At 44.9% G+C, this 144,179-nt stretch overlaps 1 protein-coding gene and 1 long non-coding RNA gene across 3 annotated transcripts; both read right to left on the reverse strand.

The window, feature by feature from the left end:
• Nucleotides 1-5,024: 5,024 nt before the first annotated feature.
• Nucleotides 5,025-31,945, reverse strand: LOC132023969 (uncharacterized). Its single transcript, XR_009406112.1, has 4 exons — nucleotides 31,660-31,945; nucleotides 25,736-25,883; nucleotides 18,983-19,211; nucleotides 5,025-5,110 (listed from the first exon to the last, which is right to left on the reverse strand). It is a non-coding gene; the product is annotated as an uncharacterized LOC132023969 (long non-coding RNA).
• A 6,206-nt stretch (nucleotides 31,946-38,151) lies between these two features.
• On the reverse strand, nucleotides 38,152-109,895 carry RNF152 (ring finger protein 152). Of its 2 annotated transcripts, XM_059409766.1 has the most exons (3): nucleotides 109,796-109,886; nucleotides 108,438-108,561; nucleotides 38,152-41,526 (listed from the first exon to the last, which is right to left on the reverse strand). In XM_059409766.1, the coding sequence occupies exon 3, from the start codon at nucleotides 41,375-41,377 to the stop codon at nucleotides 40,766-40,768; it is 612 nt and encodes a 203-aa protein (XP_059265749.1). In that variant the 5' UTR covers nucleotides 41,378-41,526; nucleotides 108,438-108,561; nucleotides 109,796-109,886; the 3' UTR covers nucleotides 38,152-40,765. The 2 variants fall into 2 exon arrangements, with proteins under 2 accessions (XP_059265749.1, XP_059265748.1); XM_059409765.1 differs by lacking the exon at nucleotides 108,438-108,561 and having other exon boundaries at nucleotides 109,796-109,895.
• Between the last annotated feature and the right edge of the window lie 34,284 nt (nucleotides 109,896-144,179).

Below are 144,179 nucleotides of genomic sequence, written 5' to 3' on the forward strand. Positions count from 1 at the left end.
TCATCGGCCCCAGTCCACCTTCTCATGCGGGCACCCAGGTTAACCCCTGTTGATCTTGGACTCCTCCCCCATGCGGACTGTGGGTCCCTAAGCCCTCAGCTTCCTGCTTTTCTCATCCTTGCAATTATAAGGCTGAAGAAGAGCAGGTGTAACAGTGTCCCCATACTGGGGCAATTGCCCTCACTCAGCTGCCATATACTATAGATATTCTGAAGAAGGAAGGACGCGGCTGTGACTTAAGGAGCATGAGCAGCCTCTTTGGAGCATGAGAGGCTCCGAAGCAAATTTTCCCCTGGAGTATCCAGAAGGAGCACGGCCCTGCTAATGTCTTGATTTTAGCCCATGTTGGACTTCTGACTCCAGAACTGAGTGTGTGGTTTGAAGCCACTAAGCCCGTGGCACTGAGTCATAGCAGCCCGGATACTCTACTACCCCCTCATCTGTTGCCTCTGCCTCGCTCACATTTTTACTGTTTCTTTTTCTTTACTTTCTAGCCTTCCTTGTGATTATGTTTCAGTCATTACATTTTTTTTCTCCATTAGTTTGGAAGTCCTCTACTTTGTATTCTTTTGTGATTCCTAAAGAAATCTACATTTATCTAAAGACCAGATTATCCATTATCTTTATACTCATCATAAATAATATAAGGGGGTGGGGCATCTGGCTGGCTCAGATGGTTAAGCCCCTGCCTTTAGCTCAGGTCATGATCCCAGGGTCGTGGGTTTGAGCCCCGCATCAGGCTCCTTGCTCTGCAGGGAGCCCATTTCTCCCTCTGCCTGCTGCTCCCCCTGCTTGTGCATACTCTCTCTCTCTGGCAAAAAATGGTAATAATAAATAAAATAAATAAATAATAAATATAAGGAACTTAAAACAACATGTAACATCACCTCCCGCCCAAAGCATGTGTTACTCCTAAGTAGTATTTTGATTCTATAATTCAACACCGCAAATTAAGCACTAGGATTTTTTTCTTTATATAATTAATGATTGTTTAATCTCCCCAAATATCTGCCATTTGCTTATTATTCCTTACAGCACCTCAAATCTTTCGTATAAGATTACTTTCCATTTAGCTAAAGTAAATCTCTTTCGACTTTCTTTAGTCAAGGATTGTTGTGGCAAAAAACTCAGCTTTTCTTTTCTTTCTTTCTTTCTTTTTTTCTGGTTTGTTTTTGGTCTTAAAACGTTTTGTTTCACCTTTTTTCTCTTTTTTTGTTCACTACTTTCTAGGGTACAGTTTCAGTACAGTAAATCACATGTACTTAGAATATACCATTTGATGAGCCCAACAGATGTAAAAACCTGTGAAACCAGAGCCACAGTCAAGATACAGAACATTTCCCTCACCCCAAGACTTCTTCATGCCCTTGGCACTCCATCCTTCCTGTCCCACCCCCAGCTCTGGGCAACCATTTTGTTCACTGTAATTTATAAATTAGTTTCATTTTTTCTAGAATCTTATAAAAGTCAAATAATTCAGTAAATAGTTGGATCTGCCTTCTTTCGCTCAGCATAATTATTTTGAGATTGATTCACATTCTTGCATATATGGACAGTTCCATTTTATTTTTGGGTGGTGTTCAATTGTATAAATATGCCACAATTTGTTATTCCTTCCTTTGCGATGGACATTGGGTTATACCTAGTGTTTTGGCGGTTATAAATGTGCTATGGACATTCATGTACTAGTCTTTGTGCAATCACCTGTTTCATTTCTTCAGGGTAAATACTTAAGAGAGGAATGACATATGGTAGGTGTATGTTTAACAATTTGAGAACTGCCAAACTGTTTTTAAAACTGTACCATTTTAGATCCCACCAACATTTCCCATTGCCCCCTATTTTTGTTAACATTGATATTGCATTTTTTAAAATTTGAGCCATTCTGGTAGATGTGTAGCAGTATCTCATTTGGTTTTGATGTGCATTTCATCGATGAATCACATAGGCAGTCTCTGAGATGGCCTTTAACAGTCCTTATCTCCTGGCATTCACACACTTGTGTAATTGTGCAATGGACTAAACCCAGTGATTTGCTTCTAACCGCGAGATTACAGCAACACTCCTAGGTTATCACTTGAGCGATGAGGTTACCAAAAAACTGACTTCCATCTCGCGCTGCTTCTCCCTTCTTCTCTCTCGGGGAAAGTTCTCAGGCATTATCTTTTCATACATTTCCTCTGTCCCTTTTTTTCCACTTCCCTTCTGGAACTCCAACGAGATGTAATTAGAACTTCCTCCTCTAGCTTCCGTGTCTCTTAACTTCTTTAGATATTTTCAATCTCTTTCTTTCTTGTGCTGCATTCTAGATCATTCCTTGAATCTGTCTCCCAGTTCATGGTTCCGTCTTCTGTTACAAGTACTCTGCTGTGAGACTTAGAGTGTTTTTCTTTGGGAGGACTTTCATTTTTAAGGTTCTACTGGCTCCTGGCTCCCCCCACCTTTTTTTTTTTTAAAGATTTTTTTATTTGTTTGACATAGACAGAGATCACAAGCAGGCAGAGAGGCAGGCAGAGAGAGAGAGGAGGAAGCAGGCTCCCCGCTGAGCAGAGACTCCGATGCGGGGCTCGATCCCAGGACTGAGATCATGACCTGAGCCAAAGGCAGAGGCTTAACCCACTGAACCACCCAGGTGCCCCTATTATCCATTTCTTACTTTTTGTTCATGCCTTTAATCCATTCCTTTATTTCTTTGAATATTCAACAAGCTTGTTTTCTGTGTCTGAAGAAATTTTATATCTGCTTCTGCGTCTGTTTGCCTTTGCTGTACTTTGTTTCCTTATTATTTTGTAACTTTTCACTGTGTCCTGATATTCCTTAGAACATTATCTTTGGGAATTCTTGGCACTTGTGTTGAAAATGATTCCCTCCAGAGAGGATTCCTATGTCTTTCGTCAGATGCCTGCAGCACCAATCGATCCTAAACTATTTTAACCTGTTCTTGCCTTAAGGTTTAGGAATCATCAGGTATCATAAGTTTTGGCAACAAATTTTAATGAAGGAAGGCTTATCATCTTGAATTATCAAGAAAGATTTCTTTTCTAATGCTCCAAGATGCAAGAGAGGCAGTTTCCTTGCAGCCCTTCCCCCTCCTTAACCTAGGCGCAGATTTAGTCCAATTTATTTCCAATTCATCATTACCCTCAGGAAACCGTATTTTGGGTCTCAGCTTTATGCAAGAGACCTATAATTAGACACTCCGTGGGCAGTCTTGGCTTTTGTCAAATATCACTGTCCCGGCAAGGCTCTGAAAGCCAAGCTCAAGTTCACTGGATTTCAATACGGACACTCAAGGCAAAGGTTGATTTAGCGCTCTACCTACTTCTACAGGTTAAAGCTTCTCCTTAGCTTGTGGTATGAGAGTATATCTACCTTCTTGCTAGTCCACTGATGCATCTGGAAATAATTTTTAAATAGTTTCAGAGGCAGAGTTATCAAATCCAGCATGCTGTCGGAAAGGGAAAGTTCCTTTTAATTTTTGCAGGTTTCTAATGAAGTGTGAATTAATTTAACCATGTTCAACCATGCATCTAGGAAAATAATTCCAAGCACTTTGCCTTAGTCATTTCAGGCTGTTGTAACAGAATACCATAGACTCGGTGGCTTAAACAACATAATTTATTTCTCAGTTCAGGAGGCTTGGAAGTCCAGGATCCAGGTGCGGGCAGGTGCAGTGACTAGCGAGAACCCTCTTCCTGGTTCGCAGTCGGCCATCTTCTTGCTGTGTCCTCACGCGGCGGAAAGCAGAGAACAATCATTTCTCTCAAGTCTCTTCTCATAAAAGAAATTAATCACACCCATGAAGCTCTACCCTCAAGATTTAATCACCTCCTCAGGCCCCCAATTCCTAACACCATGACACTGGAGATGAGGGCTTCACTACAAATTTAGGGAGAACACAACGTTCTGTCCATAGCGGGGTTATTGTTTTCCAAGACTTCAGAGTCTGATCTCAAACAGCTACCTGTGTAGCTTTAAGTCAAGACATGAAAGGTCAAAAGGAGGTCACTTGGGTCATCTTAAGTAAATTTTTCAGCAAGATACCAGAACTACTACTCAACTTCATCTTGAACCCCCACACAGAAGGGTTCTTAAAATATTTTCAGACATCCCCAGCATGGATAGAATTACTTTGAATCACTCTATTTCGCTGAAAGTGAATTTATGTAGGAAGATAGAGAAGATATTATTCTAAACATCTTTAGACAGCTTTTTAAGAAACCTAGATATCCAGATCATCTTTATTGGCCCTTTTAGGCTGTGGAATCACGGAGGTTTAGCGCCCAAGGTCATTACTCAAACATCTTATTCAATAGTTAAGGACGTTGAGTCCCAAGACCTCAGCTGGGGCTAAGCCTGTACCTTGTACATTGCTGAGCTCATAGGAAGCAGCTGATTTTGATGCAAGGGGCCTGAACCCCAGTCCTCATCTCTCTCCTCCAAGCCCCACTGCTAATAGCACTATTCACAAGAATCAAGACTTGTTCTTTCAAACAATCTTGGGGGTTTTGTAGTGCAAACATCCAACCCACCCCACCCCCCAACCAGAAACATCTTTCCTAGCCTAATATGCATAGCCTTTCCATAGCCTAACATGCAGAAGTATTGTTAATTTAAGACTTAACGTGGATTTCAGCTTCTAATAGGTCCATCTTTGACTGGACCACTCATAATTTTTATGTGCTATTTGTGCACTTTATAGCCCGTTGGAAGCCTGTTGTACAATGTCCACAGTACATTTATGCCCAATTTGTTGCATTACTATTTTAATTAATTGAGGAGGTTAATAGTTTTGTATATTTGATTTTATAGCACATGTTTTGCATATCCATTGCATATTTGATATTGCATTGAGGATCAGAAATGTAACCCCTAATTGTAACATGGTTCCCAGGTGAGACTATAGCCTGCTTTATGACAGTCACTTTATGACAATTTCTAGAAATGAATTATGGTCTACATATCATCTGTAGTATCAAATGTATGAATAATGGAATTAGAACATGTGACCTGTGTGCTTTCATTTGAGGGGAACTGTCAATAGCGGCAAAATCTTGAGAATTTTCCATGGAAAACTAACATGACTCCAACATTATGATTTTATGATAACCTGTAGAGGAGAGAGAATAAAAAAAAAAGCATTTAAAGAAAGATTTATACATTATTAACTAATGTGACATAAAATGTTCCCATCCCACTAATAAAAAAATGTTGAATTTATTGTTTTATAGCACACTGTCTGTCTCCTAGAGAATAACAATATTGGTGATTTTTTTTTCATGGGGCGACTAGAACATTTTGCTTACTTACATGATTTACAAGGCTACTTTAGAAAAGGAACAATAACAACTCAGATGTTGGATTTGTTCTAAAGAAGAGAAGTTACATTAGAGGTTCAGGATGGTGGAAAATATAAAACATGTTATCACAGAAAAGGAGGCAATATGAAAATAAGAAGAATCATAATTTGTGTGGCTCAGTTGGTTACGTGTCTGCCTTCAGCTCAGGTCATGATCCCAGTGTCCTGGGATTGAGTCCTGCATCGGGCTCCTCACACAGTGGGGAACCTGCTTCTTCCTCTGCTTGATGCTACTCCTGCTTGTGCTTTCTCACTAGCTCTTTCTCTCTTATATAAATAAATAAAATCTTTAAAAAATAAAAAAAATAATAATAACAAAGGAATTCAGTCAACGGTGGACTCAGCATTAAATACCTCCAGAGGTCTACATTTGATTTTGCATCTTTGTTGTACCCACAATCCTAGCAAAGACTTCATTACCATTTAATGTTAACCAATAACTTAGTGACTTGTTATGGTAATCCACGTTTGCTTAGTCAGCTGCAAAGTCCTTAACAGGCATCAGGTCCAAGAGTCAGTGGTTATGGATAAACTTTGTTCCTTAGTAAGGAACTTGGCGTCAAACAGTGATAAGCTTAATCTGGTAACATCGGCAGCTGGTCATCATTGCAACATGAATGATTAAAACCCATTCTGACCATCTGATTATTCCTTAGTCTGATTATCACCACTCATCACATTTCTAAAAAAGTCCCATGAGACTTTATCATTTAAACCTAGTTGATAGCTAACTTGACACTATCAATAAGGTGGCCAAGTAGGTTTGTCTGCTTCTTTGAGATCATGAGCTGTCCAGGGAGAGAGGTATTCGAAAAGGAGCCTGGAGGTCTCTGGGGCCACTTTCAAGACTCTGCCTCCCATTCTCTGAAGGAACGTGTACATGAAATGAGATGCTGAGAGACGCTCAGATGACTGGAGAGTATAGGACACAAAGAGCAATCAGAGTTGTGATTGCCACTTAAAGCTGAAGCAAATTTAACCTGAAATTGCTGGAATCACTGGCGAAACATTCACCCATGTGGCATAAAAGAAAAGCGAAGCTCTAAAAGTCAGGTATTCTGAATGCAAGTCACATCTCTGCCACTAAATAATTGTATGTTCTTGGGGTGCTTCGGGGGCTCAGTCGGGTGGGCAGCGGACTCTTGGTTTTGGCTTGGGTGATGGTCTCAGGACTGTAGGATCAGGCCCCAGGTTGGGCTCCACGCTCAGCTGGGAGTCTGCTTGGGATTCTCTTTCTCTCCCTCTGCTCTGCACAACACTCTCTTTCTCATTCTCCCTCCCTCAAATAAATAAATAAATAAATAAATAAATAAATAAATAAATATTTTTTTAAAATGCTTGAAAGCACTTAAGGAAGTTTCTTCTCCTTTCTGGGCTGATGTAGGACTCACTAATCCTTTCCAGCATCAACCTTTTGCCTATTACTTTCCTGTTGAGACTAAACCAGCTTATTTCCATGTCTCGAGGAGATGGTTGTCCAGCCAAAGGCCCACCACCTCTCTCAGCTGTTTCAGTCAGAGCAGGGAAGGTATTAAGAGACAAGGGACCTGCCTTCAAGGACTTTATCATCTAACCCATAAGTCAGATGGTTCTCACCCACAGGGAAGGAACAGTTAACCTGCACAATATAGTATAGGTATAACCTGCAGATTATAGATTAGGTATAATCACTGCCCAGAGAGGAGAATGTGGTGCGATGGTTGGTGATGACTTTGCCAAAGCACAGAAGGAATGGGGCTTGGATGACACCTGGGATAGACTCTCTTGGATGGACAGAGTTTGCTCAGGCCAAGAGCACAAGGAAGGTTATTTGGAAGTAGGTGAACAGGATGAACAGAGTCAGGGAGGTAAGAACAAACATGGCATGTGGGGGAAACAGGGATTTGCTTGAATGAGAGAAAGGTGAGCATGTAAGTGTAAGACTGACTGGAAAGGGAATAATGAACCCAATTATGAGGACATTGAAAGGTAACTCCAAGAGTACAAATGTGCCATGGGAACCAGGAAGGGATTGGGAATTCTTGAGTAGGTGGGTGTTTTGGTCCATTTGGGCTGCTGTAAAAGAATCCCCAGACTGAGGGACTTAAACAACAGAAATTTATTTCTCACAGTTCTGGAGGCTAGAAGCCCAAGATTAAGGCATCAGCAGATTCGGTGTCTGGTGAGACCTGCTTCCTGGTTCACAGATGCCTGTCATCTCACTGTGTGCTCACAGGGTGGACAAGGATGAAGGAGCTCTCCAGCGTCTCTTGTATAAGGGCACTAATCTCATTCATGAGGGGTCCACCCTCATGACCTAGTCACCTCCCAAAACTACACCTCCAAATAGCATCATCCTTGAGAATTAGGTGTCAACGTACGAATTTGGGAGGAACACCAGCTTTTAGTCTATAGCAGAATGGTGAAGTTATGCTCAGGGAAGATTAGACAGCTGTGCCTTTGTAAGCTGAGTTACTTATAGACAGAGATGGGGAAAACAAGATGAAATGGGATCAGAAGCAGAAGAGAGGAGGAGAGGGGAGAGGAGAAGAGGGGAAAAGCAACCTCTCTGCAAATACCTAAGGTGGTTCAGGAAGTGAGGCTAGAGGGCAGGAGAGTTGTCTGGCTGATGTATGGATATTGGAGACATCTCATGAAAAATAGTGACTTTCTGGGGCACCTGGGTGGCTCAGCTGGTTAAGCAACTGCCTTCGGCTCAGGTCATGATCCCGGAATCCTGGGATTGATTCCCACATGGGGTTCCCAGCTCCATGGGGAATCTGCTTCTCCCTCTGACCTTCTCCCCTCTCATGGTCTCTCTCACTGTCTCTCTCTCAAATAAATAAGTAAAACCTTTTTTTTTTTTTTTTAAAGTGACTTTCTGTATATCCCCAAATTAATTGAAAGGGTCTAGAAGACATATTTGTACACCCATGTTCACAACAGCATTATTCACAATAGCCGAAAGTTGGAAGCAATTGTCCAAGGAGGGGTGAATGAATAAAGAAGTATCCACAGAGGGGTGACTGGATAAAGAAAATGTGGTCTACACATACAATAGAATAATATTCAGCCTTAAAAAAAAAAAAAAGCCTCCAAAAAACATATTCAGCCTCAAAAAAAAAAAGAAAAAAAAAATTCAGCCACGCTACAGCATGGATGGACCTAGAGAACAGTATTTTAAGTGAAACAGGCCAGTTCCAGAAGGATAAATAGTGTACAATGACATTTATTTGGGGTACACGCAGAAGTCTAATTCATAGAAATAGAAAGTACAGTCTTGGTTTCCCAGGGCTGGAGAAACAGGGTAACAGGGTGGGGGAATTATTGTTCAATGGGTATAGTTTCAATCTTGCAAGATGAGGAAGGTTCTGGAAAGACATATTTGAAAGGGTCTAGAAGACATATTTGTACACCCATATTCACAACAGCATTATTCACAATAGCCAAAAGTTGGAAGCAATTGCACAACAATGTGTATTTACTGCCACTGAGCTGTATACTTAAAAATTGTTCAGATGGTAACTTTTATGTTAAGTGTGTTTTACCACAATTTTTTTAAAAAAGAAAGAAGAGATTTTCTTTAGTCCAATGCTCTGGATCCCATCATCTCCAACCGTCTCAGGGGCTTTATTCCATTTATCATCCTGTCTCTTTCTCTCTCTCCTGGACCTTCAAGCCTTTCCTTTCTCTCTCTCTGTCAACTCTTTCTAGCCAAGAGTCTTCAAATAATTTTCTATATTTTGTAGAGTCTATTTTTTCACTCTTCAGCCACTACCTTCAGACAATCAATAGACAACCTCCTTCTCCTAAAATTCAACTCGTGTTTTTTAGTTCTTACCTTCCTAGACCACCAAGCGGGGGTTTATCCTGTTGACCTCCTCCTCCTTCAAATTGTTTCTGTCCCTCTTCTGTCCCACCAAACTCCTGATGTATCTACTATCTGTGGAGTCACTCCCTGACTTCCATTCAGGCTTTTTCATGGTCGCTCTTCCTGTGTGCATAGTGTTGGGAACCCCCAGTTCCACCTTGGATTCTCTTTTATCTCTTTTATCCTCACATTTTTGAGTGATCATATTCACTCTTTGGCCTCAGGTACCATCAAATGTTGATGATGCCTAAGTCAACATCTATAGTAGAGATATCATTCCAGTACTTTCCACCCATAGTCACTGGCCTTCGGGACATCACCACCTGGATGTCCCACATCTATTTCAAGCTCAACAGGTCCCAACTTCAGCTCATTTTGACCCCTTCCCACGATACACATACCAACTTCTCCTTTAATATGCCATTTGCTGAAATGGCAGACTTACCATTAACTACCCAAACCAGAAAGTTCACATGATCCTCTTTTTCTCTCTCTCTCTCATGCCCATTTCCCATCATTTATAATCCTGCTGATGGTATTGACACTGGGAAACTGGAAAATCCCCAGGTAGGCCAGTGCCCTGAGAAGAGTCTTACAGCGTTCTGCCCATCTGAGGGTCCATCAGAAAAGGGGGCATCAGAAAGTGCCAAAAAGAAATATTTTAATGGTAGTTTGATTTGTGTGTTAGGAAAAGGTATTTGAATATTCATATGAGCTGACTTTCATTAGTAGTAAATGTTTCGGGAAGATTCAGTAACCCAGGGGTTGAGTGTACTCTATAAAGTCTGCTTTTGAGGCATTTGAACTGCATTTGTTGTTAAAGCATTTAATATCAGCAAATGTAACAAGTTACTTCCAGAAGAACCAGGAATGACATCTGTTGTTAGATGATGAGGCATCAGTTTTAATGTCCTGTTAAGTAGCGAGAAGGCAGTCAGCTGGAATTTGCCTGGGAGGGTTGGATGAGGGAATCCCTGTCTCCTCCTCCAAAGCCTGTTGGGGGTTGATCTAGATTTCCGGAGCCCCTTCAAGCCTCAAACATTGGCTCACTCACTTCTACTGGGAAGCTACCTCATCCTACCTGCCAGGACCCTCCTTCCCACACCACTGGAAGGGAAGAAGGCATCTGGGGGGTGATGGTAATTAGCACTCATGAAAGAGAATCAACACTGTTGGCCACTGTATTGTCTTTGCCATGCTTGAAACCTCCTGAAGGGCGCTGTAGATTGATTGTGTTTCCCCCCAAACTATGTTCAAGTCCCAATCCCTGATACCTGTGAATATGACCTTATCTAGAGATGGTCTTTGCAGAGGCCATTGGATTAGGTCCTACTCCAGTAACTGGTTTCCTAAAAGAAGAAAGTAATTTGGACACGCAGACACAGGAAAGAACACCATGTAAAGACACAGGCAGTAGCTGGACAGAGGAGTCTATAAGTCATGGAATACCAAGGAGAGCTGTCAGCGGGGCGCCTGGGTGGCTCAGTGGGTTAAGCCTCTGCCTTCGGCTCAGGTCAGTATCTCGGGGTCCTGGGATGGAGTCCCGCATCACGCTTTGTGCTCAGCAGGGAGCCTGCTTTCCCCTCTCTCTCTGCCTGCCTCTCTGCCTACTTGTGATCTCTGTCTGTCAAAAAAATAAATAAAATCTTTAAAAGAAAAAAAAAAAAAAGGATAGCTGTCAGCTACAGGAAGGCAGAGAAGGACCACGTGGCCCAGATTCTTCCCTAAAACCTTGGAGAGAGAGTCTTGGTTTTGGACTTTGAGTCTCCAGAACTCTGAGAGAATAGATTTCTGTTCTTTGAAGCTCTCAGTGTGTGGGTTTGCCACAGCAGGCCTGGGAAGAGAAAACAATGGGGAATCTTGGATGGGACAGAAACAAGAGTCAAAAAAGTCCACCCCAGGTTTAATCGGCAGCCAATCAGGACACTGAATCTTAGCTCTCAGAACTGCCCTCCTCTCTGAGCTAGGCCCCCAGGCCCTCTTGCCTGGATCCCACCATCGTCCCTAACTGGTCTCTTCTCGCCAGTCTTACACCAAGGGATAAAGGAAACCTAACACCAGTCATAGTCACAGCGATGGACAACTGAGTTCTCAACCCCACGGAAGGAGCTGGCAGGCTGTGTACACGTGCAGGCAGAGTCCTAACAAAGATCCTCATCCGCCTTTACTAAATCTTGACAAGAGTTCGTGTGAGTGTATTGCCTGGGGAAGGGGCTAGCGGAGCAAGGCAGCCCCGTGAAACCGGGGTGAGGAATCATCATGACTTCTCAGTGGAGACCCTGAAATCTGGGATTGGTCTCAAGCGCCCATGTGAGTCAGAACTGGACCGCATACCGCCCTTTCTACACTCTCTCCCCGCCACCAACTGCCGTGGTTCCTTCCTGGGCCCTCCTCCAGTCCGGGCTGGGAGTGGAGCCCAGAGGGTCCCCGGGCGCCACCAGGGGCTGACGAGCCAGAAGTCCCGGGGGTGACCCAAGGCGATCGCTGGCGGGCTGACAGCCAGCGCGTTATCAGGAACTTTCCCAACAGTGCAGCGAGAGCTAGTGTTTATAAAGTGCTCTGAAAGCCTCTGATAAAAGACGTTAAATGGCATTAATGGAACACATTCCGCAGATCCCACGTCTGGCTCTGGCTTGATTGATACGCATCCCTCTTGCGCAGTCAGCGGACTCTTTACTTCAGATGAATTGAGCTCATTAATTAGGATCCTGTGTGCCGTTTATTGTGAAGGATGCTCACTTATTACCGTAATTAGGACCCTGAGCCAACCTCGGACTATCTCACTGTAAACATATGGGGGAGGGGGACTGTCTCCTTGAACCCCCAGTGCAGGGAGTTGCTAAATTCAAGCCCATTATCTGGCGCAGACAGGCACCTGAGGTTCCAATAAAACAAAGTGTTGCTGATTTCAACAGGGCTCGCTCTTAGATGAGTCTCTGGTAAGCACGTGATTAATGCATTGCTCAGTAGTGCTTCCCTGTTTCCAGACATGAGCTCAACTCTGGTCCTGTAACACCTCTATTCCTCATTTGCACTCAGCAACTAATAGACATTTTGAAGCAAAATTAAGCTTCCTTACCCATTTGCCACCAAGGGGCTACTTCTATTATCCAGGAAAGTGGCAGTACCCTTAAGGTGAATGTTCAGAAAACTGGTTGCCCATTAGAGGCCTCTGGGGAGATTTCATCAAATCTGGATACCCAGACCCCAGCCTTAGAAATTCTGATTCTGATTCACGTGGTCTGGGGGTCTAGGCATTAGTGTGAATATGTTGGGCGGGGGGAGTATCTTTCTTTTTCTTCTCTTTCTTTTAATTAATAGACTTTATCTTTTTGGAGCAGTTTCAGGCTTACAGAAAAATTGATGCTGGTCCGGAGAGTCTCCATATACCCACTATACATATACCATATAGGAAGTAGATCTCTATATATTTAATGATCTGAGTGACTCAAAAGTGCAGGCAGAGCTAAGAATTCAGTTTTAGGGCAATCATTAGCTATACAACAAGAATTCAGCAGTTTCTGGTAGGAATAACTTCTGATTGAACCATAGCCCAAGCTGTTCCAGGTTTTCCCAACACGTATCCCTAATGCAGCAGCCCAAGCTTGAGAGTGGATTGACATTCATTCACATGAAGATGACTCTGTCCACCACTGTGGTTTATGCCTTATGCACAATGAATGGCCTTATCAATTATTAGAGGTCTTGGAGAGTTCTCTTCCTTGCTGGATTAAAAAGAATATTAGTAGAAATAATACAAGTTGTGGCAATCTCGAATTCTTTGAAATGGTTGATGAGCTGTAGTACTTAAGGAAATTAACATAGTACTTCTAAAAAGGAGTTATTTGAGTATTTTTGACATTAGTAGCCTTGCTATAAAGATGGCTAAGTAGAACAAAGGAAGTAATCCATTTAATAGAGAACAGAAAATGTGGGGCGTAAATGCATTTTTTCACAGTACCCAAAAGAGAGCTAGACACGAAAGCAAGTATTTTGGGTCCATAATCATTCATTCATTGAACAAATTATTTATCAAGCATTTACTGTGTTTTAGGTTCTAGGTGCTATGGATAAACAATGAACCAAACAGGCAAGTAGTGCTGCTCTCATAGAATTTACGCTCTAGAGGCGTATTGGAACATGTACCCTCCCACTTACCCGTATGCTGTTGCAATTGTCTAACTAACAACAGCTGGATACCTCTGGAAACGTGAAATACATTATGTAAGTCGTAAACGTTGTTGACATCACCTTTTCATTAGACTGGCATCAAGATAAAAATCTAAAATTCACTACGAAATATAATTTATTACTAAATTTTGACTTGAGAGAATGTTCATGCACATTGATATGGGTAACAATTGGATTGTTGAAGTATAAATCATACATCATATTTAAAATATGCAAAAGAAATAAATTCGGGGCATCTGGGTGGCTCGGTCGGTTGGTTTCCACTCATGTCGTGATCTCAGGGTCATGGGATCAAGCCCCGCCTTGGGCTCCCTGCTTGGCGGAGACTTTGCTTGTCCCTCTCCTCTCTTCCCCTCCCTACTTGGGCATGCTCTCTCTCTTTCTCTCTCTCACTCTCTCATGAATACATACATAAATAAATAAATAAAATCTTTTTTAAAAAAAAGAAAAGAACTCGAGTTCTTTCATAAAGTTAACAGCTTATGGGTATGTTGGGTCTAGTGCAGTTGCTAGACATGTTTGAGAACTTTAGGAGGAAATGCTATCTTTATTGAAGGGCACAGGTATCTCTCACTTAGCTTATGGTGCATAATAAGCTTCTCTGAAATGAAATACCTTTGTACAGCACAATTTATCTTGTATTTAGCTCATGATTCTGGGGGTCAGCTGGGAGCTTTGTCTGGACTGGCTCAGCTGAGCCCTGTTGGGGCCTCTCGGGTGCTCCGGCCAGCTGAGGAGATGGCCTCTCTCACTCACGGGTGGTTTAGCCCCCTCAGCTGGGATGGCTCACCTCTTCTCCAAATGGCCTCGTAGCCTCCAGTTTCCTGGTCTCCTTCCCTTGAGAGCAAGGCCCAATGCTCCACTAGTTTTCAAGCCTGTGATTGTGTCACATTGGTTATTGTCCCCTTGACAAAAGCAACTCATATGGCCAAGTCCAGAGCTGGTATGGGGGGGGGGCACTACTCAAGGGCAGAGACGGAAATTATAGTGACATTTGTGCAAATGATTCATTCCACTATCTCATTGCTAGGTATGGGTTTTTAGGTGAGACCCTCCTAGAAAGTACTATTTTCTGAGAAGTTCCTGCCTTTGACGATGGGCCCCATGTACACTCAGGTCTAACTGTTCCCAGTGAATGCAGCCCAGGGAACACAGTACCTTGCTGTATCACTTCACACAGTCTGGGATCTGGAGATGCATACTTCACCCCTGGGCCGTACCAGGTTCCCCCTCTGGGGACCACGCTTTCCTCTCTTAAAGCAGCTTTGTAAATTTTGTATACACCCCTAATTTCCACACAGATCACACCCCTCATCTTTAGGAGAAGAGAACAATGTTTGTGATAGCGCAGTGAATCTCTCTGTCCTAGGACTCAAACCCAAGAGATCTGCCTCTTCCTTAAGCCAAAAGTATACAGGAATCGTTGTTAGAACTGCATGTAGGGGATTGGAGACCTGGAGTTCACGGGGACTGGGTCAAGAAAGAGGCTCAGGAAAGAGAGGATGTACCTCCTGGGGGGACTCAAACCAGACTCCCCCTCAGAGAGGAGAGGAAGGAAGTGCAAGGAAGAGAGACTGTCTTCCAGCATCGGCTCCTCCTTGTTTACAGTCTGATCAAATTCATTAAAGACTTTGCTTCAACAAGATCAGCCAGGAGTTCAACACTCAGTTGCATATTTGAAAGTTGATAAGAGAGATCTTAAGAGTTCTCATCACAAGAAAGAAAAATTTGTTAACTATGTGTGGTGATGGATGTTCGGGAAACTTAACATGGCAATCAATTTATAGTACATACATGTATCAAGTCCTTATGTTGTATACCTAAAACTAAAATGTGTCAAATTGACTCATTGTGTCAATTATATCTCAGAAAAAAAAAAAAAGATTCTCCATGTGTTGATGATTGTTCAAGCAGATGATATTTACACAGATATTCATTGTACTATCCCCTCTACTTTTGTACATATTGCAAATTTCCCATTAAAAATTTATTTTGTTGGGGATGCCTGGGTGTCTCAGTTGTTAAATGTCTGCCTTCAGGTCAGGTCTTGATCCCAGAGTCACGGGATCGAGCCCCGCATCAGGCTCCCTGCTCCATGGGAAGCCTGCTTCTCCCTCTCCCACTCCCCTTGCTTGTGTTCCCTCTCTTGCTGTCTCTGTCAAATAAATAAATAAATAAAAGCTTTTTAAAAAAATTGTTTAGTTTCTTTGAAAAAAAATGTACTTCAAGTTTGAATATAATTGCCATGAGTAACTCCCTGTCCTGGCACAGGAGGTAGAATAGTTCACTGGTTAGACATACAGGCTTCCACCTCTCACCACCTGTGTGACCTTGAACGAGTTAGCCTAGGTAAGCCTCACTTTCTCCTTCTGCCATGGCCAGGGTTGTCCAGAGAAACAGAACCAATGGATAGAGATTGAGATGGAGATCGATTTTAAGGAACTGGCTCACAGAATTGCAGGACCTAGGAAGTCTGAAACTATAAGACAGGCTGGTAGGCAAGAAATGCTGATGGTCGGGGCACCTGGGTGGCTCAGTGGGTTAAGGCCTCTGCCTTCAGCTCAGGTCATGATCCCAGGGTCCTGGGATCGAGCCCCGCATCTGGCTCTCTGCTCAGCGGGGCGCCTGCTTCCCTTCCTCTCTCTCTCTCTCTCTCTGCCTGCCTCTCTGTCTACTTGTGATCTCTGTCTGTCAAATAAATAAATAAAAATCTTAAAAAAAAGAAAAAGAAATTCTGATGGTCAGTGTTGCGATGTGGAATCAGAGCTGCACAGAACAGTGGACTGGAAACTCAGGCAGGGTTTCTGTGTTGCATTCCTGAGGATAATTCCTACTACAGGGCCGGGGCTCAGAGCTTGCTTTAACGCCTTCAAATGATTAGAAGCCAAATTATGGAGCATAATCTGCTTTACTCAAAGTGTACTAACTTGGGGCATCTGGGTGGCTCAGTCAGTGAAGCATCCATCTTCAGTTCAGGTCATGATCCTGGGGTCCTGGGATCAAGCTCCATATCGGGCTCCCTGCTCTGGGGAGTCTGCTTCTCCCTCTGCCCTTCCCACTGCTCTTGCTCTCTCGCTCTCTCTCTAATAAATAAATAAAATATATTTTTAAGAAGTATACTAATTTAAGTGTTAATCATCTCTCAACAAATACCTTCAACAGCAATATCTAGATGTGTGTTTGACCAAACAACAGGCACCATAGCCTAAGCCAGGTTGACATATAAAATTAACCTCACACTATCCATTAAAGGGACACAAACCAGTATATATGTCCTTGAATTGTAATGAAATAAAGCAACAAAGCAGGGAGAATGGCTCCCAGCATTAATCTTGGTTGTCATTATTCTTATCCATACCCTATAGAAATAGTAAAGGCTGGCCATCCACATAAATTAGGGCTATCTAGTTTGGGGAAGGGGTGAGCGGAAGGTTTGGAGAATTTATGGCAGTAAGTGGTTTTATTCCTTAAAGAACCAGAGTGGGGCATCTGGAATTAGTTTTAAATTGATGTTTGTTTTCAAAAGAAAAGGAATTTAAAAAGAGTTCTGATCCTTTAAGACTGAACTCTTGCTTTAGAGACCCATCACCTAGCAACAGGAAGATAAAACCTTCTCTCCTCCAACAGGTAAACCTCCGGCTTATCTAATTGAAATTTCAGGCTTCTTGCCACTATCACTTTAAAGGGATCAAACTGTACAAGCCAAACAGAGTCAAATTTGAATGTGCTGGTTTCCAAATGGCAGGCTAATGAGATTTTCATTGGGAGAAGAGATTTGAAGCTTTACAGCTCGTAATTTAAGTAGCTTTGTTCCATTGGCATTCATTGAATTTCACAACAAGACTGCAGTAAAATTCCTTTTTTGACTCCTGTCTGGGGATCAAAGATAAGTGTTAGAAGCAGAAACAAAGTGTAAATTGTATGAAAATAAAGAATTATCTAGACTTTTCACCAGGTTGAGTTATCTTTTATTCTTTTTTTTTTTTTAAAGATTTTATTTATTTATTTGACAGAGAGAGATCACAAGTAGGCAGAGACACAGGCAGAGAGAGAGAGAGGAGGAAGCAGGCTCCCCGCTGAGCAGAGAGCCCGATGCGGGACTCGATCCCAGGACCCTGAGATCATGACCTGAGCCGAAGGCAGCGGCTTAACCCACTGAGCCACCCAGGCGCCCGAGTTATCTTTTATTCTTCCCTCCAATGTTCCCTGGCCCTCCCTTCCCATGTTCGTTACAAATGCTCTCCATTCTACTTCTGAAATGACTGCTCATTTCATGCCTTTCCACTCCGCTGACATACCCTTTACAGTACCCTTGATTGATCTCCCTGACCAAACTGTCTAATCTATTCTTGACACCATTGACCAATTTATTTCTTTTAAGACACAGCCTTTCTTCTTTCTATTCTCTGCTCAAAATTTCAATAGCTACTATTGCTTTCTTTTCCACAAAGTTCAAACTCCTTTGCTTGGCATTTTAGACCTTCTGTGATATGACCATAAACTTTCTTTCCAAGATTGTTTCCCTATTTCTTTGTACCAGTTCTAGCCAAACACAAATTTCTGGTCCTCCCCAAACCTGCCCTGAGCTTTTTTGACTCCACATCTCTGTTTATACTAGCACCTCCTCAAATGCCCTCTCCTTGAATCCCAGTAATTCACCTAGGTCCAGGCATGCCAGTTCCTCCAAGAAGCCTTCCTTGATTTCCCTCCTCCCAAGTAGCACTTCTCTTTTGACATTTATCACATTTAGAGAAGTCAGAAGGGTGCAGGATCTAAGTGCACAACTTTGAAGGTGGACAGCTGGGTTTGAGCCAGCTCTGCTGACTCTTACCTGTGTTAACTTGGACAAATTGCTTACCTTCTGGGAATTATGGCTTATGTTTGCCTTTTTGAAAAATGAGATAGCCACTGGTTGTGAAAGGTGAAGAAGTTAAATCATGGAATGTGCTTGGCACGTAGCTGACAGTCAGTAAATATTAATTCTTATTTTTTAAAAATCACATTTAACCTTTATTGTAGTCTATACAGTCCCCATCTCATGCCCCCATCGTAAAATCCCTGGGGGTAGAATCTAGATCATAAACCCACTCTCGGTTCCTCTCCCCACCAAGACTGCCATGTATTATTATTTGAAAAAAATTGTTCCTGGTGGCCTTCCCTGGGTGCCCCACCCAGGGAAGGCCAGGGACATGACGCTAATTCTCATCTGAGTTACAGTATATGCCTATTGTTTTCATCATATGTATATTTTATTGTCTTTCGTCCCCACAAAAATGCACTTTCAAAAAGACAAGGACTTTTGTGTGTTTTGATTATTGCTGAATCCCAGCACCTGGATCATTCAACAAGTATTTGCTGAACACTTGAATGAATGAAGATCTACTTTCTCTTTCTCTCTCTCTCTCTCTCTCTCTTCCTGAGTTGTATTTCCAAATAAAGTGATGACATTTCTTGCCAATTCCTCAAATCTAAGTTTACAGAGAACAACTGGAATACCGACCAGATGATTTTGGTATGTAAGTGTCAGGGGAAGAAACTCCAAATGTGATTGGAAATGTGTGGTAGCGATGTCTAGCGCTTACCCATTTCTTCTCTGCCTCTCCTTCGGGGCATGTGAGGAGAGCACATCTCTCTGCTCCCTTTCCAGTCAGGCAGAACTATGTTCTGGAGCAGAAGTGAAGCACGTCACTTCCAGGCCAAAACCTTTAATTATCAGCGTGAGACCTTCTTCCTCTGTCCCGTCACCCGAGGAGGTCACGTGTTCTTGGAGGTATAGCTCCGGGATGGCGGGCCCTCTGTTCAGCCTGGATCCTGCAACGTTGTACAGAGAGGGCAGCTGTGTTAGACAGAATCACTAAATGCACAAATAACTTCGCAAGAGTGAGAAATCAGCTGGAAGGCACTCAGCCATGAGACGTAGGGGTTGTTTGTTACTGTGCACAACCTAGCTTCCCTGACCAATACAGACTGTATTAGGGTGGATTGTACAAGGAGCCGGAAGGAGAGTCTTGGTATTTTCCAACAAATCTATCAATGCAACATAGTCTTTCATCTGAAATATTAAGTAGCTCACAACGTATGCTCTTTAGTTTATTTCAGTGATCATGGGGAATGTCCTCTCATCTTCCTTGATTATCCCTCCTTCTTTGTCGATAAGAGGAATGTACCAACCTTTACTGGACATCAGTGGAGTCCTTGCTTTGCCTGCTACCGTATTTACCGAATCCTGCGCATCTCAGAACCACATGGTCACGATTTGAACATGCCCGTGTTCCAGCTAACGCTGTACTGGGCAAAGCAAGGGCTACCCAAATTTGACTTTACTAGAAAGTACTGAACTATAAAGGGACAAGACTTTGAAACTCAATTTCCTGGCAGTTTCCTTTGGCTTTCTTTTTTTCTTTAAAGATCAAGAATGTTTTTCCTATAAATTACTGTGACTTCTCAAGAACAACGAACTTCACACACTCTATCTTAACATTGCTGATTGTCACAGTCTTCGTTCCTCATATCCAAACCACTGTTCCTCCTAGCACATAAGTAATACTGTTTACTGAGCTACGAGAATTAATTCATCATCAATTCACTCAAGAAATGGCAGAATGAACTTAAAAACAAATAGCTGCCATCTTTTGTAAAAGTACCTGTAGTCTGAGAAACAGCTTCCTTGTACAAAAATAATAAGACCAACCCAGAAGCCATGAATTTTTCCCCAGGACTAAGGGATGAATTTGCAGGAGTCCCTCGCTCTTTCTGCCCTTTGGGCAAGAGCAGCTGTTGGCCAGAGGATGAGATCTGGTCCATGACCACAGGATGGGATAAATGGATTGACTTTCCAAGGGATGAAGTCCATGTCATTAGCTACATTAGCACAATTCTCTAAACAGCCGAAGCCCAGGAGTCATCTGTATTCTTAGAGCGGTTCCCAAACCCATTGATTCATTATTGACACCAACCCAACCCATGCCGGTGCTAGGAAAATCAGGCATTTTAAGGTGTAGTCTATGCACTAGAGGGTCTTACAATCTAATTTGGTCATGAGCGACTGTGTCTTCAAAAGTAGAAATAGAGAGAAGTACAAAAAATTGCATTTGCTGTTTCAGGAAGTCTAGAACTTTCTGTCATGTCCATTACATTATAAAAGATAATCCATGATGAGGGCCATGAATAGTGTAGGCAGAGTAAGAGCTATAGGCATGAAGAGCTGCCAAGGGAGGGGATTGGAGGACCAAGCAGTTCTATGGAGGGCGTGAAATAAAGGTCAGAGAAGACTTGCATCCAAGATGGGAGCGCAAACGCCCCGGGGGCTGACCAGAAAAGATGAGTGGGTGAGAGCAGGATAGGCTGGAAGTGCCAGGGGCACGTGCCCAGTCTGGACGGGACTGTCACCACCCCTCTGCTGCGCGCGAGCCTGGGGCCCTGTAACCGGGCCTTCAGATTTTTCCAGAAAAGTCAGAAATCCGTATTTGTAAGAATGGCCACGTCTTAAAATATTGGCAACTCAGATACACACAATCGCAGGTCAAATAAAACAGTTTCTGGCAGGATTGGGCTACAGCCCTGCAACTCCTGCCTCGGGTCAACCAGGCGGGAGGCTGGAGAAAGACTTTTCCTCTGCTCTCAGCCGACCCCTCGCATTTCCCATGACTCCACATTGGCTGTGTACAGAACAGAGTGAGCTCTGATTAAACTGATATTAGAGATAGTACACCAAATTTGCATAATTTCTTAAATTCGAGGAGGAAATTTATATTACCCCCCCCTCCAACATACATAATTTTGTTCTGCCAACGGTAATTGTCCTGAGCCGCTGCCCCACTGGGGAGGGCTCAGTTGTGATTAATTAAATTCTGTTTGCCGCGAGCAAACGGCAGAGCCCTCCATCATGCCTCCCGCCTCTTCGGCAGCCTCCAGAGGAAGTCACTGTCCGGGATTATAAAACTGCTACTTTTCTTTTTATTTTCTTTTTTTATTGTGGTGATATATACATGCTATTTACCATTTTTACCATTTTTAAGTGCGCAGCTCGGTGGCGTTAAGTACATTTACAACGTTGTGCAACTGCCATCACCAACCATTTCCAGAACTTTTTCATCATCCCAAACAGAAACTGTTTATTCATTAAACAATCACTCCCAGGTCTGCCTCCCCACCAGGCCCTGGTAACCTCTATTCCACTTTTTTTCTCTGCGAATTTGCCTATTCTGTGTACTTCATATGAGTGAAATCACGTAAGATTTGTCCTTCTGGGTCTGGCCTATTTCACAAAGCATGATCTTTTCAAGGTCCATTCGTGTTATAGCAAATATCCCGTTATTTTGTTCCTTTCCTCCATATTTCCTCACCTCTTTCCCTATTTTAGTGGTAAATCTATACAAAAAGGATAATACTTTGAGCATAAAATCCACCAAAGTACACATCATTCAGAGCCTTAAATTCTCTTAAAAGAGAAAGGATCTTGATCTGTCCAAATCTCTCGCTTTCAGACTGTCTGGATTTGAATCCCGACACCGCCATTAACTATTTTACAGTTCTAGGAATGTTATTTAGCCTTTCTGTGTCCTGGAATTCTCACATAAAAAAATCCAGGAAAATAATAATTTATATATACACTAATATCCAATGTTATATGTAACACAGGAGGAGCATTTACACAGAGGAGTTTTAGTAATACAATTTTTTGAAAACATAACCATGGACTGATTTATATATCTCTGTGTATATTCTAAATAATTTATTTAAATAAATCCTTATTAGTAAATGAGGCCTGTTTGCTAAACAGGCACTGCTCTGAGATCCAGGACCATTAGAAATCAGAGAAGAAGCTGCCACAGGGCCTCTGCATGGTTCCCTGTCCAGGGGTCCCATCCCCGTCCATCATGCTGAAGTTTGGGAGCAGAGCACACCCCACACAACAAGATCACAGTGACCACTCTCAGTGGGGAAGTTGACCGAGGTATTTGGAAGTTCTTTGAAAGAAGGAAAAGAGAGAAGAAGGAACAGGGCAGGGGTGGCTGGAGAGGAGAGATCTAATCCATTGAACAAGGCCATTCAGAGTAGGGGCAGAAATCCTGACATACCTTTTCTTAGCCCCAAGATCATCCACTTTTTCAGTGGCCAAGCACTGTTCAAGAAGGACAGGTGAGAGAAAACATACAAGTGAGAATGTTCTCTATGGGTCCTTTACACAAAGGAACTAAGCAGGATCCTTCCCTATAGGCAGATCACAATCAGGCAGGAGAGAGAGGTAGTTTAGCCAACAAGCTCTAGGAAGAGTGCCAAGCAGGAGAAAGGTAATCAGATACCAACTACCACAGAGGAGGGACTGATGAACCCTCTCTTGGAGGCTCAGAAAAGCTTCCTGGCATCTAGGACATGAAGGCTAGAAAATTGAGTAGAGTAGTTTCCTGGTCAGACCAGAAAGGGAGGAAGAGACAGTGTATGGACAATAGCATTCAGGGAACATATAAAATCCGTTAACATTGCTGGAGCTTAAAAATAAGCTGGAGAGGTAGGGAGGGGGAGGAACCAGGAGACCTGCGTGTGATGCTAAGATACAGGGAGCTGGTCTTATTGGAGAGACAGAGCCAGGAAAGGGTTTAATCAGGAGAGGGGGGCACCTGGGTGGCTCAGAGGGTTAAGCCTCTGCCTTCGACTCAGGTCATGATCTCAGGAATCCTGGAATCAAGTCCCGCATCAGGCTCTCTGCTCGGCGGGGAGCCTGCTTCCTCCTCTCTCTCTCTGCCTGCCTCTCTGCCTACTTGTGATCTCTGTCAAATAAATAAATAAAAAATCTTAAAAAAAAATCAGGAAGGGGCCACGCTTAGAGATCTGTGGTTTCTGAAAGAACACCCTAGCATCGGTGAAGAGGACAAAACGTGGGTAGTAGAGATAAAGCAGAGGGGGGGGCGGGGACATCAACCAAGAGTTGACGGGAGTTTCCTGATGAGCATCGAAACCAGGGCAGTAGCCATAAGAATGTAGAAGAAAAATAAACAAACCTGAAGCTTCTTTTATTATTTTTTTAGTCTTTTTTTTTTAAGATTTTATTTTTTTAAGTTATTTCTACCCCCAACATGGGGCTCCAATTGACAACCCCTGAGTCCCGTGCTCCACTAACTGAGCCAGTCAGGTGCCCTTAATATTTTAGTCTTTACAGCCATTCATTTAAGAGGATTTCATGACCATTCACTGTTAACTGAAGCATTTCATGAATAATGTTATATTTTTAAGCTTTTTGAAGCTTAAAAAGCTTTTCACAAGCGTCATTGTCGTGTTTGAGCCCCAGAGTAACTGTGTAAGATAGTAAGTTCCATCATTCCCATTTTACAGATGCAGAAACTGAGGTCCAGCGAGGTGAACTGATTTTTCCCAAGGTTACACGGAGAACTAGCTGCAAAGCCTGAGCTGGGACCAAAACCTTACCCAGAACCGGCGTTCACTCCTCCCCAACCCCATGACGTCAACAGCTCAAAACTATTTCCCTGTTTATGCATCCCCAGAAAATGAAAGGTTGCTTGGCAATGTGTTATTGGTCGGGGGAATGGAAAATTACAAAGAAAGCCAAAACTATGAGTGAACTGTAGAATTCTTGGAGTCATTGATCTAGATACAAGCGTTCCAGCCAATGGGAAGGAATGCAGGGCTGTTTCTGGTTTGTTTTCCAAACAGGCGGGGAGTCCACTTATCTACACACACAGCTCAGGCTCAGTTAAGAACCAGGGTTTCTGGGGTTTGACAAGATGCCTGTGCCTCCTTCTTGCTGCTGGGGAAAATCTATAATATCTCTGCATTAGACAGAAAGGCAGGTGGGGCCGTGAAGATCTGTCCTGCTCAAGAAGGAAAACCAAAAAGCATTTGGTGACCCATTTAGGCTTTAATTTGCTTTCAGGTTTCTCCACCGTCTGTGGACGCCGGGAGGTTAGCCTCACGTGGCCCATTAACACACGTGGGTTCTGTGCGGTGTCTCCACTCGCCTGGGTCCCAAACAGGTGCACCCTTGGAAAGCCAAAGTCTCTGCTTCTACCTCTTGCTGAGTTGGTCGTGTGTTCGTGGCTCCCAGGCCTATTTGCCAAAAACCATTTCCATTCAGAGTTAAATCTGGCTGATTCCGCCACCGTATTTATTTGCCTGGGCCTGTGTTTTATCGCTTTAAGAAGTGATTAGTCCCGCTGTAATGATTTTTTTCCACTTAGAGGGCACTTTGGGCTGAGAGGCCCATTCGAAGCCACAACGTTTTGATACTGCTTCTTTAAAATCAGCCACTTTCTCTCATCAAACTCTGTAAAAATGGCCGATGGGCTCTGGGCACAGCCCCCACAATCACCTGGGAGGGGTCTTAAAGAAGGCCTTGTTGGCAAACTTTTCCTGTACCCCCACAAGAGAGGTTGCCCACACCTCAAGTTTAGACCCAAATTAGAGTTAACCCAATTTGTGGGGAAAAGATTAGCTGGACAAAAAGCAGAAATCACCTTAGAAATCACCAAGAAAAGTGGTCATCAAGTTTATTTCTTCCAGCAGAACTCCTTTTACCAGACAGAAATCCGTGACAGACTGGTCAGTGCTACCGCAATCCCCTCGCCCTTCCCTGGCGGCCCCCATGGCTCCCAGGGAACATTCTCTGAAAACTTCCACTACAGGCCACCTTCCTCGTTTTTTGGATAAGGAGAGGAGGTCTGGAGAGATGAGGTGACCTGCTCAAAGGCTGACAGCCAGCAGCAGGGGCAGTGTGGTCTCCCAAGGGCCTCCCCAGATGAGGAGGGAATCAAGGGAGTGACCAAACAGCACTCGGGTTCCCCTTTGATCATGTCACTGTTCGTGCTTGTCTGCTGAGTAGGGGACGTAGGAGAGCTTCAGTTCCTCCTCCATGTCCTCCTGCCTGACCTCCCCACAGTGGGGACCAGCATTGTTACTTTTTTCACCTTGAACCTGAGTTGAAACTATATGACCTTTTGAGGACATGCAGAATCATCCTGCCCAGAACCTTCCCCTTTGTGAATCACAAAATAGACCTCCCGGGGACAGAGCCCAGGCCTTTGGCTAATGGCTGGAGGGCACCTCCCCCGCCTCTGTGTGCCTACCACTCCTCCACAGGGGGCCCTTTCTGCCCCAACGTCACCCAGGGACCTCCCTCTTCTTGTGTTTGTCAAGAAAAAGAAGGAGAAGGAGAAGAAGAAGAAGACAAAGACGAAGAAGAAGACGAAGACGAAGAAGAAGAAGAAGAAGAAGAAGAAGAAGAAGAAAGAAAGAAAGAAAGAAAGAAAGAAAGAAAGAAAGAAGAAAAGCAAGCAGTATGAACATAAAATGTCAAGATCCAAGAAAATTGTAAGACCAACCTGCTTAACCAAGCATTTCTGGAAGGGAAGAATCCTTTTGACTAATGTTTTCAGACGGTTTGCTCACTGTCCATTTATCACCAGTGCTTGTTTGCCAATCCCAAGCACATCATTTATATGTGCCCAGAATCCCTAGGTAATGGGCATGCTGTAAAAATAAATAGAATAAATAAATTAGTTCTCGAGTTCCTCGAATAAATCCAGTTGAATTAAATGCACCTAAAGTCACTCAGTCTTGACGAGCAAAGTGAAGACTGTAATGAAACAGGCTTTTTGTCTGGGAAAAAGGGAGAAGAGGGAAAGAACTTTGCTCAAATGCATGGAAAAATTTAAGAAACAAAGGAAGTCATATTTGCACAGAGAGTTAGTCATTGTTATTTTCCAGAGGTTTTGTCTCCCAATTGCCTTTTTCCATAGCCTCAATTTCACCTTACATTTCTAGACCATTTCCATTGAAATTTGAATGCAGGTCCTGACAGTTATTGGATATAACCAAAGAAAAGGTAAGATTGTTTACCTCGCATCCTTATTGTCTTTCCTATTCGGAGGTTTACACACTTTGAATAACAAAGCTCATATGGGCTAGAAACGCACATGGCCACACACACACACACAGGCACGCCCAGACCTCGGTTGAGACCTCACAGCATACCAGGCGCTATTCTAAGTCCTTTATTTGCATTAAATATTTTAACCCTCACAACAACCCTATAAATCGTGTACTATTATGATCATCTCCATTGTAAAATGAGGAAACTGCTAGTTTTAAATTTTTATAGAGGTCACCTGATAGCATTTTTTTAAAAAGCACCTAAGATTTAAAATATATTGTACAATTAAGGTAAATTATGTTTAAAGCAGACATTTGACATCTATGCCTATAAAAGTTTATATATTCAAGTTGACCTAAACTGCATTTTTTTTTTTTTTAGAACTTCTCACTGGAAGGATAAGGGACCACCTTGCAACTTGGATTATTTTCCACTTGAGCACACCCAGTGTTTCCTGGGCACCTGCCGTGTGCCAGGGACTGTCTGTCACTTTTGGGGAGAGTGACGGGTACCCCGTGCCACCTTACATCCAAGTACAGTCAGCACTCCTCACCCTCACACACACTCACTGATGCACACTCATGCTCATACGTACTCACCCACACTCACACATCCACGCTCTCACACACCAGTGAACACTCACGCTCACACTCACATGCCATGCTCACGCTCACATACTGACCCACACTCACCCACTCATACTCACACCAACACACACACCGATGCACACTCATGCTCACACACTTGCAATCACACATCCATGTTCATGCTCACACTCCATATTCATTACACTCACATCCACACCCTCACACTAGTGCACACTCATGCTCATACTCACACATCCGTGCTCATGCTCACATACTGACTCACACACCTGCACTTTCACACACCGATGCACACTCATGCTTACACACTTGCAGCCACACATCCATGTTCATGCTCACACTCACCATATTCACATTCATGCTTTCACACACTGGTGCACTCACACTCACATCCATGCTCACACTCACTTACTGACACTCACACTCACACATCCATGCTCTCACACACCAGTGCACACTCACACTCACATCCATGCTCACACTCACTTACTGACCCTCACACTCATACTCACATCCATGCTCTCACACACCAGTGCACACTCATGCTCACACACTGACCCATACTTACACCCATACACTCATGCTCCTGCTCACCTGTTCACACTCACACCCACACAGTCACACTCACACATGTCCTCCCTTTCTCCTCCCAGAGCCAGGACAAGGCCGAGGCAGTAGAAGCCTCTGGAAGCGAGCATCTCTGCAGCCTCACCTCTCCCCATCCTCCCCTGCCCTCTCCCTCCTCACACACACACACACACACACACACCACACAGCACAATTAAATACAACAAAATCAAACAGTCCAGTGTGCCAGTGGGCTATGGGGAACACACAGCATCTGTAGATGGCCAAGTGACAGGGCTGGTACAGTCGTGACATCAGTTAATTCTGACTAACAAGTGAAGCCGCCTAGGCAGTCAGCCTCAAGCATGAACACTTTAAAGAAGAGGAAATGACTGGATTGTAGGAAGATAGCTGAACAGGAGCAGCTCATTAAAATGGGTTTGACAGGCAGGAAAGAGAAAGCCACTGTTCCCCACAGCAGTAGCAAGAATCTAAGTGTGGAAAGTGATGAGATCTGCAAAGAGAATCCCAGCCACACCACCCCCCGGCCCCGGGGGATTCCAAAACCCACTGTGCATCCGAACCTGACCGTGCTGAGCTATCCCAGGGACTGACTCATGTCTCGTTCATTCAGCAAACACTCACCGAGCCTCCATCACTCCTCTGAGCGCTGGGGGCGGACGGCAGGGGGTGGAGGTGGGGGCGGGCAATGCTGATTTCCAGGCACAGACAGGTCCCCAGGGCAGGATTAACCTGATCCCCTCTCTCGGTGGTACTGGGTTCAAATTCTCTTGTAGGAAGTCTTTTCCCATCCACTAATTCTGCTTCTCCAAAACTTACATATTCAATCCTTTTTTTAAAATAAAGGTTTTATTTTTAAGTAATTTCTATACCCCATATGGGGCTTGAACCCACAAACCCCGAGATCAAGAGTCAAATGTTCTACCGACTGAGTCTGCCAGGCACCCCTGTCCTCTTTTTTTCTTTTAAGCGGAATACCATTTTCCAGAACTATATAAACTGAAGTCATGCTGAAATTAATAATGGTTTCCATAGAAATAAAAGCCACCAAGTACCGGCTTTGGAAAAGGCTAGAGGAGTTGGGCTGAAATCTGAGGGAGTGCAAAGTTTCTACTTCGGAATGAACGTTACCCTCTCGATGGCTGGGGGGGAGGACGCACACTAGAAGGGGGTGAAATCAGGACCGTTTCTTGGTTGTCGGACATAAAGCTAGGAAGGAGGTGTGATTTGTCCTAAATGGTGGGGGCGGGGGACGTAATTAAACAGGGAACTTAACTGTGCAGTGGGGCTGCTTGTGTTTCAAGTGTATATAAACTGATAGAAATTTATAATTTATAGAATATAAATATAAAATTTATAGAAGCATAGATAGTCCCTACATTGCTTATGCATTGCTTAGGAGTATACTGAAAGTGATGATTACATGGGTTCCTGGATGGCTCAGTCGGTTAAGCGTCTGACTCTCCATTTTGGCTCAGGTCATGATCTCAGCGTCGTGAGAGGGAGGCCTGCATTAGGCTCCAGGCTCAGCATGGCTTCTGCTTGAGACTTTCTCCCTGTCCCTCTGCACCCTGTACACCCCCCGCCCCCCCCCGTGCTCGAGCATACACACGCATGCACATGTGCTTTCTCTCTAAATATAATCTTTCTAAAAAACTAATTATTACAACTATTGATTTCATTCCATGAATTTTATATTTCTAGTAAAATGATTTTCTATGAAATGCTAAAATATTTTTAACTTATGTGTTTTGCATATGTTTGTAAATTCCTTTATTTGTCTGTGTAATCCTCTGTGTAGCCATTCTCAAAATATGACCCTCTGCCCATTGTGGGGCCAACAGATCTTCCTAATGGGTTCCCCTTGACAATCCTAAAACTTTTTCTTAAGTGCCTGAATGAGATCAACTCATTAATAACGGTCTACATATGTTTTGCTACATGTGGTATTTTTAAACTAAAATTAGTGCTTTTTAGACTTCAGAGAATTTAGACGTGGCTCTAGTTCAGTATTTTACTGACGCTGCAAGCCTGTAGTCGCACGTGTGCCTGTGCGAGTGGCTGGATTCTGACAATGTGGGGGAGGTTACGTATTAATTATCAGTGCTGCCTGGAGTAATCATGTTTTTTAATTGCTGCTCTTTTGCTTCTTCACAGCGAATTATTGTTAGTTTTGTTCATCATTATCAGTTTAGTTTGTTGTGAGTTGTTTTTAACCCCATAGTATGCAGTAATGAATATTTATGAATTTTTAGGCTATAATTTTCCAAAATTGCTCTGGAATGTATACTGAAGCGGATGTATACATATTTGCCCCATCATTTGCTAATATGAGAACGTTTCATCTGTAATGTGCGCACTGCATGGAGTGTCGGCATGCAAATTACAATAGAACATGAAAGTGAATCTAATAAAATACTGGGTTATTTTACATTTACATGTTATTGTTTTTAAAAAGTGAACATATGAGTAGTAGTTTAATCTTAACATAAAAAATAAGCAAAATATGTGTGTGTGTGTGTGTGTGTGTGTGTGTGTGTAGTTTTTGGTTTTTTTTGTTTGTTTGTTTTGTTTTATCCTATTTTGATTAACTGGAACAAGACAAAATTGTGAATCATTATTCAAAGCCAATAGTCTCCAAACTGTGTTTTATCAGATGTTAATAGGTTTTCTGCAAATGATGGATTCTTTACTCGCATAAATTGGGAGAAAGTGGTTATTATTGTGTTTCCCTTTTTCAGATTTGCAAGGCCCTTTCTTTAGCATACCACGATGGTTAATTTTATGAGTCAACTGAGAGAGGCCATGATGCCTAGGTATTTGGTCGGACACCCGTCTGGAAGGTATTGCTGTGAAAGTATTTTGTAGATGAGATTAACAGGTAAATCACTGGACTTTGGGTAAAGCCCACTGTCCTCCCTAAAGTGGGTGTGTCTATTCAAAAAGTTGAAGACTGTTAGAGAAAAAAATAGTAACCGCTAAGGAAGAGGGACTCCTGCCAGCATTTTGTTTGGGACTCAAGCTGCAGTGTCAACCCTTCTCTGGGTCTGCAGCCCCCTGGCCTGCTCTGACGACTGCCAGCTTCTACGGGTACAAGAATCAATTCCTTAAAATAAATCTCTTTACAGATATATATATATACAATATGATAAATTTATATACATATTTGTATATAAATATACACACATATACACATATGTGTGTATATGTTTCTCTAGAGGACATGTCACACATGTTAAAGGTTCTAGAAGTTTATACAATTCAAAAAAAAAAATCCCTATTTAACCCAGTGTTTTCCCAGTTTATTTAACCACGAAAATTTTTTCATATAACACCTACAACTATCTCAAATACGGCTTGGGCCAGTTTCTTCTCAAGGCTTGACTCTAGACAGAGCTGATCTGTATGCAGCCTCTGTCAGTAACGGCAGACTCTAAACCCATCCAACTCAGGAACCAATAGCACAACTATTGGAACAAAAGACTCGACCTGCCCTTTTCTTCTGCACCCGGTGCTGGCACAGGGAAACGGCTGCGTGTTCTGTGGGCAAAGCGAGGTGAAAATACTCACTGTGGAGTCGGTTCCACATACAGCGACGTCTGATGAAAATAACTACCGGAGGAATGGACCCCATAGCTGGGCTTTTGTCAAAGGCTCTTTTGTGGCTATTTCTGGGGACTGGTGAGTCGTCCTGAAATATCACCCATGACAGTGCATCATGGCACAAGGCAACGCGCGAATGGCAGGGGGCCCGACAGGACAAGCCAGCTCTGCCTCCTCTCTTATTGTCCCTTCTTAAATGTGTCCTCACAAACGGTCCTCACTGACCCCAATTTATCCTTCAGAGCTTATTCTAGAAGCCATTGCCTTTTCTGACTCCTCCCTTCCCCAGAACCCACCAGATCAGCCTGCCCTCCCTGCTGTCAGGTACGTTCAAACACCAAGTACCCCTGCCCTGGACACAAACAGTGTTTCTTTATTAATGCCGGTCTTCCCTCCAGGACTGCGAGGGCCAAGAAGCCAGTGGCCACTTCCATCTCGTGTCTGTCGAGCCGCGGGAATGGCACAGGAGGGAACAAGCGACCCGAGGAGATCCTACTCCTCTCCGCTCCCAAGGGCGTCCGCCACATCAGTTACCCTTCCTCGGTCGCCCAGCTGGCGGAGTCGTCTTTCCTCTCACCTGTTTCGAAAGACCTTCACTCTTTCAACGTTTGGAGAAAATCTGTGCCAAGAGTCCACGAGATGTTCACACGTAGGTGTATGCACATGTGCACAATACACACGCACGTGCGCACACGCATGCCCATTTCTGCATCGCTGACTCTTGCAAATAATAATCTATACGTTCAGTTACCAGCAAAATAGTGTGAAGAGATAGGCAAGCAAGGAACCGGAGGAGGAAGGAGACTGAATCCAATTACAGCTCTGTCCTTTTCTGGGTCAAGTAGAATTGCGCACAAATTTTCAAACCTATAAAAAGAAAGGGAGAGGCTCAGTCTGGGTCGAGGATCCGTCCCCCCTCCCCCCGCCCCAGGTGCCATTTCCCCAGCCCAGGGCTACACTACGTACACTGAACGTGCATTTTTCTTCAAGAGTCATTGCTGGAAACAAAAGCATTGAGAAAAATAATGCATTCGCAGGGAAAGAGGCTTTCATTTCAAGAAACTCAGCTGACTATTCAGAGGGGACACATCTGTCAGGACTGAGGGTGGGGGTGACACACAGTGGATGCCAGTCCTGGCTCCAGTCACTCCCTGTGCCCCGCCCCCATCCCCTCCAGACCTTTGGGGGTACTCAAACACAGTACCCCTTTGCAGGAGGGGCCAGAATGGCAAAGACCTTGGAGTTGACAAAGGTTCCCCCACTTCTTCCACCCTTACACCCAGAGGCAGAAACCTTGCACTAGCTATCCGAATAGAGCCTCTTCTACAGAGGTTGCCAACGTGGGGCTGCCCAGGCAAGATGTGTGTGCAGGGCTCACCTGTGCTCCCCTATCATTCACTCCAGGTCCCGCCAAGTCTACAGAGAAGTCTCTAGATAAGACTCTAGATACAATCCAGTCCTGCGCTTGGAGGAGCTAAGACCTGGAAAGGCTAAGGTATTTAACAAGGGCCTTAAATGCCTTCTTGCCCCCTTTGAGTTAACTCCTTCTCTAGCTGAAAGAAACGCACAAGCTTGAAGAAGCAGTTACAGTAAGGGAGTCCCTACCCGCCCCAAAATACACACATGCCCACTCACTCCGAGACCGGGGAAAGGCATACAAGAAATTCCAAAATACGCTAAATAAATTTCACATTTCCAAAAAAGTCTGGACTCCCTAGTACAAAGCTTGCTTTTTGGTACAACGAAAGGGTATCTCACACTTTGCAAACTATGGGGAGGGGCACTTGGGTGGCTCAGTCTGTTAAGCAGTTGCCTTCCGCTCAGGTCATCCCAGGATCAGGTCCCACACCTGGCTCCCTGCTCAGCAAGGAATCTGCCTCTCCTTCTTCCACTTCTCCTGTTCAAGCTCTCCCACTCTCAAATAAATAAAATCTTAAAAACAAACAAACAACCCCCCCCCAAAACCTATGGGGATTATTTCCTAATTGCCCAGAGAGAGCCAGGTCATGCTTATACAAGCATGCATGCATGATCAGATCATTGATAAGCCCTTATAAAGGATTAGGCCACTTGCAAACTGAGCTGAAACTCATTGATGTGATCCAGAGTTACTGAAAGACAGAATGCTTTTATCAAAAAAAAAAAAAGGCTCTCCTGAAAACTCTGTCGCACTGATGAGAACGTGCATTGAAGAATGCCTTTCCAGATTCAGAGCCAAGAGGCAGATGACATGGGGGGCCTGGGTGAAGCTGTCCTACACATAGTAAAATGAGATGTCCACCTGGGGCCCGACACACGCAATGCCATTTCAAGACAGCAGAAGGACAAAGTCGGGGCCACGGGAAGTCATGAAAACCCAAGTTGCAATAAGACCAATCCTCAGTCTTACTCATCACAAAGGCATTCTTTGGCTTCTCGGAGAAACTGCTTGAAGGTCACCTCCACTTAAAATTCTTGGCTCAGGAGCTCCTTGTTGCTTTATTACCCTAGTCTATTAAAATTCTTAGAGTAACTGATGATGAAAATTCCAGCGCATTTGCGCATTTTTTTTCCTTCATAGAGTGGGAAGAAAAAAAACACACACACAAAAAACCAGCACGCGAGTCTATTTGAAATCGTTTTATGAATTTTAATCATAGCAAATGTGTTTTAACAGTAGTCATAAAATCAACATTACCACATATACAAAGGACAAGACACCAGTTTGGCATACAAAAATACCATATATTAAAATTGGGTTCATTGGAAAATCTCAAGACTTGTTAAGACACCATCTACACCAGAGAAAGCAAGCAAGAATGCTTTTAAGACATTCAGATTTATAAACAGCAGCTTGATATCCCACTTCCAAAGTCAATTATTTGGCAACATTTGAACAATATTTTCTACACAGCCCAGCAGCTCATTTATCTGTAGGGCAATTTGGCCCTTTAAAACAAAAGCTTCTAAAATAAATAATCTGCATAATTGTGAATGAAACATGTCAAGGACTTGAGTTAGCCTCTCAGCAGCATTAATCTAGCCATCTAAAACTGGAGTATTAGCTCTTGAGAGGGCCAGGGAGCCCACCAGTGGGGCTGGAAGACCGGCGGGAACAGTGCAGAGCAGCTGCGTGGCTTATGATGGGGGAGTCGGGACCCGTCCCAAGCTGCAAGCAGCCTCCCCACTTGCAATCGTCCATTGAGACAAACAGGACCAGGTGGTGGAATAAAGAAAATATAATGACAACCACCAGGATTGAAAACCAAAATACTCTTGGATGAGTCTTCCCAAGAGATCAACCTACTCAAGTCAACCACAGACCCGGACAATGCATTCCACTGCTAAGAGGGTATTATTAGAGTTCGTGGCTAATGACCTAGCAACCAATTCTAGAACAGGCTCGGAGATTGTCTAGTGTGTGGACAACTCAGGGGTGGGGGTGGGGCAGCTTGGATCCTCTCACTGGCCCAGCCCACTCTGTCTTCAACTTAGACTCTGGAACTGAATTTGGTAGGCCAGCCTAGAATAACAAATTGTGCTTGTCTAAGTTATTCCTAGTCGTCCTTGGGTTTCTTTCTTCAGCTGGTTTCTACAAAGACTGACCTTCAGCTCTCACATCTTTTGTTCTCCAACCATGATCCCACTACAGATTTCTCTCCTTTTATGCAAGTATTTTCTGTCTTGAGCACATCTACCTATTGCTATAGACCCAAGGCCACGTCTCCACTGCTCCCACACAGGATCTGTCTCTCAGCCAGAAAAATCAGGCCAGGAGCTTCCTAAAGCACAGTGTACGACAGCACCTACTCTGTCCTCCCATCTAAACAGAGAAGACACAGATTGAGGTCGAGGGGACATCTTCCTCCTCTTTTTCCTCCTTCTTACACCGCATGGTCCTTTACCATCCTCACAGTCAATCATCTACTTCCAGATTCTCAAATGTCAAATTCAAAATGGAACATCCCTTTGGAAAACTAATTAGAATAACCCAGTAACTCACAGGGAGAATACAGAAAACCCTCACCCAGGCTACTAGCCCTGCACCCTGTGGTGATGAATTTAGAGCAGTGTTCTAGAAGAACAGGGACAACTCTAAGAGAGCACCCCCAGAAAAAACAAAAAAGACAATGCATGCTGATGCAGACTTTAAAAGACTCCTCTGTACTTTGCCCCAAATATTACTGATTGTCCCTATAAAAGATCATAATATGAATAGTATCAAAAACCTTAGACTAGAATAATAAAGTCCAGCTAACAAGATGAGTGTTTTCAAGCACCACTACATCATAAGGGAGATATACATAGTGGGATACCCCGGGCAGTGAGTCCTGAAAAAAAAAAAATCCATTGGCCCAACTGTGCAAGGAAACTTGTGCAGAAAAATTGGAGCCACGCTGCATGAGTTCAGGAATAATGGTACTCCACCCCTGAGCCAAAAAACAAGCCATTTGAAAGACAAAAATTAAATGCCCCTCCTGCTTGTGTTCTTCAATCATCAATGGCTTTCCAATAAAATGTATAGAGGAGAACCCACCTCTTCATAGGTTTGAAGTCTCAAGGGTTTATTCATCTAGACATTCCCAAAGGTGGTTGGTTTGATATAATGTATGCAGCCTACAGCATTTGTTAAGAAATTAACATCTAAGTTCAACATTATATAACCCACAAATTGGAAAACATGACTAACAACATTTTTTTACTTGATTTTTTAAACTCCTGTTACAGCTAAGTCGTGTGTGTGTGTGTGTGTGTATATCTATATATGTCTATACCTGTATGTGCAAATATACACTATATATATATATATATATATATATATATATATATATATAGTGAATCATGTCAGGAAAAAATTCAATGGCTTTAATTTCCACTTATTTTTTAGAAATATTTCATGCTTAATAAAAATTTAACTGAGTTTAACTAAAATTTAACTAAAATTCACTGCTTTTGAGATAGATGAATACTTTCAACACAGCTACTGGATTTTCTTGATGACTCCATTCTTTTCTGGAGCTTCTGTTTTGGTTAAGGGTTACCTTCTATGTGATGTTTTCCTGGGAATGACGAAATGGTCACGATGACCAATCAACTGACTGGTGACACGTTTTGTGTGGGAACAAAATGCAGACTGACTGACAGTATCATTCTTTTAGGAAAAGATAGAAATTCAAACCTTTTTGATATCACTCCTCTCATACCAATAACCTCTGGGCTTCTAAATTCCTCTTAAGTCTGAAGACAAACTATCATTTTGGCAAAAAAAAAAAAATTAAATAATTTTAAGAGATAAGCTAAAAAGGTCATGCCCACTGACGAGTTCTCAAAAAAAATTATATTTTGCTAAAATTTTTTAAAATTTTGCTAAATTGAGGCAAATGCAATGTTCACATTACACTCAGAAACAATGAAAAGTAGACTAGCCAATTCTGACACCACACAGGATTTCAAATAAAGCAATGTGAACTCTTCAAATCAAAATCCAGACTAGAATAAATATTATACTATCAGGAAGAGTCTCATCTTTCTATGAAAATGTATCTCAAACTCAATTTTCTGCTTTCCTTTATTCACTTAAAAAGCAATTTTCGTAACTTTAATAACCTTTTAAATTCCCTGAACAATGTTTTTTAATGTTTAAAAAAAAAAAAAGCCTTTGTGCAAGGCTGCAAATTTGCAATTTGTTCAGTAATAAGAGATAAAAGGAAAAACCAAACAAGACTGCACGTGTCAAATCTCACTCTAAGAGCAGTACCTACGTTGTAGTCCAGCATCTGAAAATGGATCCTCATACCAAATACAACGACAAGCCAGCAGACTTCAAGGGCAAACAAAACCCCTCTCTGAACACCGCAAAACATGATTGCTCTTACATTTCACACCTTACTCATGCAATGATGAAGTCTGGGTAAGATGCTTGAAGTGAAGAGGAATTTCATTAGACTTTTTTTTTTTTTTCTGTTTTTCTGTAACATTTACTTTTTGGCCCTAAGATCCTAAACACAGTTTCACAGTATAGGTCATGCATAGCTTGCAAGTCAAACGTTTTTACAGCCACTGTCTAACTATTTTTGGACAACAGATTTACATGCAGCTAATGATCCCAGACGAGGGGCTTCATAAAACACTCTTTATGCCTCACTGACCATTCTATGGCCCAAAGTATGTAAGTAATAACCCCAAAGGGTAATCAATGAATTTGAATCATCATACTTGAGATCATATATCTTTTAAGCCCAGAAAGGATTTTTTCTTTTTAAGCAACTGCATGTTACTAAACTGCAAACTGTTCTCTTTTCTCTTAGCCCTACTCTGTACTCCGTCAACACTCTCATGCTAGATCCCACTATGCAACCCTCCAGAATTACACGGTCCAATACAGTAGTAACCAGCCACAGGTGAGTGACTATGTTTAGATAACTTAAATAAAATACAAAATACATTCCTCAGTCATACTAACCCCACTTCAACTATCCACTAGCCAATGTGGCCAATAGCCACTATATTGGACCGCATAGGCCATAGAACACTTCCGTCACCGGAGAGAGATCTATTGAACAGAATAGCTCTAAGCTGCACCAGCACATGGGTTAACCTTCAAGGGACCTACTTTTAGGTCATGCTAAAGACTGAACTTAATTGCATTCTTAAAGAAAATACCTTTTACGCTTTCTAATCATAAAGTATGACTGAAACTGAGAACCAATTGGCCTTTTCGATCACAACTTGTGCCCCAGGTCACTGTACAAAAATTTCCCAAAGACAATGCTTTTTGATAGCATTCTTGGTTGGTTGTACTTAACATATGAAGTATTCTCTTGCTTATGTCAAGATCATTAATAAAGATGAAAATTCATGCTTCTTAAAGTTTACTATTTACACAACGCTCATTGTCCTTTACATAAGGGTGGGGGGAACCAATGGTTGGCAATTTAAAAAATTCAAATCACATCATTTTTTATTAAATGTCTATACTCATCCTTAACTCAATCGTCCTTTCGCAGAGAGGTAGATGCTAACTAAAACGGATATATATATATATATATATTTAAAACAACAACAACAACAACAACAAACTAAAGCACTATTGAGTGAGTAAAGGGTATTTATTCACCCTCCAAAAGATCAGAGCCCAACAGAGACATCAACAGGCCTCGGAAAGAGCAGAGAATAACGCAGTTCTTGTCTCCATTTTGCTGCAGAATTACAAAGGGCCACACACCTCTGTGGGCCTCCATGGACTCATGCACAAAAGGAAGCCACCAGAGGCTGCTCTCAGCTCTGACTTTCTGTGCTTTCAGTTGTGATTTTTTTTCCCACTGATGTGCAACTGTGAATTCCGGGTGATTGTGTCCCTGGACTTTTGTCACATGGGGTAGATGAGTTGTTAGTGTCGTGGGGAAATGCCAGAAGAGGCCAGAGCGATGGGATGCCAACTAACATGAAAACATCAAGTGTACAAAAATTCTATCTGCAGGCTGAGCTATGACGCACAGAAACACGCGCACACACGTGTGCACAACTGCACACTTTGACAGGCAATACACAAGTAACTCCAGGCAGAATCCATTGAAACAGTATTTCTTAGGTCAGGAAGACGCACACACAGAATTCTGATTTGGGTGTTATTGTTACCTTAAATTGTAAAGTCAATAATCTATCACAGGGCTGATTAATTTGGCACTGCTTCACTGCAGCTCTAGCGTGGGACTATTTTTAAGTTACGTGGACATTTTTACTCTACAGCTTTGCACTAAGAAACACAGGGTGCTCTACCGCCACACATTAGTGCTATATAAAACCTAATTAACACGCAGGACTCTAGTTCATACTACACTACAGGGCCAGTCATTTCATACTGAACATAGACAGACGTAGATATCATTCACAAAAGCAACTCAAATATGGCCTGGCTGAAAACTGCAAGGGTCAAGCCCGTTTGAAATGTAGCATTCTTAATGCAACATTTTCCGTGTTTTGTTTTTTTTTTTCCTTTCCTCCAAGAGGTATAGAAATTAGGTCAGACATGCATCACGGCAGCCTGGCAGAGTTTGAGAAATCGACACTAACCCAACAGTGTATTATGTTACGTAATAGAGGATAGTATTTAGTTAATAGGATACCTAAATTATTAATACCAAATAAATCCTAGATTATTTGTTGTATAATGCCCAATAGCTTAGACAATAAAATGGCATTTTAACTTAATTTCTACTTTGAGCTTTCAAATACACTTGCTCCATGAATTCCATAAAAGAAATTAGAAGAGAACCGTAAAGCTGATGGCTATTTCTGAATGCACACACATCCAGACACAGGAAATTACCACTTCCACACCAGCAGATCTTTCTTCACCAGCGTCCGCAGATCACTATACTTTTAAGAATATTCGAGAATTTATGATGAACTGATCCACTTTAGATTGGGAATGTGAGTCGTTAGTTTACCTTGTCACTTTTCTCAATAAAAACATATTTTGAAATACAAGACATTTTCTCACTTGTACCAACAAGAGGAAATTGGAATCCTAAATGGTTTAAACTCTGACGGAATGACATCGTTCAAAAAGCAATCATGGCCTGTCTATTAAAATGTCAGTCCAGGTTCGCCATCGATGAACAATACTCATATCTATCATGATACCTCCAAACCCCGAGCCAAGACAGCGTCTTCTGTCACTTTCCATCTGTGCCTCACAGAGTACAGGACTTGGATATGCAGGAGTAGCAAATGTTGGAAGTGATGCGTGCGCGACACTTCCCTGGGAGGGTCCTGGGTCCTGGCGCTCGAGAGGTGGCCACAGAGTCAGACCCTGGACTCATTCAGGCCCACAAAGTCTTACTCCTGGGATTCTTCTGAAAAGATTCAAAACCTGAGGTAAATCAAATGACACACATACACGCCCACACAAATAACACAATATTTACATTTAAAATTTTTACTTCGTGAGATGGCTTGAGAAAAATTGGCATATAGGGTTCCTGTGGGATTAGGCATTTCTCATTATTACTCAGTTTATTGCTCTCCTGTTGGGCTTTCAGTTTAATAAACACGTAGCAAGCTCTAATTACAAGGGAAGAAAAATGGAGGTACAGAACAAAACACAACACACTGGAAACACTTGTTCGGACACTTTCTTCCAAAAAAAAAAGACCATCCACTTCACTTATTTTAATTTAGGTGCCATTCAAAAAGTATAAAAAGCCTTAGCAACTAAATGAAGACTGGATTTCCATTAAAAAGGGGAAAGGAACCAGCACTGCACAGTCGTCGCTGAATTTTTAGGGGGGATTCTCAGGTTTAATTCTATTTGTATACATAAGCATCTTTGTTTTAATCTACCACATTTAGAGAAGATCACATTGTACGCACTTGCACAGTTTAACGTCTAAGTAGAATACATCTATCTCGTAACAGGATTCTGACAAATCATAAATCACAGTCCATTTAATAAATGATTATGGGGATGCATGCAATCGTCTTCAAAGCTGTTGCCACCAACGCTCAATGATTTGCCCGGTATCTTGCTGAGACCTCGCGTCTGCCCTTCGCGTCTGTCTCCGGTTAATCAAGTGGCAGCCCAGAGGCCAGCGCTGGCACCCAATGATCAGCATCGCCCCCCATCTTCTCGCTGCGATCCCATCACCAACACCTGCTCAACCCCGAGTTGGCACCCACGAGAGACTCCCCTGCCACGCTGTTCAGCCACAGGAGATCACAGTGAAGCGCTTCGAAATGCAAGACATGTTGTGCAGCACGATGCCCAGCAGGAAGACGAGGACGCAGGCCACCAAGATCACAGTGCACACCCCGGACCAGGTGGAGCTTTTGGCCACGCCCCGCCGGTCGGGCTCTTCCTCCACCGCCTCCTGGGGCACCCCGCCCTGCAGAGGCTGCTGTTCCGCGGGGATGGTCACCACGGTGACCGGCTTCTGCTGGCTCCCCGGCAGCAGGCGGCAGCCCATGTCTCCGGGCAGCAGCGCTCGCTCCTTGGAGATGGGCAGGGGCAGCATGTAGCACCCATTGCTGGGAAGTTTGATGAACACTGGGGTGTGCTCAGACGCGTGCGGGATGGCGATGACCGCCAGGACCTCGGGGTCGTCGGGGAGCTGCGACACGGAGAAGCCCGGGGGCAGCTTGGTGACGCCCCGGCACCAGGGGCACCTCACGTCCTTCTGGCTCGTCCTCATCTGCTGGAGGCACACTGAGCAGCAGGTGTGTTTGCAGTCCAGCAACTTGGGCCTTCGCCGGGGGCTGTAGTAATTGAAACAGATCTGACATTCCAGCAAGGAATCCTGGGAGAGCGTCTCCATCGCGCCTCTGGGAAGCAGGAAGGCCAAGGCCAAGGGGAAAGAGCTTGTTCTCAGGGGCACGCACTCCCACGCCTTCCTTCTTGGCTTTCCAAAGTCGTGAGGGGATCAGGGAGCTCACAGGCACGGAGCATACTTTAGTGTGTTCATTTCTGAAGAAGACAAAAAAATGCAGAAAAGTTAATTATTTCAAACAAGCTGAGGTGTCAGCACACCAGCCAGGGTTCAAAAAGTCTTGACACTGGGTCAAAACATAAAAATTTCCCACTCGGGAGAGATTACAGGAGTCCCACTTGTAATGCCCAGTGGAAGATAAAGGAGTTGTCTCAGGCGGCTTCTTCCGGTAAATACCTTGCTCATTTCTAAAGGGAATGCTTTCATGGGGGTACACATGCCCCATATTTCATAAAGAGGGAGTCTTGATTATATTTTGTATATCTCGGTGGACCTTGGCTTGTTCTTCTAAAATACACCGGAGAAATTCTCTTGCTTCAAATAACTTTGTATCATCTCCTAAAAGTAAATTTCTTTCCTTCAACCCGCTGGTCGTCTTCTCCTGACTCGACTTACCCTCCTGCAAGTGTTCACTGCCAACTTCCCAAATCTAGGGAGTCCATGTAACTTATTTGCTCAATTCCTCTCTCAAAGGAAATTAAAACAGTGTTGCCAAATATCTGGGGATCCCTCCCCCCCCACCAACCAAATCATTGAAATAAAGTAATGCTTGTCATTCGGTTTCAAAAGAGACAAAAGCTCAAAACAACAGCAACAATGGCCAGCCACAGCAATGATCCTTCAGGCAGCAGGGGTCACAAAGGCACACCTAGTATTTTCCATCCGTTACTTTAATTGCAATACTATTTAGGCTCGCACCCAGGAACAGGACTGCAAGCAAGTACTATTAACTCACCAGTCGTAACCAAGTATTGTCTACAAGAGGTTGCCAAAGAAGACTGGCAGGCAGCCCCCACCATAAAACGAAAACAGTGTAAGCCTTCTGGTACTGACTGAGAGGAAGCAGAAAGACTTAGTTCAACTTAACTGGGGTCTGAGGAAACCCCCAAGGCTCCAGTGTTGTAGTGAAGGCTGCTAATTCTATTTCCTATTGAAAGTGTCCAAATTACCGGTCTCTGGATGGAGTCACAATGGCTCTGGAAAGAACGACCCAACCACTATTGTAGAAAAAATCACCAGTCCTTGAACCCCACCCACTCCCAGGGCCGGGAGCTAATAACAGGGAAAAGTTCCAGCACACGTTTCTTAAAAAGCAAACCTCTTTTTTCTAACTTCCCTTGTGAAATCAAGAATGTACTCCTTGCCAATGATATGATTTGTTAGAAATCAGAATTAGAAATGGAGGAAATTTTTAAAGCAAAATATAATCACTGGTGAAAATAACAACAATAGCCCAAACCAGCAACATACCGTGAAACATTTTCGATGTAGTAAGAGTGCCTCGATTAAATTACTGAAAGTCAAACAGAATAATAGAGCATTCAGAAAGTTCATATCATAATCAACTGCTTATCTATCCACTAATTCAAGAAATGTTTATTGAATAATTGAAATCTGCTAAGGGTAGAACTCAAATATTCTTGATGAAAAAACATATTATCAGGTGATGGAGGTATTAATTAGCTAGATGGGGGGGCAGGGGGTCCTTTCACAATGTCCATATAGCAAATCACCACCACGCACACCTTCAATGTCTTACAGTTTGTCAGTTATACCTCAATAAAACTGAAAAAAAAAAAAAAACCTGAAAAAAGTAAAAATTAAAGCTATCTGTAGAGCATCTATCAGGCACAAAGCACAATGCTTTGGGCATATAGATGAAACTGATCCAAATCCTACTCTTAAGCAATTTGGTTGGGTAAGAAAGAAAACATGAATAGCTTTTCGCTTCCCATTCATTTATTCATTCAGATTCTTTCTGACCATCTCCACGTGTCAAGCATTATGGTATTTGTTTTTGTCCCTTGTAACCAAGACCTTGTCACTGCCAGTAAGAAACTCCCAGCCTAGCAGTAACCAGTTATGCGTGTGAACAGCTGTAATACAAACACAGAGGGAAACGTGCCGGACAAGGGCAGGAGGAACCAGGGAAGGCTCAACGGAAGATCTGGATTATGGAGAGAATTTGGACATATAAAAGCAGGGGGCAGATCATTTTCAGGTTCAGAAATCAGTGTGAGCCAAGGAAAGAGCATGAGCAGCTGCAGAATTATTTCTAGGCTCTACCTGTGGCACTGGCTGGAGGATTTTTTTTTTTTCCCTAATATGAGAGTAACTTGAAAATCCCCCCTCTAAGAATTTTATAGTTTTAGCTTTGATGTTTAGGTCTTTGAAAAAGATGCCTTTTAGTTTTTTATGATTTTATTTCTCAGTAATGTCTACAACCAACGTGGGGCTCAAACTTACAACCCTGAGATCAAGAGTCTCAGGCTCTACCAACTGAGCCGGCCAAGGTGCCCCCAGATGCCTTTTACAGAAATGACATTCTTGGGAGAATTTGCAAGCAGCCTCCCACTGGCCCAGCCTGAGAGCGCATTCCTGCAGGGAGGGGAGAGGGGAGTATGGCCAGGCACAGACCACACACTGTGGACAGCCTTGAGTGCCAAGGATGTGGGGCTTTCTGGTGGGCGATGGGAAAACACCAGAGAGGTTAGGAGTATGAGAATGAGGGGGCGCCTGGGTGGCTCAGTGGGTTAAGCATCTGCCCTCAGCTCAGGTCATGATCCGGGGGACCTGGGATTGAGCCCCACGTGGGGCTGTCTGCTCAGCGGGGAGTCTGCTTCTCCCTCTTCCACTGCTCCTTCCCATCTCCATCCCCCACTCATTCTCTCTAATAAATAAATAAAATCTTTTAAAAAAAGAGAGTGTAAGAATGATTCATTAGGTAATCATACTCGGGGTAGATTGGAAAGACCTGCTGGGAAGCTAGTATAATATTAGACAAGAGGGAACGAGTCGTTGAAGGAACGATGGGCAATTAGGCTGAAGAGATGAGACGTGCCAAGCGGTAGTCGAGAAGTCGAGTGGGATCCGGCGGTGATTACAATGTGGCTGTGTGGCAGGGAGAAGGCACAGGTGAAGTCTGGAGAGGAGGGTGGCATCAGTAAGAGAAATAGGGATCCCGACAGAACCACAGTGGGTTCTGCTTGGGCCACCTTCCAGTTGAGGTGCTGGGAAGAGATACGAAACAAGTTATTCAGGAAGACAGGAAAGAGTCGGGAAAAAAGCTGAAGATGTGGGGATGATAGTCTAGAGAAGAGTCAGGCATGGACCTGGAGACTCAGGGGAGGGCCACCGAAAAGAGCTATCAGCCAGAGACAAAAGAAGAGAGAGACACCCTCGGGGAACACACAGCTCCTTCTGACGGAAAGGATGAACGGGGACAGAGGTAGAAGGAAAGCCATCATCTCCCAGCCCGCATCCCTGGGGAAAAAAAAAGAAGAAGAAGAAAAAGGAAGAAGAAGAAGAAGAAAAAAGAAAGCCTGAGCAGCATGAGGGTATGGAGAGAGAACCTTGGGCTTTGGTGACCAGGAGGTCCTTGGTATTTTTAAGAGTGTCTTCAGTGGAGTATTGGGGGATGACGGAGTCGGCAGGGATGCTGGAATGGGAGCCCCGGAGTCCCTTTTGAGGTAGCGTGAGGCAAAGGGGCAGGCCAGTAGCTGAGAGGGCGAAGAATCACTTTGATTTGAGAACACAGAAATCTGAGCAAAGAGAAGCAGAGGAGGCAGGCGTGCTCCAAGCCACAGGGTCTGTGCGGTGCTGCCCAACGCCGTGACCGCCCGCGACAGGTGCAGGCGAAGGGAGCACATGAGCTCAGACAGGGGAAAGCTGCTGGACTGCAGTGGGCAAAGCGGAATGCAAATCCCCCGTGAGCCAGCACTTAGGGTAGAACCTTCTCATTTCAGACCCCAAGTATGGAACTTATTCTTTCCTGAAATACAAAAGCAAAACACAGGGTTTGCTGGCGAATCTTGGCAAATGCTCCTCTCTGTCCTTAGCATTAAAGCCTAGGGACAGAGATAAGGCCCGGTGACAGACCACAGGGAAATGGGAATGTGCGTGGGTGGGAAGGACTGACTGCTTGGAGCTTTGGTGGCAGAAATGACCAAACTGGGGAGGGGACAAGAAAAAGCACAGATTCCTGCAATTTTACGAATTTGGAGACCGCTTTCTTTAACAACGGCGCTCGGGACCACCACCTTCCAGATACATGGAGCTGGGACCAAAAAACTGTTTCTTGATACCAGTCCAGAAACAGTGACCACGAAATTATCAATCTTCCTTCCTAACAAAACAGAAAAAAGAAACCCTTCCTGCCTTCCATGTCCTTGACCTTACTTTCATATAAAAAATGTGGGAATCCGTTTAGCGGAGGAGGAAGAACAGGGGCTTTGGCCTCAATGAACCTTGGGTCCAGTCCTTGCTCTGTCACCACCAGCTGTGACAGTAGAGCGAGTCATTGAACCTCTGGAAGCCTGATTCTTTACCGGCTAAAGAGGAAAACAGAGTTGTAGCTGAATCAGGTAAAAGGCTCAGGGAGCACTGGTGCATCCCTCTCCCTCCCTCCTGACCGCAGACTCCTTCCAGTGCTGTGCGCCATCTGCCCAGAGAGCTCTTCCTGGCTCTCAGAGAACCGCCATTTTGAACAGCTTGAGAGGAAGAACACACGGGTTCTCCTTGGCCCTGCCCCAAGGCCTGACACACCATCGTTTTTCAACAAAACCAACATGCAATTTTATTCATGATTTTATGTTCCAAGTAATGCTCACTTAATTGGCGTTGTGCTGCTTTAAAACTGGATTATACTACTCAATTTCCAACTCTATCCAAGTAAGCCTAGGCCCTAGGGTAAAGGCTGACCACCAAAGCAGAATGGGGAAACAGTTCCTGTCTTCCATGCTCAGCCACTCAAGGCATCCTGGTGACAGCATCTCTCATCTCTCCATGGACGTGCTCTGTGTGACGCCAGCTTGTACTGCATTCCAGCTTATTTTCTGCAGCATAATTAGTAATGATGATGCTTAGTTAGGTAAAGAGAAGAAAATTTATGAGCCTATGGACCAAAGCTAATGATGAATCATCCCTCTTCCCTTCCTTCGGAACCTGGAAAGGTGTGTGTGTCAACCATAAAAGAAAGGGAGTGCAAACAAAGCCGACGTAAGCTGGGAAGTAAACTCGAGTGCCTGGTCAAATGCATCAAACATGAAGCACACACAGGTGAGAGCCTCAGGAACCAGAGTCTGAGGTTCTTTCCTTACCAGAGCAAGATGCAGCAGTCAAGTAAGACACGTGTTACATTTAGGAGGAAAGGGCATTTGGAACGCATACAAACAAATGTATTCTGAAACATAATGGGACAATTTATTTTTGAAAGAATCTGAAGATCAAAACCAGATCACAAGAAGAGGAAGAGCCCCTAAAGGAGGACATTCTCAAAATAATTATGGCTTATAATAAGAGAACTAATTTTCAAATGTATTTTCCTAAGACAGCACTTAGTTTCATAAATGATGTCAACAGTACAGCATACAGATAAAAGGCCTTGAATAATCACTGAACGCAGTACTAACGCATGCTTTGGTTTAAAATGCCTTTCTTAAAAAAAAAATATTTATTTGACAGCAAGTGAGCAAATGGGACGGGGGGTTAGCAGGTGGTAGAGAAAAGAGAGAGAGGGATAGAAGCAGACTCCCCACTGAGCCTAGAGCCCAATGCAGGGCTCGACCTCACAACCCTGAGATCAAAACCTGAGTGGACGGGGCGCCTGGGTGGGTTAAAGCCTCTGCCTTCGGCTCAGGTCATGATCCCGGGGTCCTGGCATTGAGCTCTCTGCTCAGCAGGGAGCCTGCTTCCTCCTCTCTCTCTGCCTGCCTCTCTGCCTACTTGTGATCTCTGTCTGTCAAATAAATAAATAAAATCTTTAAAAAACAAACAAACAAAAAACCTGAGTGGGGACCAGACATTGGGCACTCAACCGATGGTGGCACCCAGGTACCCCTAAAATGCTCTTCTTGGTTTCTTGGTTTCGGCTCAGGTTGGGAGTCTGCTCGAGATTTTCTCCCCCCACCCCTTTTCCTTTGGCCCCTTGCTTACGTACCCTCTCTCTCTCTCTCGCAGTATCTCTCAAATAAATAAATAAAATATTTTTTTTAAAACATGGATTGAGATTTGTGTAACTACAGGGAAGCATGTTGGGGGATGGGGTGGAAATGCCAAACACTAAAGTGTTGTGTATGTTGTTGTTTGGGAGTAGTGGCATTTGATGTTCTTCAACACTTGATAAATTTTCCCCAAAATAAAAGTTCCCCTTTTTAAAACATTATATACTTTCAAACACCGTGATAAAAGGTGTGGGCATGATAAAGCGTCACTATGAATTTAGTGGTGGTAAAACAGCACAGGCCTCCAATACTGAGTCTGCACAGTCCCAGGTGCTTTTAGAAGTTGAGGGAGGCATAGGAGGATTAAAAAAAAGTGGAGGAAATAAATAATCCAGAATGTTGTACTCTGCTTAGACTCTTGCGACCCTCCATACACCCTGATTTGGATCTGTGGCTGTGACCTTCATTGGGAAGCCTCCCCTCAAAACTGGTGTGGACCGAGAGCGACTACATCTGGTTGACCCTGGCTGACCTTGAACTATTCCACCCGATGGTCTCCATCAGAACCTTCAATTCAATGGTCCTGGTGAGAATCATCTCGAAGTCAGAGATGACACTGGACACTATCCTGCTTTTCTTCCTGTCTGGAAATAGCTCCTCCTTCTGATGCCGGCCATTTGTTACTTCATTCTTCAAGAAAAAGTAAATATTTGAAATGGGATTAAATGAAATCATTACAATTCCATGTAATGTGGCATTTCAGCTGGTAACACCCCTTGGTATACTGGATCTCAGCAAACACTCTGGTAAGTGGCAAGAATGGGAATGGCCTGGCGGTGACCGACGTGTTGCTGACGTCTGGTCCTCTGGCAGCAGAGAGCAATTCTTTCAGGACACAATTGCCTGATGGATGCAGAGTCCCACTGGTCTAACTACACTCGCTCTGATTTAATGGAGAAGGCAGTGGATTCTAGGACTCTGACAAATATTAAATGAGAATTCCATCGGCCCAAACTCTAATATTTATATTGTTTCCTCCCATGAGCATCTGTGGTTTGCTGTATTTAACGATGTCAAGACTCTAGAAAGTGAAAACTCTCATTCATTGTCTTGGATGACCTGAGGATGCAGCAGGGAATGGTGACCCGGTCTAGAGGCAGAGTGGCCTTGGTGGCAGGGGCAGACCCGGTGAGACAGAGAGATCGTGGCTAAACAGGCAGAGGGCAGCAGACCAGCCAGCCAGAAGGCCATGATCAGACCCAGGGACCTGCACACGACCAGACGACTGGCCCTGCCAGCACTGCCCATTGGGACAACCACAGTCCCGATGGACTGGGCCAGAGGACAGGGGCCAACTCTGTTACTCTGAAAATTTGACTAACCGAGCAGGGGAAGCTGAACCAAGGTCTTCAGAGATGTTATTTATACAGGAGCATTTCATTTACTCAGAAGCATTTAAGTCGAGTTACAAAGAAGATAAACAAATTTGATGCCCCCACCCCTGCCAGTTCGGCAATGCATATTTAAAATCCAAGTATATTGGAATCAAGACATTTTTAGGAATTAAAGCCGAATTTCAAAGTAGCCATGACTGACAATAACCACTGGGTTTTGTGGGTTTGCTTCTTCTAGTAGCTATCAAACCATCACTACTGTTAGGGGTCAGGAAAGGAGGACCTTAGCTCTAATTCTGCCCTAATAAACCTTCAGCAAGTCACCTCTCTGTGAGCTGTGTGGGGTCCTCACCTATGAGGACACTGTATTAGATGATCCCCTAACGTACCTTCTAGCAAACATAGTTCTACTACATGAACAAAGTGCTGGCTTTCAGTGACAGAGCTGCCAGGCTATTTGTTCTGTGCTTATGATACCTGCCAGATCATCTGTTAGTATCATGTTAATGATCTCACAAGAATGTACATCTATGTGAGAGAGCGGGCAGTTCAATAAATGGGAGGCAACTTACATTAGAAATCTCTTCCTTTGTGCCTCTGGTTCAACAAATGAATTTAGGTAGAGCTAAAGGGCTAAAAGAAATAGCCACAACTCTGATTTACAGCAACAATCCAAAGAATAACTATCTTATGTCTAATCAATAACCTTCTTAGATCAAGGAAGATATTGCTATTACTCAAACTCATTACCATGTGAAGGTGGTCCAGACTTTTCCTTGAAAAGTCACCTGCACAGCCGCCCACCTCACACAGAGGATATTATTGGCATAAATCAGATACTTTGTTTCACCTTCACTTGCTCTGATCACCAGTAATGGTGAAGAAAAAGTTGCAGATGCTCATAAAAGCAGGAAGAGGTATAAAGGACTGTCAGGGGATCCCCAGGCTCCCTGGAGAGGAGGGATAATAAAAGATGCCATCAGACAGACAGACAGACAGGTAGAACAAAGGGAAAATGATCAATTACCCCAAATCCTAGAATTCTGAGTACAGCCAAAGGAAATGACAAGTCAGACATCTAAGTAGAGCCAAAGAAATGAAAAACAAACAAAAACCCTAATCCTTCCCAATGGCTGGACATCTACTAAGGGAAAACATTCGGTAGGTAAACAAGTATTTATTGGGAACCCATCATGTGCCAAGCTTTATCCAAGACACCGAGACACTACGGCCAACTAGTGCCTTTGCCCTCAAGGAGCCTAGACGTGCACTTGAGGGAGGAGCTATGGAAAGAGAACCAAGGGGAGGGAGGGGGCGGCCAGTCGGAGCACTGAAAGGAGGTGCTTCTTCAATGGATCATGCACAGGACTCAAGCAGAAATAGCAAGCAAAGAGCTATCACTTCCTGTTAGAACCAGAAAGGTTAGAGCCAGCTGCCAGCGGGCTCACTGTTCTTCCTGCTCCGGTGACACTGGGGAACAGGAAAGTCAAAGGGAAGGACACTGACATTTCCCTTTGTGATTAAGCACCACGTTAGACCCATGTGGGCATCACCCCAGACAGCAAGGTGGGCTCTGAGCTGTAAGAGCTATAAGCCTCAAGAGAAGCCAGAGTTTAAATTTGAGGGGGGATCTCAAGGTCGTCTAAGTTTGAGGGGGGAATCTCAAGGTCATCTAAAGACAGCACAGTGCCAGCGAAGCACATTAGGTCATCGCTGGGGAGAAGGGTCTGAGGGCTTGAAGTCGTGCATTAAGGACCCCGAGGCTCTAAGTAAGCAAGCTCCCGGGAGGGCAAAGGCCCCTCTCTGCCGCGGGTCCCCACTGCCCCTGCTCTTCACGTGCGGGGTGCGGGGGGACACTGAAGACCCCAGATAGACTCGCTATGTATCCATGTGCATTTCCAGAATAGGAACCACACAGCTGCCTTTCCCACCAACCCCAGCACAAACAGAAACCTTCAGGCAATTTGTTTTTTTAACTTTTTCCCATTGTGTTTTGTCTGTGTCAGAGACCCTCCGACTTTCTTCCGTGAAGAGGCAGATATGAATTTCAGGCTGTGCGGGTCAAACAGGCTCGTTCACACACTCAACTCTGTAAAGTGTGAAAGGAGTCACGGACAGCAGACAAAGAACAGTGCCTTTACAAAGACAGGCCTAGGATTGGAGTTGCGCAACAGGCTATCATGTGCTGACCCCAGATGGCCACCATTTCCCCTGCCCTTAATCCCCTAAATTCAATGCGTTACTCTGGAGACACCCATCCCCACATCTGCTTCTTGCTCTATCATCAGTTATGTCACCTGGTATCTTTCTGTCAAGTTCCAGAAGACAAAATACTTTCATAGTTATTTGGGGAGATAAGAGAGTATCAGCTTTATAGTTGCAACACCTTTTTAAATGACTGTTTTCAGAAAACAGGAAGAGAGGTGAGCAAGGACATTGACAATGACCATCATACCTGACCCACTAACTGCAAGACCATTCGTGAGAACACAGGTAGGGTTCCAGACTTCTTTCCACTTAGAAATATGGATCTATTACTTGGACCAAATGGCAATAACTCTAGAATTTATCATGATCACCCCAGATTAAAGACAACCCCTAATTTGATGGAACCTCACAGGGACACAATGGTAATGCCGCCTGACTGCCCGAACTTTGGATACAATCCTATGTTCACCTCCACAACTATGGCAAGCCAGGAAGTAGCTGAACCAATTTAGATCTGGCCAGGTTAATCTCAGCTTTAAAGACCTTATTTATTTATCTGACAGAGATCACAAACAGGCAGAGAGGCAGGCAGAGAGAGGAGGAAGCAGACTCCCCACCGTGCAGAGAGCCTGATGCAGGACTCAGTCCCAGGACCCTGGGACCATGACCTGAGCCGAAGGCAGATGCTTTAACCTGCTGAGCCACCCAGGCGTCCCTAATCTCAGCTATATGTTGCTATCTCATGGTACTTCACCTCTATGAAGAAGGGACACTTGGGTACATTCCCCAAACACATGGAGAAGTTCTTCAAAGTGCCACAGAACACGGATGAAGATGAGAAGGCCATTAATCTGAGACACCCTGAGGCTAGAAGGAGCGGCAGGACAGGAAAGTCTTAGCTCAACTTTATTTATTTTTTAAAGATTCATTTATTTATTTGAGAGAGAGAGAGAGCAGGGGGGTAGGGGGTGGGCAGAGGGAGAAAGAGAATCTGAACCTCTGCACTAAGCACAAGCCCAACACGGGGCTCGATCTCATGACCCTGAGATCATGATCTGAGCCGAAACCAAGAGTCAGACACTTAACTGACTGAGCCACCCAGGCACCCCTTGGCTCAGTTGAAAAAAAAAGAAAAAAAAATCTAAATATTAAGACTCACCTACTTTTACACATTTAAAAAATACAAATATTTCTTAAGATTTCCTCAGATTACCCAGAAAACATTCTAAATTAAACATCTGAAAAGAACAGCACATTAAAAACCTGGTGGGTTTTATGGATATCTCTTTAAATAAATCTATTCAGAAGCCAGTCATAAGATTATTTTCTTTGAGCAGGGAGTATTTATTGCCGCAATCTCTCTACCTAGCATCAATTTCGATGATTCATGGCATAAGTTAAGTCTCAAACTGAAGTTACTAAGCTCCCTAAAGGCACCAGTACTAAACTAAACCCAGGAAGCGCCGTGGGGCGGGGGGGTGCGCAGGGAGTCAGCTGTCAGTCTGCTTGTTACACTTCTACTTTTTCAGACATCCAGCTGGAGTGACTCAACGAGACTTGACTTTCCATTTAGGCAGGGCAAGAAGAAAAAAAGCAACCCCCCTCCCCCAAACTGGAGATGGAACCATGATACAACCAAAAGCCATCAACCATGAGTCCGTCTTCCCTAACCTCACAAGAAATCCAAAAGACTTCTCCTTTGCTTTCTTATGTTTGTTTTTAAGTCAACTCAGAAGTAATATTTGACAACAAAATGTACCTACTTTAAACAGAGTTCAATGAGTTTTGACAAATACACACAGCTGTGTAACCACTATGCCAATCAAGCTATTTCCATCACCCCACAAGGTCCCTTTGGGCCACATCCAGTCCCTCCTCCCTCTCTGTCCCCGGCTCCAATCTAGCTCTGAATCTGTAGCTTGTCTGTGGGTATAGATTTAGGGCAAGTAGCAATATTCTTTTTTTTTTTAAGATTTTATTTATTTATTTGACAGACAGAGATCACAAGTAGGCAGAGAGGCAGGCAGAGAGAGGAAGGAAAGCAGGCTCCCCGCTGAGCAGAGAGCCCGATGTGGGGCTCGATCCCAGGACCCTGAGATCACGACCTGAGCCAAAGACAGAGGCCCCAACCCACTGAGCCACCCAGGCGTCCCAAGTGGCAATATTCTGAGTGTACTTTCAGATGATCTAGGAGCATCTTCTGGGGAATAAAGTGTTGAACCAACTTCATATTCATATTCCCAGAGAAGACTACAGAGTAACAAAGAGTACTCTGAATGCATTCATTCAAATACGGACAGAGTACAAGGCACTATCCTGGGTTTGGGGGATCCAAAGAGAAAAAGATGGGCCCCTCCTTGCAAAGATAACAACGTGATGTGGTCTGGGCTTAATGCAGGCTATCAGACAGCAATGGAAGAAGAGACACCTGGTCTACCTAGGGAAGCCTGGCACGATTTTTCAGGAAAAGGTGGCACTTTAACCTCAAGGATGAGGCCACAGCATAAGTAAAGGCACAGAGCCCCAGACTGCGCAGTACCAGTGGTATGGGCAGGGCTCTGAACCCATGGCCTCCAGCAGTACTCACGTGTGTCTGTCAGCACCTACCTCAAAGGCTATGCAGACTTCAATGGGTTAGAACACACGTCAAACTCTCAGACCGGTGCCTGAGCCCCGGCCGGCTCTTCCTGGTATTATCACTACCTGATGAGGAAGGAAAGGGAAGGCCTGCCGGAGCCTGACGACGGCGGAAGGCAGTGGGGTCTGAGCAGCATTAACGAATCCATCAATTAAGCACAGCCTTCCCCCTGGGCTCTGAGCTCAGCGGAAAGGCAGACAAAGAAACAGGTGGGGGTTCAAATGTAGCCTTGGCTCCAGGGTTCTAAAGCAAGACAGGAGGAAGTCCCCAAAGCCAAAATGGCACTTCCCTAGTCCTCACACTGAGGTTCCAAGGAACCCAATAGCTGTCCCTGCCAGCTGGGAAAGGTCAGGTCACTAGGTGGCAGTAGAAACAGGGGGGCAAAACATGACCCCCACGGAGGGCAAATAAGTCATGGAGTGAGGAAGGAAGGAGAAGAGCAGGAGGAAGGAAAGAGGGAGCAGGAAGGAGCAGAGGGGGAAGGAAAGAAAGCAAGACAGAGCAGAGCCCATCCCCCTCCTCTTCACAACTCCTCTTCAAGGGGCACTGAGGAAGGCCCAGCCCCCAGCAGCAGGCAGAAGCAGCAGTTCTGATTTTGTGGGAAGCTCAGGAACGGAAGGGCAGGCCCCTCCCCTAGTTCTCAGGGTTTGGATTTTGTCCTGTGCGTGGCAGGGCTGCTGAAGCTTCACTGGGGAGTGTATCACAATCATAACCACATGATCTTTTTTTCCCCTTTTTAACCATTTTGAAGTCCACAATTCAGTGGCATGAAGCACACTCCTAATGTCGGGTAAGCATCATCACTATTTCCAGAAACAACGTCTTCATACCCAACAGGGACTCTTGTAGGGCCAACGGCAGGCTGCCCCAAGGGGGGCCACTCTGACATGAAGAGTATTTTGAGTTAAAAGCAATCTAAACCCAGCAGAGTCAGCAAAAGCTCTTCACCTCCCCTTCCACTGCTCGTCTGTACCAGGAAGAGAGGTATTCACGGAGATTTCTCTTTACCTAAGAAATGTATCCACGTAACAGGGCCACCTTCGCTTTACAGACCTCTCCTCTCACCTCCCCGCTAATGGGCTTTCTCCCCTTTGTGTCAGCAGACCCCACCCCTCTCCTCAGCTCACAGAAGCCCCATGGTGCCTCACTGTCTTTGGGATTTCATGTCTGTGTGGATTCTCCATATGTATGAAACTACATTTGATTTTCTCCTGTTCAACTGTCTCTTGCCGATTTGATTCTCAGGCCAGCCAGAAGGACCTCGAAGGGCAGAGGAATTTCTTCCTCCCCGACACTTGGTACTCCTCAAGAATGTAACTCCCCACAGTCCCTGGCAACCTCTCTTCCGCTTTCGTTTCTCAAGGAATTTGCCTATTCTAGGTGCCTCATATAAGTGGAACCATATATTTGTCCTTTTGTGTCCCCATGGGGCTCCCTGCTCAGCGGAGAATCTGCTTTTCCCCACTCCACCCCTCCCCCAACTCACACTTGCTTACATATGTGCATGCTCTCTCTCTCAGATAAATAAACATCTTTTAAAAAAATAAATAAAACGCTAGTGTCCATCTTGAGTGCATAGAGATCAGGTATTAAGGCTCAAGCCTGTCAACTCCACTAGCTTCCGGCACCCAAAATAAATTTCTCCCTTTCTCTTTTCCAACTCTCATCTCCTGAGTTACCAGCTTCTCTTACAAGTTTATCCAAATTTGTTTGGCAACAGTGTTGGCCAACCCAGCCAGAAGCTACGTTTTGATTGGTCCAGCCCACTTGGGTTCCCCTGGACAGAGTGGTTGGCCACTACAGTGCCCAGGCTCTTGCATGTGGCTCCTGGGTTAGTGACTATAACAGACTGTTTGGTAACGTGACAGAGGAGGAAAAGACTCCCATGGTTCTGGTTCAGACAACCGAATGGAGGTCAGATTTCTGAGGAAGGCTGCTTTCTGAAAGGCAGCACAGTGTCTGGAGGTTACGGAGATGGCCAATATGCTCTGAATCTTTAAGTTTCCTAACTGCTCAAGTTCTGACTTCCACGTGAAACTTGGATAACCACTGTGGAACTAGCATTACCAAATACTTTTGTTTATATGACATTATATTTCACCAAGTCAATTATTAGACAACAAAGAAATGGATATTTTCATTACTAGGTCCTCCAGGAAAAAAAAAAAGAGAAGAGACTATGAACCACAAATGTCTAAGTTCACAGAGATTAAACCTTAGCAGTGTTCAAATTCTTCTCATCTCTAAAAAAGCACAGTGTAAAATATTTGTAAGCGGTTCTGTGGTGCCAGGCTAGAGCTGTTTATTAGGACATCCCATTATCAAATAAGGCTCAAAGCTATCTTTTGCCATGTAAATTCCTCTCTCTCTACCCTGGCTCTGGTTACCAACTAAATGGGAAGAAATGCTCAGATTCACCACCTCTCCCTTTGTGGCTCATTCAGCCCCCCCCCCCCACACACACAAATAGATACATCTTTACAGAATAATAAAGCCTGCCAAGTCCAGTAGAGAGTATACAGTAGGTGCTCGTCTATAGTAACACCCAGATGAGAGAGCCTGTCTTCCTCTCATTGTCGTATTACTTCCATAATAAGAATAAGAATATTCAACTTCACACGGAGGCCCAAACTGAAATGTGAGGTTATGGATTATCCTGATTTTTATATCCAAGACCACACACAAAGTATTTAAGCTTCAAGAATAAAAAAATTAAGCAGTTTTGGACATCACACTCTCCCTCTACTCTCACCAAGTACCCTTAGAGGGGAAAAAAAAAATTGTAAAATAAGCCTATTTAATCTTTCAATTAACTTATTGAGTTTCAGCTTTCCTATCCTTTGTGAAAAAATTTCTCGTAACTTCTCTTTCTCAGAAGAGTCACAAAATATATCTAAAAGCAGTAAGTTAATATTTTCTTGTATTAACCCAATTCTACTTTTGAATTTAAAATGCAGAGATGCAGCAATAATAGGAGTAAAACAACAGATACAGATTTAAATGAAAATAAATGTCTCACAAACCGTTAGCTGATGTAGGTCATGAGAATCAGATTACATTGGTTTATTGAGACAGCCAGTCTATTTTGGAAAATAACTCTCTAATGCTGTCAAGTTACTGAGCAACTTAAAATAAAACAAGGTCGAATTTAACCTACACTGAAAGGAGGGAAGAAGTGGCCAAGCCTCACATAAATTGCAACCTAAGGTGATGGACAGGGCAGACCCCGCCCCATCCCCCACCCTCCTCCGCAGCCACACTTCAGTTCCACTGCTGCCCTTCCCTAGGACTGTCGCAATCCCTCCGTGTCCCCATCAATGGAATATCAATGAGACCACAGAACCACAGACTCACACACAAATACAATTTCCTGAGGAAGTGATTCTAGAGCTAACATCAGTGAACACGAGGGCCCTCTGTTTGTCTCATCGCTGTGTTTTTCTTTAGCTGATGGGAGGCATTCTAAGGCTTTCAAGGCCAAAGGGACTCTGCATTTTTTAAATGCCATCTATCCCTGAAGCTGGATTATAATAAGCAGATAAAGAGACAGAAACATCATGACAACAATTTGAAGAGATTTTTCTTTCTGTCCATCAAGCCAGGTTGGGGCAATAAATACATCACCCAGGGTTCCCCATGATGGCTACTTTCATAACCTGGACTGCCATTTGCATTTTAAAAAAACCATCCACAAGATAAAATATGAAATACATGGGCACTACAACTCCAAGACGCCAATACACACCTTCTTTATTCCACAAATCGGCAAGTCATCATTCCTGCCATCAGCCCTCCAGTGAATTACTCTCGCCAAACACTGGAGCAAATGATGGGAGCGACCCCTTGGTTACTTAGTCAAGTACTTGTCAAGCCCTGGCTTGAACTCCACCCTCCAGTTGCTTGGGGTCACTCGCACTTCTATAACAGCAGCGTGCCTCTCTTAGAGCCTCTAAACTTCTATACACACATCCTTCTTGGCTTAGCGGCAGTTCCCCTTTTTGGTCTGGAAACGTGATGTCTAGCAGCAACTCTAAGAAACCATCTCTTACCCTTCCAGCTGGGTAAGGTGCTACACTTACACTCTCATATTCTGTTTACTTGCATCTCCCCCATTGGAAAGGGTTCCCTCAGGGCAGGAACCTACACAGCCCCTGTGTTTGACCAACCAAGGGGTTGGATGGATTCCTGTTTACCGGCATCTCCCCCTTTCCCCAGCATGAATATAGTGCAGAATGGCCTCCGCACTGAGGACAGGGATCTGGCCTGCCTTCTGTTCTTTCCTTAATGACTGCCGTTCAGGAAGGGCTCCACAAATGCTTGTAGACTGAAAACTAACTGAAATTGAGCCATTTCTAAAAAATTAAGGACATACGGTCACCAGGATTGCAGGCAATTCAGAAATCATGAACAGGGTAAGACTCACGCTTTAACAGTAGGCTTGTTATTTACCTCTTCCTAGAATGGTACGCTAAAGGAAGGAGTTACTGGATAGGAAAATAAACTCAGATGTTAAGCTAGTATTTTTTTTTTTAAGATTTTATTTATTATTTGACGGAGAGACACAGTGAGAGAGGGAACACAAGCCGGGTTAGTGGGAGACAGAGAAGCAGGCTTCCTGCCCAGCAGAGAGCCCGATGTGGGGCTTGATCCCAGGACTCTGGGATCATGACCCAAGCAGAAGGCAGCGGCTTAACGACTGAGCCACCCAGGAGCCCCTAAACTAGTATTTCTACAAAATACTTTGAATCCATGCCTCATCATGTCCACTGAAGCCAGTGCCTGGGTGTGGGGTCCTGACGTAAACACCTGCAAAAACGTCCCTGGGGGATGGTCATATCCAGTGAGGTCTGCCAGCCGCTGCCAATTCCTCACTCTCAGAATGGGCTCCAACATCTACCCCACAGCAGGCTTCCTCACACACTGCTCTTGGGAGAACAGGACAGCCGGAGGGGGAGGAGTCGTTATTTAATAAACCTACGTGTGATTTACCTGTCCACCTGGTAATTCCACTTCTAAGTATTCACTCTGAAAACATACCCCCATGCACCCTCGACAAAATATTCACAAGGTAATTCATTTCACCATTATTTTCAACAGCCAGATGCTGGGGAAAAAGGAAATTTAAATTTCCATTCACAGAAGCTAATTGGTTTCTAGCCACCAGCGGAGTAGTAGGGAACGTGGCAGACAGAAGAATGAGGAAGATGCTATGAACTGCTCCGCAGTGACAGCCTGGTGGTACCAAGTGGGGGGGGGGGGGGCAAGGTGGAAGAAAGAAGGGGAGTAAGAAGATAAATTTGTTTATTTTTACGAAAAGAGAGAACAAACCAATTCATGTCACAATGGTCGCAAGTGCGGGAGTGGGCGGGAACGGAGAGGAAGGGCGAGATGAGGCCGAGGGCTCTCCCACTGCACCTTTAGACGCCTGCGACTCTGAGTCATGTATACAGTGCACTTATTCAAAACCTGAATTAATCAAAAAGGATGAACAAAATCAAATCCTAAAATTAAATGTATACACAGAAACAACTGAACGGAGCTCAGGTGGACAACAGAACCACCATAACATATCAACATAATCGGGGCGGGGCGGTGCAGAAGGACGAGAAGAATGAGGGGAAGGGGGAGGGGGAGAGAGTTCTTTTTTTTTTTAAGATTTTGTTTATTTATTTGCCAAAGAGAGCACGAGAGAGCGAGCACAGGCAGGTAGAGTGGCAGCAGAGGCAGAGGGAGAAGCAGGCTCCCTGCCGAGCAAGAAGCCTGATGTGGACTAGATCCCAGGACACTGGGATCATGACCTGAGCCGAAGGCAGCCACTCAACCCACTGAGCCACCCAGGTGTCCTGAGAGTTCTTTTTTAATGAAGACTCCCACATATATATGAAAAATGAGAGATTAAATTTTTTAAACCACCATTTTGCCACTTCCAATGTAGTGTCCGACTTAGCTGAAGATCATCCATAAATGCCAAAATCCCTGGGTGAAAGGTTGCTGGAAGACAGCACAGCGTATTTACTCCCCTCGGAGATCAGCTCACAGGCTGCTTATTAAATGGTGAAGACAAAAATCGTCTCTACGATGGTAAGATCTGGCAGGCGTCACCTTAACCAAAGCTCCAACTCAGCAGGTGTCACTTAACCAAAGCTCCAACTCAGCACCTCCCAATAATGGCACAGGCTGATGTCACGTGCTTCCCGCAATGGCGCACGGAAGAACACGACTTTGCCTGTGAGGTGCCCTGCCAACGGGTTCATTTGAATTTAATCACAAGGAACAAGATGTGAAGGACTTTTATGAGCTCCTCAAAGCCGGCAATGTCACGGAGAGGAAATCAAAAGCAAGGAGACCGTCCTAGATTACAAGACTAAGAAGATGCGTCAACCACGTTGGGATCCATGGCTGGGTGTGGGGGAGGGGGGCTCTCTACAGTGATAAAAAACATTTTAAAATATGGACTGTGTATTAGGTACTATTACTGAATTAATGGTGAATTTCTTGGGTGTAATGATGGGATTCTGAGGGAGAAAGTCCCTGTTCTTGGGAGATACATGCGGGAAGTATTCTGCGAGTAAAGCGTCATGATGCCCCCAAACGAGGTGAAGTGTAAAATTCATCTCCATTCCACCTGTTGAGTTACTCCTTCTGTTTCTGAGACTTCAGGTGAGAGAAAGCTAAACGCAGCCAAAGCAAGCCTCTCACACTTCCTGAAAAGCTGCCAATCACCCCTCAAAGATGTATGAGGGTCTACAAAAACAAAGCTTCCTGACTATTAGGGGCTGAACTGTGCTCCTCCCCAACCCTGTAACTCATACCCTGAGGTCCTAACCCCAGGCCCTCAGAATGCGACTGTATTTAAAGACAGGGCCTTTAAAGAGGCGATTAAGTTTAAAAGAGGTCACTAGTGTGGTCCTAATTCAATATGACTATGTCCTTATGAGGAGGGGAAATTAGGGCACGGACAGGTCTCCCGAAGAGCACATGAAGACACAGGGAGAAGGTGGCCATCGACAAGCCAAGAGACAGACCTCCGAAGAAACCAACCTTGCCGACACCAGGATCTGAGACCTGTAGCCCCCAGAATGGTGAGAAAGTAAACTTCGGTTGCTTATGTCACCCAGTTCATGCTACTCTGTTAGAGCACCCCAAGCAAATGAATACATTCACTTTCTGCTTTTCTTTTCTTTTTCTTTTTTTTTTTTTTAAGATTTTGTTTCTTTACTTGTCAGAGAGAACACAAGCAGGCAGGGTGGCAGGGAGAGGCAGAGAGAGAAGCAAGCTCCCTGCTGAGCAAGGAGTCCAATGCGGGACTCAGTCCCAGGACCAGGACCTGGACCTAAACCAAAGGCAGTGGCTTAATCCACTGAGCTACTCAGGCATCCCTTCTTCTTCTTCTTCTTCTTCTTCTCTCTCTCTCTCTCTCTCTTTTTTTTTTTTAAGAGTTTGTTGTTAAGTAATCTCTACAGCCAGTGTGGGACTCAGATACACAATCCCGAGATCAAGAGTTGTCTGCTCCACAACGGAGCCAGCTAGGTACCCCTTGTGCTTTTGATTCATTTGCTTCTTTGCCAGGCCAAGTGTCTAGCAGAGTTCCTGGCTCACAGCACTCAAAGGCACCCTTTCCTTCTTCAGACTTCGCAAGAATGGTGCACATGGTCCTTCAATCCTATCCCCATTAATCACTCGGGCTCCATCCCCCACCCCCACCCCCTCCCCTAGGCTCCAGGACACCCTCCAACTCCTGGTTCTTTGCGTCTGGGCCTTTCAAGAAACACACGTGCACTGTCCCTCCTGACTCCAAGGCTTCCCTCCACAGCCCTTACAGAGCTGGAGGCTCGCTCCACCCAGTTCCTCAGCCCTTCGTCCGCCCCCATGAGACCCCTCCCCATGCCGCAAGATAACTACCTGTTCACTCCCAATTCCCACCCACCCCCCAGATCTGGCTGCTCTAGAGCAGGAAATAACATGTTCTTTCTCTTTGCAAACCACAGCATTTAAGCACATGCTAGGCACTCATACTTTTGGTGAATTAAATTAACATGAAACATGAACCACGTTCAATTTCAGACTCCTAACTCTTCATCCACTTGGCATGTTCAAGGGACCAGAGAAGAAATCACAAAAAGGATTAGAAAGTTCAGCCCTATCACCAAAGGCGGAGGATGTAAGGAATGATCCTTACATCGCAGTACTTGAAGCCAAATGAAGCCAAAATGAAGTTTCATTTTCATTAGTATTCACAGAAATGAATCTCAGAGAACCAAGATCAAATGAAACATACCTCAGTGTGAGCTTAAGCCAACCTCTCTTTCTAGAGTCAACTGTTGTAATCCTTTTCAGTCCCTGGCCAACCACCTCTCCTGCAACCCCCCTACCCAACTTGGCCCCAAAGCCCCTACAAATACGTCACAAGCTTCCTAGATAGCACTAACATTCCCGTGGCTCGTGAGAGGTGGAAAAGCTGCCATTGACTAGGACGGCGGCGGAGGGTCCAGTAAAGGACGGCCCATAGACAGATGCTCGTCTGCTGTCCAAAGCTACACTCAAGGTCCTTGCTCCCCCTCCCCATCCAGATCCAAGTCCTACCTATCCTTTTCCCGTGACTCACCTTGCCTCCCACTTCCTCCCTCCTGGGGGACACCTGCCCTTTGTAGGCTGATGCGCCTTCATCCTAAAACGCCGATACTTCCCATCTGTTCCTTCGTCCTTCCTGTCCCTACTGATACCTGCTTCTCTGCAAAGACCAACACAGGCTGCAGATTTCTTCTCAACCTTCCTCACCTGTCAGCAGTCCCGCTGACCTTTGCCGTGTTCTTCCATTCCACAGCGTCACCAAATGTAATGGTTACTCACAGGACCCCATCTTGTTGCCAAAAAACCCCAAATAATTTCCCCTTCCCCAAAACATTTAAGTTGCAGACCAGAGGTTCCATTACTCCTGTGCACTCAAGGTTATTTACTACGTAAGAGCTATACAATGATTAAAATCAGAAAACTGCACCAAATATCCTGACAATGCAAAGGGACAGAATCCAGGGTCACGTGTTGTATTTACCTGTCCTAATTCTTTACTCTTCTTCAATCTGGAACAGTTCCTCAGTCTTCTCTTGACTTTATTATAACTTTGACAGTTTAAAGATTATCAGGGGTTACTTTGTAGAATACCCTTCAGTTTGAACTTGTCTGTTGTTTTCTCATGAACAGACTTGGTTTACACACTGTATTTGGTGGGGAGACGAGAGAGCTTACAGAAGTAATTCTAGCAGGTGGTTATGTGATATTAACTTGATACTTGTGTCTCCTACATTTCTCCACTGTGAAGTTACTCCTTAATCCCTTTCCTTTTGTATTTTAACAAGTATTTTGTAGAGAGGTACGTTGAGGCTTTATAAATCTTATTCCTTTGGAAACATGCATCCACCCACGTTAGCACGCTTTCAAATTTCTTGCCTGAATTAATGATAACATGATGGCTGCCAGATGGTGATTGTTAATTCTACCCTTCCTTCTACACTTATTAGCTGATATTCTAGACAGAAAGTAGATAGAATTAGCCGATATTCTAGGTGAATGTCCTCTTTTCCTTATTTATTTTATTCATACTAGCATGGGCTCATTGAGTTTATATGATTCAACGAGTTAAGACCGATTACCGCTCTATTTATTTTGATGCTGCAAGTACCCTAGGTTTGGCTACTGGGGGCTCCTTCAGGCATGGTTCCTATGTCCCCATCATTCTTGGCGCACTTCCTTACTTTGTGACACAGAAAGATGTTTTAGGCTCATCTCATACTTCCCCTGTCCCAGGCCCAGAAACAGCCACTTCTCCCAGGAGCCCATTCCCTTCACTTACAGGATGGCATCTAGAACTCAAGATCGTAGTGGGGTGCCTAGCTGGCTGGCTTGGTCAGTAGAGCATGCAATTCTTGATCTTGGGGTTCTGAGTTTGAGCCCCACGTTGGGTGTAGACATTACTTGCACACACACACACACACAGAAAAATAGAAGGAAATCAAGATCTTAGAAACCAGAGATATACTCATGGCTGTCACTTATCACTGCTCCCAGGACCTGTCAGTGGACACAGCTAGGAGCTGAGCTCCCCTGGAGATGGCCAGCATCTTGCTCCCATGTAGCAGGTAAGCCTCAGGATCAGTTAAATTGGCTAGGATCCTGCCACTGGACTGGTCTGTCTTTTCTTTACAGCCCACAACCCAAGGAGCTGCTCTTACCAAGCTGGGGTCCTATCCTGTCACTCACAGCTCCCTCTTCTCTTCCAAAGCCTCACACTCTGGTCTGGGAGCTTCTCGTTCTACCTGATTGTGTCATCCTTGGTCTTTCTCCTTGTCATACTACCCTGTGTTTTCGCATCTAACTTCTTGGCCTCCTAGGTGGACTTTCAGAGAGCATGGGTTCCCAGGAGCCCAAAAGCCCTGCCCTGTGCACAGTCCACCCCAGCTCCCAGAACCCCGGGAATCTGTCTGTCCCAGAGGAGAATCTTCCCACTAAAAAACAGCACCCCCCCCCCAAAAAAAACCGTTCTTCATGGTGACAGTTTGTCTTTCCCTATGTTAATTTCTAATGGATTTTTTTTAAAAAAAGTTTTAGGTGCTGTAGCGAAGTGATAGGTAGAACCTTTTTAGGTCTGTGGGGGTGATATTTTGGTCCCAAAGTCAGGGCTCCTCAGCTAGTCCTACATTTCTGAGCTTCTTCCCTTTCTCTGCCTCTGACATCACCATTTCTTTTTTCTAAAAGCACCATTGTTATTCCTTCTCTACTGCTCTGCTCAGCTTCCATCCCCAGAAATGTGTTCATCCAGGTAACCCAGAGATGACATATAAATCTTCTGGTCCCTGCCACCTGCTCTAGGAGTCGAATCTGGGGTGAGAAAGACTGTCACAGGGTCCTTGAAACAGCCATTCATGGGACAGGCGATCAGGAGTCAGTCCCAACCCACTGCACAGTCCATCTTCTACTTTTTGGAAGTTTCTACAGGGTTGCATACATGATGGATGTTTAATAACATTGTCAGGCTAACTAGCAGTGATTTCTAGTGCGTACCCATAAAAAGTTACTACAAAGGCCTATAATTTTGGACCTCAGAGCTTTCATTTTTCCAAACGGGAAAGGCATGTAATAAATATCTCCAGAACCACAATGTGATATGACACTAGCTATTAAGGCTCAAGGAACCAATATCCATGAAACAGTCCCTTATCCATTAATAATAGTTACAAAATGTCAAATCCCACAGCTGGCCTGGGCTGCAAATCTTATATTCTTTACTTAAGAACAGATAAATAAATAAGCATGAGTTGGTCTGACTTTTCTGGGCATAGAGAAGCAAGATCTTTGTAATCATCATGTCAAACGTGAATCCATGAGTTCTGAGTCAAGGTCCCCCTCTTCCAGACTAACAATTCTTCACTCTCAGGAGCTACAAACGTTCTGAGAAAGGGATAAAGGGCACAGACTCCTCTGTGTCTGAGGGCAGAGGTGCAGAAAAGCACACATGTACACAAGCAGAGTGTGCCTCTAACTTCACGGAGCTCGATCACAGGGGGCCCCAGGTGAAGAGCCCCTGCCCTCGGCCAGCGCTTCTCAAATGTTAATGTGCCAATGAATCACTGATGCTGCTTTGAGCGGCAACCTTCTAGAACAGAGGTCAGCACCCGTTTTCTGTCTGGGGGCAGATGGTAAATATTTTGGGCTTGGTGGGCCACACGGTATATGCTCCAACAACTCAGCTCTGCTGCTGTCCCAGAAAGTGGCCACAGACGATACCCCAACAACCAATGGATGCACCTGTGTTTTTAAAAAAAAACTTTATTTACAGAAATAGGAGGCAGGCTGGCTTTGACCTGAGGAATATGCTGGAAGATATTACTTTAAATCCAGCACAAGGACTACAATAGCAAATTATAAAACTAAACTGATTTGTTTTAAACTAAACTGATTTTTTAAAGGTTTACCACCTTTTTTAAAGGTTCACTCACTTTGTTACAAACTTAACCAGCAAGTCCCATCACCACATTGTTTCCTACCGCACAATTTGTTATGAAGAAGCCACTGTTCTGTCTTGCAGCCCGCACAGTGAGGGTCGGACTAACTCCACATTATAAACATCTCCTGAAAGAACCTTTGTGGCCTGTTTTTCTACCTCACAGCCCAGTTCTATTAACTGACAGCTGACCACGCGCCAGACATAAAAGCAGAACACATTCCTTCGAGTTCCAAGCTGCCCATTTCTCTTCTGAATCCCGCTGTCATTTTAACAGGCCTGGCAGCTGTCAGACTCAGGCCAGCAGTCACAAGGGCTTTGTCTGCACAGAGACTTGTTTTCACAAAAATCAGGACCCACACAAGGCTCTTCTCTGGCCTGGCCTGGCCTTCATGGCCAAAGAGCAGACGCTTGACTACTGAGTGCCTTCCCGGGTGCGCTGCCCTGAGTCGCTTCCCGTTCTCCTGACTTTCTGGCAAGCCCTTTCCAACCACAGCCTGTTAGCCCCACAGAATGGAGGGGGTCTGGATGGGTTTTCCTCTCAAGAGTCCTGCATTCTTTTCTTTTCTTTTTTTTTTTTAATTTTTATTTTATTTTATTTTTTCAGTGTTCCAAGATTCATTGTTTACATATAATACCCAGTGCTCCATGCAGTCTGTGCCCTCCCTAATACCCACCACCAGACTCACCCATCCCCCCACCCCCATCCCCTCCAAAACCCTCAGTTTGTTTCTCAGAGTCCACAGTCTCTCATGCTTCGTCTCCCCCTCCAATTTACCCCAATTCCCTTTTCCTTTCCTTCTGCTAATGCCCTCCATGTCATTCCTTATGCTTCACAGGTAAGTTAAACCATATGATCATTGACTTTCTCTGTTTGACTTATTTCAAGAGTCCGGCATTCTGAAGTTCACACCTGGCCGGGGCCTGCCAACCTTGCTCTGAGGAAGCGGGTCAGCACGAGCTGTGTGGGTATGGAGCCATTTCTGGGGCACTGAGGAGACGGTTTTCATACCCTGACAGAAAAGCCAGCTCTCCTCGCTAGAAAGGACTTCGGTTCACAGTGTGCTTCTAGCCATTTCTTGCTGGTCTCCCAAGTTAAACCTCACGGAATTCAATATTAACTTCTTCAGAACTGCCAACTAGTTCAAACCCTAGTGCAAGTAGGAATATAAACAGCACAAAGCATAAAAACTCTACAGAGCACGAAGGAGCTTATCCTTTTGTATGAAAATTCACCAGCAAACACCTTTTATAAAGTCTCCCACAACTCATCCAGAAAGAGCTGTGGGAAACAACACCCGACGCCACCAGCACACTACCCGCTGCCTCCTCTTGCTGGGGCCACGGACGTTCATCACCTGGATGTGGTGGAATAAAGCCACGGGGGCTCCGCTGTCTCTCGGGGGTTTGTTGTTGTTTGTGTTCGAGAAACGTGTCTGGGACGGGGGTGGGGGGCTCCCAGCTCCATATTTTCACCTGGGAGGTCCGATTCTCTTTCTAAATCACTAGCACAGACTGTCCAAGTTATTCATCGCGCGTCTCCACAGTAACTCTAGAGATTATGAGGAAATAAAAGTAATAATAACGTGAGTCTGCAGGTCAGATGTGCTTAAAACTTGGGTCTCCAAGGAGGGCAGTCAGATGCAGTGCAACTGGACTCCTTAAGGGAAAGAGCAAAGTACATTTTACCTTTGTTTTTAAAGGCTGGGATGGCCCTCGGTTATTCACGGTGGCCTTGCAAAAAGGCCTTTAATCACCTGCTCACCCTGGTGACGAACAATTTATGGAGGGCAAGTAACAAAGAAGCTGCTTCATTGGCTTCACTCCCTCTGTTTCTCCTGGGGGCCATAAGTGGATCCAAGGGCAGAAAAATGTTGGTGACACTGGGAAGATTTTTATTAGGTTTACCAGGGCTGGGTGAAAATGACTCTCCTATTCGCTTGTGGAGGTGACCGGTTTGAGTGTGCTGTAGAGGAAGGGAAATGCTGGGGATCTCAGATAAAACCTCAGCCATGAAGGTGGCTTGAGTGCCAGACCCCCGCCAAGCCTGCAGGCCGCCCGTGGCCGCTGGGCTGACAGCGCAGCCACCGAGCCATCCCAGGGCTCTGCGCTAGAAAACATCAGCCTTCCGCTTAGGCAGGTGCTGAAGTGTGAAGTGTATGGTCAAAAAGGTTTCCTCCCTGACAACAGAGTTTTTCCTTTCTTTTTTTTAAGATTGTATTCATGTATCTGAGAGAACAATGTGGAGAGGCCACAAGCAGGGGGAGGGGCAGAGGGAGAAGCCGACTCCTCACTACAGACTCCCAGGCCCCTGGGATCATGCCCTGAGCCAAAGGCAGAGGCTTAACCGACTGAGCCACCCAGGCGCCCCACAACAGCGTTTCTGTGAGCGTCCTCTAGCGCACCCACACGCCCCCTCTGAGACACCAGCGCCTGAAGCAGAGGCGGCCCAGCCGACATTTTTTTTTTTTTTTTTTTTACACAGGCTCACTGCCAGCATGAAGCCCAACTTACAACCTTGAGATCAAGACCTGGGCTGAGAACAAGAGTCCGATGCTTCCCCGACTGAGCCACCCAGGCGGCCCCCAAAAACTGTCTTGAAGAGCATCTGTGATACCATGAAACGGAAAGTCAAAGGTACAACCACCACTCAGCACCACGGAAGAGACCGCTTCCATCTCCCCTAGACTCTCCTCTCGGCCCTCCCCACCACCCCTCTGCAATCTCCTCTACCTGGTTTCGGCCCCGCCTCAGCCTTGGTTCTTGCTGTGCCTGCTGCCAAGAGCCTTCTTCCCCCGCCTCCCCTTCTTCACGTCCCTCTCCCACGCGACCCCTTACTTCAGGTTTGCCCAACTCTAAGCCCCGAGGACTTGCTGCCCCCTACCAACACTGAGCTCGCCACGGAAAACCCGAGAAACAACTTACCAAAGGGGCAGCAGGCACGAAGTATTAGTACTTCGTCATCCATAAGGAGGCCAGACAAAGCAAGGCACTAACACCGGAAGCACTAGACTGCAAGAAGACAGAACTTTCCTTGGGCAGAGCAGAGGCCCCAGACCCTGGAAAGTCACCCACCAGCATCTCAACTCATCACTAATTAGGGGTGAGGCCTTAGGCCAATCATTTAACCTAAGTTTCAGTTTCCTCACCTCTTCGGCAAGCACAATCACACAATCACACCGATCTCAAAGTTTTATTTTTAGGACTCAGTGGAGTTAACTGGTAAGGTATCCAGCCCAGTAATTAGCACATAATAGGTGTTCAGTAAACACCACCTTTAAAAAACATATATATATATATTTATTTATTTATTTATTTATTTGACAGACAGAGATCACAAGAAGGCAGAGAGAGATGAGGAAGCAGGTTCCCTGCTGAGCAGAGAGCCTGATGCGGGGGCTCGATCCCAGGACCCTGAGACCATGACCTGAGCCGAAGGCAGAGGCTTTAACCCACTGAGCCACCCAGGCGCCCCAAACACCACTCTTCCTTCCCCTACTTGTCTGACTTATTTGAGAGCAAAGGTGACATTGCCAACAAGAAAACAGACCTTTCGGGAATAAATAAAACGAAAGGTGGAGAGAAGAACCCAAGGAAAAAGGTAGCAGAATACTATTTAGAAGAAAAAATATCTCTGAAAAGGTAGTGAGGTTTCCACGCGAGCAAACAGGGGCTTTGTGAAAGGCGCTATTTCCATTGGCTTGAGGTCTGCTTCGGGGGCTGACTTGAGACCCTCGCTGCGTCATGCCCTCGCACGCAGCTGTGCCTTAAAAAAGGTTTGGTGCAGTTATAGCAGGAGCTGGTCAAACAGTGCCAAAAGTCTCTTGGCTCAGAATAAATTCCCACAAGTGTCCTTGAATCTGTTAAGCGTGCAAAGACGGCTTTGCATCAATGGAAGAGAGAGGCAGCCTGAGGCTCACTTTCAAAGTCACTACAGCCACGGTATAAACATTACTTTTTCTTAAAACACACCTCAGAGAAAGCCAGCCAAGGAGGGTAATTTAAAGTTAAAATTACCACTCAAACATGGACAAGAGTCACACAGCTGAGCTCACCACCTGGGGCTCCCATAAACTTCTCAAAGTTAACATGTCCAGAATAGAATTCTGGGTCTCCCCCAAAGCCTTCTCTTCCCACAGTCCTCCTCAACTCAGTTACAGGAAACCTTATGCTTCCAGCAACACAAGCGACAGCCCTCGGCATCACCATGTCTTCTCTCTCTCACATACCTCAGATCCCACCTACACCATCAACTTCACTTGGTTCCCTCCTCCCCTCCGACCAGGCCCTGGCCACCATCCCTCTCACCAGGAGCACTGGCAATATGGTGGCCTGGCTCCCTGCCCTCTCCTCTGCCCTCTACAGTCTACTCTGGGTACTGCACCCAGAGTGATGTTAGGACAACAAAAGTCAGAGCAAGGAACCCCACCCTCAAAGTCTACAATAGCTATATATACCCTGAGAAGTAAAGGCAAAGCTCTCACAATGACCCATGTGTGGCATCACACACCAGGGCCTCCCCTGGGTGACCCCTTGCTCCTTCTGCTCCTTCTATCAGATATGCCATCTTTCCTCCTCACCTCCTTCTGGTCTGCAAGCACCACCTTCTGAAGAAGGCCTTTCTTGATGGCCTTTGGCCCTTTTACAAATTGCAACGCCTCCCAGCATCCCCTTTCCTCTTTCTTGTCTTTTCTTTCTCTAGACACGTCATCTTTTAACGAGGTATGTCACTTCGCTTTTTATTTTTGCTTGGCCTCACCCCCTAAGTACCCAGAACACGAGCTCCATGCAAGGTCTTATTCGGTGCTGCATCCCTAGCATCTAGGACTGTGCCCAGCACGTACCAGACGCTCCACTGAAAAACTGCTTCTGGGGGGCGCCTGGGTGGCTCAGTCATTAAGCGTCTGCCTTTGGCTCAGGTCATGACCCCAGAGTCCTGGGATCGAGCCCCACATCGGGTTCCCTGCTTGGGTGGGGGAGCCTCCCTCTCCCACTCTCCCTGCTTGTGTTCCCTCTCTCACTGTGTCTCTCTCTGTCAAATAAATAAAATCTTAAAAAACAACAACAACAAAAATACCTGCTTCTGGGCTTCTAGCACATCAGCCAGCTAAAGCTTCGGGGGGCAGGGCAGGAGGAACAGGCCTTACTGACTGTTCTCCCTCTCTCTGTCCCACCACACCAAAGCTTTCTAGGTTTCCCAGTATTTTTACAAGAGATACCAGGCTTCCATCATTTTTCTGACCATTGATAATTATACCACATTTGAACGATTCCCTAAAAGAGAAATGCATATGTCAGATACAGTAAAAATTAAAAATATAAATAAATTACTATCCCTCCTCTGCTATCACCTTCCTCTAATTAAAGTGGAAGTCAGTAAGAGAATGTAGCAAGCAACACGCACATGCTTACTATTTTCATATGCAGTGATCTGGCCTGTGCTTGACCTAAGCCGGGCACGGCTACATCTTCCTGAGGAGTACCTGGAAAGAGATGAGGAAGGGCCTGTATACAGGTCAGGTGGGGAGGGGGTGAGGGTCCTCTCAAGGCTGCCAGGGATTAACAACAGTAGAAGACCCCTACCAACCCCAGAACTGAAAGGCAAGAGAAGGGAGCTGTCACCACAATTAAGAGAAGGCTGAAGTTCTGGAACCTGGAAAGGGGGCTTACCTAGCGGGAGCTAAGAGAGGTGGAAGGGAGACAGGGCTCAGGCAAGGAGGGAGCAGGACGCAGGAAAGGAGACGTCCTAGCATCTCCCACCAGCAGGCAAACCCAACCTGAAGCCAGAGGGCAAGGGAGGCGAGGCAGGCAGGAAGACACAGCCCAAGAAAGCCTGGGAAGGCAGGAGGGCTGAATGGAGAATGTCCCGCACACCCTGTTAGCCAGTAGAGACCCTAGAGTCTTGCCCAGTGCAGGGAAGAACAGGGAAGCCTGGGCAAGGGCTGCGAGCTTTCCTTACTTCCCCTCACTGTTAACTGTGGATCCACTAGGACCTGGAAGCCAAATCTGCGTCAGGGAAATGCTGCCCTGGGTGGGGGTTGGGGAGGGTGGGGTGGGTTTACATCTCACAACCTAGGTACTAAGTGCCCCGTCCAAAGCAAATGGACTCTAGTACCCCACGCACAAACACTGGGATGCAACTGCTATGTGATATGGCCAGAGAATTTCTTTTATAGACGAACTCCATTTCTGCCACCTTGAAGTCAGCCTTGAAGAGATTTCCCTAGACCCAAGATGACAGTTCAGGATCCTGCTCTGTCTTCTAAAGGTACTTCAAATGCATAATGAGTGACCCGGTCCCTCAGCAATGACAGAATACCTACAAAGTTCTAGGTGCCAATAGTACCCACTCCTCCCAAGAGCCACACAAAGGAAACATTCACTGCTGTGTTGAAGTAATCTGCCCGAGCTGACCACTGAGCAGATGCCAAAGCCTGTGCGCTTTTTCAAAATATGGAAAAAAGGAGCTTTAGAATTTAATCCAAAGGAAAACTTCTTAAACCTCTGATTTCAGAGGACCCATAACAAAACGGATCTCTGCATCACCAATGCATTTGAATAGATGTGGACGGTGCAAATGTGTAAGCTGAACCTTCACCGCATGAGTTCGGAGAGCACCAGCCTTCTGGATTAAGTTCTATCAATGATTTACTTTGTGCCCAGAGGCTCTACTGATTTCTCTCTCAGCCGCTCCCTCGGCTCCCTCGGTGTCCCCAGCTCTTTAAATACAATGACCCTTCATCCAAACCTGTCTGGGACATATGGAAGTGAATTACTCATTATATCCTTCCAAGAGGCTTCTTCCAAGGCTCTTCTTCTTCCCCCAACCCTAAAAGTGGACTTTTCCCAAAGTGATAATATGGTAGTTTTGCAACCACATCCGTCAGACCCAACTGGAGTCAAATGATAGACCTTTCGCTGGTGAACCATTTGAACTTGGACAATTTTTCCAACTTAGTTGTGCCCTAGTGTTCTTCATCTGTAAAATGCGAACACTAAGAACGCACGCGCGCTCACACAGTTGCTGGGTGATCAGATGAGAACATGCGTGCAAAGCCCTCAGGACAGTATCAGGGATAGAATAACCACTTGAAAGCAGAATGTAATCATTATCCTCATTATAATCCTCATTATCATTTTTCATATGTGGTTCTAAGTAGAATTGGTAAAAGTACAAAATTTCTTTGAGCATTCTCCAGAATTATTCTATGACCTTAAAATCTCTTTTTTAGTCTTTACAAAAAGAACTGAAAATAACACAAATGGGTGGGGGGGGGGGGCGGGGTGCTGGGTGGCTCAGTCGGTTCGAAGTCAGATTCCTGGTTTCCCCTCAGGTCGTGATCTCAGGGGGTGTGAGACTGAGTCCCGAGACGGGCCCCACGCTCAACAGGGAGTCTGCTTGAAGAGTCTCTCCCTACTTGTGCATGCATATGTGCCTGCTCTCGCTCTCTCTCTCTCTCTAATAAGTAAATCTTGTAAAGGAAGGAAGGAAGGAAGGAAGGACAGAACACTAATGGGTATGACGTTCAGCACCAAACTTGACTGACAGCGCTCATCGATCTCATCGATAGTAAAACCCAAGTGACTGAAAAGCAGGGTCAAACTACATCGACTTCATTAGAGCACAAGAAATGTGTCCCCAGGGAAATCTTGAGGAAAGAGGATTTCACTTTGGACTCTTTTCTATGAAAAAGGTTTAAATTCAGGACAACAAAGTAAACCTGCTTGTAAATGAATGGTATCCAAAACACAGGTTAAAAAAAAAAAAACAAAAAACAATTTCATGAGCCTTAAAATACCCCCAAATGCTTCTTTGAGGTCAGGGATCTGGTGAAAATATCCAGAAGCTCCCAACCAGCATTCTCTATATGTAAGTATCCCAGTCTCCATGGTAAGGTCTTCTGATACTCCGGAAGCTCTGCCCAGCAAGGACCAGACCACCCAGCAGGGACCACAGCCCTGGGACAACTGGCACAGTGCCAAACACACGGAAATGCCCAGCCACCACGTTCGCTTTGATAAATGCCTGATTCTGTGGCAAATCAGACCAGAGAACCACATCAGCTTGCCAGGGAACCACTCAGTGGATCAGCAACATGCCAATGACCTGCCTGCTTGGTCCCTAAGACCACCTACTGATACCCACAATTATAAAAAACATCTTCCGCTCTGACTCTGGTTGGCACAGACAAACCATGTGAAGTCTGACATTTCTGCTCTAACAGAAACAGAAACAGACAGGCTGTACTCACGCAGTCATTCCCCATCAGCACTTTGTATCAATATTTTAAATCGAACTTTTAAACCATTTGAGTCTGGACCCCAGTGTCTACTTCACATTAACACTGTAGCCACAGTGTAGTTCTTAAGAATAATAGGTATCCAATAAACATTTATTGAAGGGAGAGATGGAGGGAAGAAAGAAAAATGGAAAACAACAACAACAAACACTGAACCAAGCTCCTGAGCTGCCCCAGATTCAAGGGTGAGGAAGTAGAAGAGCTGACCTATGTTCTCGATGGGCCTCCCCTCATCCTTGTAACAGTCTTATGAGACGGTTCTCATTCACCCATTTTAGGGTTGCAGAAACTGAGGTAAAGAGCGATTAAACGGTTTTCTGAGCACAACCGGACAGTGTTTCAGAGCCAAGATTTAAACTGAAAGAATATAATCCAGAGCCATCTTCTAATACTGCCCTACTATCTGGACACCCAAATTCACCTAAGACAGCCTGAAGAAAGCCAATCATTAAGGTTTTCATTTACAGATAAGAAAATTAAACCCAGGGGTGCCTGGGTGGCTCAGTGGGTTAAAGCCTCTGCCTTCGGCTCAGGTCCTGATCTCAGGGTCCTGGGATCGAACCCCAAGTTGAGCCCCAAGTCGGGAATCTCTGCTCAGCAGGGAGCCTCCTTCCCCCTCTCTCTCTGCCTCCCTCTCTGCCTACTTGTGATCTCTGTCTGTCAAATAAATAAGATCTTTAAAAAAAAAAAAAAAAAAAAAAACTAAACTAAACCCAACTGGTTAAATGACCAATAAAAAATCAAATGCCATCTAGAGGTAAACCAGACCCAGTGCTTCTACTTGGTCACTACCTTAGAACCTAGAAAATAAGGACCCTGAATTGTTCCTATACGTGAATATAAGTTTATGCTACAGGCTTTCTATCATCTTTCTAACTTCAACCCAGAATTCCCACTGAAAATACAATAGCAATATTTGCATAGCACCTTGTGATTTATAAAAACTATTTTATCTCCAATACACTCCCTGTGACATACACAATGCAGATAACATCATCAGCTGTCAAAGACGAGGGCAATCCTAGTGACAGGCAGCCCAGAGACATATCTCAGCTCAAAGCACCCAGGGACACAAGGAGGGAACTTTCAAAGACGACGGCTTCTGCCAATGGTGGTTCCCAAGGAAGAAATTTCAAAATGATCACTTTCTCCTCCAGACTGGAGACTAAGGACACAGAATTTAAGTAAAAGCAATATTCCTCAATCCTCAAGGGTATCAACCATTTGAGAAGGTCCCCATGTCTTTCTTCTTTCTCCCTCATTATTGCTTTTCAAAACCTTTGGGCAACAGAGGAGAAAAGTATTTGCTTATTAAAACGGTGTTTGCCATCAGGGCACACCAATCTTTTTTGCTGAACATCTCTAGAGTTGTTGGGCTAACTATTACTTTTGTCTTTCTTGCCAGAATCAAACCAGAGCTCATAAACTGGTAAGTTTATATCCCTGAAAGATATACTAGAGTTCCCAGCAGAACATCTTCCCCAAAACTCAAAGGAACATCTAGATCATCAGACTTCAGAAGACTGATTTGAAATCTTACTTAGCAGACACAACCACTCTGCAGTGGGTCTCATTCTTGGCTAAACACTACAGTCACTTGGAGAGCTTTAAAAAGATACCACTGTTCAGGTTCCATATGTAAAAGTACTGATATAATTGTCCTGGGGTGGGGCCTGCACACTGGGACTTTTTTTTTTTAAGATTGTATTTATTTGTTGGGGCAAATGGGTGGCTCAGTAGATAAAGCCTCTGCCTTTGGCTCGGGTGATGATTCCAGGGTCCTGGGATCGCGCCCCACATCAGGCTCTCTGTTCCGCGGGGACCTGCTTCCTCCTCTCTCTCTCTACCTACTTGTGATCTCTGCCTATCAAATAAATAAAATCTTTAAAAAAAAAAAAGATTGAATTTATTTGTCAGAGAGAGAGAGAGAGCACACAAGCACAAGCAGGGGGAGCAGCAGGTAGAGGGAGAAGCAGCCTCCCTACCGAGCAAGAAGCCTGATGCAGGACTTGATCCTAGGACCCTGGGATCATAACCTGAGCCAAAGGCAGATGCTCAGCTGACTGAGCCACCCAGATGCCCCCACACTGGGGCTTTTAAAAGCCCTCCCAGTGACTCTACTGCATTCAACGTTGAGCCCCACAAGCACAGAAAGTAAGGTGTACACCTGCCCGCTCAAGTAAGAAGTGATTGACTTTTGATCTGCTGACCAGGAATGATTTCACAATTTAGGATTATTTGATATATGGGTTTAAATGTTCAGACCCAATCTTTTCACTGCATAATTGAAATTGTTCTTCTGGTCTTCCTGATATCCCTAGACAACCTTCACCTGGAAATGCAAATGAATATAAAAATGCATTTTGAAGGTACTAACATCTACGTATTTATTTATATCCATTCATAAATTCAACAGGAATTGATTCTTACAGTTCTGGAGAGGAGATGTCTGAAATTAGTCTCCCTAGGCTAAAGTCAAGGTGTGGGCATGGCTGGTTCCTTCTAGAGGCCCTGAGGGGAAAAATCTGTTTCCTTGCCTTTTTCAGCCTCTAGGGGCAGCCTGGATTCCTTAACCCATAGCTTCTTCCCTATATTTCTCCGTGGCCTCCCTCTTACAAGGAAGGACCCTTGGGCTTACTTTGGATACACACAGCTAATCCAGGATAATCTCTCCATTTCCAGATCCCTAATCACTTCCACAAAGTCCTTTTTGCCCTGTAAGATAACATTCACAGACTCCAGGGATTAGGACAAGGACAGCTCTAGGGGCCATTATTCAGCCTCGTGCAGAATAAGGCAACTGTCACCACTATTACCATTATGCCCATCCCCCCTGCCCACCATCCTTTTTTTTCCATTACAACTGAGAGTCAGGGTTGCATGACTTAACCAGGTCCCATGTCTGGGACAAGGCTGAATTTCAATCTGACCTCCTAACTCTCAGTCCCACTTTCTCTCTGCCCCAAGTATTGCGTCCCCACAATAAGGTGATGTTTGCAATATTACTTTCTTTTCCAAGTCTCCACCACACTGTTAACAAGAAGTATTTTCACTCAGCCTCAATCATTATTTCCATTCCTCAGCCAATATATGCCAAGTGGAAACGTCCATGCACTACTACTCCTGGTAAACATGCCTTAAGCCAGACCCCTTCCCTACTGTCCAGCACGCCCCCTGAGGCAGTAATTCATTAAACAAATTACGATGTCACACTATCTCAGAGTTAGAAGCACAAGGTAGTATATGGAGAGAAAAGGCGAGCTCTTGGTTTTAAGAGAGCAAAGCAATCTGAACTTACTAAGACATTAACATAACCATTTTGAGAAAAATCTGTAATCCGTGATGTCCATACCCTGCCTGCTTGAAACAGCCTATTCAGAACTACTTTCTCTTCTTCTCAACTGAGGAGGTAGTATGTACTTAGAAGCCCAGATAGTGGTCTTCTAGAATGTGGTATCATTTTAGCTGGGGTCGTCAGGAAGTAGTGGGTAAGGCTTTCTACACAAAGAACATTCTAGGGGCACCTGGGTGGCTCAGGGGGTTAAAGCCTCTGCCTTTAGCTCAGGTCATGATACCAGGGTCCTGGGATTGAGCCCCACATCAGGCTCTCTGCTCAAAGGAGAGCCTACTTCCCCGCCCCACCCTGCCTGTGTGTGATCTCTGTCAACTAAATAAATAAAATATTAAAAAAAAAAAAAAAACATTCTAATGTGATGGTCCTGCCTCCACTGACGCCTTGGGATTTCACATACTCCTCCCTCCCAAGCACATCAGAGAGAGGAGAACCTGGTGCTAAATCACAGCCACTTTAACAATGGGAGAAGGTAAACAAGCAAATCTCACTGCCACACTAATACCTGGCCTGAGTCTGTTCAATCTGATGTGAAAATGGGAGGGAAGGGGGAAAAAAAAATCAATGCCGCATCAGAATGCAACTGGTGTAACACCAGCAAGTTACATGATTTCCCAGGACTGAGGCAACACATCAACTCCGTCCCCAGAACTATAAAATAACGGCAAACAGGGTTTTAAAGGTCATGTGGAATAATTCAAACAACCAGAATATTTTATTTTAAATAAGCTAATGTGGTGGAGAGCGGGGAAAGGCTGGGATATTCATGCTAGATCCATGCTCTGAAGCTATCACTTCATAGGATTATAACCAATATTGGGAATGACTCTTAGGGGCAGCAAGATCCCTTGACATCTAAGGGTCAGTCTGGGCCACTCATTCAGAAAATAAACCAATGCATTTTTAAAGCTTTTCAAGAAGGTAGCCTTACACGGGAATTCTGGTTTACCAGGAGTTAACCATAAACTCATAATAAAATTGGGATGTTCTTTGGAGAAGTGTCTGTTCATGTCTTCTGCCCATTTTTTGACATGATTTTCTGTTTTGTGTGTGTGGAGTTTGAGGAGTTCTTTATAGATCTTGGATATCAGCCCTTTGCCTACAGTGTCATTTGCTAATACCTTCTCCATTCCGTGGGTTGCCTCTTTGTTTTGTTGACTGTTTCCTTTGCTGTGCAGAAGCTTTTGATCTTGATGAAGTTCCAAAAGTTCATATTCACTTTTGTTTCCTTTACCTTTGGAGACATGTCTTAAAAGAAGTTGCTGTGGCCGATGTCGAAGAGATTACTGCCTATGTTCTCCTCTAGGATTCTGATGGATTCCTGCTTCACGTTGAGGTCTTTTATGCACTACGAGTTTATCTTTGTGTAAGGTGTAAGAAAATGGTCGGGTTTCATTCTTCTACACATAGCTGTCTAATTTTCCCAGCACCATTTATTGAAGAGATTTTTTTCTACTGTATATATTTTTCCTGCTTTGTCGAAGATTATATGACCGTAGAGTTGAGAGTCCATATCTGGGCTCTCTACTCTGTTCCACTGGTCTATGTGTCTGTTTTTGTGCCACTACCATGCTGTCTTGGTGATCACAAATGTGATCATCATTAGTCACCAGGAAGATTCAAATCAAAACCACATTGAGATACCACCTTACACCAGTTAGAATGGCCAAAAATAAGAGGACAGGAAACAAGTGTTGGAGAAGATGTGGAGAAAGGGGAACTCTTTTACACTGCTGGTGGGAATGCAACTTGGTGCAGCCACTTTGGAAAACAGTGTGGAGATTCCTTAAGGAATTAAAAATAGAGCTACCCTATGACCCTGCAATTGCACTATTGGGTATTCACCCCAAAGATATAGATGTAGTGAAAAGAAGGGCCATATGTACCCCAAGGTTCATAGCCACAATGGCCACAGTCGCCAAACTGTGGAAAGAACCAAGATGCCCTTCAACGCATGAATGGATAAAGACGATATGGTTCATATATACAATGGAGTATTATTCCTCCATCAGAAAGGACGAATGCCCAACTTTTTTATCAACATGGACAAGACTAGAAGAGATTATGCTGAGTGAAATAAGTCAAACAGAGAGAGTCAAGTATCATACGCTTTCACTTACTTGTGGAGCATAAGGAATAACATGGAGGACATTGGGAGATGGAGAGGAGAAGTAAGATGGGGGAAATCCGACGGGGAGATAAACCATGAGAGATGTGGACTCTGAGAAACAAACTGAGGAATTTGGAGGGGGGTGGGGGTAGGTGAGCCTGGTGGTGGGTATTATGGAGGGCACGGATTGCATGGAACACTGGGTGTGGTCCATAAACAATGAATTTTGGAACACTGAAAACAAAATTTTAAAAATAATAAAAAATAAAATTAGGATGTTCTAATCCACGTCATTTAGATATAACCCAGCTAAACTGAAAGACAGAACACCTGCTAAATATTTTTACCCCATGTTTCCCGACATCCAGGTAGTTAAAGAGCCCTGGGTTCTGGTCCTGCCTCTGCTAGGGCTGGTCCTTCTGCCTGGGAAGGTGAGAGGGCTGGACAAGATGACCTCCAAGGGCTCCTCCAATTCTGACTCTAGAAGCTTTCAAAAGATCCATTAACAAAGTTTATGGGCTGACTTCTACCTAGAATTAGATTCCAACTGAGTTGGTGAATAAAGTGAAGACAATGAAGCTGATGGTCAAGACTGAACAACTAAAAGCTGGAGAATACACATAAGCTGGAGAACAACATCATGCAGCAGAATATGTGTCCTCCCTTAGGGAAAGCTACAAAACCTGGGGGGCCCAAGAGTTTATTTCAAAGACTCCTGAGGGTGCTTATACTTAAGTGCAGGATGGTCCTGTGTTTTCATGCTGCCTCCAGCGCTCAGAGCCTCCAAAAACAGGCACAGAAGGGATGGGCTGAAATAGGGGGTGGTGGACGTCCTTGGGATGGGAATTCCACATGAAGCATCATCAAAGCATCATCACTAGGGCTCTTCTCGCCACACAGGGTCCAGCATAGTGTTCAAGGACAGTCTGATACAGAGATGGCTATTCCTTTGAGCTAGAGACTGAGTGGTTAGGGACTTGCTACACCTTCTTCCTCCTGTCTCTTCCTGGGGTGGGGAAGGGGGACAGTAGAGCAACCTCTGTCCTCTTGAGGGTCTGCAAAATTAGCTACAGCAAATGAAAACTGGATTCACAGAGCTGCTGAGCTCACTCAGGATTCAGATCCCCGAACAACTAGTTCCATGAAACAAATGTGCTTGCTTAAGTGGGAGAGCCCAGAAAAAAAGTGACAGGAAAATTGAAGACTTGTTATAAAACTCATCTTCAAAAAGCCATAATTATCACAATCGTGTCACCTAAGCATTATTTACAAACATCCTTCTGCACAATTTCTCCTCTTGGAACAGCCCTTGTCTAGATACAGTGCCATTACTCAGCGTAACATTTTAGATTAATTAAGTAGTAAAACACGGAAAAACAAGCATTTTTCCATCAAAACTCTGGAGTGAATATAATTAAAATAAGATGCTAGAGCACAGGCATAAAAGAGGGAGAATGTGACTTTCACCTTCGTGCTGATAATCCCTACTTACCAGTCTTACAACATGTCAGTTTCCAGGGTCGTGTACATTACTCAGTGGATTACCCCTGACACTGGAAAAGGGAGAAAGTGTAAGAAAATTTTTCCTATTTTGCAGATGAGAAAAACTGAGACTTTAAGGAAATTAATGCTTCATCCGAAGTTGAGTCACAACAAAAACCCTGATCACCAAACTCCTTATTTCGATGCCCTAGAACATCAAACACAGTCTAGGTGATTTTGTTTTCATGATGAAACTAAAGTAATTCTCACATCAAAAGCTGTCATCTATTTTGTCTGGGCCTTGCTTCTGAACCTTTTAGGTCTCAGAACATTCTGGTTGGGCTCCTGGCAAAATGAAGCCCATTTTGAACAGCCACACAGACAGGGTTTTCTCTGCAAGCAGAGACAGGAGAGAGAATGCTTCTCGCAGTCTATTATATTAACTGCAGTTCTGCTCATAACCTACTATTCCTTTTTTTACTTGTTTTAATTGAAGTGTAATTGACATGCAGTGTTAGAGGAGCTTCGGGTGTACGACATAGTGACTCAACAGTTCCAGACGTCACTTCCGTGCTCATCATGCTAAGTGTGGTCCCCAAACAACGTGATCATTCCCGGTGGTGCTGTACTTTCCATTCCCAGGACTTATTCATTTTACAACCAAAGTTTGTACCTCTTCATCCCCTTTACCTATTTTGTTCCTTTTCCCCCCCTCCTTCCGGCAACCACATTTGTTGTTTTTATTAATCCAGTTCTGTTTTGCCTTGTTATGTTTTTTAGATTTCAGGTATAAGTGAAACAGGGCGTTTGTCCTTCTCTGACTTACTTCATTCAGCCTAATCCTTCTAGATCCATCCAAGTTGTCCCCAGTGACAAGATTTCATTCTTTTTTAATGACTAAGTAATATTCCATTGTGTGTACAGATTATTTTTTTGAAATCCCAAGCCTCATGGTTCCTAGCCATGATCTGCCTGTATAGGACACAAAAGCAGCAAGTGGTTCCTCACTATTTCCATGTCTTCCGGGCCCTGGCCAGCAATCAGAAATAGGACTGTGGACCTTTGTTCCTTCTACTTGGGGATGACATCACCTCTCAGTCCCAGCTCTGTTAATCAGTAGTCATTTGAGGTAAATCTGTCATGGAAGTATATAAACATCTACCCTCAACTGTGTTTTCCCAAATAATGCATCTGCCCTGTGATTTTAAGGAACAGGACAACTAAAACAGCAGCTGCAGGAACAACTCTAGTCTATGCTCAGATGGCAGACAGGACTTTAGCTTTATTTTGGGGTCTCTGCTACCAAGTCCCCAAGTCTATTCAAATAAATGAAGCAGGGTAAGATGACGGCTCTGTCTCAACCTGGAGTTGGGCTGCCCCAGCCCTCTTTTCTCATGAAGGAATCCCTCCCACCTACCCAGTTTCTAGGACCAACACTAATCTTAGTGCAGACGTCTGGGGAGTTTGGGTGCAACCCCCTGTACTCCGCCCAAGTCCCCCAGAACACCAGCTCAGCATTAACTTCCTGCCAGCACTACGCTGTGTTCCTTCTTGATTCCTTAACCTTCAGGTTCACTGGACCCCTGGCTGTCTCTCACTCCCCCAACCTGCTGTCCCTTCAACCCTGTACCCTCGGACCAGAAAATATTCCAATCCTGCCTTCTTCAACTTGCTATCAACAAGTCATTGCCCCAAGGGGATGCCCCAAGCCCAGAGCCTTCCCGCAGCTCCTCTATCTTACCGTGCAGGTGCACCTCACTCCTTCCGGGCCTGGCAGGGCCCTGAGAATAAGACCAGCAGCTCTTCAAGTGACCCTCTGCCTTTCAGGGCAGGTTCTTATTTAAATGCCTTTGTCTGAGCCTAAACTCCATTTACCGGTGGAGACAGAGCTAGTGAATGGCTGTCCTCACTATCAACCGTCACTACTTACTTGAGGTCTGCCAGCGGCTCGCATACAGCAACCTATTAATTGCCCTGCAGACATCATGATGCGGCAAATTTCACTATTTTCACACAGAGAGAAGTGGAGGATCCCATTCTACTAAGAACCATGCCTCGGTTCTGCTGCCAAGACTGGGGCAAAACCAGGAGTAACTCAGAGTCTCCTGGCTTCGCGCTTATAGTGGGAACCGTCTTCGGGGAAACCATGTGTCTTGCGCGCGGAGTTCTGTCAATTACCCCCTGCGGGAGGGGGTGGAGCAGGTTCTTTCCCGCCCAGGAGGGCCGACCCCCTCCCATGGACAAGCACCAGGGCTCCCTGGTGTCCCAGTCACCTGCCCGCGTTCCAAAACCACCGCATACATGTTCCACACCTCGCGCAAGGGGCCACAGGACGCATTTGCTCAAATTCCCAACTCAGTACTTCTGATAAAACCAATTGTTTCAAATAAAAACTGGAAGGACTTCTGTACTTCCCACTGGTCCCATCAAAGCTTCTTGGTTTCAGGCTTAGTTGACGTCAGTGAAATCCGCAGCAGAGCAGGAGACGGCTGTCCAGGGCTAATCCAGCTCTGTGTTGCTTCCGAGGGGCAGTGTAAGTCTCGCAGACCATGTTCTCGGGGGCCTCACGGCGCTGTCAGCAGAGACACAAGCTATCCGTTCTGGGAGAAGCCAGAGAGGAGCTGCCTCCTGGTCCAGGCTGGCACGGGCTGCCCTCGCAAAGGAGCTTGAGGCTGTGGTGTGAGCAGATGAGCAGCAATCCACGTGTGTGTGTGCACGCGCGCGCACGTGCAGGGGGTACGGAACGGAGTCTCCAAAAAAATGCATGTTCAAGTCCTAGCCCGCTGTCCCTCACAATATGGCCTCACTGGGCAGTAGGGTCACCGCACACGTGGTGTTGAAGATGAGGACCTTCAACCCAACACTGCCGGGTGACCTTGTCAAGAGGGGAAGAAACACCTGAGGAAAGAGGGTCCTACGACACTCAGGTGGCAATCAGATGCATCCACAAGCCAGGGATTGCCAGCAGCACCAGGAGCTGGAAGAGGCAAGGAAGGGTCTCCCCTCCCCTGTGGGTTTCAGGGGAGCATCGCCCTGCGGACACCTTGAATTCAGACCTCCAGCCTCCAGAGCTGTCAGAGGATACATTTCTGTTGTTTTAAGCTGCCCAGTTCCTTGTACCTTATTAATATAGGATGGAAAGGAAAACGGAGGAATCTCAAAAATCTCTTGATTTAGAAACTGCACCAAATAAGAAAAATATATGGTTGTGCTCAAGGACATCTTCTCAGCGCGGCTACGCACGGGAAGGAACTGGGGGAAGAAAGACAAGGCTCTGCCTCCCTCAGAGGAACCTTCCCTCCCCTGAGAAGTGAGACTAATCCAGGTCCTGAGCCGGGGAGGGAACGGAGGTGGAAGTCCTGCCTTCTCCATCCGGAGCCTCCGAGCGCCTCTCTGCCTCACATACTTCTGAAAGGTACTAGACAGGTGTTTCCATATCCGTGATCTCCTCTCATGATCACGACCATCTGGGTGACAGAGAAAGAGGGCAGGTGTTATCATCCCTATTTTACCCACAGGGAAACTGAGGCTCAGACTAGGTTGCAGGCTGCCCACAGACGAGAGGACCATTCCAAAAAGAACTTGAGTTGACAAAGCAAAAGGCTTTCAGAAGAGGTGAGATGGGAGTGAACCCTGCCTGGGGTTTGCGGGGAGAGGGGGACAAGCCAAACAAAAGCTCTAGACACCTTCCATGTCCAACCAAATCAAATCCGCTGGCCTTGACACGCAGCCCCTTTCCCTTTTTCTGAAGGTACAACAGTCACAAAACGTGGCTATCGACACAATCTGCCCATTTTCTGGCCAGCTTTTTATATTCAAGTATCTCTCAGGGGGGAAAAACAAAACAAAACAAACTGCATGTGTTTTCTAGCTTGAAATATAAGGCGTGTGCGTGTGTGCTCCCCGTGTGCCCCCAAGTCTCTAGGCACCGCCGTGTTCCCACCCAGCCGTCACCCGCACCGGGGTGCACTCCCTGAGCTGGACTCCAGGGTTCCAGAGGCTGGAGCTCCCACACACGGCGTCCAGCAACCTCTGTGCCTGAGTGAGCCCTCTCCGGAAGCAGCCCTTGAGAAGGCAGGAGAAGGCAGGGACCCAGTGGGATGCCAGGGCCCCTGGAAAGGACAGGAGGGAAAGGGTTAAGCTGGAAGGCCCTGGAGATAAGGCCCTGGGGTGGAGAGCTCGGACTCTGATCAGCTGCCTTTTCCAAATATTTTAATCTCTCCCCTCTGAAAAACACCCAGTCGGCTGGCCACCGAGGAAACTTGGATTTCTTCTCTCATGCCCCTTCAAACCTGCGGCCAAGATGCCAGGCGGACACGCACACACGCCAGGACCAGCCACTAAACCACTCCGGGAACGCGCAGCTGCGAAACGCCATTCCGCATTTTGTCAGCTTGAAAATATTAAACACCACTGAACAAAATTTAAGGTTTCTTTTTCGGACGTAAATGTCTACTTATTTCAAAATGAATTAGCGGTTCTCTGGGTTTCATAATGTTTAATTCATTAATGATAACTACAGCTCGAGAATTTGAAAGGAAATTGCTTCCAGGATAAAATTAAATGCGAAACTCTAAGCAGTGATTCATGGCTGTTCCTATCTAAATTACTAATCCGTGTGACAAACCTGGTTGGCAGCACACAAAAAAAGCAATACCATTTCCCCCACTGCCTTTATATACTTTGCTGAATTGTTTTCCAAACCGCCTAAACCCAAGTCCTAGATAATCCCCCGCTAGCAGCATCCAGCCCGGTGGTGGGATTCAGTGCTCAGAGTCCCTACTGCCTCGCACAGACTCCTGGTGGACTAATACTTCAGCGCCTCGGAAAAGAGTTTTCTCGACATTACAGTTTAGACATATAATCCAATGGATTTCCAAGGAAACTCATTTTAAATTAAAGGCAAATATCCCCATGATATCAGTCTGCATCTCCGTGAAGAAACCTGCATAAAACTCTAAAAATGGCAGTTTTCCTTTCGTTTGCAAGGAAGCCTAGCCAGCTGAGATCCAATTACATATTTCCCCGTTAGAACAACTGGGCACCCGAGTAACCATGTTATCCAAAAGATGAGAGAATATCACACTTCTGAAGTTTCATCAGACCCAGGTTATTGTGCCTCCAGAAATTTCTCTCAGGTCGGTTCCTGGGTTCACAGGCGAGGCTAGGGAGAAGCAGGCAAGGATATTCCTGACCGCACACCCCCCACCTCCAAAGGAACTCAGAGGACCAGGGTCCCCCAGGGCACCTCTCTGGGAACTGCGACCGGACTGCCCCACACCAGGTCCCCGTCTCCAAGCGGTGTCCCACACCAACCACCCCGGGTGCTGCTCCGAAATGGCAGGTCATATCCCCACCAGCCCTCGGGGGCGCTACTCCATGCCAGGGACTTACATATGGTGACTCCTTTATCCTTGGGACAACTTGGAGAGGGTGTCCTCCTTGTCCCCATATGGCAGAGCAAGAGATGGTAGCAAAGAGGTTCAAAAAGGTTGCCCAGTAACAGAGCAAGTGACTGGCAGAGCCAGGATTCACATCCACACTTCCTGCCCAGCCACCTACATGCAGAATCAGCAGATCGAGCCCCACACCACCGCTCAGAATATTCTACTCACTCCTTACTACCAAGAGAGCAGGGCTCCCATGGCCGCCAGGCTCTATGGGTCCTTCGGTGATTCGGTTAGATTCGCAGCCTCATCTGACAAACACACTCTTCTCTGTCTACCCCTATTCTGGTTGTTCTAACCTATGTGCACCTGCTCTTCCCCCCACCCCTCCCCTCCTCCTGGGACTCCAAGTCCCCCTTTGGGGTCTCTTCCCCCCAGAACTTTAAGCTCCTGGAGTGTCAAGTTCATTCCTCCAGTTGACCATCCACTACTGCCTAGGACACTGGGGGGGCCCCTTTCTCTCCCCCTGAGCGTGCGGCCTTCTCACAGCCACCACACCGACTTCTCTACGACCTGCCCTGTGTCCCCACCGCGGAGACGTCCTGTGACCTCTGGAACTAAGCAACGTGCTACAGCAGATCATCAACGACACTGAAAGAAGTAAAATGAAAACCAAACCAGAGACTCAGGGGCTTGTCCCCAAATGACCCAGTTCGATCCCTGAAGAGAGAAGACTAGGGATGGCGGGATTTACGTGAACTCCATAAAAGCTCTATCAGGGAGCATTTCTTTCCATCCAGCATGCAAATGTGGCCACCACAGGAAGGCAAGAACACCCGCTATCCGCTCGCTAGCGAGGGGCTTTAGGAAGCAAGCCTATTTGGGATTTACAATCAGCAAGAGATCATCTTCGGAACCAAACTCAAGAGTTAGCCATGCGCCACCAAACAGGGATGGCGAACTTAAGCCACAACTCAGCCGGGGTTTTGTTGTTGTTTCCGAGCAGCAGAAGGGGGAGCGAAGAGGCATATAAAGGCTGTTCTTTTTCGATTTTAAGGAGGGAGTGTACCCACTCCCTGCAGCTCTTCTGTCATCCCCACACGGGGTGAAGGGGTGGGTGGAAAGCAGGCTGACATCCATTCCTGACCATGAACTCGGCATCAGAGAAACCACAATACCATCAGCAATGCAGCCCGAAATGCAGAGATCATAGATCGGTGACACACAGAGTTGAAAATACAAAATAATGCTCCTAAACCCCATACAACGGTTGCAACTGTCCAGTGCACGCAAATTCTCTGAGGAACCCCGCAGCACTGTGGAAATACACAAACGCACATAAAAATACAACCCTACCGTTATGTAAAATTAACCTAAAACTAATATGCTCACTAAAGCAAACTATATATTAAATCCATTTCGCTCACCTTCTTAGGACTTAATGAGCCCCAGGGGGTGAGGGGTGTGATCTGAATGCCGGAGCCTCTTTCATGAAACCTTCCGAGGAGATTCACGGTAATGGGCGGAGCTGGGGTTTTCTGATCTCTCGCCTTTTCCCGTGTAGGCAGCACAGGCAATCGGAACACGCTGCTGACTACAGAGCTGGGCTCCCAGTATAGCTGGAGGCTTAGGACCCTGTGTTTGGGGGTGCGGGGGGGGGGGGTTCCTCCCAAGGAAAGGCACTTTAAAAATATTTTCTTTTCCTCCCAGCTTATACAAGCTCCCCAAAGCAGCCACACCTGCCCAGTGTCAGCTCAGGGAGCCCGAGTTGGGGGGGATCTGGGCATTGGCCCGAATGACCACTGTTTGCTGAGCCCGCAGGGCTCTCCAGAAAAGCCATTTCAAGTCTCAAGGCCAGACACAGGCTTTACAAGTAACTTCAAAGTTGTCCACGAAATGAATGAAAAGCATATATCGGTATCATGCCCTGTAGTGACATGGGGGGAAGAGGAAGAGCAGGAAAGTGTGTAGGGAAGTTGGAAGTAGGTCTTAGGAAAGCAGCTGGGGTGGGGGTGGGGCGGGTGGGGGTGGGGGGGGGGGAGATCCATGATACAGGCGGCTTCCCACGAGACTTAGAGCCAGTTGATAAAGGGACTGCCCAGGTTTGAGTTCTCAAGGTTCCCACTTTATTTTTTTTTAATATTTTATTTATTTATTTGACACAGAGAGAGAGAGAGATCACAAGTAGAGAGAGTGGCGGGCAGAGAGAGAGGAGGAAGCAGGCTCCCTGCTGAACAGAGAGCCTGATGTGGGGCTCGATCTCAGGACCCTGAGACCATGACCTGAGCTGAAGGCAGAGGCTTAACCCACTGAGCCACCCAGGTGCCCAGTGTTTCCACTTTAGTGATTAAACAGAAGAACTAAAAGTAGTCACTGTTTATAAAAATATAGGTCTCTCATAAGCATTTGAAATTCTTAGAAAAGATTTTTTTTTAGAACATGCTAACACCTTGCAGGTGATCTTGTTTGTTCCATGAATATCTTCAGTTCTCCATTTCATTGTAAGTAGGACTAGCTAAAAGAAACCCTGTCTCCACCATTTCCCCCCACCCTTTCAATCACCACAAAATTCTAATTAGTGAAATCCACAGAAATGGGAAATCTCCATCTTCACATCTTAACTGCTAACGACACAACGAGGACATAAAGACTAAATGAGAAGGTGTGTAAGCATCTGTGCTTTGAACAGGAAACCACGACAGTTGACACGGTGTCATCAGAATTCACTCTAAGCGTTTGTATTTTCTGGTAGAGACTTCTGCAAGGAGCTTGCTCACTCTGAATTTAATCCACAGTTTAAAAAAAAAAGAAGATGGGCAAGTCTATCAATCTAAGGCAACCTCACCTGTCTGGTCGTTATCTTTCCATTGCTCCTAAACCTTGCCCTGTCTGGGAAAAAAATCATTTGGAAATGTGGAAATAGAGTTATACTGGACCCACATGGGATTCTAATCCCCTGCTTTTAGGATTATAAAGAGGCTGGAGTGGGGGTGGGGCTCAGAGCTCAGCGGGGTGCCTTCCGGGGCCAAATGTCCCTGCAGCCAGGACAGGGCCTATGAGAGAACCAGCCTTTACAGACCACTGTCCGAGGATGGGATTTATTATTACAAATACACTTGTGGATGGCAGTTTAAAGATCTTCATGGCATACATTCCATCTGCTTGTGTCCCACACCACTTTTTTCTACTAAGTGACCTCATCTGCTGGGGCTTTCTTCCACCCAAGGTGGTAAGTGTGCAGCGCTCCCTTTAACGTTCCCGGGGTCAGTCCCTCACCCCTTGGCTCTTCACAGCCCGCCTCCTTCCCCTGCAGAAAAGACTCCCCAGCCCCGCCATCTGCCCTGCTCCAGAGTCCAGCCAGGGTCCTGTCTCGGCCAACAGCAGCCCCAACCCCACTCCCTTTAAGTTTTGCTTTGGGATGTCACTGTTCCTTCTCTCCCTTTTTCCTTTTTTTTCAGGATGTGGAAAGAAGAGTTCCTTTAAGGTTAAGCAAGAAGGAAAAAGGACCAGAGTCCTATTCTCCTGCCAGCATGTGTGTAGACCTCACTGCTTCCGATCCAAGAAAAAGAAAAATGAAGCCAAAGTAAGGGGCCAGCCCCATCCAAGGCAGAACGATCCCGTCTGAACTGAGGGCCTCCCGGGCTTCGTGCCTTCATGCCTCCTGCCCTGGTTTCCGTGCTCAAGTCAGTCCTCCCGCCACCCCATCCCCAAGTCTTAGTGGAGCCCATCTGTCTGATAATGTAACAGCCTGTGGTCGTCGGCTTCACATTCCCTCCATCCGACCGGCCCACACCCCATCTGCACCTGCTTCCCTGCGCGGCCGGCAGACACTTGAGCCAAGCGATTAGCCACAACACCCTTACGGAGGTGACGGTGTTTCCCTTCCTAAGGCGCTCACATTTTAGCAAAGGATTCAGGGACATAAAACCCAAAAAGGAAAGGAACTAATTTATAATGAATCGTCTACGTACCAGCTTCAGACCCCAGACACATCATTGAATTTCTCTGGGCCTGCCTCTGGCTCCTGCCGCAGACGGCTGTTCTGATACTTCAGTAAGCTAGCATATGCATAATACTTAAAACAGCACCGGACACCTTGCAAGGGCTCCACCAGCATCCATTTTATTAACCTTCACCACGATCTTCTGAAATAAGTACTATTGGCTTCATCTTAAATGAGGACACAGAATGACTGGCTCAGGACCACAAGGCTTGATGAATTAGCAGAGTAGGGATATAGCCCTCAGTATACCAAGTGACCACAATCCCTGCTGTTCTCAACACACCACAAGGAATGAAGCTCTAACGGTAAAATCATGGACACACTGCGGGCCTGTGCAGTGCGATCCCACTGAAGGGGTCCTGTGGTATGCTGATGGTGGACTATCAGAAGGAAAGCACCGGGCAGCTGAGGTGAGCATGGGATGATTTGACCAGAGTCCTGACCAGAGTTGAACGCATGGTGTACACTGTCAAGGTTAATGCAAGGCCCACCTCTGAACCAGACCTTGGTCTACCCATTTGCCTCCTTTAGGCTCAGCTTGTCCCGATGATAAAATGGGGCATAAAATTTACTTGGGGAGCACCTGGGTGGCTCAGTCGTTACGTGTTTGCCTTCAGCTTGGTCATTATCCCAGGGTCCTGGGACCGAACCCTCCTTTGGGCTCCCTGCTCCGTGGGAAGCCTGCTTCTCCCTCTCCCACTCTCCCTGCTTGTGTTCCCTCTCTCGCTGGGTCTGTCTCTGTCAAACAAATAAATAAAATCTTTAAAATAAAATTTACTTGGGCATTGCAAGCTCCTGACCCCTGGAGGTGTTCGTGGCAGAAGAGAAAACCTCCTGTGAGGGAAACTGCAGAAAGGAAGGAAGTCCTACGGTAAGGAGGCCAGCAAACCTGGGAATGGAAGTTACTTCCAACGTAAGAAATCGAGGCTTCACTGAACAACAGGCTAGAGATGAACAATGCTTATTTAAAAACAAACAAACAAACAAACAAACAAAAACAAAAAAAACCCTGCTGGAGCCAAAAATATTACTAATGACTTTGATAATATCTGGTTAAAAATTCTTCATGAAGTCTGGGCGGTTTAATTTTTTAATCTCCAAAATATTCCTGAAAACTCACCTATTTCCATTATAGGTTACAAATCCGTTATTAGGCCTCTTTCCTTTCTGGCTTGTTCTACATTTGAAAAGCATTGACTATTCCACTGAAGCGGACTTCCCTCAAAATAACCTCATTATTCTAGACTTGCACAATTATGTCACGGATATAATTACCACCATCATGATTCCAGGGCTATTTGTTGCGCCATAATTTCCAGATGAATTTCTGGTGTAGAAATAAAATAGCCACAATAAAATAATTAATTACAACTCCATTATGACAACAGCACAGAATGACCGAAATTAAAACTCTGAAAGTTTTAGCATTTCGTTTTTAATATCATGTTCATCTTTGTAGCCAGCAAATAATTACTATAAAGGCGCCCACTGTTAGTACATTTTGTTTCTAATAGCACTGCTTTCTTGGTATTGGTACTTTTCCATAACTACTACTGCAAAGTTTTGAAAGACCGTGATATCATGACGGTCTGGTCTGAGTACCAATGTTACTACTAACCAGATTCAGGGTCTGTTTTTTGGTTTGGGTTTTGTTTTTTTTGTTTTTTTGTGTTTTTTTTTAGGATTTTATTTATTTACTTGAGGGGGAAAGAGAGAGAGCTCACAGAACAAGAAAGTACAAGCTAGGGGAGGGGCAGAGGGGAAAGCAGACTCTCCACTGAGCAGGGAGCCCGAAGCGGGACTAAATCCCAGGACCCCGGGATCATAACCTGGGCTGAAGGCAGATGCTTAACTTACTGAGCCACCCATGTGCCCCCAGATTTAGGGTTCGTATGTTCTTCTACCCCTCGGGAGCATAATCTGGCCCAAGCCACTAAACTTCTCTGGGTCTCAGTTTGTTCAACCATAAATATGGGGCTTAAAACAGCACCTACTCCTAAATTATTGTGATAATTAGGTGGGGTAACTTTTACAGAGCTTCACAAAATACTCTAGATTTAATTACAAAATACTCTAGATTTAGTTAGATTAAGTTAACAATTCTTTAACTTGTAAGTTCAGTTCAAAGATATTCAATATTTTAAATTTTACTCAAGGGGCGCCTGGTTGGCTCAGTAGGTGGAGTGTGTGACTCTCGATCTCAGGGCCATGAGCTTGAGCCCACGTTGGGCGTAGAGCCTACTTAAAAAATAATAATAATCAAATAAGATTTTACTCAAAATGTTGTCACCTCCATTTTCTTCTTTTTCTGCCAATGTACTAAAGTGATTATCCAATAGTCAGTAAGCACCATCAGCCCACCTGACACATTCTCTGAAGGACTAAGGTTCCCTTCTACAACCCGAAGAAAACAGACTCATTTTCTGAGACAATGGAATTGGCTGGAGCAAAGCACAGGGCAGCAGATTGGAATTAATCAGCAGATTCGAATTAATCGGCGCTGATTATACTAGAGTTTTTGAGGCCCTTGGGGCAGAGGGTGCATCAGTAAACAAACTTCACAAAAGGAAAACAAAACCCACTTACCATCTTCAAAGTATTTTCCTAATCTATCTAAACGAGTAGTTTTATTCTGCATTATTTGTGACTATTCCTCACACCATACTAAGTGAATTCTGTCTGGTTAATTTAATTTTAGACCTATAAAAACTAATTTCAGGACTCTACTACTGTTTTACCCACTTGGGGCTCCAAGTATATTTTGGTTCCTGAAAACCTACCCCCAACTTCTTACAGGAAACCCAAAGGCCAAACTACAGGGCGATTTGCCCCAATACTATTCCCTCTCCACTAGCTGCCCAGCGTATTAACTGACCAGAGAGAAGAATCAATCAAGACCGTCAATATGTCTTTGGAATAGCCAAATAAAAAGGACACCAGTGGCAGGAACCACCATACTTCCCTGGCCAATACAAGACTCAGCCACCAAGATGCAGTGCCCCCCACCCCCGCCGACCCGAAGAAAACTTCCTGATGATACAGCCCTGAACCCACCAGTAGCACAAAGATACCACATCCAAGAGAGTGTGGGGGATATAAAAAAGTGTGAGATCAGTACAGTCTTTAAGGAGACGAAGAGCCAGTTAGAGATAGAAGATAACCGGTCATGACAACATTTACTGGTGAAAACGAATAAATAAGCCAGGTCCCTGGTAGGGTAGGCACAGCCCTCACGCAAGCCCCATCCGGCATCACTCAGCAGCCGGCCCCACCCCCGGAGGCCCTGCTCTAGGTCTGCAAGATGGAGGAGACAGTGAAGGTCCCTTTCTCCTGCAATCATCGGGGATTCGGAGATGGGCCTTGGGCAGGGTACCAAAGAAAGAGTTAGGATCTGAACTGGGGTGGAGGGAGGAAAAAAAAGGCAAGCATCCTCAAGGAGACCACAGGAGGAAGGCAGGCCAGCCGGAGCACGCCCAGGGGCTGGTGAGTTAGAAACACACGGCCAGTTTGGGTGAGTGGAGCATCATCCCACCGGACTCCCAATACGCCAGGCAGGGCCCCTTACAAGACCCTCTCCATGCACGGTCTACAAAATATCTCAAATGTCTTAAATCACGGAGAAATCAGAATCAATCTGGGAAGAACAACTACAATTTAGCTCCACTAGAACCTAAAGTCACATATTACCTTTTAGTTTTCAATACATGTAAGTGTCCTCTGCTCCGGGAAACAACCGTGTTTTCCTGTTCCTTCCTCCGTTTCCATCTCTGCCCTTTCGCGGACAGCTCTCAGAGCCTCTCTCTCCCCCACTTGGCAACACAGTTCAACCTCAGACTCACAATGGCCACCTGGATGTCGATTGGTCGCAAAGGCGCAGCTCTGTCCTCTTCCAAACGCCATTTTAAAAGAGAACTCTTGATTTCTCCAAATTTGGCCTTTTGCACATCATTTTGTCTTTGTTACTGTTATTCACCTGTAACCCACACTTGAAAACCTGTTTCTCTCCCACCTCTCATTCAACTGATCTCCAAAACTCCACTAAGTTTGTCCCTGAAATGTCTCTTGCATTCATGCATCTTTTCTCTCCTGTGGCCCGCCTCCTGGGGTGCAGGTCTTCTCTGGACCCCAACTGGTCTCCCCACCTTTGTCCTTCCCCATCCACACTGACTGCTGCCAGATTAAGCTCCCCAAAGCACAGCTTCATACCCACCTGCTCCCAACCCCCAAAACCATCATGACTTCCTGCAAATAAATCCCAAAGGCCCCCTTCCCACTAGCTAGTCTAATCCTTTTCCCCCCAGTCCAGCTCGCATAAGCCACAGTCATAAAGCACTGTAGTCATCAAGCACTATTTGGTGTTCAGAAGAAAGATTCCCCCCTCCCCTACCACCTTGCTGCTCTGCTGGAATGCCACTCCACTGCCCACGTGGCCAGATTACTCCCTACACTTTAGGAGCATCGCCAAATGCTACTTCTTGCATGAAGCCTTTTTAAATCCTTTAGCAGGAAGTAATCTCTCCCCTTCACACTCTAGTACCACTCATTTCATCCACTACCACCTGGCTTGCGGTTCCTGGTGTGCCTGTGTCCTTACTCCTACCGAGGGGACCTCCTCAAGGAGCATCCCTGTAGGAAAACAATCAAACCAACATGCTAGATTAGTACTTAGGAGGAACCATGGCGCCAAGAGTTATGGAAGACACAAGAGCATCCGTTGACAGCAAATTGGGAAATTATGCTCCAACAATGCAAAAATAAAGCGATAATATCTGTAACTCTTTTTAACCACCATATACAGATGTTCGCTGAACTCATGAAAATACAGAACATCTTGGAGAAAAGGAGTCTCCTGGACAGAATGAGGAATGTGAGGCAGCACACGGATATATCTCACAGCCTCAACTCCAGAGCCATGTGGAGCTGAGTTCTAATCCAAGTTCCGGCACTCACGTACTTTGTGACCTTGGCATGTCATGTAGCCTCAAGTTCTTGTAAAGAAGCAAATTAAAATAGAGATAAAAAGTACCTTCCCCTTCAGGCTGTAGTGAGAATAAGGCACACACAATGCAAAACACTTAGAGCCTGGCATATAACTAGTCCTATCCGGGTTAGCTGGTCTTATTATGGTGCAAATGTTCTATATGGGGGAAGAAAACCCCACAAGAATCACAGACTTGGTAGTAGTTAAGATGTCTGGCAGGATTTTTACTACAAAGGAAGACTTCACCATCTTAGAATTGTCAGTCCACATCTGCTCTCTTCCTGACAGGGAGTCTCTGGCTGATTTGACAGGTGGGGTGAAATTCACCGGGGGCAGAGAGCGGGGGCAGAGGGGGGGGGGCGGGGGCAGGGGGCTCTCTGTACCATGGAGTGAATGTTGTGCAAACAAGGCAGGCACCCGGCCACTGAACCAGCCACAACGCCTTCGGCCGTCAAGGGGCTCCCGCACAAACAGCCATTGTCACCGGCAAACAACCCAGCCGCTGTCACCCAGATGGGGGCCAAATGAAACCATGGGACTTATGCATTTTGGTCCGTGGCTCTGTGTCGAGACAACCACAGATACGATTAATTGCTGCACAAGAAATCCAGAACCAGGCCCTGAATCTTGCCCGATAAGCAATCTTTTGGGGTCAGATTTTTAAAGGACACAAATCCACAGCATCCGGCTGGACTATGCAAATTTGAGTCTGCTTCAAGGCCCAGCACATCACACGGCGACTCATTAATTAATGGTGTGGGGAACAGCTGTGACTGCAGGGTACCCACATCTGTCATCCCCCTCCCCAAAAAATGTGAAAATGCATTATACAAAAATTGCCACAAATAAACGACCTGAACCCAGACCACAGGCCCGCAGTCCCACATGGTGAAGTGAAACCTGCCAGGACGTTGGAGGGTTTATCACTTTCTACTAAAATTATTTATAGCTCAAAATTGTTCGTTCTTCACATGTCAGAATTACCAGAGTAGTGGGATCCAAACTCACATTTCTCCTCGTCTTAGTTTCTGACAAAAATCTCGAAGTTAACAGAATTATAGCACTGAGGCTGATGCCTTACAAGAACCAACAAAAATACCGTCCCTTTCTCCGTGGCTGGAAGGTCTGTCTTTACTGACGACCTGGAATCCTGGCATGGCTGCTTCACCGAGGGGTCTCCATCCAAATGTCAGGGAAGGTGAGGCAGCGGACACTGACTATCAGAATAAATACCCCCAAATCTCAGCAGCCTAACGCCGCACATGGTTTAACCCCTTCTTCACGCTGCATTCCACTTCCGCTCAGGGAGGGAGGTTCTGCTCCACACGTCATTCAGGTTTCTCCCACCCTGTGGCTTCTCCCACCCTGTGGCTCCATCACGGCCCCGGCCTTCGCAGTTCTCCCCCACCCTACTCCCCCTGCAGCTGGCCAGCAGACCAGAAAGAGAGCAAATGTGGAAAAGGCCCTCCCCCTTTAGCTGCCTCTCATTTCCACACACACCCCATGGGTGAGAATCAGTCACATGCCTCTGCCCCCCCGCCCCATGTGGAAAGTAGTCTAGTACAGTGGTTGTCAACACTGTGGAGGCAACTGTGACTCCCAGGAGACTGGCAATGTCTGGAAACATCTCTGTCCTAATGAGGCAACTGGCACTGAGTGCGTAGGGTCCAAGGGTGGTACTGAACACCCTGAGGGGCACAGGTCAGTCTCCCTGCAACAAAGACCCATCCAGTCTCAAACGTCAACAATGCTGAGGTTGTGGAAGCATCCAGCCACTCCCCACCACCACAGGACATGTCAATGCTCAGGTCTACCGCCATCTGTCACCAGACACTCTCATCAATCCCAAGGAATCCACATTTCATCCGCTTGTTTGTTCCTCCGTCCATTCATCTGAACTCCTGAACAAGACAAGGTCCCTGCAGTCAGAGAATTCTCCAGTGGAGCAGGGAGGCAACCAGAGGTAAATACGATTAAAAAAAGAACAAATGGAAGGAACACTAATTCTTCCTCAGAGGGTTGGAGGAGAATCCATGAAGCAGATAGAATGGGAAAGAAGTCTTGAAGGAAGCAGATACTTACAGCTTTCCATGGAGACATTTTTGTGAGAAGGGGAAGGCACTCCAGAAGAGGGAACTCCACGAACAAAGCAAGGGCAAGATGAAAAGACAGGACTTATCCCCGTTTCGGTGTGGGGCAGAACAGTGACAAGGGGAGGAGGGCTCGCCCACCAACGGCCATTGTAAGAAATGCTTTTTTGTTTGAACAATATTTTTTAGTAGAGTATTCGTGAAAGTCTTAAGCTCCCAGCTACGCACACTGGCTTTCAGTCAAGTAGCCCTTCAAGAAACAATTCCCACCACCTAACTGCATAGAAACATGTCAGCACAGGGCAGAGCTCCGAGAATAGTCAGAAATCGCACTGCAAATTTCCCAGCAGAACTCATCACCGACTCCTCCAAACCACACAGCCCCAAAGCCACGATGAGACTGATTCAGGGAGATGCGGACCCGAATCATCCATCTTTGTTCGCAGGGACAGAAGCGTGCAGGAGTCAGATCGCTTCCTGAGTTATACCACACTGAACCCATTTTTTAAAAAGGGCTTAACTGCTTTTTTCAATCCCGCATCCCAGCCGTGGATGTGGCTCCCAGGCTGGGGGTTAAGAGCAGACCCCACAGGCTCCGTATCCCAGCTCTGGCATAAACTCGCCGCGTGACCTTGGGCAAGTCCCCAAACTTTCCAGGATCCTCCACCTCTCAGATAACATGCTTAAAGCAGTTAGCACTGAGCCTGAAGCCTGTAATACATGTTATCTGCTATCTCTGTACTAGAGTTATTCCCCCCCAAGGCCCCCCCCCCCCAGAAATGCACTGTGGAATCCAACAGTTTGGGAAGAAAAACAACAGATAAAGTTCCATGTCATTTTGTAAACCATGCATTATTAATAACAATGTCAATTTGCTTCAGGCAAGATGCTTTTAATTACGAAGTCAATACCACCATGTAAACACCAATTTTTCTTCATTTTGAAGCTAAAATTGAGCCTAAAAAATACCACACTCCTACATAATTATTTACCCCTTATTCACTTAACTCACTTTTCTTCCCTCCAACTGTTGTCTCTCTCTCTCTCCTTTTCTCATTTTCGCTGTGATCAGCTCTGGGAAAACAAAGTGTATTTAGCTGTTAAGTACTATAGATTATATCGAACGACACCAGTCACCTAGCACTAAAAAGCCTCATAAAAGGAAGAAATTTGTTTCTTTACAAGTCAGAATCTCGGAGGAGTTAAGCTGAGGGAGGTAAGCTCCAGAACACAGACGAGCGTCACCCGGAGCCGAGCGGCCTAGACTCACGGGGAGCACCCCACTCCTGGGGGGTCCTAGGTGAACACAGGCGAAGCCCCAGTCACCTTTACTCACAGGCGCCATAGAGTCAAATGGCACTGCCCTTTGCGGTAAGTCAAGGACAAGGAACAAAATGAAAGCCAAGGCGACCAGATGACGGAGGCTGAATTCCATTTACACTTCAAAATTGATTATCACTGCCCTCCTAATTTACAAGGAATTCTAAGTTGTCTGGACAGCATCTCTTTTTCAATTTCCATTCCAGACTGGCCTTGATTCCCGAGAATGTTATTTTAAGGAGCACATTACAAAGAAGCTTTGGCACCTCCAATGAACAGGTTCCACAAATAAGACCCAATAAATCTGGGATAAAACTTCACATATTCTTTTTAACCTCTAGGTGAAGACATGTTTTCTTGCAAATCAAAGAACTTCTTGTTGGGAAGAATGAGGGCCCTAAGATGCAATTCTCAAGCACCGTGTTTATTACTGTAACATAAACTCAAGGTGTGTGAACGATTAATTTTGGATAGCTCTGACTCTGCTGTTGGCGCTGTATTGCTCAGTGGGTTAAAGCCTCTGCCTTTAGCTCAGGTCATGATCCCAGGTTCCTGGGATTGAGCCCCTCATCAGGCTCTCTGCTCAGCAGGGAGCCTGCTTCCCTTCCTCTCTCTCTGCCTGCCTCTCTGCCTGCTTGTGATCTCTGTCTGTAAAATGAATAAAATCTTCAAAATAAAATAAAATCTTCAAAATAAAATAAAATAAAATGCATTCTGCTTGCCTGTAAGTTTCCCCTTCCATAGACAAACCATTTACCTTTTTCTCAGGTGAAGCAACAGGCCCTGAAGAAATCTGGCTTATCAGGAACCAAAATGAGTATTTCTCAGAGCCATGGTGCTTACCCAGGAATCTGAGTTGAAAGAGTGACGTAAATGTCTAGCAATTGCCCTCAGGTGCTCTGTGCCAGGGGTCTACAACTAGCAAACTAATTACTGTTTTGGTAATTTGCTGCAGGTCCTAACATCCCCGGATAAATAGTTACACTTCCCAAGAAGAAACAGAACACAAAGGGTTATCACTGGAGGCATCGGCTAAAGATCAGAAAAATCTGTGGCTAATCCAAGGGCCTTATCAGTTGCCATCAACCCCCTGTGTTAGTAATGGAGATTCAGAAAGAGAGAATGCAGACAAATTGGCCCCCAGGCTTCCAGATACCCCACTCCGGAGGCAGGAGCTAGGCCTCCTCCTCTTCCCAACCCACACTTGGAATGATCAGACTCATCAGGAAATCGCTCCCTTAACTCGAGGAAAACACAGGGCAGCGGGTGCACAGGCACTCGATCACACTACAGTTCTGTGCACAACATGCGCACGTTCCAGAAGCATCCGAGCGTCAAACAAAAGACAAGGCAACTCATCGGCCGGTGTCACGTGGTTCCAACAAGAAGAAGAACAACAAACAGTCGAGAGAAGCGACAGCTCATACACTTCAGGTCGCAGCACAAGGGACCCAGAGAGGATAGAAGGTTGTGCATTTTCAAGGAACCCATCCGAGGGCCCAGAATGAAATCCTGCAAGGATCAGCAACCTGGTCCTGCACTGGAACCCAGCTCTCAAGGTCATTTCCCAAGATTAAACTGCACCCTTCCTTCAACAAATATTTATTAAATAGCCACTGTGTACCAAGCCCTGTGCAAAAAACCCTTCCAGGCACAACAAATATTACAACTTAAAGAGCATTTTTAAAAGATCCCGTTAACTTTATAGCTCTATCATATAGGCTAGTTGCCTTTCTTGCCTGTACTAAAGAGATCTCTTCTTTAATAAAAATAACAGCAATAATAATAAAGATCCTATTCCAAAAAGCACATTCAGAAAGAAAAGGACTGACAAAGCCAACTGCCTTCTGCAGGCTTGTCCAGGCCAGCTCTCTGCTGCCTCTCTTCTGAGGATGGCTGCCTCTCCAACCGTGGGAAATGTCCACAAAGCCTGCTTCAGGGAGAACAAAAAAACAGACAACAAGAACAGGACCCCTCGGTAGGGTAACCAAGTAATGCTGGGCTTCCTGGGGCCTTTCTGGTTTTGAAAACAGAAAGTCCCTCACCCGGGGTATCCTCTTAGTCCTGGAAAAGCTGAATCAGTGGGTCATCCTACCTCCCAAGAAACCAGACCCTGGAAACCAGACCCTTCCTTGCCTGGCCCGGGAGGGCTGAGGTCACCGGAGAAAGGACGCTGGTGCTCTTCAAGGAAGGCCGACTGCCTGTGAGCTGTCCCAGAGCCGCTCTGCTTCTCCAGCCTCCTCCTGAGAAGGCCGATCATCCTAAACTCCACGCCATATAGGCAAAGCTCTACAAAGACTCTCCAATGATAAGACTCCAATGCCATGACATACGAAGCAAATCCTCATAAAAATGCCAGAGGCCGTAGGTATTTGGTTGTGGTTATCTTCGTGGCTAGTTCTAGAGCTTCTGCAGCGTAAAGCACAACTGTTCATCCCGAGATTTCCAGATTTCAACACAACTGGTGGATGTCAGATGCCAAGTAAGAGGGACATTAATAACAGCCGCCATTAATGTAGCATTTAGGATGCACAGTCCAACTGCCTAGCAAATGGCAGGAACTTATTTGAATAAATTTAATAATTTAATACAATTTTATACCTAATACAGGGTTTACGCCATTGATTCTCAGTGTTTCAAATGCTCTTTTACCCATCACCAGAAGTGGACAGATGGGTTCTGTTTCTCAGTAGTTAGGTTTCTCAATCGTCAATGTGATGGAGTAGGACCGAATGGACAAGTGCTTGCCTCACGTAAAGAAGGCTCTTTACCTGTACGGTTGAATAAGCCATCACTCACTCACTCACAATGACCGTTGATCCTTACGTCATGTGCAGCAAAGGGGCAAATTCTCCAAAAGAGGTACGGAGATCTATCCACATTCTCGCCAACCACTTTCAACCTCGTACCAACCTGCAAGGAAGCAATTTACAAACCTACCCCAGAGCAATACAACTGGAAAAAAAGATCACACCAAATACTTTGTTTTTTGAGACACTGATCTCAACTCCATTCATTAGCCTCTCAAACTGAGAACATTATTTTGATGTTAATGTATCCGTGGCCATTTTCTCCAAGCAGCTAAACACATTTCCTCTTTCATAATAACGCTATCTGTAATGATCAAGCATTCCAAGGGTTAGAGTTTCCATCATGTGAACGAGTATTCCAAAATCAAAAGAGGAAGAGCAAACCAGATGTTTATCCCAAAGGCACTTATGGCTACAAGCTAATTACGAAGGGAGACATGGCAGCCAATTGGACAACAGTTGCCCACTATGGTCAAATCCAAACAACATGGTCTGCTTCTTGAGACTGTGGGGTAGCCTGGAGATGATGGGATGTAAGTTTTCTATGTCCCCCAAGAAGATGTTTTTGTGTGTACTCTTGTGCTGGAAGAAGCGGACAAACAGAAGCTGAGAAACAGAGCACCAATAACAATTCCTTTTGTTAGAGTGACAACCCTCAATGAGAACATTCACTTCCCAACCGCTGAAATGCACATGAAGCCTGGCAACTCTAATTTGATTCAATACTTAACCATTATTAATGCAAGTAGGGGAAGCTCTTAAAAATAAGTTTCCCTCGGGGTCAGCTGGGCTTCCAGTTCTTGGCTTCAGTTCAGGACATGGTCTCGGGGTCCTGGGATTGTGCCCTGTGTTGGGCTCTGCGCTCAGCGGGGAGTCTGCTTCTCCCTCTCTCTCTGCTCCTCCCCCACCTCCACTCACACTCGTGCTCTCTGCTCTCTAACAAATAAAGAAAGTCAATCAGGAAAAAAAAAAAGTTTCTGTCTTCTTAACTTCCTTTAAGTCTAAGGCCAAAAGGATCTATAATTCCTTTATCACAGTGGGTCAAAATCATTTCTGGGCTGTCAAAGATTCATCAATGATTGAGTATGTATTGAGCCCTTATGTTGCACTAACATGGTGGGGAATAATAAATAGGTTCAAACCTCATCCAGTATTCATCTCTAAGGAGCTTGCAAGAGAAATGAGATGTTGCTGGTTTCAGTCCCTACATCCACTAGCTCCAAGGCCCTCTTGGAGGAAACTCTACCCCTCACCCTCTCCCCCAGCTAAGCAGTGACTGGAAAAATCCCATTCACATCCTGGGATATCTTTTCAGTACATCGCCCTTCATCTGAACTAGCTCGAGTGAGTTTCTATTCTTTGGGATTAAAAAGAAAGAAAAAGACTAGGGTGCCTGGGTGGCTCAGTCAGTTAAGCACCTACCCTCCAGTCATGAGCCTAGGCTCCCTGCTCAGCGAGGAGTCTGCTTCTCCTTCTGCACCTCCCCTCTACTTGTGCTCTCTCTCTCTGGCTCTCTCTTCTCTCAAATTTAAAAAAAAAAAAAAAAGAAAAAGAAAAGAAAAGAAAAAGACCCCTCCATTTTAGGTGATAATACAAGACCATCTATGATAAGTGTCCTTTGTAGAATGAATGAACGTTAAATGAAATGAGGGATGAATGAGATTTTGCCAGGGAACTTTGCAGGAGTGAAGCATTGCTATGGGCCAAAGTGACAGAGTTAAATGTTGTAGAAGAGTTAAGAGCCAAATCACACCTTGAGTGACATAGTATAGGGAAAGGACATTGCAGGCCACAGAATATTCCAGAATTTTAAACAGGCTATGCAAAACATTTCAGGGACTAGTGGGTTCACCATCCCAGCTACTCTTAAACTCAGAGCAAAAGTTAGGGATGGACCTTAAGTCTTGAGTCTAGGTGGGGAAAGCCTTAAAGGGAAGAGTAAAATATATGAACCTCATCCCCAAAAGACAGAAGCCACCGGAAAGTATTAAGCAAGGGAATGAACACCTAAAATGGCCTACTGTCCTAAGGGTACCAGCATTTTCTCATATGGATTGGGGTGGGAAAGCCAGGAGGTAAGGGTACCCGCTCCTGGAGTCCCGAGAGAAATAAAGTCCTCCGCTGGGAGACGAGAGTGAGGACAGAAATGAGGGGAGGCAGGGAACTGTCACTGAGGAGCGACGGTCCGTCTGTTCATCAACAGAACCCCAACATTCATGAGAACGCTCCCTATTTCCACGGTATCTGTCAAAGCTTTTGCCAAAATCTCATCAGTGACCAGAGAACGTCAGTGAGGAGTGTACTAAGTGTGTGCTTATCTGGATTTATAAACAGACAGCGAGGCAGGAAAGTTACATTTCCTTGGGAGGTAGGCCGGAGGGCCGAGAAAGCAAGCACGGGCACAGAACATGGCGCCCCAAGACCCCACTTCAACAGGTCTCTGCCCCTCCCCGCCGCATTTGATCAACGCCACCCCTGCGTGAAGTCTGGTAGCCCAGGGAGCCTGTGTGACCTCAGAGTAAGTTTTAACCTGCAGGATGTGTGCAGTGAGCGGGAATGAACAAATCCAGCGGCAAATAAGACACCACGCTCTATTCACGCCCTCTGCTCCCCGTAGACCACAAGGAGCCCCCCTACACTTCTACAAAAAATGTACTCCTGGCCTCAGCAGCCATAGAGGGTCTAGGCCAGAAAACCACAGGCTTCAAGGACCACCCAAAGGAGAAACAGTCACACACAAACTGCTTGCTGCTGGCCTCAAGTCCTCCAGTGACAGTAAGTCAACCAGAAACCAAAAATCCTTAAACATAAGAGTAATTTCGTTTATCTAAATGGTGATTTCAATCACGAAAGCAGACTCCTGGAGTCCAGGCAGCTCACAAAGCCAAAAAGCCAGCAGGGAAGGAGCAGGAAAACCCACGCCCTTCTCCCTTCCGGCTTTCTCGACATTTCCACGGCGCCCGGAGCCAGGCATCCCATTCACTCCACAAGTGTCCTCTACCTGGTCCGCGGACTAATTATGAAATTAACTAAGTGGTGGGCACTCAGAGGCCAAACAAAACACAGAAATGTGTTGCGGAGCTTCACAAATGTATTTCGAGACTAGTCCCTCAGGACTTCGTTCTCCCTCTTGTGGGGTCTGTGCTGGCCCTCAGCCCAACCCCACACACCCTGGTGGGTTCCTGGAGGTTGTGCACGGGCTATACTTGGTTCTCCCTTCAGGCTTCTCAGCCACTCATTTCCACTTTCCCTGCCTTTGGGTGCAACACTGTGTCACTCACGGGAAGCAAAGGGCAGCCTCTGCATTCTTAGGCTAACACTGATGTCCCCTAGTCACTGTGACTCAGGGGCCATTTCACCGTATCACCTGTCTAGGGAGAGCTTTTTATAAAAAATGACTTCAGCAAGCAAGGTGATCACTGAGCCAGAAGCAATACAAAATATTTTGTTAAATTCCACACATATGCCAAAGGTATTTCTCAAATCCTAAAAACTCTAATACATGCATGCATTAATCAAAACATGAACAAAGATATTTTGAGGAACCAGCACTTCTGACAGCAAACTCTCTCTACAAGCCACCAATTACTTAACCCGCTGCCCCTTGTGCACCCAACTGTTTTGAGGGACAATGCAACAAGGCAGGCTTTTACCACCCTCTTTGTCAACATGGTTGCTGATGGGAGCATGAATGTCCCAGAACTCTCTAGGTGTTCTGCTGGCCCCATGACCAGAAAACGTCACTCATCCAAAGTGCTTTTTCTAAACCTCAGAGTAACAAGGGGGTAACTCAAGGCCACCCTATACAAATTCCTGCCCCCTCAAAGTCTTCTCTAGGGCCCTGCAATCTTTGCTGTGTGAGGCGACCCCCTATGTGACTCTAGGCCCACCGCCACTCCTTTCCTACCCTGGCTGTCCCAAACAAACTCAAAAAGTCTTAGACAAGAGGCAGATGGAGAGGGAGAGAAAGTCTGTAAGTAACAGCTCTCTGTTACATAATGCTAAGCACAGAACCTCCTAGAACTAGCCCTACAACCATTTCCTGGCCTATCACGTCAGAATAAACAACTACTCAAAACAGGCAACAAGAGAGAACATTATGGTTTTTTTAAATTTGATGGTCAGTGTACAGTCGTATCAGTAAATATAATACCAACACATCAGTAAATACCATGTGGGGGTAGAACCAGATTCTTTAAGATATTTTTCATTCATTCTTTCAACTGATACTCTTATAACACCCAATGTCTACAAAGTTTGAGCTAGCCCCACAGAAAGACACTTTGTAACCTCATCTGGGCCACAGCACCTGTGGAAGTCATTGGTGATCACTCCCCGCTACCCCTTTTTCAGATTTCGCCTTCTTCAAGACAAGAGATACTGAACTATGGTTTCAGTGGGGTTCTAGGACAAGTTCTGGCCAAAGCAATCTGAGTCACTTCTGCGCCCGATCGTGTCATTAATACAAGGAGATCCTCTAGCTTCCTTTCCAGGACTGCACATTCAAGATCACACCTGCCTCAGTTTGTGTCTTCAGGTGACGAGGACAAGCAGGGCCTACACCTGCTGACCACGCCGGACACACTGCACGGGAAAGAAAGAAACTGTGTTTAACCACAGAGATTTCAAGGTGATTTCTTCCTGCAGCGTAACCTAGCCTAACTTGCCAATATTATCGCTGTTTTAAAACAGAGAGAACCCTGCAAAAGTTCCTCTCCCTGTCTGTTTTCAAAATCAGGTAATACCAAAAAAGCAGAGTTTGTTTCAAACTTCAAGCCATTCTTTCAAATGTAGAGGGTGCAGACAGGACAGACAAGTTCAAGCAACTCTCAGGGAATAAGGAATGAAAGAGAATGACCTTTCAACAATGGTGAGATCTAAACATTCATGTGAAATTCAGCTCAAGAGTTTAAAGCCTATGAAAAAAAAAGGTCACCTTCTGACAACAGGTCCAGTCTATGAAGTAGTGATCTCCCCAATGAAAGAGGCATTCAATGGCCATAAGCTCCTCCCTCAGAAGTCCAATGCCACCCTTTGTTCCTCTTTCTTTAGCTTCCATCCAACTTAATTAAAATCAGGTCTTCCATAAGCTTCCTGAAGGTGGCTCCTCTTTAGGTCTCCAGACAGTCTCCCCAGCCGCCCCTCCCCTTGGCATTTTTCACAGAGACTATTATTTATCAGGTGCTCGATCAACATCTACTGAATTGAATTAGAGGGAACACTCTGTAGAAAAGCCTTGGGCACTGGACGCAAAGGTTGGTCTAATAACCCTCTAGGGTTCCCCACCCCACAGCTAAACACACTACTGCAGACATCTGGGGCTGGGGAGTCTCCACCTCAAGAAAACAAAATCAGCATCAATATAACACTTTATTATGATTTATTACCACACAGCGCTTAAAACCACAGTACGCCGAACACTGCACTGTGGCTATCTTTGTTCTTGGACGTGCATTTACATGTGCAGGCAGCTGTTCTCCCTGGTGGAATTCTGTGTGTGAGGTATTTATTTTTTCTATTAAAAAAAAAAAACCCACACCCTTTGTTTCTATTGCATTATTACACTCCTTATTATCCCATCACGTGGCTTCTCCTCTTGCAGGAACACAGCACACACCCTGCGTTATTGCTGACATAAAAATTACTTGTCAAAATCCCTCTATCCTGGCACCATTACGAACCTGATCTTCCCAAAGCGGTGGCCTTTGTTCCAGCTGGGACCAGATACCTCCCTTACTTTTCCTGGTGATTCCCAGATGCTCGGAGTACAAGGATACAAGCCAGTTGTCACTGACGTTTGCTGAAAGTCACCTTTCAAAACTACCCTAGAGGTGAATGACAAATCCTTCAAGTTTTTCCATTTTATTTTTCAAGGGATTTCCAGGGGAGGGCAAGGTGATGGGGGAATCTGCCACAGACAGTGCAGGTATTGCTGCAGCTCAGGAGAGCTTGGGCCCTCAGCAATGCCTTCTTCCTAGGAGATGAACCTTGAGGCCACCTCCATAACGACTCTTAATCTCTGCTTCTCGGGTAGGATGCGAGGACTCTGCCCTCTAGGAGACAATGCCAATGCCAAGGTGATCTGACGCGTCTGAAGGTTACATTTTCATTGAGCCCCATCAAGATAACCCCAGATTTCATTAGGTTGACACCAGAACAGAGCTATCCTTGGAAAGAAAGGAACAGGCCAGAGTCTTTGGAAAAGAACCAAACACCTAAAGATAAAACGCAGTCTGAGAGCCTAATGGTTCATGGCTATGTAAATGGAAACTTAACTAAAGCGCCCTTTCTCTGTTCTCTTTTCTGCTCTGCTCCCCCAACTGCCCTCCGTTCCACCTCCCAGGAACTTACTGCTGGCATGTCCCTCCTGATATTGCAAACACGATTACAATGAAGGCTTGCAGGAGAGACATTATTTCCTAAGAAGGTTACTACATTTGACCAATGCCCTAATTGAGCACTGGTCAAATTTACAATCCGCCTCACAATGATACCTTTTCAACAAGCGATATCCACGAACAGACTGAAGCCAAAATATATTACTACAGATAAGAAAGCAGGCATCTAATCCAAACCCCACGTTCAGATACAATTGCCCATGTACTGAATATATCAAAATTCCCATCCATGGAAACCCGGGGGAATTGATTCAACCCCAAAGGCACCCTGCCCTCAACGACTTCTTGCAAAGGAAGGTTTCAAGTCATTTGCAATTTCTTTCTCAGAACCAGGAGTTAGCAGCAGCCCCTCAGGGCTCCACCACACAGCAAAGGAATGGTGTGATGCAGAAACCCCCCAGTCAGCCCCGTGCAAACACTGTTGGCCCCAATGACCCAGAGACACCCCGGCGGCTACCCAGACTGCTGGGGGTTACCTGAATCTGTCATCAAGTCCCTTTCACCCCCTTCTGCGTGATGACATCAAGTGGAAATGGTACGCGTTTGGGAGGCAAGAGGCAGACAAGCAGGAAGCACAATTGAGCCTGAGCTTTGTTCAGCCTGCAGTGAAAGACGCGCAGGAAGGGTTAGACTCGCGCAGCAAAGAAAGAAATTCAAGCACCCTCCCCGGCCGGCGGCGGCGAAGTGGGTGCGCTAGGCGGCGGAGGGAGGCGGCGGAGGTGTGGGGAGCCGGCCAGCCGCGGAGGGGGCGTAACGCTTCCTAATTGTCTCTATAGGATAAATACCCCCTCCCCCCACTCCGCTGCAGTCTCCCCCGCCCCCAAGTTCTCCTCCGGTGGCAGAGCTTCCACCAGCAACTGTGACCCCTCAAAAGAGAAAGAAACACGAGAAGGCGTAGAATAACATCTCGGGGCAAAAGACACACTAGCAAAATATACTAGTCAACCGGGTTCTCGGGGAATGCGGGGCGCCGGGTCACCCGCCCAGACAGACACACCGGCGCTGCATTCGGGAGCATCCTTTCCCTCGCCCCCGTCCGCCACCTCATCAAGTCCCTGTCACTGTTTTGCCGATTTCTCCACTCTTTCCAAAACCGCGCAGCGCTCCCCCCGCCCCACCCCCACCCTAAGCGGCGGATCTGGGACCGCCGCCTCGCGTGCAGCGTCCCACGCGTCCAGCCTGCTTTGTCCTGCCGCTGCCCTTCCAGGAGCAAGCGCCCCAGGCACGTGGGTCCGCACAAAAGACCCCCACCATCTGACCCGCCACGGCTCCCTCTCCTCCCGAGAGGGGTCCCGGGGCCGCGGAGTGGCGCGCGAGGGCAACTTCTGGGGGTGGGGACCTCGCTCGACAAGGGGCTTGCTAGGGGACCGTCCGGGGTGCGTGCGGGGTGGGGGCGCAGCCGGGGCGCGCGCGCACGTGCACCCTCCTGGGCGTGCGCGGCGCGGGCACGAGACGCGCTCCCTCGGACTGGAGCTCCAGGGGGCATCCGAGGACTCCGCGGAGCGGCCGACAGCGCTGTTCCCCCGCCCCAGCCGCCAGCCCAACTCCGCCAGCGCTCGGGCGAAACGCAACTCCAGGGACCCCCTCCCCGGCGCCCCGGGACCGCCCCGCTGTGCGCTGCGCTCCCTTCCCCGGGACCCCTGCGGCCCGCCACTCCCATCTGCTGCCCAAAAGAAGCCCCCCCCCCAACACACCAGGGGGTGGCTCCCCTTCCCCGCTTCCCTGGCTCCGGGCGCGGCCGCGGTGGGGGCGAGGGCATCCATCCCTTCGCGCCCCTCTCGCCGCCCCCGACCCGGGAGGGGCAGAGCCGAGAAACAAACCGAAAGTCACCGACCTCTCTCTGCAGCGGGCTCCGGCGCTCCCTACGGCGGCGGCGGCGGCGGGAGCATCGCGGGGTGGTCCCGGCGCGCCCGCCACCCGCTCGGCCAGACGCGCGAGGCGGGCTGCGGGGCCGGCGCGGGAGGGGAGCGCGGCGTCCGCGCCTGCAGCCCGGGCTCCCGGCTCGGCCCTTCGGGAGGCGCCCCACCTGCCCGCTGCCCTCGGCGCTCCCGGTCGGACACGGCCGCCCGGCGCTGGGCTCCGAGCGGGAGCTTTTTGTGTCACCACCCAGACTCAGGCACCGAAGGGGGGGTGGGGGCGGGAGGCCGGGCTCCGCTCCCCGCGGCACCGCCCCTCCCCGGCGGCTCCACCTCCTCCAACCCCCACCCCCCCTCCACGGCGGCTGGTCCTGGACGTCCGTCTGTCAGTCCCGAGTCGCACCCCCGCCGCCCGAGTGAGGGGCTGCCCACCCTGGCCCGCGCGCTCCCTAGGCCGTGCCCCAAATGCCCAACCTGGGCCGGGACCTCGACTTCGTCTCGGCGCCGCGCGCGGTGGGGGGCCGGGGAAGGGGGACCTGAGCGGCGATCAGGTGTGAGACGAGGCCGCGTTCGGCAGGCGGGAGGTCAGGGGCTGAGGCGGGGGCCGAGGCCGGAGGGGACCGGCGTGCGGCTCCCCACAGGGGGACCGAGCCGGGGAGTTGATACCGTCGCGTTTCCAGAAACTGCCCTGGCATCCGCGTCGCCGCAGATACTGCTGGCTGCCGCTAAAAGTTCACGTAATCCAAGCAGGGATCGATCCTGCTTTTGTGGAAGGGAAGATACTTCCCGAGCAGCCCGAACGGATACCCCACCACCTGGCTCCCTGGGAGGGTGTGCAGGGGAGGAGGCGGGGGTTGAGAAGAACGAGGTGCAAATGCTGCGGGTTCCATGACAGGTGCAAACCACCGCGGCCCACCTTAATCTCCACCTTGAAACCGAACTTCTACCTTAGGGAACATGCTTAGCATGATTAGATCCTCCAAGAAAATATGACGACGGTCTCTGGCCTCTTGGGTTGACTGCAGAACTGGGTAATGGAGGAGAGGGGTGGCCGGTAGAGGATGGTGTGCATGCTCCTTGGTGCCCTTTCCAAGGATTTCTATGCAGAATGAAGATCTAAAAGTCTGTTGGATGACTCTGAGAAGGATAAGCCCGCCCACCTGCCTGAATGCCAGCACCAGGTTAACTGGATGGTTCCTCAGTTAAACAACAGAAAACACGCAGCCTTTTCCCCTAATTGTCCTAATTTCCCTTTTTCCTAATTGTCTCTATAGGATAAATACCCCCTCTCCCCACTCCACTGCAGTCTCCCCCGCCCCCAAGTTCTCCTCCGGTGGCAGAGCTTCCACCAGCAACTGTGACCCCTCCAAAGAGAAAGAAACAGGAGAAGGCGTAGAATAACATCTCGGGGCTTGTCCACAAAGAAAGAACTCCCGTTCTAACCTTTCCCAAGAGCTCACCGAAGCGCTTCTGCCAAGAAAATGAAAAGGAGACCCTCCAAACCACAGAAGGGGGGGGGGGCTCTGAATGACCTACTAAAATTCAAATTGTACTCAACTAAAACTCCTTCATAGTGTTTCCGAATGTGTTGTCACTAAGCACATACAGAAATCAGTCACCAAGAGACAGCTTTATGGCTTTATAGCTTGATGGCTGTCAGTCCTCTCTTGGGCTCCTAATTAAAGTGTTCACTTGGCTAACTCGTGTCCTTTTGTTCCCCAAAGTTATATCCTCACTGCACCTGGCAGCAGGGAAAGCTAGATGTGTGCTTTAAAAGCCTCAGGTATGCTTGGGGTAGAAGGCTTCAGGAGTCTTTATTTTTGGCCTCCAATTCAGGGCAGAAAAAAAAAATTTTTTTTTTTTCAATGAGAAGCTAATGAGAGTATTGAAAACTTCTGATGTTGACCAGGAGCTTGGAATAGGATAGTAGGTTATCACACCTCAAAATTTTACAAGGAAAGTTTAGCCTATAAATATTATGATTATACAAGAAGTGCCTTTAAAGACTACTTTTAAGAAGCTAATTTCAGGGACCAGTAATTATTCCAAAATATTGAAACTCCTTTTTTCAGTGGCTTTCAAAATGATTCTTTGGGAGGATTCGAGATTTCAGCCTGGCGTGGGGTAACTGCCATTCTTACTGATTCATTCCCGCTGGCTAGTATTTTAATTCGTAACCCATCATGGGTGTTCTGCCTTCTGTCCAGTCTTGTAAAGCTGTCATGTAGAGAAGGTTAATTAACTGGGGCAGACCGGGATAGACCAGTTCTAAGACTAGTAGGGGGCAAGCATCAACCCTTCGAGTCAGGGGAGAAGCAGGCAATGACATGTCTGAACAAGATTCTTCAGCGAGGCGGTCCCAGGAGCAAAGCAGCGGCGACAAGGCAGTGTCCCCAGGCAGGCAGCACGGCCAAAGCTTCTGGCCTCCAGCTCCAGACCAAGCCCCTGCCCGTGGTGGGAGTAAGACAGAGTCCAGGTAGCATCTCAGGTCTTAAAGAACTGGTCTTCTCAGGATGGGCTCTGGGCACAAGATAAAGATCAGATAGTCATGAAGGCATTCGACAAATATTCCTTGAGTATGAACTGTGTACCGGGAACTCGGCTCTAGGATCAGAACAGAGAAGAAAACAGACCCAAATTCCTACCCTCAGAGAACACACATTCTAACAGAAAAAGCAGAGAATATACAACATAATCACAGGTAAAATGAATTATGTGTTGGGGTGAAAAGTAAAAGGGGGGAAAAGCGATCAGGAATGTGGGTGATTAAGTCTGTGTGTGAGAAGAAGGCTGAAATTTCAGTTCAGTGGCCGGAGGGGGCCCCCTGAGAAGGGGAGTGAACTGCCCGAAGGGAGAGACTAGCCCTTATCAGACAGGCTACAAGAGATGGGTCTGTATTTCCCACGGGCAAAGGTTGGTCAGTGAGACCAGCAACACTGACCAACATTTAGTCACCTGAGGTGGAACTAAAGTTGTTTAAATCCAGACAGGGATGAGTTCCTAGTTCCTACCCATCTTTGTGCCCACAGCACTGAGGTTTATTGCGCTCAACAATCTTTATGGTTTATTGGCCTGAGCCCTTAAATCTCTGAGAATCTGGGATGGAGCTGAGATAAATGTGGCTCCATAAGCCTAAGGACAGCCCTTGGGCCAGAGATAACACTTCCACAAAAGAATGTGGTGATCTAGGGGCACCTGGGTGACACAGCTGGTTAAGTGTTTGACTTTTGGTTTTGACTCAGATCATGATCTCAGGGTCCTGGGATCAAGGCTTGTGTAGGGAGGTCCGGGTTCAACACGGAATCTGCTTCAGCTTCCCTCTCCTTCTCCAGCTGCCCCTTCCCAAGCTGGTACACACACTCTCTCTCTCATTCTCTCAAATAAAAAATAAATAAATCTTACCCCCCCCCTCCAAAAAAGAACATGATGATCTCTTTCATTGCTTTTTACACGTCTTACCGATCTTTGAAGGCAGGATTATTTTTTACCTTCTACCCTAAGCACCTAACACATGAAGAGGGAAGGAGAGAAACAGGAGGAGAAGAAGGGAAAGGAAGAAGAAATTGGGACGGGAAACAAATCCTACTCAGCTTGCATCCTAATCCAACCCAATAATGAGGGTGAGTTTTCTGTTTAACATGTATGAGTTTTATACGTTAAAACTGCATCTTGAAATTGAATTATGGTAATAGTTGCACACTTAAAAACAAAGGGATTTTAAGGCTTGTAAATCCTACCTCAGCAAAGTTGTTTGAAAATGCTGAAGTACCCCATGCTGAGCCAGCTTTCACATGCTGTCAATGATAAGCCAAGGAGGCATATTCACCAGACACATTACCTCCTCCCTAATAGATGTTGAAACCAAGCTGATTTGTGTGAAATAGCAGAAAATACATATATTGGTCTCTGCTCCCAGTTCCTGGCACAGGGCTCCTGAAACCCTTGTAACTTCCTAAGCGATAAGAGCACTAGGAGTATCTTTTGCTCTATTATTTGCCCTTTGACCCCAGTTCCTGACAGGAGTTCCTATACCCCTGGGAATTTCCTGGGGGATGGGTATGTCTTTTGTTCTAATGAGGTGACTCTTGGTAGGCTCCTGGTGAGTGCTGGTCAGCAAAAGGCCAAGCCATGATGAGAAGCTTAGAATTTTCAGCCCTAGCTCCCCTTCTCCAGAGAGGGGAGAGCAGCTGGAAATGGATTTAATACATGACCCTAGGGGCGCCTGGGTGGCTCAGTGGGTTAAAGCCTCTGCCTTTGACTCAGGTCATGATCCAGGGTCCTGGGATCGAGCCCTGCATTGGGCTCTCTGCTCAGCAATGAGCCTGCTTCCCCCTCTCTCTCTGCCTGCCTCTCTGCCTACATGTGATCTCTGTCTGTCAAATAAATAAATAAAATCTTTTTAAAAATGTTACTAATACATTTATAGGATGTATTACATCTATAGGATGAAGCGTCCATAAAAGTCCCCAAAGTACAGAGTTTGGAAAGCTTTTGAGTAGCTGAATATGTGGAGGTCTGGGGGGAAGAGATACACCCAGAGAGGACATGGAAACTCCCAGCTCCTTCCCGTCTTCCATGCCTTACGCGTCTCTTCTACCTTGATGGTCATCGGTATCCTTTATCCTACCTTTTATAATAAACCGATAAAGAGTAAGTAAACTTTTCCTGAGTTCTGTGAGCCACTCTAACAGATTCATTAAACCTAGGCAGAAGGTGATGGAAACCTCTGCTTTATGGCCCCTCGCTGCTCAGATGGGATCTCCGGGACTTGCAACTGACATGGGCGACAGAGGCCACAGTCTTATAGGATTGACGGTCTTCTACATAGCATCAGAATTGAGTTAAATTGTAGGACACCCAGCTGGTGTCACAGAGAATTGCTTTTGGGGGGGGGGGGCGGAACCCACACCTTTGGTGACCAGAAGGGTCAGAAGTGGAATGTTCTGTATGAACATAAAGGAGAAACTGCCAGGAGGAAGAGTGAGTTTCTCTTACTCAATTTGCAAACTTACTTTTCCTTATGTGGTATTTGCCTCCTTAAGGCATATATAATCTTTTTAAAAGTCTAGAAGAAAAGTCTTAAACTTGACATAGTCTAGTTTACTAATAATGACTGCTAAAGAGAGTGCACATTTCCAAAACTGGTTTTTATTTTGGGGCCCTACTTAAGCCAATTTTGTCAGACTAATCATTCCGATAAGATGTTCTAAGTAAGAAAGGCACTGTATTTGACACATTGTCTAATCTTTTTCCTACTTAGAACCAGGTGCTATCCATCTAAGGACAATGAAGCCTCATCTGGAACAAAACACTGAAGTATTCTGGAACCCCCAGGGGATGTTCATCGGACCTACATCTAGATTGCTTTTCTAAAAGTGGTGATGGATTGAACAAAGACATCTCACTTTTTTTTTTTTTTTTAAGCTCATCTTTGATACCTACCGCAGACACTGTGAATCAGCCGTCTAGAACTATGTGAGCATAATCAGGGGTAACAGTCAACATGTTTAACCAGTTGTAGAACCAATCCATGTGGATAATGACCATAAACAATATGGCCATTTGGTGCATCTGGGCTGAATGTCAGCCTCGCATTATGATGCCAAAGTCCTCTGGACACCCACCTCAACAGCAGGTGTCTGTTGTGTTCTCATGACATTTGGGCAGTTTGGGGTTGAGCAAGATCCTCCCATCCACCAGCCAGTTACTAGTGTCTGCTCTAAGTAGGGTAGAGGGAAATCATTATAAACTGAACTCAATTCCTTGCCCCGTACAATCAACGTGAGACACAGGTCTCACTGCCTGGTGGGCTGTGAGAGTATTTCCATTCATGCTTGCGAGATCCTTAGAAGTTCTATGATCACCACGCCCCAACTTACAGACAAGGAAACCGATGCCCACGCCACTTACACACCTTGCCCAAGAAGACAGGACCAGTGAACGGTGAGCACAACCTTGACCCAGGTCTTCCAAACCCAAAGTCCTTCCCCTGAATACCTACCACAGACCACACTCTCCAGATAATTCCAGGTAATTCCTCTTGATCTGACTTAAATGTATCTCAGTCTCTTCCCAGCCGCTGCTGTTGTAGCTCAGGGTTAGCAAGTGGCTTCCAAGGCTGACACTGTGGCTCACAGAGCACTGCAGTGCCCCAAATCTCCCCCAGATTTCAAGAGGATCTACTCTTTCCTAGCCTCACCGTCCCACTTTCTTTGTACCTATGCAGCCGTGGGGCCTACATTTACAATGGCCAATCTCCAAAGATTTGGTGCTTTCAAAGTTTCTCCATCTCTCTGTCTCTCACCATGGCCTCGTGTCCCTTCAAAGCACACTCTGATTTCTCCAACCAGATTCATTTTAGTTTTCTGTGAACTCTTAGGACCCATGAATCATTCTTTTATTTCGCACTTACTGGACTCTGCCTTATAGCCGCTCACGTATTCATCCCATCAACAGGTCCTTAAAGACTAGAACTCTGCTGTATTCACATCACCAGGTCCAGGAACACATGTCCCGGCATCATACAGATTAGCATGCTCCTGCCCTGTACACGGTCAGTGCTTAATAAGTGTTCATTCTAATGACCAGTCAGAAATTTCCATTTTTTGTTTCAGAGTTATGCTTCCTACATCCCCTCTCAGGGGATCTTCTTTAAGTTGTTTCTCCACAAATCTGGTACAACCTAGTTACTCCAGCTCAGCCAAAGTGGGATTTAGGGTTATTTCCAAATCCCCGTGGGGAGGGGGCTGGGTAGAGACAGGATGAAGAATCGTGACATGAGAATTCTCTGTGGGCTCTAAAGGAAAATGGACTTTCCAGTAGCTATTCTTACCCTATGTTATGGGTTGAAATGTGTCCTTTCAGAAGCTGTATGTTGAAGTCTTAACCTCCAGTACCTCAGAACATGGCTATTTGAGGGTCTTTATAGAGGTAATCAAGTTGAAATAAACATATTGAAATGGGCCCTTATCCAATATGACCAGTGTCCTTGTAAGAAGGGGAAATTTGGACACAGACACATACAGAAGAAAGATGTGAAGACAGAGAGGAGAAGGCCATCTGCAAGCCAAGGAGAGAGGCCTGGAATAGGTCCCGTCTTCACAGCCCTCAGAAGGAACCAACCCTGCCAAGACCTCAGTCTCAGACTTCTAGTCTCCAGAACTGTGAACCCAATTTCTGATGTGGAAGCCACCCAGTCTGTGGCAATTTGTTATGGCAGGGCTAGCAAATGAACACAGCTTAGGACTCCAGCTCACAACCTCTGGTGGAGTATCCAGGGGCCGTGTATTTTCCCAAGGACTAATCCACATCGGCAAAGCTAAAAAGACAACCAAGCAAATGCTCATTTGGGAGAAGAACAGCTAGGATGGCTACCATTTATGAAGCATTATTGTGAGTAATGAACTAATGTTTAATACAGTAATGGGTCTAATCACTGTTAGGTGCTTTGCAAACATCATCCTACTTAATCCTCCCATCGACCCACTCAAGGTGAGTATTGTTACTCTCCTCTCTCCTTTGGCGTGATTTCTGGGGAAACTGCCCTTGTTATAAAATGGTTGCCCTCATTCTGATGTCATATGTAGATCAGGTAACATCCCGCAGCAAAAAAGGGAACAACTTCTTCTCAGAGTGACGAACTCTTTTCTAGAAGCCTTCCAGCCAACTTCCTCTTGTGACTCATAATCCAGAACTATGTCACATACTCATCCCTAAACCAATTCCTGGCAAAAGAAATGGTACCGTGAGTGACCACATGACAAGGCAGGATAGTTGAAGTCACGTGGGGTAGGGTGAGTGTTGGAACAAAAGAAGGGATATGCTACATGGAAGAAGAGGAAAACAGACTAACAGGTTATAGCCACACACTGAATCTTATGGGAAGTATGATTCTGGGCAACTTACATAAATAATCCCCTTATTGTACAAGACACATCACATTGTCTTCTGCTACCTATAGCCAAATTCATCTCAATATGACACTACTACATGTATGCTTTGATTTTCTACTGTGAGAACAGTCTTTACAGCATATTATGAGAAACTAATAACATCATGTTGACTGTCACCCAGAGTTTCAAAGGCCCAACAGAGAGAAACAACATTTTTTTAATTGTGATAACATACACATAACATAAAATTTACCACTGTAGGGACGCCTGGGTGGCTCAGTTGGTTAAGCAACTGCCTTCGACTCTGGTCATGATCCCAGCGTCCTGGGATAAGTCCCACATCGGGCTCTCTGCTCAGTGAGGAGCCTGCTTCTCTCTCTCCCTCTGCCTGCCACTCTGCCTGCTTGTGCTCTCTCTCTCACACTGTCAGATAAATAAATAAATTCCTAAAAAAAAAAAAAAAATTACCACTATAGCTATTTTTAAGTGTGCGGTTCAGTGGCATTAAGTGTATTGACACTGCTGTGTGACCATCACCACTGTCCATTTCCAAAACTTTTGTCATCCCAAACTAAAACTCTGTATCCATGAAACAATAATTCCCCATTCCCCCTCTTCCTAGCCCCTGACAACCACCATTCGACTTTCCATCTCTATGAAATTGACTTCTCTGGTCCCTCATATAAGTGGAATCATACATTTGTTCTTTTGTGTCTTATTTCATTAGTCTAATGTCTTCAAGGTTCATCCATGCTGTAGCCTGTTTCAGAATTTCCTTTCTTTTCAAGCTGAATAATATTCCATTGGAATATACCCATATTCCATGGATATACCCACATTAATTTATCCATTCATCAAATGAACATTTGGGTTGTTTTCACTTTTTCTTATTGTGAATAATGCTGCTGTAAATGTGGGTGTTCACGTATCTGTACAAGACCCTGCTTCCCATTCTTCTAATATATGCCTAGAAATGGAATTGCTGGATCACCTGTCAATTCTATTTTTAATTTTTTCAGAAATATCCATAATGTTTTTCACAGCAACTACATCATTTTGCACTCCCACCAACAGTGCACAAAGGTTCCAATTTCTCCATATCCTTGCCAACACTATTTCTAGGTTTGGTTTTGTTTTTTGTACAACAGCCACGCGAGGAGGTGTGAAGTATATCTCATTAAAATTTTGATTTGTATTCCTCTAATAATTGGTGATGTTGAACTAATTTCTCATGTGCTTATTGGCCATTTGTATACTTTCTTTGTTGGAGAAGTATCTGTTCAAGTCCTTCGCCCATTTTGAATGAGGTTGTTTGTTTTTTGTTTTTGTTGAATTTCAGGAATTCTCTATTCTTTAGGGGTTACATTTACTAAAACTAATCATTTCTACAAATTTCTAGATCGTTAGCTTCTTGCTTCACTTACCTCTGGTTCATCTTTGCATTTTCCCAAATCTCTAGCTCAATGCTGTCATATGCTAGGAACCCAAACTCTTTGTTAGCTGTCTGGCTGGATAGGTGATGGCTGGATGCAGATGAACCATATTAGGAAATAGAAGATAAGGCTAGAAAAGTAATTTGGGTTTCAGTTTGAGGATGCATCCGTTTGGTGGTAAACGGAAAGCAGAATAGTATTTCAGCAAGAGTGTAATTTAGAAAAGCTGAAGTGGCCTTGGTATAAAGGAGGAATTGGAGGCAGAGATCCTGGAGGCAAGGGTCACACAGCTAGAGAGCCCTAGTGCCTGTGAAGGTGAGTAGGGCTAGAAGTCAGACGGGCAGCAACAGGAGTGTGATAATCCTCAGTACCTAGCTGTACTGTACACAGTTACAGGGCCTATTCACACCACCATTTCATTTGCCCCTTCAATAATTCTGCTAGGAAAGTTTTATCACCTTCTACAGTATTGCAAATTGATTCTCAGAAAGTGTGAATTTTCCCCAGGTCAGAGTAATTAAAGGCCAGGTCAGCATTGGATCCCAGGCAGCCCTGTTTCTCATTCACCAGCACGACTTGTCTACACACATTAGAGTCACAAGATAAACTTCCAAACAGTAAGATGTCTAAGCTCCAACCCAGATATTCTGATTTAACTGGTCTTCGGTGAGGCATAGGTAAGGGAGTTCATGAGAGCTCCCCAAGGATTCTAACTTGCAGCCAGGCTGAGAACCTCTAGAGAGCGGAAGGGGAGGCAGAGTCGATGAGACCCAGTGACTGACTGCTGAAAGATACAATGTAACAACAAGATTTTTAGCCTGAGGGACTAACCTTCCTAAGAAACTCATCTTACCAGGACAGAATTACATGCACATACGTGCAACAGCCGCATTCTGGGTTAGAATAAATGGAAAATGGCTGCTTTGGATGGGATCTCAAATAGTCATCCACAGATGGTAATAGGCAAGTGCATGACAAATGTTGGGGAGACAGGGTGGTTAACTCTAGAGGCAATGATACGGACAACGCTTCCTTCGGATTGTCGCACAGACTTCCATTCAATGGCATTAAATTGTATCCTCAGAAACAGTCCAAAAGAGACTTCCCCTTTTGGATTCCCACAACAATCCCCATTAGTGGTCCCTGGGAAAACCAGTAGCAGTGCCATCCTTGAGTTTAAGTCAGTCAGTTATGGACGATGGCTAGAGGGGATGATGAATTTAGGAACCCAGAGTATTTGAGATGCTGGTGGCATATCCAGGTGGAAAAGATCAGCAAGCATTTGAAGCTGAGAGACTGAATCACTTGAGATTAGGTCTGGGCTAGATTTTATTTTATTTATTTAATTTTTTAAAAATTATTTATTTATTTGACAGAGAGAGACACAGCGAGAGAGGGAACACAAGTCAAACAGGGGGAGTGAAAGAGGGGGAAGCAGGCTTCCCACCAAGCAGGGAGCCCAATGCGGGGCTCAATCGCAGGACCCTAAGATCATGACCTGAGCCAAAGACAGACGTTTAACAACTGAGCCACCCAGATGCGTCTGGGCTAGATTTTAAAACAAACCAAGTAGAAACTGGTTAAAATTTAGATATGAGTGAGATCAACATTCATTTGGTCCAAGGACCAAATTGTAAAGAATGACTCATGATCATGGTCATGATCTCAAGGTCCTGGGAAGGAGCCCCACATTGGGCTCCCTGCCCAGCGCAGAGCCTACTCAAGGTTTCTCTCTCTCTCTCTCCTCCTCCTCCTCCCTCTGCCCCTTCCCACCACCCATGTGCATGCTGTCTCTCTCTCTAAAATCAATAAATGAAATATTTTAAAAAACAGAATACTAGTTCACAGGTATCCATGGCGCACACACACACACACACACACACACAAATAATTAAATATATAGGAAGAAAAAAAGATAATTTCAATAAGTTCCAGATAATACAGGTCTTTTTTTTTTAAATAAATAAATATTTATTTATTTATTTGACACAGAGAGAGAGATCAGAAGTAGGCAGAGAGGCAGGCAGAGAGAAGAAAGCAGGCTCCCTGCTGAGCCGAGAGCCCAATGCAGGGCTGGATCCCAAAGGCACAGACTTTAATCCACTGAGCCACCCAGGCGCCCAGGTCACATTTTTTTAAAGAATCGATTCAAATTTAAAGGTACAGAAGTTTAAACAAAAAACGCTTCACCATCTGATAATTAATACACATCCTATTACGTTATCATAAAAACACAAACTATTTAGAAAAAGCAAAAATAGAAACACACATTATTAAAACTTATGGCATTTGGCTGAAATTGTGCCCAGACACAAATCTGACATTTTAGAAGCTTTCACGGTTATTCAAGAAAGGTTGAAAAAAGCAAATTTAATCATTTGAATGTGGAAACTAGAAAAAGATTATAAGATACCTAAAATAAAGAAAAGGCAGAAAATAATAGAGGTAAAAGAATCCCAAAATAATAAAATTAAGGATTGGTCAACAAATTCAAGAGCCTTATTTGTGAGAACAAATAACCAAAATGGCCTATCTCTGAAAAATTAAATGAAAAAATAAAAACGATACAAAACTAGAACAGGCCAAGTATGCGACAGCAAATATGGAAGGGAATTTGAATAGATTAGCATAGACTTGCATATGCAATTCTCACACCATATTCAACTCTATGCTAATAAATATCAAAATCTGGCAATTTTCTTAAAAAATATAAATTTCCAAAATTGAAACCAGAAATACTACAATGCACTAGTAGAGTAATAACATTAACTATCAAAGATCTGTCTCCCAACAAAGCCTCCAGGACTAGATTATGTACCAACAGATTCTTTCAAATTCTCAAGAATTAAGATCCACACCCTCCACAGTTTGTTCCAGAGCACACAAAAATGGCAATTACCCCATTCATCTTGTGGTCCTTCCCTTCACTTTCTTTTACCCCCATCTTTCACTATTTATTTATTTTATTGGTCTTTTACACTTGGTTAACCTCATATTCTATCCGACTTGCAGCCTCACCAAAGTGCTAAAGTATTTTTGCTTCTGAGGAGTTTTGAATAGGCTGTGACACAGGCTTGTAGATAAGAACTAAACCAGAAAATGACTTTCTCATCCTTTTCAGAATCCAAACTTTCCATAATAAATATCTATAATACGGATGACCTTATCCTGCTTTTTTTTTTAATCACAGGCAAAACACTAGCTGACACTTGTGATTTTTATCCTGTCCTTTTATATTTTAATTTTAATACATAATTTTTTTTTTTGCTTAGTTTAGTTTATTTAATGTACTTCCCTCTTAAAAATCTCTGCTCATGCACAAAGGTCTAGGCCAAAATCTTGATGTTGCAATTCTTATATTCACAATGACTTTATCATCATGAGTACTGGTCCTCACCAATATATGTATGTATGTATATATATGTATATATATATATATATATATTCCTCCCCCCCCCCCCAATATCAGCTGTTTAATATTCAGGATCATCCCAGGGCACCTGGGTGACTTAGTTGGTTAAGCATCTGCCTTCAGCCCAGAGTCCTGGGATCCTGCCCCGGGTCAGGCTCCCTGCTCACCCTGGAGCCTGCTTCTCCCTCTCTCTCTGCCCATTGCCCCTGCTCGTGCTCTCACTCTCAAATAAATAAAATCTTAAAAAAAAAAAAAAAAGGAATTTTTTTTTTTTTTTCATTTTAAATAAGTCAGAGTTATAAGCAAATGAAGAAAACTACTCAGCTCTAGAAAGAAGGTTGCCACCATGCTTGGCACATTTGCTGAAAACTTGAACTGGAAACCTCAGAAATATTTCCAGTTTGCAGAACTGGATTCACCAAATTCAAGGGCAAAACCAGTGAAGGAAAATTTCACCACCATAGGTCTCCATTGTGCCCCTTCCGTGGGGGTGGGTGGGAGGAGTCCTTTCTTTACCAACCCACCAAGATCTGAATCCTTCTCAAAGGCAAGGGCCCAGTTTTTCTAAAAGCTTTCTTAGTTAATTCCATGCAGTCAAAATCATTCATTTTCAAAGTTGTCAGCACCTGGAACCCTAATACAGATTCCCTTCCCCCTGCCTTCTTTGAATTTTGTTGTTACCAGGGAACTAACTGCATTAAAATTAGAGCATGCGTGCATACACACACACACACACACACACACACACACACACAGACACGTGCACTTGCACACACTCCTGTTTGATGGAAGGTGCAACTTAACTTTCTGTTCCTTGAACCCCAGTACAGTAACTAGTACCTAGTTTACACTTAATAAATGTTATTTGAAATGAAATCGAATCAAATTGAATTGAATTTAGCTAAAATAGAGGTATAAGGACAAAGCTAAGGGAGCAACAGAGGAGAGCAGTTTCTAATTCCGCCTGGGAGGATTTGAAAAAGCCCAAACAAAAATAACACAAAATGTGTTTGGAGGAGTCAAAAAAACACCACTTTTACAATGCAATTTAATTGCACGGAGCAAACATTTATTTAATTTTAATAATAAATGCTTACACATTTTTACACAGCATTTTAATCTTTGAAACCCTTCCAGGCACTAAATAATTGAATTTTCTAGATTACATTCTTCAAAAATCATCCACATTGATTTAATGTTCCCAGCAGAGTAGTTAAATGAAAATGTAAACAAATTAGAGACAACACAAAGATCAGGACTCTTCTCCACATTATTCAGACCACCCACTACCTAAGAGGTAGAACCAAGAGGAGAGAGACCGCTGATTCTGTCTGTGAGAAATGGGAGCCACCCATGTCACCGTGGACACCAGCCTCACCTTATCATGTGCAAAATGCAGATAACGAAAGAAGACATTCAGATTCTCTGGGCCCTATAGGCCAAAATTTTAACATCAAAAGCTCGATATGGGCTATTTTTCTCAACACTCACTTTCTATGGTCACTTCTTTCCTTGTAAGAGACTAAAAAGCTTCTAGGAGCTATGTTGATCTTTGAAGAACTCTCGCATCATGTCAAGTAAAGTTTCTACACTGGAACGTATGTGTGCTGTCATGGAAATGTCTGTAAACAGATGTTTAATGGGATTTTTCTTGTTGTCCTAAGTCGATCTGCAGCTTATTTAAGAAAGACTAGAAATAGAGCGCGTGGATGGCTCAGTGGGTTAAGCCTCTGTCTTCAGCTCAGGTCATGATCTCAGGGTCCTGGGATTGAGCCCCACATCAGGCTCTCTGCTCAGCATGGAGCTGCTTTCCCTCACCCCCTGCCTACTTATGATCTCTGTCTGTCAAATAAATAAACAAAATCTTTAAAAAAAAAAAAAAAAGAAGAAGAAGAAGAAGAAAAGAAAGAAAGACTAGAAATAGGGGCGCCTGGGTGGCTCAGTCGGTTAAGCGTCTGCCTTGGGCTCAGGTCATGACCTCAAAGTCCTGGGATCCAGCTGCATCTTCGGGCTCCTTGCACAGAGGGGAGTCTGCTTCTCCCTCTCCCTCTGTGCCACCGCCCTCCCCCGCCCATCAGCTCAGTGTGCGCTCTCTCTCTCTCAAAGAAATAAGTAAAATCTTTTTAAAAAAGGACTAGAAATAAAAAAAGTAATTGGAATAAGTTGTCAAATGAAAGAGGGAAAGCTTCCTTCCACTCCAGGCCAGAAGGGCTGAAAGACGCCCCACCCCTCACAGAGTCTGGGGCTGTCTTCAAGAAGACAATCTGGGCGGCAAAGAAAGGAGAAAGAAGAATGAGGGTGCTGGTCCTTACCTGCTGGGTCTCTGAGCCGAGAGGGGGAGGCCACAAGTGGGGAAATGAGAAAGTCTGGACTCAATGGGAGGCTAAGGTTTTGATTTAGACTAGAAGAGACACTTTAACTCGTGGCAATGAATCACAGCGACCTAAGTGAGATTAGTCTTATAACTGAAAGCCACTTAGCAATGAGACGGGCCCGCTGTGCCATCATGGATCAGGGAGCAGAGATCTGGCAAAGCCATGGAAGGAAGAACAAAGAGCGCCATGTCCTGTTTGTATCCACTGAGATCACTCCATGTAATAACACAGTTACGCAGCCGTAAAACGTCACTTCATTCGTCCTAACATGGACAAAGAAATAAGCTGTTACACAGCTGACTGTTAGCAGTTGTCATGACCCAGTTGGCTTAACGACATGGTAATCCAAATAATTGTGCAAAAATCAAATCAAATAAACAGCCACACGGAAGGCTGGCTGAATGGTCACGGACAGTGCAGCTTTAGCCCTCTCTCCCTTTTTCCTCAGAACTCTCAATAAAACCGAATAATAAAATGTAGGCCAAGCTGCCGTTAACATGACATTATGACTTGTCTGGATCATCAGAACCTGGCAGCCGTTCAGTGTAATTGTTGTTTTAAGCAAACACTTTTCCACTCAGCAACAGGCCGAGGGACTAACCTCAGCGATTAGTAAGGCCCGAGTTTAGCTGGAGAAACACACTTCAGCCTAGTCTGCAAGCGTCCCAGGCTTAAGCTACTTCTAGAAGGACAAGATGCGTAAGTGACAACAGCCTGCCCAGATTACTGTGTAAACGGCCTCTTGATTTTGAATCACTGAGATGGCCTGTTCTCATCTATTACCTGCAAGGAGGAACCTGAAAGCAATCTCTTCCATGATGAACTGCTTTCTTTCATTTTCCACCTCTTGGAAGGGTCAGTCATCCCAACCAAAACAAAACAAAACAAAAAGCGGGGAGGGGGGGGGGGGGAGAAAAGGCAAAACAAAAAACACCCTAAAACAAACACTAAACTGATCAGGAGATAGCTAAATGAATCAACCAATAAAATTTGGAATGCTTTGTAATTGCATAATAATGACAGAATCTGCAATAATAAAATGGTTTGCAATTTGGATTTACAATCCCTACTTACTCCATAAAGCCCTAGCATTTTAGAGGCGAGATTATCTGTTCACAAGGCTTCTGCCCAACTCTTGTAAGAGGATTCTATTATGGTTAAACTGGAGATAAAATGGGAGTTTTAATATGATTATAGGTCAGTGGTTTTTGAATTGTTAATGTATAAAAGACCCCAGAGGCATATGCTGAATATATAGTCCGTGAAAGACAAAATTAAATAAACAAAAAGCAATTTACAAGCTGGAAAACATTTTTTAGTTCTCATGGAGTATTAGAACACATGTCCTCTAGCATCCAACTTAACAGGGCTGAGCTGACACCATGGAAGGGAGGCAAGTAAATTAATTTCGCATCACAGGCCCAGAACTAGAAGAAAATGGTTTGTGGAAAAACATTTCAAAATGGAAAATATGAACCACAGGAGTAGACACATGATTCCCGAGGGCATGGAAGTTCCTGAAAATGAGATTCATCCTAGTAATGTTACAAGATAATGAAAACGAGATATATTTATTTATGTTTGTTCTACCCTACCCACCTCCAGAAAGAATTGTCGTAAATGAGAAAATCCTGGAGAATTTCCAGTCTAGATCAGACAATGTTTTGAACATCTTGGTAAGGCAGTCATACTAAGTATGGAACCTAGGAGGGGTCTTACACACAGCTTTCCCTTTAGCAGTTCGAAGATGACCTTGGCTGTGGTAATGCACTTCCCTATTTTCTAGACCCCAGCCCCTAGTTGCTCATTTAGGCCATTGATTTCTTGCCCTAAGATGCCATGTGATGACAGCTGTCCAGAGGAGTGTCATTGCACACACACCATGGAGACTCTTGGAAGAATATATGCTTCTCCTTTGCAGCACCCCAGACTCATGAGAAATGTTGTCCCACTTAACCCTCCCAGTTAATGGTTTGAAAACAAGAGACACAGGTGGGTTTGGTTGCAAAACTTATCAGATGTGGTCATTATAGGGGCGCCTGGGTGGCTCAGTGGGTTAAAGCCTCTACCTTCTGCTTGGGTCATGATCCCAGGGTCCTGGAATTGAGCCCCACATCGGGCTCTCTGCTCAGCAGGAAGCCTGCTTCCTTCTCTCTCTCTGCCTACTTGTGATCTCAGTCAAATAAATAAATAAAATCTTAAAAAAAAAAAAAAAAAAGAAGTGATCATTATAGGCTCTCAGATTCCCTGGTTCACCAGCACTAAGTGAGTATCCAACTTGTTGATTCCATTCTGACACTAACCACCCGGAGTAGTTAGTTCAAGACCACTCTCACTTCCAATGCCAACTGCAAATGGAATGCCTAAGCTGCTCACACTTCCTTCTGACTTGGCTACAAAATCTAGGGCTCCCATGCCCCCCTTTCAATTTTGGTGGTTATCTAGGACTCACAGAACCCAGGAAAATGCTGGACTTGCTACTACAGTTTATTATAAAGACTGCAACTGAACAGCCAGATGAAGAGGTACAGAGGGCGAGGTCTAAAGAAGTCCTGAGCACAGAAAGTTCTGTTCCCCTGGAGTTGGGGTGTACTGTCCCCCTTGAACATGGAGGTGTTCACTGACATGGAATATCCCTAGACTCCCTCATGTGGGAGTCTGTATGGAGGTTTCATCATGGCGGCATGACTGAGTAAATCCTTGGCCATTGGTAACTGAATTCAAACCCCAGCCCCCCTTCCCTCCTCAGAGTCAGGGAGTGGGGCTAAAGATCCACCTTTCTAATATGGTTTGGTCTTTCCTGCCACCAAACCTCCCCAACCCCCCACCTGCCCCTACCAAGCTATCTATGGACTTTGCCCAAAGACACCTCATTAGCAGAAACTCAGGTAGAGTGGTTCAAAAGAGCTTATTTAAATAACAATACTTGCTCCTATCCCCCTATAACTCAGGAAATTCCAAGGGTTTTAGGAGCTCTGTGCCAGGAACCTGGGACAGAAGTCAAACACGTATTTCTTATACTGTATAGGCTCATCTAGCATTAAACCTCAAAGGAGCACGAGATCCTCTAATTCAAACCAACTATCCCACAGTAAGGCCCATTTCCTTCTCACCTCCAGGAATCCCCAGCATATATTCAGTTTTGTTCCATAATAAATAAAATCTTTAAAGAAATCTTTAAAAAAAAAAAAAAGGGAGAGTAAGACCTGGAGCTCGTTCACAGCAGCGGCTACTACCGAAGAGTAGTAACTATCCCCTGCAGTAGGACCCATTTTACAGACGAGCACCCCGAGGGTTAAAGAGTTAAGGAAGGCCAAGGTCCCATGCTAGCAAGCTGTGGAAATGCCATTTGAGCTCGTTAGTCTAACTCCAGCGGCTGAGTTCTTTAGCTGGCACCACTCTGCCTCCTGGCCACCGTGAGCACGCAGACCATGATCCACCGGCTCAGAATTAAAATAACCTGTAATCATCACTAATATTGTGAGTCAGGCACGTCTTCACAGCTGATGCCTCTGATAGGGTGGCCCTGAGTGAGGCTGGGAGCTCTGGCTCCGGTGAGTGGGCGCTCTTAGTTACTGCCCCCATCATGGATGCAACCGCCAAAAAGGGTCATATAATCAAAACAAATTGTTTCAAAAAGTAAAGTTTCACTCAAAATAAGACCTCATTAATTCAGATGCCACTAATTCATAATCAGTGCTATTTTAATAGGAACCAGGCTGAATTCCACCTTTGCAAACACTTTCCTAATAAATCGAAATTAATTGCACAGTTGTGTGAGATTTATTATATTCATTATCAGGTTCCAGAGCACTATATTATTCTCAATTAAAATTCTGCAAAGCTATATTGACTGTTTTCATTATTTTTTGTATCCATGCTTGCAAAATTTAATGGAAAGGCAAAATATAGTTCCTAGGATATGTAATATAGAGTATAGATATTAGAAATATTTATGCAACAAATGTTTCTTTTTATAAGATTAGCATTATCAGTTCAGCAAGTTTATATTGTTTAGTGCATGTATACAGAAAAATGTATACTTTTGAGGTATAGTCTATAGAATCCTTGCAAAGAATATGGTCCAGGTGCTTATTTCCTACATAATGACATCATTCATAATAAAAACTGCAACTTCTAAGACTCCAGTAGCATTGGGATTTAAAAGTTATTTACTGATAAAGCTCTAGGGAGATCCTAAGTGTTTTTCCAAGCTATAAATATGTCAATTGCTTCATATTATGAAACAAGTAATTTTCTTTATGGAGTGTTTGCTGGACAAAAGGGCTTTTCCCCCTGATCTCAGGTTCACATGATGTGTGAATCTCTAGGTCTACTGTTAAGCTAATGAACCAAAGGGACATCTTCCTCTGCATGGGATGAACATAAATATATCTGAAGTCCCCTAGGGGGCTTTTCTGCTACCCCCCACCCCAAAAAGTTTGTGTGTCCTAGTCTGGCTCTTAACAGTGTTCAGGAGTTGGGGCACCTGGGTGGCTCAGTCGGTTGACCATCTGACCTTGATTTCAGCTCAGGTTATGATCTCAGGGTCGTGGGATTGAGTCCCCCAAGTCAGACTCTACACTGGGCAAGGAGCCTTGCTTAGGATTCTCTCTTTCTCTGTCTTTCTACCCCCACTCCCTACCTACCTCAACCCCTGTGTGCACATGTATGCACTCTCTCTCAAAAAAAAAAAAAGTTCAAAAGTTTCCAAAAGGAGTGCCTGGGTAACTCAGTCAGTTGATCATCTAACTCTTGATTTTGAATCAGATCATGATCTCTGGGTCAAAACCTACGTAGGGTTCTGCACTCAGCGGGGCATCTGCCTCTCTCCCTCTCCCTCTGCCCCGCCCCCCCACTCACACGTGTTGTCTCTCTCTCTCTCTCTAAAATAAATAAATAAATCTTCACAAAGTTGCCAACAGTAGTGATTGAAACACAGTTTGACCCTATAGCAATCTACTGAAATGGAGGCACATTTTGTAAAAATCAAAATGAAATTTAGCATCAGTAGTTTAGAATGGGGGGAAAAAAAGGAGTAAGAACAAATTTTGGTGGGAAATGGGCCCCCAGTCTTTGAATGAGCTCCCAAGGAGCTGCTTTCAGACGCAGAGGCAGTGAACCCAGCAAGTGGATCCCACCCTGGCTGACCCCACAGGACTCACCTGTGTGGCCAGTGTCCATCCTGCAGTCATCTGAGACTAACATTACAGAGGAACCTCAGGACTTCAGGGTTTGTGGATTTGGAATCTGAGAGACTTCATGAAACCAGAAAATGTTAAGACCGAGGGATCTGAGCGAATGGGTTAACCGATCTTCTCATTTCACAGATAGTGCAGATAAGGAAACTGAGCACAAAAAATGTTAAGTGACTTGTCTTGAGGTTATACAGCCAGTTCCTGAAGAAAACCTTCTCCTCCCTTCCAGGCTATGTTCATGGTCACTTCTGTGGGTTGAACTGGGTCCACTCCAAAAGATAAGTCCAAGTTCCAAGTCCCAGTAACTGTGAGCATGATCTTATTTGGGATTAGGTCTTTGCAGATGTATTTACATTAAAATGAGGTCCCATTGGATTTGGGTGGGCCTTAATCCAAAGAATGATGTCCTAATAAGAGGAGGGAAGTTTGGACATAGACACAGAAGAAAGAAAAGAAGGTGATGACAGAGGCAGAGGTTGAAGTCATGTAGCTGCAAGACAAGGAACACCAAGAATTCTGAGAAGCCAGAAGAGGCAAGGAAGGATCCTCCCCCAGAGCCTTCAGAGGAAACTTGGCCCTGCCAACACCTTGATCTTGGATTTCTAGCCTCCAGAAGAGTGAGATAATAAATGTCTGTCGTTAAAGCCACCCAGTTTGTAATAACTTCTTCCAGCAGCCCCACGAAACTAATATGGTCATATTTGTTACAGCATCAAAACCCTTCCTGTGCTAAGATTGTTTACAGTGACATAAATCTCCAATGAAGATTCACAATTGGCCACAAACACGTATCACAAAAAGTGTACTTATTAAGCATTTGCCTTTTTCTGAAGTGCAATACCTTACTTTATTTAATCCTCATAATCACCCAATCATGGATGATTCACCCATTCTAAAGATAAACAAATTAAAGTCCAGAGAATGGTAAGGAACTTGCATAAAGTCAATAAACTAATAAATGCTGAAATTGGGAGTCAAATCTGAGTATGCACACCTCAAAACCTGTGATCCTAGCACTACCTCAAGCCAGCTGCACATGGAGGGCCAGCCTGGCCACTTAATGTACCAGAGTTGTGTAACACAGCGGCCCTGCCTTGGGTCATGGGATGGCAGTAACTGTGAATAGCTGTCAAAGAGGAATGACCAGACATGCTAGAGTCCTTTAATAGGCCACTAAAATGACAGATAGCCATCTGACTCTAATGGTTCACCTTCCTACTGAGTGTTCCTCTGTACCCATGCCTCCATGTTCATTCATTCTTTCCTACAATAAACATCAGCTACCTGCCTTACGCCAGCTGCTCCCTTGAGTGCGTCAGTGACCACGGAGAGGTTGAGATACTGGCATTGCCCTGACAGGGCTTCTAGGGAAGTTGTGGTTGAAGTGGAAAAAAAACTAGTTCTTGCCTGTAAGAGAGTCAGAAAACTTCCCTGTGGTTTGCAGATGCTAGCCCTTTCGGGAATTTAGAATTTCCCTCTAAGTATTAAAAATGTAGTTCAGAAGACCCACAGCAATAGAGCCCTGATTGGACCCTTTGAATTTCTTCTCACTTGCCCGAAGGCAAGGGAATGAGAGCTCAGAAACGGGAGACTCAAACAGAGCAGCCCATTTCCCAAGCATGCTCCAAGGAAAAGAGAATGAATTTGATTTCATGTTCTTCACAGCTAGATTTGGGGGGCAAATGCATGGTTTCAAGGCACAAAAAAGGCATGAAACAGCAAAAGCAAAGACATAGGGGGCATGAAAGTTTATGAAATCTATAGAGAGCTGTGAGATTCATGCTGCCAAAGCACAGTGTGTGTGTGTATGGGGGGGAGTGTTCATCTAATGCAGGTTCCTAAGCACAGACATGAACATGCAGGGGACTGTAGGGCCAGTGTAGGCTGGTGATGCTGGAAAGATAGATGGGTGCAGGTGACCTCAGGCAGTGACCAAAAAAGGACACAGAACACGTTTGGAACAGAGCAGCTTAAAAGGGTGGCCTGGGAGGAAGCCACCAGCACTGAGGGTTAAAGAGGAAGCTTTCTTTATCTTAACTGCAGTTTTAAATAAAGAGGCTACAAATTTTCCCCATTAAGCTAAGATCTGATGCCAATTAACATTAACACCTTGTGGGGCACCTGGGTGGCTCAGTGGGTTAAAGCCTCTGCCTTCAGCTCAAGTCATGATCTCAGGGTCCTGGGATCGAGTCCCACATCGGGCTCTCTGCTCAGCAGGGAGCCTGCTTCCCCCTAGCTCTGCCTGCCTCTCTGCCTATTTGTGATCTCTTTCTCTCTCTGTGAAATAAATACATAAAAAAAAAAAAAAAAAAACATTAACACCTTGTGTTTACACCTGATCTTTCCTCTCTGGCCTGACCTGAATAGAGAAGCAGCACAACTTGTAGTGACAAAACTTTTTTTTAATTTTTAAAATTCTTCTATTACAAAATTAAGATCTTTTACTGTGATTTTTTTTTTTTTTTACAGAATTAAGAGCTATTCCCCATACATATCTATGTTTACAAATTGCCAAACAAATTTTGTCCAGCTCAAAGATTATCTCTAGACTAGAGGTTGGTAGACATTTTCTATGAAGGACCAATGAGTCAGTATTTTAAGTTTTGCAGGCCATACTGTCTCTGTTATACAAATTCTGCAGTTACAGTGTGAAAGCAGTCATAGACGATATGTAAATAAGTGAATGTGGCTGTGTTTCAATAAAACTTTATTTAAAAAATGAGGCAGGAGATCTGGTCTATTGCAATAGTTTGCTAACTCCTCTAGCCACATAAACTTATTCTTTTTTTTAAAAGATTTTATTTATCTATTTGACAGAGATTGCAAGTAGGCAGAGAGACAGGCAGAAGAGGGGGGTGGGGAGCAGACTCCCTACTGTGCAGAGAGCCAGATGCAGGGCTCCATCCCAGGCCCCTGGGATCATGACCTAAGTCCAAGGCAGAGGCTTAACCCACTGAGCCACCCAGGCGCCCCATAGCCACATAAACTTATTCTTTTACAGTCAAGGAGTATTTAACCCTGGACACCTGGGGGCTCAGTTGTTAAGTGTCTGCCTTCCACTCAGGTCATGACCCCAGATCCTGGGATCTAGTCCCGCATCAGGCAGGTGGGGAGCCTGCTCTCCCTCTCCCCCTCCCCCTGCTTGTGTGTTCCCTTTCTTGCTCTGTATTTCTCTGCCAGATAAATAAATAAAATCTTAAAAAAAAAAAAAAAAAAAAAGGAATGTTTGACCCACTTTATAACTTCCCAATTTTAATTGTCTTATTACTCAGTTTTCTCCTCATGTTGATCATTCAGATTAATATTTTCATGCATATTTGTATAAGCACAGACTGTCTTCATCCCTGGGACAGTATTATACAGATTGGAAAACATTCAGAAGAATAGTTTTACCATTTCACTTTCATTGTTATCAATAACACTTTTATAGAATCCCTTTAGTTCATGTGATTCTTTGTAGAAAGTGTGAGTAGGTATCCAAAATGATGGCCCTTAGGGCACCTGGGTGGTGGCTCAGTCGGGTAAGTAACTGCATTCAGCTCAGGTCACGGTCCCTAACTCCTGAGATCCAGTCCCATGCTGGGCTCCCTCCTCAGTAAGGAGTCTGTGTCTCCCTCGGACCCCCCACTTGTGCTTGTTTTCTCTCTCTAGTGCTCTCTCTCAAATTAAATCTTTAAAAAAGAACCAAAAAACCCCAAAATGACTGCCCTCTAAAGGGACAAGGTCAAAGACAGCATAGACACCAGAGGGTCTTGCCAGCCTTGACTTTCTATATTAAAGATTTTATTAAAACCATGGGAGGGGTACCCAGCTGGCTCCGTCAGTGGGTCATGTGACTCTCGATCTCAGGATTATGACTTTGAGCCTCACATTGGATGTACAGATTGCTTTAAAAAAAATAAAATAAAATAAACACATAAATAAATAAAAGCATTCCTGGGCATTTTCTCTGTACTTTTGAGCTAACAGGCCACACATCTCATTATTCCACACTACAAAATAGTCCTAGTCAGATAGTAAACATGGTAACACAGACTCATGACTCAGAATTCTAGGAATCAAAAAGTATCTCACTGGTAGATCCCAATTATATGTGGGTCCTTTTAAATAAAAGGAACAGAGGGGGCACATTATGAATGCAAAATCAGATACAAAAGTGAATTTTATTTCAAATGAGAAAACGGATTTCAATAGATGATAAACTCTAAAGAGCTGAGAGATGTGACAACCATTTTATGTCCGATTACCTTCTGGGTTTCCACTAAAATACTTCCTTTCTGTCACATTTAAAATTTTGGCTGGATCTAAAGAGTACACTTATCATGATAAGCCCTGAGTAATGAACAGAATTTTTAAATCGCTATATTAGGCACCTGAAACTAATGTAACAACATTATGTAAACTATATTGGAATTTTAAAACTTAATAAAAAATAATAAAATAAATTTTGATTGGTTAATAATTTTGGAAAAAATGTTAAAAGTTAATCTAAAGTCAAAGAACACACAAATGCAATTTGAATACTTTTATAATTCCTGTTACACTGAAAGGGTGACAGCATGATCAAATTGCTCTTAGTGTAAGAGTTCTGTCACTGGTCTTTCTTTTCTGCCACTGTCACTTGTTTATTTCGGTTATCCTGCTGGGTTGGGGGCAATTTTGCTATTTCATCTGGAACCATCATGCTTTGTCAGGACAAGACGTGTCAGATATTCTAAAATGTAATCTGATATGTTGGAATCCATAAAAACATGCAATTTCACAAATAAACTGTACTCATTTCCAGTACTGCTACACATGTGTTATCTACAAACCCTGGAATTCTGATAGATGTTTCAAGAAATTCCTAGGAAAAAAAAAAGTTACAGTCAAAACAGTCAAGGGTCAGGACACCATCCTGACTGGCTCGGTCAATGGAGTCTATGACTCTTGATCTTGGGGTTGTGAGTACAAGCACCACAGTTGGGTGTGGAGATGACTTAAAAATAAAATCTAAAGGAAAGAAAACAACAACCAAAACTATCGGTGGCCTTAATCGATAGTGATACAAAGATCTGCACATTGATGGACATATGTGGCCACATGAGCACATTGCTAGGCCTTGAAAGGGTCTGTGAAGAGCAGGACACAAAAGTTTCAGCTTCATGACCATTATGGGGAGCCTACCTCTGACCTTCCAAAGCCCCTAGTTTAGGTTTCACAGCAATCACATACTATAAAATACCCCCTATGAAGCTGAGTGTGTTACATCCCAAAGCAACCCATTCCATTTTTAGGCATTGTATTAGTCGGGGTTCTACAGAGAAACAGAACCAATAAGATAGATACAAATATACATTAGAAGAAATTTATTATAGGAATTGGCTCGGCAGTAATCAGGGCTGAGAAGCCCCAGGACTCGCTGTCTGCAAGCTGAAGAACAGGAAAGCTGAGGGTGGGGGAGTCCGGTGCGATTTAAGACTGGAGGCCTGAGAACAGGAGCGCCCATGTCTGACAGCTAGGCTGGCCTAGCTCAAGCAGAGTGAATTCCACTGCTGCCTTCTGGTGCCATTTGGGCTTTCAACAGATTAGATGATGCTCACCCCATAGGTGAAAGTGATCTTTACTCAGTCCACTGATTCAAACGTTAATCTCTTCTGGAAACACCCTTAGAGACACAACCAGAAATATGTTCTACCAGTTTTCTGGGCATCCTTTAACTCAACTTGACACATAAAATTAATCTTCATGGGCATCTTAAGTTATTCCGGAATTCTTTCTTACGCTAAGCCAAAACCCACCTCCTAATAATAACTATACAGTGGTCTTAAGTCTCCTGCTCTATTTTTTAAGTTTGTTTGTTTGTTTGTTTATAAATAATCTCTATGTCCAACATGGGTCTTGAGCTCATGAATCCAAGATCAAGAGTCACATGCTCTTCCAACTGAGCCAACCAGGCACCATCTACATCCCCCTTTTGCAGAGTAAATCTAATTGCTCACAGTCATCCATTATTTGAAGACTGTGGTCACATCATCCTCTATCTTAGCTTGGGTTCCCTAGGAGGCCGACTCTGTCATAAGGATTTATTCAAATGCTAGTAGTTTATCTAGGAGGTAGTTCTAGGGGAGCACGGAATTGAGAGGGAAAGGAAACAGCCAGGGTATGATCAAGCCAACAACCACTGCGGACAACCTGAGCTCTGTCCTTTGCTAGCTGTGGAAGCCACTGTAGAACACCAGCCTCAGGGTTATCCCACTTAAAGGGTGAGGAAGCTGAGGATTTACATAGCAACACCCATCAGTTATTAGTTGACAGCTGTCCTTGAGAGAGACTGAGCTCCAGCTTTCAGAGAAAGCCCTCAAAGAGATGCACAGGCTGGCATCTGGAACTCAGCTAGCCTGCACTTCCATGGTAAGATCCATAGGAATATGGGCAGCACATTCTCCAGATCAGAATGCCCAGAGGTCTTCCAGGTTTCTGAAGACAGAAGAGCTAGGGTCTCCCCATCCAGTTCTATTAGATGCTCTTGTCTTTGCTTTTTTTTTTTTTTTTTTTTTGAGCTAAACATTGTACTCCATGTGTGGTCCTGTCTTCTCGTTCTCTAATTTCTGGTCCCACAAAGAACACACACAATATGGAATAGGCACCATCATTGATCAAGGGTAGAAAAAAACAATCAAATTCAGCCATGAAAACAGCTAAGAGTATTTAAGCAAATTGGACAAGAGTGGGGTGGGTTTGGTGTGGTTCTGATGCAGTATGTGTACTGGGAATCCTGAATGGCTTTTACTGGTCCATGCCCTGGTTTTTATTTTCTTTAAAAATTCTAGACAGATTCACTCTTTCCTTGTCACCTGTCACCTAAAAGGATATTCTTTAGTGCTGTCCTATAAGCAAGACCTAAGTCTGAACCATGGAAAATTAATGAACAATTTTTTGTATTAGATAATTAAAAATAGTAAGTTCTTTGCCAAAAAATGACAGAATTTTTTCCAGTAATTTGTTGCTGTAGCCGTTTTTTTTTTTTTTTTAAGATTTTATTTTTAAATAATCTCCACACCCAGCATGGGGCTTGAACTCATGACCCCAAGATCAAGAGCCGCATGCCCTACTGACTGAGTCAGACAGGCACCCCTGCTACTGTGACAGTTTTAAAACACACTCACAATTCTTTGCTATTCCTACACTCATAAGCTGGTTCCTCATTGCCTTCCCTTTGAGTGTGGGTTACACTTTGGTTCTAACAAAGAGAATGTTCCAGAACCAACCACATAAGAATCCTGAGTAGGTCAAAATACACTGTGACTTCCTCCTTACCCTCAGGCCACTTTCTCAAGGAAGCAAGCTGCCATGTCGTGAGAACACTTGAGCAGCCCCCTGGCGCAGTCCCCATGGCGAGAAACTGAGGCTTCTAGCCAAGAAGAGCAATAGGAACAAATCGTCTTGAAAGCAGGTGGTTTGGCCCCAGTCGAGGCTCCAGATGACCCCAGCTCTGAATGACTTCTTGTCAGCAACCTCATACGAGATCCTGAGGCAGAACCATCAACTAATCACTCCTGGACTCCTGACCTTCCAAAATTGTGAGAGAGAAGACATAATTGGGTTTTCTTTTTGAACTTGCTGCGTTTTCTTTTGAACTTGTAGGGTCATTTGTCTCACAGTAATAGATAACTAATACGTGGAGAATACACGCATGGCTGACTGGTATTTTTAAATAATCAAAACTTGCCAGCACTTTACCTGAAAGTGGTAAAGTTCCTTCTTATGATTCATTGCCACAAAATCTCCATTTTCCTCTTATTCTTAGTGAAATTCTTAATCACTTATCAATAACCTTAAATTACCATTTCTTGAATCACATATGCTTTTAACCTATCTTAGAAATAATCTCACCACTAATCCCAGCAAAGTAAATGCTGGGACTGCACTACCGACTTAAATCCCATCAATGGATGGCCCTGCCACCTTGCCCCAAAAGCTATAGAATAAATTCCTTACTTAGAATAGGGCAGAGGTAGTGGGCATTAGGGCAAAGCTTTATTCTGATATGTTCAACTAATGATCTCTTTTATCTTTCCTTTCCTAACACCTTTAGCAAATGATTTTTTAATTGCAATATGTGAAATGCAACAGATTTGGCTCTAGACCATAAAAATGCCTTCCTGTCTTTGCTGCTTTGTGAGCAAAACAGAAACAGTCCAGCCAATCCCACTGACTCTGGCCAATTAGTGTTTCAGCAGACAAGTATGTCTACGTAAGACATGGGGTCCCTATGCCTTCCCAGCTGCTATGCGGAAGTAATAAAACAATAAATTATGGTTGGGTGGAGAGCTAGCCTTTGGTCCTTGATCCTGCTTCTCTGATAATAGCCAATAGGCTTCTAGTTGTGGTAGATTGAACTTAACTTGTTTCTTTTTTCCCCAAACAGCTGCCGTTGCAAGTTATTGCTTGCCAGAACTCATTTCTCTCATACCTGTTCAAACATCTATCTGTGAGCAAGAAAAAGCTGATGGAAGGAAAAGGATATTTTGCTGTCCTCAGAGTATAGGTGACTTAAGAAAATGAACGCATACTGACACCAGGATGGAATCAAGAATATTCCTACAGTTATAGGAGAACTAGAGAGTGCAACAGAATGCTGGCTGTGGGTATAAATATATATGCTCCATGTTCCCAAATAATTTGTATTATTTGGAACTTCCAAGTTAATTAAATTGTGTCTCATCACAGTTACTGGATTATAATTATCCTTCAAAAGCTGTGCACATTTTACCTGGCAATAAAAATTCTCAGGGTGAGTCAGTGAGTCCATGAGCAGCCCAGCTCCGATTTGCGCCCCCGATTCTGGCCACTCAGCTGCCCCAAAGTCCAGACACCACCATACCAGCACCTGGTTTGAGCCTCTTCCATTGTGGATGCTTATCTGTGGGTCTTTCTTGACTTCCCAGTTCATATTTGAAATTGAAATGTTATGAGCCAAGCCAAATTAGTATGTTTCAAAGGTTTATTCCCATCTCTTCTATTGTTCTGTAATTATGAGTTGGGTCCAAAATGATTTGGAATCTTGTGCCAAACCTGAAAATATTCCAAATTTCTTATTTTGGGGATGAGTCTTAGAAAGTCTGGGACATAGTAGGCACTCAATAAGCCTTTATGGACACTTGGTATATATAAGTAGTAATTTTTTTTGCTGAGACAATTTCTATTTTCAATAGATAATAGAAGCAAGACATTCCTGGAACATACCACACTGACCCGGGTGACTATGAAAACAGGGATCACTGAACAGAATTCTTGGAAGGGGTGATTTCTTCCAGCTACTTTATTAGCATATCATCTCCTACTCTTAATTCACTTCCTGAAAGATCTACAGATATTAGAATAAATGCGGGGGGCCTTAACAGTTACGGGGTCCATAAGGATGCAGAATTCAGTTGTCTATCCAAGACTTCTCACGAGCTGAGCTACAATAGCCTTTATAAAACACCCTCTTGGGGCGCCTGGGTGGCTCAGTGGGTTAAAGCGTCTGCCTTCAGTTCAGGTCATGATCCCAAGGTCCTGGGATCGAGCCCCGCATCGGGCTCTCTGCTCAGTAGGGAGCCAGCTTCCTCCTCTCTCTCTGCCTGCCTCTCTGCTTACTTCTGATCTCTGTCAAATAAATAAATAAAATATTTTTTTAAAAAGACAAAAACAACAAAAAAAAAACACCCTCTTGTATGGACTCAGGTACTAACATGATAGCTTGGCTCTGATGATTTTCTTTTAATAAAATGAAAGAGGAAGATGGAGAGAGAGAGAAAATAAGAGAAAGGGCCCTTCAACTCTCAAACTCAGCCTATTCATCTGAGCATATAAGAACAAAAAGATACAATTCCAAAGTTGAACTTTAAAAATTCCATCGTAGGAGTGGGTTTTCTTTTCCCCCTTTCATAAACCGAAATCTTCCTATCTCCTTATTTTGGGGAAAGAGATGAGAAAGATTGATGATAGCACCTTTCTCGCCAAAGTCCTCTCTGTCAGTTCAAAGCAAGGAAAATGAAAATACCAAACAAATCCATCCATCATGATATAATTCTTGTCTCCTTTTCATCTTTCTTCTACTTCTTAGATTACTAATTTCTCAGTCACCTTGTTTTCACTCCCAGTCCGACGGGGAGCATATTTATAATACTTAATATTTGCTGGAGCTACAGACACGGGTGCTTTAGTACTTAGTATCTGCCATATTTACAGGGTCTCAGAAAGTTTCAAGATAAGAAGTAGGTGTCTCAAGCTATTTCAGAAATGAGAATAGGGCACCTGAGTGGCTCAGTTGGTTAAGCATCTGACTCTTGATTTTAGCTCAGGTCATGATCTTGGGAGAGATCAGGCTCAGGTCATGATCCTAGGTTGAGACCAAGCCCAACAACAAGCTCCCTGCTCAGCAGGGTATCTGCTTGAGATTCTCTTCCTCTGCCCCTTCCCCACTCATATTCTCTCTCTTTCTCTTTCTCTCTTTGAAATAAATCTATTTATAAACAAAAAGAAAGAAAGAAATTAGATGGTGCTTCGGTGGGTTAGTCGGTTAAGCATCTGCCTTTGGCTCAAGTCATAATCTCAGGGTTCTGGGATCAAGCCCCACATTGGGCTCCCTGCTCATTAGAGAGCCTGCTTCTCCCTCTCCCTCCACTTGTGCTGTTTGTCTATCAAATAAATTAATTAAATATTTAAATAAATAAAATATTTTTAAAATAAAATAAATAAAATCTTAAAAAAGAAAGAAATTAGAATAGGTAAGGAAAGTGAGCTCGAAGGATAACTTGTCGTCTCTAGTAAAAACCCGAGGATTTCATCAGGACACTGGGGCTCCCTATCACATGTAACCTTTGACTGCTTCACCATAGGCAAGGGTATCAGTCAGTGTAAGTTAGGTTATGGTGTGGTAACAAACAATCTTCATTTTTATTTTTCTGTTTTTAGATTTTATTTATTTATGATAGAGAGAGATAGCAAAAGAGGGAACATAAGCACTGGGGAGCTGGAGAGGGAGAAGAAGGCTCCCCACTGAGCAGGGAGCCTGATATGGGGCTTGATCCCAGGACAATGAGATCATGACCTGAGCCGAAGGCAGACGCTTAACGACTGAGGCACCCAGACACCCCAACAAACAATCTTTAGAACTAAGATTGCTTTTCCTTTGTATCACATGTGCATCATAGATGGTTGTGGCTTTGGGCCACATCATCTTTACTCTCAGATGGAGGCTGATGGAGCAGTTTCTATCTCGGATCCAGCCAGTTTTGTGACAGAAGGAAAAGAGCACGTGGAAAATAACATGCTGGCTCTAAAAGCTTCTCTCCTGAAGTAGCCACATCGTTTCCACTCAGTCTCTTGACAGAGCAAGATCAATGGCTTTGTCGCTGGGACAGGGACACAATTCCTTCATAAGGGAGGGGCCACAAGCATAGACACATTATATGATCTACCCCAGTGAGAGGCCTCTGTGTTTTCTCACTTGTGAAAAAAGTTTGGCCTAGGTTACCTCCCCGAGAAAACTTATGATCTCATAATTCTGGAACCACTTGGCAGTAAAGGAGGTAGCATAGGTATTGCTCATACCTATTCTCTGTAAGTATCATAAATGCAATAGTTCCTCATAAAATCAACAGGCAAAGTTAGGAATGGCTTCTTGTTCAAGTCTTGGGTGGTCCAGTGTTTCTGGAGGATATGAGCAACTACCAGCATTCTTTCCCCCTCAAAATTCTATGATACTCCAGGGGCACCTGGGTGGCTCAGTCTGTTAAGCAGCTGCCTTCAGCTCGGGTCATGATCCCAGGGTCCTGCTCAGCAGGAGGCTTCCCTCTCCCTCTCCCTCAGCCTGCCGCTCTGCCTACTTGTCCTCTCTCTCTCTCTCTCTCTCTCTGTCAAATAAATAAAATCTTTAAAAAAATTCTATGGTACTCTAACACAGAGGGAGTCAACAAAGGCTGAGAATTCTGTGAAAACAGTCTAGCCAGGGTTTTCTTTAAACTGTATCTCCTTCATAATTACACTTAAAATTTCAAAATACTTATCTGAGTCTTCACACTGTCACCAGAAATCTTAGCCGCTGAGGTTACTTAATCTAGGAGGAAATCTCAGAATCCCACCCCATCTTGGCTTGTGCCAGCAAAACCCATGGATTTCTGGTTCCCATTCAATTTATGCTGAGAGATTCACATTATTTACCTGGTTATATTAAAATGGGAGGCTAAGTATTATAGATACAATTCTTTAAAAAAAAAAAAAATCCAGGGTTGCCTGGGGGGCTCAGTTGTGGTTGAGCCTCTGACTCTTGGTTTTAGCTCAGGCCATGATCTCAGGGTAGTGGGATCCATCCATGCGTCAGTGTGTCGGGCTGCCCCCTCAGCATAGAGTCGGCCTGGGATTCTCTCTCTCTCCCCCTGCCCCACTCTCTACCCCTTGCATGCACTCCCCCTTTCTCTCTCAAATAAATAAATAAAATCTTCTTTTAAAAAAATCTGGGGCACCTGCCTGGCTCAGTGGGTGGAGTCTGTCACTCTTTATCTCTGGGCCATGGGTTTCAGTCCCACATTGATCATAGAGATTATTTAAAAAAACAAAAACAAAACAAAACCCGATGTTGGGAGAAAGAAAAAGTATAAATTACTCATAAGTGATTTATATTTTACAGGGGCAGTATGCCTTAAGAGTTAGATGTATTTCAGAATTCATAATTTGCAGGTTTCAGAAAGGTAATACATTGTATATACTATATATTATTTAACTCATCAAGCTATGAGGCTGGGCCCATAATCAAATATATTAAATATTCCAGTATCAAAAATATGTCAAGTATAAGCGTACAGAAGTATGAAAATAAAGATAATAGGGGCATCTCGGTGGCTCAGTTGGTTAAGCGTCTGCCTTCAGCTCAGGTTATGATCTCGGTTGTCCCAGGATGGACCCCTTAGTCAGGCTCCCTGCTCAGCAGGGAGGCTGCTTCCCTCTCCCTCTACCCCTCCTTACCCCCACTTGTGCGCTCTCTCTCAAATAAATAAATAAAATCTTAAAAAAAATAAAGACAATAAATAACTTTACAGTTGTTCAGATCTGATTTTTTTTCCCCAGATGAGTTTGCTGAAAGCCTATAATAAAATTCTGGGTTTCAGAACTTCGAGAATTTGGGAATTGTGGGTAAGAGTCTGTGAATGTGTATTTTATTTAGTATTTAAAATAGTCCTATTTAGTAATCTGTAACATATATTAAGTGAGAAAAAGCAAGGTGGAGAAGAGCATGTATAATATGCTACCTTTATCTTAGGGGGGAGGGAATGAACATTTGCTTATATTTTTAAAATTTGTTCATACTAAAAAAAAGAAGAAGAGGAGAAGCAAGAAAAGATAAACCAAAAAGTAAAACAGTGGAAGTGATGTGGAGAACAAAGGCAAAAGAAATGTAGAAAAAAATTAAATCTCCTTATAACATACAGCTCCTTGACAAGTCCTTGGGACAGGCAGGGTGACCTTCCTTAAGAGCTCAGTTGTCACAATGTGAATACTTTGCTAGGGGCAAAAGGCAACCTTAACTTGACATTGACCTGAACTCCAGGATCCTATAAGTCTTCTTTAACATATTAAAAATCCCTTTGGAAGCTTCCTTTATCTCTACCCGCCCCCCCAAGATATATAATAGCAATCATCCTCCAAACATATGGGCCACTGATACATATCTGAAGGTCTCATGACTAGTGTTTTACTAGACAGTAGTAAATGTTCTTATCTCAACAGCAGCTAGCCCCTCAAGGTCCTGGAAGCCTTACTTCCAAATTCCTTAGAAACGTTAACCCTATGCCTAACCCCCTCCCAGCTGAAAAGTATATAATCAGTCACTCCCCCCAATCCCAGTGCAGCTCTTTCTGCCTACGGGTCCTGTCCAGTGCATTACTAAAACCACTTTTTTTCATTGAAGACCTCTCAAGAATTTTTTTTTAAGATTTTATTTATTTATTTGACAGATAGAGATCACAAGTAGGTAGAGAGGCAGGCAGAGAGAGAGGTGGGGAAGCAGGCTCCCCACTGAGCAGAGAG

Source organism: Mustela nigripes, chromosome 8 (genome assembly GCF_022355385.1).
Source record: "Mustela nigripes isolate SB6536 chromosome 8, MUSNIG.SB6536, whole genome shotgun sequence".
In the NCBI taxonomy this organism is placed as follows: domain Eukaryota; kingdom Metazoa; phylum Chordata; class Mammalia; order Carnivora; family Mustelidae; genus Mustela; species Mustela nigripes.

Excerpts from the sequence above, each read along its gene's own strand:
- RNF152 (XM_059409765.1), bottom strand. The coding sequence starts at position 41,377 with ATGGAGACGCTCTCCCAGGATTCCTTGCTGGAATGTCAGATCTGTTTC.